The sequence below is a fragment of the Sebastes umbrosus genome, chromosome 7, assembly GCF_015220745.1.
Source record: "Sebastes umbrosus isolate fSebUmb1 chromosome 7, fSebUmb1.pri, whole genome shotgun sequence".
NCBI lineage: Eukaryota > Metazoa > Chordata > Actinopteri > Perciformes > Sebastidae > Sebastes > Sebastes umbrosus.
In genome coordinates this window covers 11,860,502-11,971,860 of record NC_051275.1, presented here as the reverse complement: position 1 = coordinate 11,971,860, position 111,359 = coordinate 11,860,502, and the positions used below count along the sequence as shown (strand labels likewise).

The 111,359-nt window shown below is 41.0% G+C and overlaps 1 protein-coding gene across 3 annotated transcripts; it reads right to left on the bottom strand.

Moving 5' to 3' along the window:
- Window positions 1-3,703: 3,703 nt before the first annotated feature.
- Window positions 3,704-109,983, bottom strand: pitpnm3 (PITPNM family member 3). 3 transcript variants are annotated; one of them, XM_037775637.1, is made up of 20 exons: window positions 109,408-109,983; window positions 89,807-89,902; window positions 73,442-73,552; window positions 55,303-55,373; window positions 54,943-55,163; window positions 37,433-37,622; window positions 33,811-33,933; window positions 32,851-33,035; window positions 29,149-29,306; window positions 27,820-27,990; window positions 19,647-19,862; window positions 19,361-19,509; window positions 15,058-15,174; window positions 11,161-11,277; window positions 10,909-11,057; window positions 9,379-9,528; window positions 8,945-9,128; window positions 8,610-8,738; window positions 8,052-8,464; window positions 3,704-6,537 (listed from the first exon to the last, which is right to left on the bottom strand). In XM_037775637.1, exons 1-19 carry the CDS (start codon window positions 109,421-109,423, stop codon window positions 8,126-8,128), a joined length of 2,892 nt encoding a protein of 963 aa, XP_037631565.1. In that variant the 5' UTR covers window positions 109,424-109,983; the 3' UTR covers window positions 3,704-6,537; window positions 8,052-8,125. The 3 variants fall into 3 exon arrangements, with proteins under 3 accessions (XP_037631565.1, XP_037631566.1, XP_037631567.1); XM_037775638.1 differs by having other exon boundaries at window positions 73,442-73,549; XM_037775639.1 differs by lacking the exons at window positions 73,442-73,552; window positions 89,807-89,902; window positions 109,408-109,983 and adding an exon at window positions 55,845-56,114.
- Window positions 109,984-111,359: the final 1,376 nt, after the last annotated feature.

Below are 111,359 nucleotides of genomic sequence, written 5' to 3'. Positions count from 1 at the left end.
GCAGAGCAGTGCGTAGAGTGTGTGTATGTGGGAAGTGAGTGGTGAAACAAGAGAGAGAGAGAGCGGTGGCGACGGAAGGGGATTACGTTATCGACTCCTGCCCAAGCACATAAAACATACTTATTAATGTTATATTCCATTTCTGCCAATAGATCCCCCGAATTGTTACACACTGGTCCTTTAAAGGAGTAGGGTGTACATTTGTTGGCGTGTACATTAGTGTATACCAGTGTCTAACAATTAGGGGGATCTATTGGCAGAAATGGAATATAATATTTATAAGTATGTTTTCTTTAGTGTATAATCACCTGAAACTAAGAATCGTGTTTTCGTTAGCTTAGAATGAGCCGTTCATATCTACATAGGGAGCAGGTCCTCTTCACAGAGTCCGCCATGTTTCTCTGCCATGTTTCTACAGTAGCCCAGAATGGACAAACCAAACACTGGCTCTAGAGAGAACCTTTTGCATTTTTACGTTACCTGAAGGCCACCGTAGTTCTTGGTTACGCTTGTGAAACAGTAACGTGAGCTGCAGAGTGCAAAACCATGGCACCGCCAGCCGCCATCTGACTTCCGTAGCTCCTAAAGTAGTGTTATTGGTAAGGATGACTTCTGAGGGAGGCGAACGGTGTTACCACAGTTTTGCACTCTATGGATCACGTTTCCGCAGTCTTGGAAATGGAGGAGTGAGCAGAGAGGTGCTCAGTTGGTTGCATACTGCAACCACACCACTAGATGTCACCAAATCCTACACACTGTAGCCTACCTTTATATTCTGCACCTCGGAACCCTACACTTACCACTTGTTACTTCCCTGGTTGTGGCGATTCACATTAAACACAGTTTCTGCATCAATGCCATTATATGAAATGCGAAAGATCATGCAATATGCTCGAAAGCTCCAGAGCAGCCACTAAATGGATCTTGTAGTAAGACTGTTTGATCTAAATTGATGTTTCCAGGGTCAAGATTTACACTTAAACCTCACTTAAGAATTATTCTGGTCCAAGAGACCGTTTATTGAAGTGCGACAGAGTTTTATTTTGTGCCTTTGCTCCAATCAACACAAGTAACAAAGAGTTTCAGAATGCCAGATGAAGGCTCTGTACTCAAACACGCTTGTTAAATAAAGAGCACACTCTGTAAAGGAAGCAGTTACTTGAGCACCTAGTTGATTAGTGAAGTAGTGACAAAACACTTTTACTTAAGAAGAAAATTACCTTGATTCAAGATATTGATCAGCTCAAATGACTTATAGAGAAATAGCAAACACTGATTTTCTTCTGCGCAAACGAACATAACAACAGGGAGAAAAGGGACGCAATTAAGAGGACTGTGAGCCAGACACGGTTGCTAAGTTTTAATCGCTTACATCACAGCTCTCACTGTGGCTGATTTGAATCTTTCATGTGATTCATGAAGCTTGCAGTATGAAACCAGCAGTCCTTCCCTTCGCAGGGGAGCAGTTTTCTTTGCCTGTTTTTCCCCGACCATATGTTACTAATGATGTTTAAATGTGACTTGGAGAATCACAGCTCCAGCTCATTATATACCAGTTGCCCGAGGTAGCAAAAAGGTCTTTATACAGATCCAAGATAGAGGTTGTTGTCCTTGTCACCTCCACTGTGATTAAGGCAGTTCATCAGTTGGATGAAAAAAAATAATTTCAGGAAAAGTTTGGCAAATTTAAACAGCTGCAGGCTCAAAAGGTTAATAGGCCTAAACAACATGCATCTGGCACTATATACTTTACATAATGATCGGCCTCAACTCAACCATTTGAAAATGCTTTTAATTTAACAGCTACGGCTTGTTGTCATCCACATATGTAGTGAACAATTACTGGGTTCGGTTATTGCATTAGAGCATAAATTGGTTCAGACATTCATGACCCTCAGGATTAATTGTAATAACTAAAACTGTCAAAAATTGAATTTGTTCAGTACTTTGGTAGCATGTCTGTAGACTCATGTTGTTTCTGAGCAGGACTTCTGGTCTTTGTTGGCTTGAAAGTACATTCTTGACCTTGGAAACAGCAGTCAACAAATGAATCCCAACACTATTAACACTGTGAGACCCGCGGGATCGCCGACTCGGTTTGAATGCTAGAGTGAAGATATTGGTATCGCTATGAAACTAAGCGATCTAAGGCATCCATACCAACCTTGTTGGGAAGGAGGCTAAATGACGCTCCAAATTAGGCTAAATTTTGGTGAGGGAAAAACGGGCATGGCCATTTTCAAAGGAGTCTCTTGACCTCTGACCTCAAGATATGTGAATGAAAATGGGTTCTATGGGTACCCACGAGTCTCCCCTTTACAGACATGCCCACTTTATGATAATCACATGCAGTTTGGGGCAAAAACCATGCAGTCTTTTGCATGCAGTATAAATGTGTTATTTTGGCCTATTCTACAAATGGTGTATTTGAACATTTCTGCATACTGGGGTCCCTAAGCAGTCTTGGAATTGCATACATTTGGTATCACTGTAGAGCTGAGACTCTTGTGGATTCAATGAGCTTAAGTGTATTCATTTGTGATGATGTTAGTCCCCAAAGAGTGTTTCTGAGCAATTTCCAGAATGGTAACTGCATTTAAATAGCGCCTTTCTCGTCTTCCGACCACTCAAAGCACTTTACACTACATGTCAGCATTTCACACATTCATACACTGATGGCAGAGGCTGCCATACAAGGTGCCACCTGCTCATCAGAATCTAAACTACAGTATAAGCTCATTCAAACACACTCACACCGATGGCACCGCCTTTGGGAGCAATTTGAGGTTCAGTATCTTGCCCAAGGACACTTCGACATGTGGACTAGAGGAGCCTGGGGGCCGCTCTACCTCCTGTGTCACAGCCAAAACAGAAGTGCTTGCAATCCAATCGTTAAAAAAAAAGCAATTCTTGCGGAAATCTCCAAATGTCTATAGTGTTTCTCAAGGTTTTGATGTCTTAATGTGGTATTATGGAGGGATTTATGACAATTTTTAGCAATTTTTGAGTGGTAAAAAAACTGTTAAATTTTGCATCAAATCTGTGTAATAGTGGTACATAACAATGACATGGCGTCAACTTTGCAACATCATATAGGCCTCCTTCCATCATAAAGCCCTTATGCACTCTAAACTTTCAACATTTGAATAGGCGCCTGTGACAAAACAAAAATGGGTCTCTATGTGGGTCTGTTAGAGTTAAATGGACCTCAAGAATGAACAGCAAATAACTCAACATTAAAGCAACCTAGATTTGTGCATGCCTGATATCAGATGCTCTGTGGTGCAGCACTATGCAGTGAATGCATGAGCGCTTTTATTTCTAGCAATCAGCGCATGCTTGTAGCCATTTATTGGTTAAGCTGACATGCTGCTCTGATGATGGTGTCAGACAGAATAAGGCCACTATTATTGTAAAAGCCAGTCTCCTATGTCTGTAATCAATGTTAAATCAAACCGGCTGGTTCATGGGTCAGATAGTTTAGTGAATGGTGAAAAAAGGAAAGCTGGAGTGAGGTTTGACTTTACAACAAAGGAAGCCTTACAAAATCCAAATAAGAGGATATCACAGTCGTGTCTGATGCCCCCCCACAGTACAACTCTGACCTTGAAGTAAAATAAAGCTGATCCCGGGGGGATTGAGCTTCCATCTCCGGAGATGAGGAGCACGTGGAAGGAATACTAACACACTCCTGGAGCAAAACTAAATCATTCAACTGTGAAATATCTTTATTTATGCAATAATGAAAGAGTCCAATAAACACAATAACATGTTCATCATCACAGGAGATCTGTACAAAACAATAAACGTTGCAGCAGTGAAACCAGGTGTTTTGTCCTCATTGGTCAAAAGGCCATCACATACGCATAAGACCAAAAATAAGACCACAAAAATAAATAAAAACTATATATTTTCTTTTGTTCAAAAGAGGCTGTCACACCATGTTAGTTAACTTAATAAAGCTTACTTTATAAAGTCATACGAATTGTTAATAAATGGCAAATTAGATCAATACCCAATAGTTAAGTCATGATTTGGTGAATACTAATCATTTGACAACATTAATTAGTACTTAGTGGTTAATTATATTAATTTGAAGACAATAATTGTGCAACACTTAAATCTCTCAATAAATACAATAATTTTATATTGTATAATATTGTTCTTTTCTTTTTCTTTGCCTTCAGTATGTACGAATGAGAATAAGATGAAACTGGAATTTATATGATTTGTCAGTTTCCATTAAACGTGTGAACGTCTTAGGTAAAAGTAACACATTAATAACAATGCCCTGCCTAATTTACATTATTTTACCATTAAAAACTCAATTATTTATCACAACTTCAAGTACTGAATTGCATTTTACTCAACATGTGGCAGTTGTATTAATATCCATGAATTATTACTCACCCCTTATTTACAAATGACTACTCTATTATTAGTTAAGAGCACTACAAACATGACTATTACTTAACAATATCAAATAATTAACATGCACAGAACAATCACCATTTAACCATTAGATCATTATTTGCCATTTACTAACATTGTTGTACTAAAATGCTGCCCAGCATTTGAGTATTCCACTCCTCATGGCAAAAAAAAATATCACTATGTGTTATACAGACTTGATTATTTTGTATACATTGATGGGAATGATCATTTCGTTGTATTATATCTTAATGCAAAACGAAATGGGAGTTAAGCATTTCAGTATTGTTTCTACAATATCATACAATTACCAAGTAATGCTAATCGGTGCACTGCAATTACAGGGGCGGCACTACAGGGAGTCATACATACTTAGAAGTAATCAAATAGCTAATTACTGGACCACCTATGGTGTACAGGCGGCGAAAGAAAAAGACAAGACAGCACCCTCCCGGCTGACACGTTCCACTCTGCTATGCAGGTTTTCAGTTGAACCAAGACACTAGAAGAACTCAGTAAGCCTTTCTTCATTCATAGCAAGCGGCTAAGTAATCCTCTGACACACCGCTTCAATCCAAACCTATAAGATACACACGGAAAGCCGTCCGTAGTGAGAACATGCAGGTATGTTAACACTGGGCTCCATCTGCCTCTGTACTTGTCAGAGGCAGCTGTCTTCGTGTTCACAGTAAATACAACTCTACAACAAATATACCTAGACACTCACTCACACACGCACACAAATATATACAGTATCTAAAACATGTCAAAGCAAAAATATCAACTAGTTAAAATACACTTTGTCATGACAGTAAAACTCAATATTTTGGTCGAACAAATCAATTTGTATCTCTACACAACATCAAATACAATTTAAGGCAAAAAAAATCAACCATTCGACGAGTCAAACCAACAAAAAGGTTCAAAAACATACATTGAAAATATTTCTATTTACAATATTTCCTCATAGAAAAATATGTCTGACTTGCACAGAGTTTTAAACATGGACACAATAAGACTCAAATTCTAACCCCGAGTGCACAGGATAGCATCAGATTTCAAATCTATCAGCTGTGGACGCAAGGGCATCCTGGTGGGATTTCAACTGCCATGGGGGCGTATTGTACAATATCCTGCAAGCTACTGCAACTACACTAATGTTGCCAATGATGATAATTACATTTTAATTACGTAGATAAACAGGCTCGGATCACTTTTTACATCTGTGTCTATCAATCTGTAAACATTTTTTTTGGTCAAACCAACACTTTCCTACAAGCTGTTTGTGTTTAATCTTCCAGGAGTCAACAGGCAGCGACAGGGCACAATCTGCAGGAAAAAAAAAAAGAAAAACTACAAATACAATAAAATACAACTCTTTGTTTCTGAAGCGAGTACCGCAGCTGAACCAGTGCGGCGTACTTCGATAGTGCAAGTGCGACCTCGGGGGCCGAGCCGTGCTTCGGCGGCTGTGGAGCCGGTCTGTCCAGAGGCCTGTTCTGCCAGACTGGTTGAGGGGGCGGGAGGAGGGGGTGTAGTAATAAGCCAGCCACGACGCAAAGGGAGACATCTAACAGTGGGAGTGAAATGGAAGCAGAGGCCGGCGTTCGGCTGGAACTTAAATGTCACAGTGCTTCTGTGTCCAGAGGGCCCACACGGGGGACGACGTGTGTTGAGTATTTACATCAGCGCAGGAGTCAGTGGACATGACCGCCTGTCAGCACAGCAGTCTGATTGCATCTGGTAATCTGTCGCAAGGTCTCGACAGGTTCAAAGTCACCGCCGCCGTCACATTTGTCATCCTCTGAAGCGTGTGTGTGTGCATGAATATGCGTATATATCTACTATCTGAAAGTACATTCTTTTTGATTTTACAATTAGACACAATTTTAGATGGACACAAACATTCGCCAAAAATCATTGCCATCCCCCGTTTTTTTAAGCAACCGCTTAAAATCCCAGGCACAGAGACTAAGTGACGTAATCCACCGAGCAGGTCACGAAAAAAAGGTGGCAAAGTGTAGAGGGCCAAGCAGGAGGTAAAGCTGAGCTGCGAGGGATACCGGCGGAGGATCCAATGTGCATGTACAGTTGGTAGAGGTGACACTGTCAAACGAGAGAGAAGAATTATAGGAAAAGTCAACACATTGATTAGCGTTTAATGTGTCAGCATATTTGTTCCTATGGGTTATCAGAGTGACACAGCTCTAATTTCCATAATTGCACGGACAATATTTCCAAATCTAGAAATGAGTGGATTTCAAGCACGGGAGGACATTGCAGTTGTAGCTCATCAGCAGGCCTACTTGCATAATTATAATCACGAGCACATTTACATTCGGTCCACCCGGGGAGCTGCTGCTAATAATAGCATCTCTGCCACAGGAATATTAAGCATCCAGAATTTTTATTTTTTTATTTTTTGCTACTTTCCCGTTTTGCTTCTTTCATTATTCCTTTCTGATCTTTTTTTTCCTTCTTTCTTTTGAGCTCTTACAATGATGCATCTGTGAGTGTAAAGACTGTAATGTATCATGCGCATCAAAGAACATAATCTAATCGAGGTAGACGTTTATTGACTTTGCCGGAGCTCAATAGCGGCGAGCAAAATCAATCCGTGTTTGCGTCAAAGCTCTGCGGAGCCTCGAAGCTCTTAAAGGCTTAGACAACAACGCAGTGAAAGAAAAGGTAAAAGGTGAAGGGCTGCATTTTTCCACGATGCAACACTGATTGTTATTCTTAAGTGGGAAACAATAGAACACAGCTTCACAGGTGTTGCAGCAATGCGAGGAGGTGGATACCGACAAGCTTCACCACTTTGATGCCTTTAACTGTCTGATCGTAGGCTGTCAGAGAAAGCCTGTGTATGACTAAAACAGGATGTTTGCTTTGCACGACATAGGACTTTTGTTTTCCATCTCTCTACTCTCTACTATTTCATCACTATTTTTGTCCTCCGTTTTAAAATCAGGAGAGTTGATTGGGGTTTTACGAAATTTGTAGGGCCGATGCATGTCATTGCTCTGCTCTGGTATTTTCTAAAATAAAGGGGTAACGATTTTACACACAGAGTTCAGTTTACTAGTCATGAGACATACTACCCAGTCTGTGAAAAAAAGTCATCTAATATATTTTGTGGTTCTCATCAGGAATCCTGTGCTACAAACAAACTATATAAATAAAGTTTGAATTGACTTGACTTGACTACAGTCTGTCCCAAGATAAACCTGCATCATTTGAAAAGGACAATGTGTTGATTCTGAGACACACCATACTGTGTAAGTCCAGAGGGGCAAGAAACAAGTGATCACACCGGTTGTAAACAAGCAAATATTAAGACAAGATTATCTAAACCACTGAAAGTGAAAGCACACCTGAAATGTCATTAATAATTCCTAATTGTCTGTGCATACATCTATTGCAGGTATGCAAGGTCAAAGTTGAATCTTGAACTAAGTCTGTAAAGAAATTTTGGGGTCATATTTTTGGTGTTCACCTTTGTTTTCTCAGCCTGAAGTTTGGTATTTCAGTTATATTTTCAGTTGGTTGCAATCTTTAGATGCCACTAAATCCTACATACTGCTCCTTTAAATCCCCCATATTTAAACAGAGGCTCTCACCTTGGCCCTGGACACTAAGACCCCTTTGTTCTCCTCTTCTGTCCTCCTGCAATCCTTCCATCTTTTTTTTGACGTCAGGGAGTGGTGTCTCCACGGAGTATGGAGGGCCTTCCCCATGCGCCTTGTCCGCCTCCGCCTCCTCCACCTCCTCCCCCTCCTCCCCCGTGGTCCTTATCTGACTCCGGCTGGCTCTGGGCTCGCTCAGGCTTGGGGTTGGGCGTGCAGGGCGGGTCGGGCTGTTGCACCGACATGGTCCTGCGCAGGTGGGTGCGCTTACACAGGAAGTCAGGCTTGGCTGAGAGACCAAATGAGCCCTTCCTCAGTACCATACGAACTGAAGAGGATTTCTTGGGTCTCGCTCTGTGGCCAAACTGAAGGGTGGAGAGGTGAGCTGCGTAGCCCTCGCTCAGGAACTACACATGCCACACAGAGAAAGGGTTAGGAAATAAGAAAGAGAGGAGTTAGAAGATTTAAGTTAATGAGAAACCAAGAGGAAAACCAAAACTGTTCCAAGTGAAAGAGGCTGACAGAAACGCCATGAAATGAAAAGAGAACCACCTGGCACTGATTTTGGTACTTCTTCGAAGGCCTGCCAACGATGTAAATCTGCGAGGGGCAGAGGCCGAGCATGTTGTAAACAGAGATGTCCTTCATGGAGCCATAAGCAGAGTTGATCTTAATGTGACACTGGTGAGAGAGGGAACAATCAGTCAGAGATGTGTGTGTGGCATTTCCGATGCAGCACAACCCGAGGCTACTACCCTGTTAGATCGCAAAAGAGTGATCATGCAGAGGACAGAAATCAAGATCACTGTAGGGTGTAGAACAAAGCGTTTCACATGCTTTGGAAGAAAAATGAACTGCCCCGTTATTGTCAGAGCGATGCTTCCTACCTCCTGTATGAGGTTCCTGAGGAAGATGGTCTTTTGTCGCAGGGGATCGTGAACCAGGCCTTCAGAAAAGAAGATCATCCCGTGGGGGAAATTGTGCTGCGAGAGCCAGGACACCACGCGCTGCTTCTGCATATCAGGGCGGCCTGTGATGTAAATGATGAGGTATCCCAGGTCCTGCCAATGCCTGCGTGTGAATACATAACATCAAACACACTTCAAAGTCTTGTAGAGGCGTTATCACAAATTAAATTCTTAACGCGTTCGATGTGCACACAAGCATATACATTCACTTCTGAACGTTTATCCTTCTGAACCTTGTTGTCAGTCTCTGAAGAGGGGAATGTCATTTACACAAACACACCCACACGCACACAAACACAGGCACAGGCACAGGCACACACACCCACACACATTCAGAAGCTGTTGCCGGTTACCTGACGACATCGACAGCTCCGGGGCGGACCTTGGGGTCACTGCCCATGATTGACACGCTGGCAGCAAAAGAGCCATCGATGCTGAAGACCACACACTCCATGCCCCGTGGCAACACAGTCAGGTAGCCCTCTGCACTGGTCTGATCGCCCCTTGGGAAAGAAAAAGATTATTATTTTTTATTATTATTTTGGTTTGTTTTATTTTATTCTATTTAATTTAATCTTTATTTCTTTATTTTTTTATTTTATTTTATTTTATTTTACTTTATAATTTTTTCCCCTCACATAAAATAATGCTTTTGTATGAACATATCATGATTATGCCAGGGCATTTTACATTTTTTTCTCCCTACATTTATTTAATTTAAATTTTTTTCTTCTCCTTTCTTTTTTATTTTATTGTATTTTGTTTTATTTTATTATTTTTTTCTCCTCACATAAAAATATTGCTTTTGGATTAACATGTGATGATTATGTCACAGCATGTTCTTTGTCTTATTCATTGATATTGTATAATGTAATGACATTGTATCTTGGAGAACAAAGCAGATGTATGGTTTAATTGAGTCATTAAATAAAAAGTTGTGGCGGTACTGAGTTCCCCAGACTTTAGTTGTTCAGTCAGAACTGAAAAACAGTTCCCATCCACATAATAATATAAAATAAAATGCCTTCTTAATAATAATAATGAACAAATGCCTCTTCAATAATGAACAAATGCCTCTATATTAACAAACAATTAAGGAAACTGAAATATTGGTTTGTGTTTTTCCTTTTACCCTCCTTTAAAGTTTTCCCAAATAAAATACACTAAAAGAAATGGGTATAAAGGGTTTCATTGAAAATCAACAAATGAATAGAATACAAAAATACAGCCTGCAGGCGTTAGGCTATTGTAAGGCAAGCCAGCTGTTGCACAAATAGCACCTAATCGTCCCAGTGCAGGTAACCCAATTGGTTGGCACTTAACTTGTTTCCCCAACTAGGAGTCAACACTCTCAACAAACAAAACACAAAGATCACAGAATCCCAAAAGGGCCCAAAACAGACCAGAGTTTCTGGTAAAGCTGATAACACATGTTGCATTGAGTGAAGGAGAGATCAGAATGACACTGGGTGTGCAGTTTCCCTCCTCTTTTAAGCCCTACAGAAAGGGCGTCGTTACACCCTGATTGGCCAAGAGGGGAATGCACCAAGCTGCTCTCAACTATCTTTTAAGAGCCAGTCCCCACACCCTGCGCAACAGGTGAACTGAATAACCCTCTAATCACTCAGCAACTCAACCAAAAAACACCAGGGAAAAGGGAAACAACAGCAAGCACCAGAGAATTGGCAGCTGCCACAAAGTAAACAAAAGAAAAAGAGAGAGAAACTGCATTTGCTACAGAGGGTTGTTACTCCCTTCAAGGCCTTTTATACTTCACTCTCTAGCTAGAAGCTCACACACCAATACAGGGCAAAAATATAGGACTTATCATCTTATTTGATAATGCAGCGCTCTGTAAAGGGGCATGCTACATGAATGCTTACTTGACCACCATTTTAATTGGATAGACTCCCTGGCCGAGCTTCTTGCTCTTGGGTATGGTATATATGACTCTGCCGCTGCTGTTGGCCACCTCCGTGTCAAAGTTCACCCAGCGGCCGGACTGAGGTTGCGTCATCAGCAGGACGTCCACCTACAGTACAGGGGGCAGGGTGGGTCAACGGGTTGGAGATTAACCTCTTTGATACACAAACGTGTGTATATCTGTCGTAACCAATCGTGTTGCTGCTTCTCACCTTTTCTCCAGTCAGAGTGACCATGTCCAAGGGGCCGTACATGAAGCGACCGACCAGAGTCTGAGGCCCGTCCTCGGTGGCAATGACATCATTCACCCTGTGGTTGGCAGTGACGTTCTACGGTAGATAACAACAAGGAGCGCAAAACACAGTTCAGTCAGGACACTCCAAGTCAAGGTTTTTATTGCAGCTTGTGTGATGCTCTGAAACCGAATCTCAGCATTTACTGATGAACCTGGTGAGATGGAGTAGAGAGCTGTGAAGAAGTGGATTTTTTCACACATTAAGATCCAGAGGTCAAGAATTAACTTGATGAATGATTATGCAAGGGGTCGCTTCTAGTAGTGTTAAACCCATAGAGAATTATCACCACACACTGCAGTTCCTCTCAGCCCTGGGCAGCAAAGCTGTTTTGGTCCACTCTCACTGCTCTCATCAGCATCGTTTCCAGGCACAGCAGACAGCTTATTCAGTGAAAAAACTCTAAACCTCTACCCGCTGCTACCTGCCCAGCAGCAAACCACAGACAGACAAAGGTAAAGACTAGCTTGTGAACATAATGGAGCATTTATCAGCTAAAGAGACATTTATTTACCTCAGGAGTTGGTGGAGAGTAAAAATAACTGAAAAGCAGAGTGAATATTGGACTTACTCCAAATGAATGTTAATGAAGTGTGTATATAGGCAACTGTTTGCTAGAAAGCTAACTACATCAACTTGAAGGGGAACTGCGCTCATTTTCAAAATTCATACGTTATTCCTATGGTCTAAGACAGTCCAAAAACTATTAGTAAACATGAACAACTCTCTCCCAAATCCAAAAACTAGAGTGCTAAAACTCAAACTTGTGATGTCATAGGGTATAAAGTGTGGAGCTGCTCTACAGACAATGAATTGGGAGAGATGGTACATTTCCTGTTTCACGACTGAGAACACCACAGTTGAGTAAAGCTCATTTGGGTATAATAAAGAAAACAAAATCAGTCTCCCATTCATTGTCTATGGAGCAGCTCCAGGACTTTATACCCTATCACAAGTTTGAGACTTACTTTTCTGGCTTCTGGCTTTGAGAGAGAGTATCTCATGTTCACAAATATTGATTAAACCTTCCTTGACCATGGAAATAACATATTGGGATTCTTAATTTAGGTGGTGTTCCTCTTTAATGGTGATAATATGTGAACTTTTGGTTTACAGCTTGTTTCTGCTAGCCAGGAATTCAGTTAATTTATGGTTAAAACTAATTGTAATGGAGGCGGAGGCCAGGGAAGTGACGGGAGTTAAAACTCTAAAAGCATTTTATATGGACCGCCTAAAACGTGATTAAATGAATAGACAATGTGTAAAACATGGGACTATATGAAATGGCTGCTGTGCCTGAACTACAGTGAGGTTCTCTTAAAATCTGCGCTGGTGTTTGTCCTTGCTTGACCTGTTTTACAAGCCTTTATGACAAACACCACTGACTTTTCCTGCTTTGATGTGCCCGGCCAAATGCCTCTGAGGTGGGACCTTGCAGAAAAAGAGTGTTACCTCTATATTGACCTTCCATGTCTTGTACCTTCAAGTGAGCCAGCAGAGAAACACTAATCCCTACATCTGCTCTTGCTGAGATAGTTGCATTTTAGTAGTAGATTATAAGCACACCAATAAAATAAAATAATTCTCACACTCTGTTGTGGGCCACCATGACAGAAATATAAATTCTCCTACCGACTTCTCTGTCGTCTCTGTTCCCTTTACTTTATCCTGGTCATGATTGACAGCTGTGATTGACAGCTGCTCTGAGTGAAGTCGGAGGCTCGGGATTTGTAGAGAGAGGAGATGTAACTTTAACTTTCTATAACCGCCACGAGTCTGTTTAATAGAAAAATGTGTCAATTTGATCATAAATGTATTTATAGAGATATTATAGTTAGTTGTTGTGTCTTTCAAGCCAAACAGCTACTGTGGTCCTAGCGTAGCAGCTAGGTGGCTCACTCTAGAAAGCTGCGGCTGTGCTCGGCTCATGACTGGCTCGGGCGGGTGTGTGGGTGGGACCTCGATACCGCGGCTCCAGCCACCTGATCACCACTGTGCAGACTCCAAATGACGACAAAATCTCAAGATGGCAGCTCCTTTGCCGAGATATTTTGGCTGCACTTTTGTACAGTGGGAGGAATTAGAGACGCGTCGTCCATCTATATATACAGTCTATGTTTTATCCTATTAGACATTTGTGTCAAATCGTCATAATTAGCATGTGAATTCTTGAGTTATGGCCAAAAATGTGCTTTGTGAGGTCACAGTGACCTTTGACCACCAAAATCTTATCAGTTCATCCTTGAGTCCAAATGGATGTTTGTGCCATATTTGAAGAAACTCCCTCAAAGCGTTCTTGAGATATCGCTTCACAAGAATGGGACGGATGGACGGACAACCCGAAAACACAATGGCTCTGGCCACGGCTGTCAGCAATAAAGCAATAAATGTCATTTGTTGATTCCATCTTTGTTTGTCGCATTGATTTTTATCAGGAGCGAGATGCTGTGATGACATTTTGTTTACTTGAAAATGCACCGCTGTTTATCGACAGCACTCGCAGTCACCAAAAGATAATGGAGTGTCTGCACATTATAGAAAAATATTGCTAAGTGCTGATGCGATCAAACATGTGGTCGTATTTTACTGTTTCAACACACCAGCGAATGATAATTGATTTAAAGGATGTGGCATCTAACAGGGAACATTTCCAGCTGTTATTCTGAATTAGCTTTGTCAACAATGAATTGTTTGCCAGCACGAGGTCTTACTTACTGATCCAGTGATGGCGAGCATGCAAGGTAAGCAAACCATATATGCACACCTGGGCACACACACACAACACACAGCGTTCAATATCTAGTTAAATTTCCCCGACACTAGATACTCTGTGCGGTAATGTGTGAAAACTACACTCTTCTCAGTATCACCATCCACTCAGGGAAAGTGTGGAAGAGATGAGTGGGAGAGTCAGACCCCTGCCTGCGATAGAGCAGCACGTACAAGAAACACTAGTGGTCCCTCTCCAGCTGTGACAAACACCTCTTAACAAGTCGAGGAAAAGCAGAAATAGAAGCCCGGTCTCTCTGAATAGTATCACTCTGCAGCAGATGAGCTAGCCGTGCCCAGATTGAGTTGGCACGGATCGTCTCTAAATGTCCACGTGCTGAATCGCATTCAGGACGAGGCGACTTTTTCAGAGCTGCTTTTCTTTGAGCACTTACATCAGAAACACATCACCGGCGAGGCATGAATAAGATGACACGTGGAAAAGAAAACCTTCACAGATTCAAATATAGATATTTTTTCCACGGTACTCTGGTTACGTGGTTCTATTTATAGCCTTATGAAAAGCAAGCAGTCACTAAATTCTTGTCTTTAGAAAATGGCAGATAAAAGGAGCACTCGGTGGAAAGCAATATGACCTTGATTGTTCTACTTAGCGAGGCTCAGAAGCATCAAGTAATTGTGAGCGTCCGCCTGCTTCAGTGCTTCAAGGTGAAAGTGTAGGAGTATTTAAAGATATCCAGGTCACAGTCCGTTCACACAGTCGACTAAAGCACTACAACCTTGGCTGTTAGTTATAGCTGTATTTTTTTGTTTGAATGAATTCGTTCCATTGCAGCAGAATAACAATATCCGCTGTGTGGGTGGGTGTATTTCTGAGAATGAGAGGCACCTTAGAGACAATTTCCCTGGTTGTATAATTTCTGGTGTCCAAGCCAAAGTGCTGTGTTAAAATATTCATGCATTTGTTCACATAAAGTCGGAATATGAGCTCTTAAAAGTTAGCCAAGAATTCACATTTCTGCTAGCAGAGCAAACTGGGGCAAAAGAGTATTCATGCAAAATAAACCAACCGGATAATTCATTTACCCTTAGTTTGACGTGTGTCCTCCTTCTGAGCCATTTTTCCCGCGGGCTGGAGGGAGAGAACGCAGCAGAGCCCAGATTGTCCGTTTCCTGGGTCTTCACACAGTCACATCTCATGAGCTGTCAATAAAAACACATGCGTATATTGAAAGAGCAGGCATTTCCACACACACAAGCTTCTGAAATCACATCCTTCCATTAAAGCTGCAGTGGGGAGAAATGGAGCAATATGATTAAAAAAAGTTATTTTTATAAAACGGTCACTATATTCTGACAATAGTGCATGAGACAGGTAATCTGAAAAAAAATCATGTGTCTGTGTGTCCTCCGGTGCTCCTAATGGCATCTGCAAGATTTCACAGACCGGAGGAAAACAACCAATCAGAGCCAAGCTGGAGCCTTGACTTCTCTGAGCAGCTGTCAATCACTCGCAAACTCTGACCAAACGGTAAAACTAGGCAGCGCTGATCAAATATGAAATAATACAAATATCTTGTAGTGCACTGTTTAGCTGTAAAATGAGAAAGTTTGTGACCCGGCAGCCATGTTGAGGTCAGTTGAGGAAGCCCCGCCCACCAGCCGGAGCAAACTTTCTCATTTTACAGCTAAACAGTACACTACAAGTTGTTTCTGAAAACATTTTATGTGAGAAATAGGAATTGAATTAACAGATTATTGATTCATATTTGATCAGCACTCTTATAGTTTGACCGTTTGATTGTAGTTTGCGAGTGATTGACATCTGCCTCTGTTGAAAAAACAGCCAATAGGAATGCTCTCTTTCTGAAATGACTGATTTTTTAAAGCCTGAAAACAGAGCCATGAGGAACTGCAGAAGTCTAGTTATCTCTCATAACACTTGAATTACAATATGCTGAAAGGTTATTATGGAATTTTTTTCCCAATGATGCCAAAAACATTCTGCCTACTGTAGCTTTAAGCAGACAGAACAGGTTTGTCTATCAGTAATTATAATTATAGTCTCACCTCAGCACTTTATAGTGAAGAATAATAACATGGAAGGTTTAACATCTGAAGCCTTGAAATAAAAGTTATGTTTACGGATCATAAATCCAATTCTAATGGGAAGCTTTTATGACGAGAGCAGCACCGACACAGATTCAGGGGCGATTTGGAGTACTCCATGAAAGAATCCATGCACATGAGAGGCTCCTTGTTTCATACCATAGGGAGATATTCTCTTACATATTCCCACTGAGCTTGGACTCCTGCGGGAGAAGTAAATGATTCAGCTTTGACAAATTATTTCCTGTGCAGCCCCTAAATTCCATCCTTTAATATGACGCAGCACCGAGCGGAGCTGAGAACCATTGAACCAAAATAATGATCTTCGGGTTTTATTGGCTTCCTGATGGCGTCGATAGAACTTCTTTTTTCCCCCGTGTGCTCTCCTTATTCCCCTCACGTTTTCTCACAAAGACGACACGCTGCAGCAGACAGTGGCAGGGTGGGGAAAAATCCTCTTTTTTTCTTCCCTGATGGATGCTCTGCTTTCTAATGATCAAGTTCAAAGACTGCCGGTGTTTCCAGGGGGCTTTTAACAGGACATGACGTGATACACTTGTCTTATTTATCCATTCTTTTTGTCCTGCTCTTTGTCGGTGTCTGTCTGAGGATTTAGATACATGCTTGTCAGTACCACAAATACACATGAATGTAATCGTGTGATGTATTCATGGGCAGCTCAGTAGGTAACGCTGCCACGGCTCCAGGTTTAATTCCCACTAAATACTAAACACATATGCACTGGATGCACTATAAGACTCCTCCGATCAAAGGTTGGGTTCTTATGACTTAAGAAAGTTGATGGTAGAGATATGCTAATGAAGCTGAGAACACATTCGCAGACCTTTAAAATCCCAACCAGCCTTAAAAAGAGTTGGCACCACACATTTAATTTCTGACTTTTGCAGATTCCAGTCATGCCCTTTTATATTTATACATAAACCAGCATAAACTACAGAATCTGGGTGGGATTTTTGTTCTGATTTCAGTCATAAAAACAAATACGTTGGATAAAATGGCTCCCATTTGTCTGAGGCTCAGCTGTGAGGTGTGAGATGAATCCTAAACACCTTTGCACAAGATAAATGGCCAACAGTTGATAGTGATCTTTCCCTTCGTCTTGCAACCATCGCACAATCCCCACAATCTTGACCATCACTCATCAAGGCTAAGTCAAGGTAAAAATGGGCCTTTATATAATGGACAGTGTTCTGAACTGTAGATCCACATGCCATGATGACAAAAGACTGGATTATAGCTCAACATACTGTCAGATGTCTTGAAACAACATTTATGGTTAAAGTGTTTGGGTAAATCTTGATAAACATGGATTATTTCTTAACGCTGCCTCTGTCCACAGTTAGATGCCATAAAGGGGTGTTGATGACATTACCGGCTCGCTGCGAAACTTCAGGGTGTCGTCTGTGCAGCAGGAGCCCTTGTCTATGTATGCTGTGTTGTTTGTGAAGCAAGAAGACGTCATTAAAGGGCGGGTCCATCTGCGTTCTTTTCTATGTTTTTTCCAATTGGAAACGCCCACTCAGCCATTACCAAAAAGCAGTGGCATAGGTTACCAAAGTAAGCTAATCAATAAGGTTATGAATAATGTGAACGCTAGCACTAGCTGAGTCAAAGTTAGCTGTGCTAAGTTTTGAAATAACTAAAAGGGTTAGTTTGTATTTTTTTAAGTGGGGTTGTGTGTAATACTCCTGCATTCTGCGAGATAAAATGACTGTTTTTGTGAATGTAGTCTGGTGGCTTTGAAGAAAGCGATATAACAGCTTCAGTACCCCGTTGTCGTTTACCTCGCTATCAGACAGCCCTTTCCGTCAGGGAACTGAAGCCATTATATCGCTGTCTTCAAAGCCACCATACCAGGCTCTATTGACAAAAACAGTCATTTTTTCTCACAGAATACAGGAGTTGCTGGTCTACCGCTGCATTGATGGGTTGGTGTGTGTTATTGTGTGACTTTCAGATCCAAACTAAACTGCCATCTAAGTTTCTGTATGTAATACACTGACTTTAAGGATGTATATATATTGTCAGAAACATACGTCAGGTCATGTGGGGAAATGTTTTTAGAAGGGTTTGGGAAAATAGTATTTTGATGCTAAAACAAACATACTTAGACCAACCTTGTGTTGTTCAGATTTGAATACATAAGGAACACCACTGGGAAGCTACAGACCTGCCCTTTAAATGGAAACAGTTCCACAAGTAATAGAATTAAAAACATCACAGAAAGGGAACAAGAGGATTGGCATTGGTTTTGACTTTCTGGAAGTCTCACCTACAAGCAAATATGTATCAGAATAAACTAAAATGGCATGTGGAGTTCCCCAATCCTAGGACCCCTTTTTTTCAACTGAATTTTAGATTTGCAAAACAAATTTATATTCTGTGACTTTATATGCTACTTCTATGTCATGACCTTTACTTGATTGTCTTTGTGTCTGTTGTTTTGTCTCCATGTCTTATGAAAAGCACCTTGAATTATGTGCTAATGTGCTATAATGTGCTATCTCATGTCAAGACAAGCGTAGAATATTAATTCATGGTGGGCCTGTTTATATTAAAGCAACAAAAAATACACTATACTGTTTCCAGCTTAACGCCTCTGTCCAGTGCCTCCACATCCTATACCTCCTACAACTTTCTTGTTGGTGGTTTTGTTATGATATACAGTATCATACAGTTTGAAACATTTTACCACATATCTCTCAAAGAGCTAAATGGATGATGCAGTGACAGCAAGTGGCTTCCTGCTGCTCTCATTTGACATGAGAAGCAAACAAACCCGGAGGCCGTTTGGACTTGGAACAGACCAAGGCTGTTACATCAAGGAAGACACGGTGGATATGCAAAGAACTTATGGCCTTACCGAGAGACTGGAGATGTGTCATATTTTGTCACTTTGCTTCATCTACTCCCAGAGCAACGTGCTTAGAGAACCTCTCCACATTTTATTTAACAAGTTCAGTCTTTTGAGGTACCTGCCAGCAATTTCAGAGACTATGATGCAGCTATTACTTTTCCCTGCAGCAGGCTTTGTCTTGTTGTGAAGCTTCATTCTGAAATGGCCTTCAGATGATGCTAGTTGCCTACCGCTGTTGAGAATAAAGTATGCTAATTATGCACAGAGTAAGTCTTTCATGGTTTTAGTATGCTAATTAAATTCATTTTTAATATTTGCGTACTAATTACTGAGACAATACTTTCCCCAAGCTGTGAAACTTGCTGTGGAAAAATCAATAAGCTGTCAATAAGGCTTTCCCACCTGCCGGAGAACAAAGGCTGCTACGTCAGTGGACTCCCAGTAGGAGGCGTGGAAAAGGTGAGGCAGAGCCACTGTTGGGAAGGCGGTCAGCACATCAGGGCAGTACAAAGCATAATCCAGCCTCTTTGAGCCCCACCAGCTACTGGAAACTGAAACGCAACACACATATGTTAGCATAGACATGTGAGGTCAACTTAAGAGCTGTGAAATGCTCATGAACCTGAAGTCATCTACAGGGGATAATGGAAAAAAATGAGACAGGACAGTCTCCTTCCCTCCCACTCACTGTTAGCGATAGTGTTTCCCAGCTGGCCCATGGAGCAAATCGACATTTCACTTTCCACACTGGTCACGCTGGCTCTACGACCTCCCTCTTCTCCTCCTCCTCCTCCTCCTCCTCCTCCTCCTTCAGTCTTTGTCTCAGAGGACGTCTGCGAAGCTGAACCTAGAGGGGTTTGCTCTCCTTCCAAAAACACATTTGAGTGACCTTGGATACTCTCCGCTGGGAAGGGTGAGGAGAAGAGCGAAAGAGGAAAGACAAGGACAGAGAGGGGAGAGGAAAGGAAATGCTTTTAATCACACAACAATTGACAGGCCTCAATCTTTAAATCAATGCTGTTATTTTGCCTAATAAGATCGCCTCTTGCTGCGTATCGACTTGCTTTGTGATTTATCAAGGAAAATCAAAGACAGGCACTAAATACAATGAGAGAAACTGCTTCTACTCTTCATGGGGTTGAATCCAATTCTATCGACTTTGGAAGTCCTAAAAAGCAGTTTGCTCTTGGCTCCTGCTGACAAGTAGACTCATTTTATCTGGTTGAGTACTTATCTCCCATCGGCACACCTCTATGCAGCTCTTTCCCATTTGTTCGGCGATAATGCTGTATAATAGTAAAATGAAAATTTTCCCTGGAGACCTTGTTTCACCAGATATCTTGAATCTACTTGCTATTCCCCAGACGCAGGGCTAAGAAGAAGGATATATCATCAATAATTTAATCGTTAGAGAGACAAGTGTCTACCAGCTCAGTTCAAAAGCACATTTATCTTAAACCATACATAGGTGTATATATGGATAGGTATATTTCTGTATTATGTGTGTATACTAGGGCTGTCAATTGATTAAAATATTTAATCGCAATTAATCGCATGATTGTCCATAGTTAATCACGATTAATCGCAAATTAATCGCACATTTTTTATCTGTACAAAATGTACCATAAAGGGAGATTCGGCAAGTATTTAATACTCTTATCAACATGGGAATGGGCAAATATGCTTGCTTTATGCAAATACATGTATATATTTATTATTGGAAATCAATTATCAACACAAAACAATGACAAATATTGTCTAGAAACCCTCACAGCTACTGCATTTAGCATATAAAATATGCTAAAATCATAACATGGCAAACTGCAGCCCAACAGGTAACAACAGCTGTCAGTGTGTCAGTGTGCTGACTTGACTATGACTTGCCAAAAACTGCATATGATTATCATAAAGTGGGCATGTCTGTAAAGGGGAGAATCGTGGGTACCCATAGAACCCATTTTCATTCACATATCTTGAGGTCAGAGGTCAAGGGACCTCTTTGAAAATGGCCATGCCAGTTTTGCCTCGCCAAAATTTAGCATAAGTTTGGAGTGTTATTTAACCTCCTTTGCGACAAGCTAGTATGACATGGTCGGTACCAATGGATTCCTCAGGTTCTAGTTTGATATGATGCCAGTAACTTCACTTTAGCCCCCTCGGATTTTTAAGAGGTTAATTAAAAATCCCAAGTTGCGTTAATGCGTTAAAGAAATTAGCTGTGTTAAACAAATTTGCGTTAACTAGTTATCATCGCATTAACTTTGACAGTCCTAATAGGTGTATATATATAGTTATGGATATTTCTGTATGTGTGTATATACTGTATATATATATATATATATATATATATATATATATATGTTTAAATATTTCATATTGTGAATGTCATTTCTTGTGTTTATCTGTATGTGTTTTTTTTTTAATTCTCCTTATCTACAATTACTTGCTTATTCATATTCAATGTTATGTTTGTTAAGTTTCTCTTTTTACTGAGAATGTTGTGTTATTGGGGATGGTAAGGACGGTGTTTGTGGATGTTTGTTCTGTTTATTTAAAAGGAACAAAAAAGCCAATTAAAGGAATATGATATCAACTTCCACCAAACAGCATTGCCTAACATGCCCCACAACAGGAAGCTGAAATACACATTCATGTCTTTGAGAACACTCCCACACTGTTTTCCTTTTCTTACCTGTATTATGAAACTCACAATTTTCCAGCCAGACTCTGGAGAGTGCTCATTATCCTGTTACCTAGGCCTTGTATGTTTCTGTAGATCTTTTATGACCCTGGATATGCCTTGATTCACGTCTGAATGAGTCTCTCCTCCACCGCTGCGCTACACAGTGTGCTACAGATGAAATATTGACCTCAGCGACAACCCTATAAACCAATGTAATCTATATATTTGTATGTGTGTCACAAACAAGCAAAGACTCAATTTGCAGATGACCCCACTTGTGCATCATCTCATGTACTAGCTCCCATTTGCTGTAATGTGGATCAATCCACTGGGATGTCTTCTGATGTGATGGAGTGGATATAAGGTACAGACGGGGAGCTGGAACAGGGAGCAGCACGGCTTAGGAGAGCCGAGATAAAATTAGGGCATGCTGCTCGCCTGCAAATGTTAACCAGAACGCATTGTGTCTGGGTTGGAGAGGATCCTTTTCATCTCTGGAAAGAACAGATTCTCCCATGAGATTCCTCAGACCCAATTTTCTGTTTTTATATGTTTACACTTCCATTCACACTATAGCCTACACAAGCATTAGCATTACAGACGTTGCCTCCACTCGTGGATGGTGTGTGTCTGTCGGCAGTATTTGTAACTCTGTAACTGTGGGGAGGGGGTCTAACCTTTAAATAATTTCTAAAAACATACATATTTTTGAAAATTGTAAAGTTTTTGTCACATAAATGCTTGTTATTTTTTTTATCTTCCTAATTTTCCTTGACATAGTGGTCAAGGACAATTTTACTTTCCCTCCCTTTAATGCAAAAAAATGGTTTGGTCTGTCACGCTACTGTAAGATCAAAAGTTTAACATTGAGCCAGCCCCTCTCCTCCCACCAGTAAACTTTCAAAATGGCCATTCGTCATAGTCAGGTGCTCAGAAGAGAAGAGAGGAACAAATAAAGAGAAAATGAGCAACCATTTCTTTACCTCTCACGTCACTGGGGGCATGCGTCATAGTTTGTTTACAGACTTTGACCTTAGCAAGATGGGCGCATTGGTCTCCCTTCCCAAACACAGGCAGCAATTCCATTCTGTAGCGGTTTTTGAATGGCGTGTAGCAGTGATCTAGAGTGTTTATCAAAGATGTTCTATAACAAAAGATGACGCATTAAAACCTGTCTCCTAAGTGGACGCGGTCTATGGGGCGAAATAATTGGTCATAATCTGTTCTCACGTTCACTTTACCCATTGGAGTTAATAGACTCAGGACCTGACGCTAGTCTCCTAAAGGGGCGGGGCAGTGGCGAAACTTACGTGACACAGATATAGGAAATGACTTATGCTGCGTTCACACCAAATGCGAAGCAAATTTTCGCCTCGCGTTACACATGCAATTTTTACCACCGGGATGATTTGTGATCAGTCACGCTGGACACGTTGGAGAGGAGGAACCAACAACGTTTCATCAACCATGGCCAAAATAACCATTATTGCTCCTTTGGGCATTTTGTGGAAGTCCCAGATACGCCGTCATGTCTTGGTTCAGAACATTATCCGGCAGCACTCTGCTGGATACAGTGAATTTCACCGAGCTGTATTCACTGTATCCAGCATCTAGTTGCTACAGCGGTATGAACCCAAAATAAACAAATTGTGCTGTGATTTAATTGCAATAAATGGATCAAAAGGACAACGAAATAACTACTTTTACTACTAATATTACTAATAACTTTTAAAATGCTTGTTTTCTGAATGGAGTTCGGATCGATCAGTGCCTGGCTATGCTAACATTGTAACTGCTCCATCAACACTCAACATAACATCAGCATAACCTATGACAGCAATGTTGTTGTTTATACCATCGACAGCGTATGGTTTATAAACATACATTTATACACAGAGTTTCGTCCGGTCTCTTTACAAATATGAGGTACTATCATAGAGCTCTAGGTGCCAACAGATGGGCTGCAATCATTTTTTCCTCAATTTCTGATTCAACAGCGTCAGGACGTCAATAACAACAGGAGGAGAATGCCTGCTTGAATGGTTATAAATAAAGCGCCAGATGCAGCCACATGTTGCGTGTTTGGTCTGTGAAGGATCGGCAACGGCCACAGAATACAGATTAACAACCAGCCTCTCAGACGTGAGGGAGAATCAGGTGTGGTTAATAAAGCAGGACTGTTGGAGTGATGAACATGGTGGAACCTGACACACGCTGTTGTTTGCATCAGTGATGCTAGATTGGATGGTTTTCTGTCTAATGGTGCGCTATTAACGAAAATATGTTTTTGGTTGGGAAGATATGGAATTGTTTAGGCTAATTTACCTTTATTTAGATCAGGTCAAAAATATGACGTTTAGCATTACTTAGCAGAAAAAAACTTTGGTGAAACCAAAACACCAAAGTCACGCAATAGCACGCACAAACTAACCGATCGAGGCAGCAAGAGGTTCTTTTTTATAGATGCCTTGGAGAGAGATGGGTTTATACTGCTTACACAGTACTTCATACAGTATGTAGGTATCTCCCATGCTACTGTGCAGTGAATTCTTACAGGTTTTCAGGTTGTGAAACATCTAATCAGATTTTTACAAGACAGGTTTTCACAAATGACTGGTTTGGACATTTTCTCTAATCAAAATGTTGTTTATAACTGGGTCATTGTATATAACAGTGTTTCCCAACCTATTTTCCTTGAAGCTGCCCTTACTTGTATCGGAGAAAAGCTGAGCCCCTGTAAACTGAGTGATTTCAGCAATTATACCTTCTCTGAGGTTTTAAGAAAGTGAAGAGAACGCATGCTCTTACACGTACTCCCCCCCAGAGAGAGGCAGAGAGGGAGGCAGAGATTGTTCTGACAGAGAGAGAGAGAGAGAGAGAGAGAGAGAGAGAGGACCACCAACTCTGACGCATTTTCTGAAACAATCAAACACACACATACACACACACACACACACACACACACACACAATATTTCAAAAGACGTGCCAGCGAAGAAGCAGAGAGAGAGAGAGAGAGAGGGAGAGAGGAGCATTAAAAAACTGCGAGGGCTAGCAGCAAAGACGGGGCTCCGTGGTGACAAAGACGGACACAAAGGCGAGAGAAAAAAGGGCGAGCACAAGCATGCAAGTGTGTTTGTAAATCGGAGAAGAAACATTTAAGTTCACACACCAGTCCCAATAAATGCCAAGTACTGTAGGGAAACCGAACGATTAAGATTCAAGCACAAGGTAGAGAGTGAAACAGCTGACCACAGTGGTAAAAGGAAGGACAAGCAGGGAGGATGATTGCACTGTGGCCTTGAAACGTCTTTGAAACTACAAGCGACGCAAAGTCTTTTAACTCAGCCCCTTCAGTCCTCGCCACACTCTGAGCCTCCACACCCTAGCATGGCATGCAAAAGATACACCACCACATACGCTGTAATTCCATGTGCATTTGCTGCCTTGGGCGATCATATTTCCCATTGGAGCATAGCTGGGAATCAATAGGAAGAGGGATCGTTCTCTTTATATTAGCAGCATTCATCATAATAAAAGCTCCACTGTTGACAGCTGCTGATGTCAAAGTCATACCCACAGGAGCCTGATTTGATTGGCTCTCCATGCCTTCATAACAACTAATTACCATATTACAGTGCAGGAAATGGGTGACGTGCGCTGCTGTTTCTTCTTTCTGTGTGTCTGAATGTGTTTGTATGTCTGCGTCTGGCCGTGTGCACCTGTCTATGGTTTTTCATTTAACGCATAATTTGACAGCACCCGAGCCCGATCAATGGAACAGGGACGCAGACCCATAATTAAAACCCCTGCGTGTCTGCCTTTACACTCCATCGCCTTTATCTGCACTACTGGCTCTAAGAGGCGTCAAGCATCCCGCTTGGCGTCTGGCTGAACATGATTAAATTAATAAATCATAGCCTGGGTATCCAGTTTACGTGGGTAAAAACACTGCGTTATTTCATATCACGTGTCAGACATATTTTGTACACAGGTCACATACGAGCAAAACAAATCCAACTTGTGGAGAATGGTACAATGATTTTGAGTGAGTGACTGACTCACTTGGTGAATCTCTTTTCAGATATGGGATATGTAACATTACCGGCTTCATCGGCCTGTAAAAGTAATGGCTTCTTGGCATTAAAACATATGGTTTCCATTACGCAAATTTGCCCATTACTGTCTGTTACCATTATGTAATCTCATCTACAATCATATTGCCTCATAGTATTGGTGTGCTTTTTGTGTGCAAAGAGATGATAATTAAGTGATTTAAAAAAAAAAAAAAAAAAGTCATTTTTTTTACATTTATCTTAAGAAGGCGGAACACTTCAGGCATTAAATCTCACTTTGTGCATATTTCACTGCTAATGTGGCCTTTATGTTAACATGACAGCAGAGGTGGGACAATGTCATTGGTTTGTAAATCACATGTAAGTCTAAAGTCTTTGCACTCAAGACTCAAGTCCAGACCGACAAGTCCCAAGTCAAGTGCCAATTCCTAAATTTTGAGTTTCAAGTCCTAATAAAGTCATAATGCGCTTTTCACCAAATGTAATACCATTTGCTTCTTCGTCTGTAATTTACGACCTGCACGTTTTGCATACTGCAATTCATTTTTTGTTGACCACCGCATAGTTTTTGTACATGAATGAAATTATCTTTGGCATCATTTTTTCCAACTGATGCTCAGTAACGCAATGTTATTTCTTCATAGTTCTCTCATGCAACTTGATTGGATGCTGTCAGATTGGTTAAAACAATGTGGATCTGGGAAATTAAGTGTTGACTTAGACATATAATATATACAGGCGAGTGTTTCACATTTTCGTGTCGTTGATTCGTCACTCTGGCTGTGTGTAAAGGCCTTAAGGAAAACAGATCCTGGATCTGTCATAAATCATCCAATCAGATCTTTCCTGAGATCTTTTCAGAGAAGTCACTGTCACCACTCACCACCAAACTTTTTTATGACTGTATTTTACAACTTTTGTTTTCGTTGTCGACTCGTGATGTTGGTAAAGTATGGTTGATGTCCTCAAATTTTGTTTGGTATTTTGACAAAATATGATAATTCTGAAGTCTTTGTACGGATATTTGTTTTGGGGACCTGACAAAACTGCTGTGTCCGACCTAGTTAAATTATTATCATTATAGATCATAGTGACTTCAAATTTGTTATATGAAACTGCCAACACATTTACATAACAAGGTGCATGTCTGAATGAATTGGGCTTAAGTTACTTAGCCAATAATCGTCCATGTTTAAACAATCTGTTTCTGCTCGTATCTTACTAAAGTCTACGCCTGTCGTCTGAAATGTGCTATATAAATAAACATGGCTATAGAATATACTGCAGGGTTTCCCATGCAGTAAAACACATAATTGGATATCACCATATCAATGAGATGGCACATTTGACAAATCTGCTGTGAGTCATACGCATATCAAATGATTGCATGTTGAGAAAGAGGGTTTTGAATTTTTTAAAGCCTTGCACCAAACCACAAAGCCTTATCTTCTGATCCGAGTTCATGCTCGCAGGCTGTTAGCTCAAGAGATCAGTCCTTGCCCTACTTTCTCTCAGTGAGGTAGTTGGGGAGAGGGGCAGAGGAACCAGGCGACTGCTGTTTAGAGCAAGGCTCTATGTCCCAAAAGTAGGCTAAAACATGCTTCAAATAAATCAGCGGCTCATTAAGGACTCAGTCTCGACAACCAGGCCCTCCGGGGGGATTAGAGCGGTACTGTGCCATTACTAGCAGACTAATATCTCACATACTGTGCCTGATCCGCAGAGAGCTGTGACAGGCCAAAGGTACCGCACCAAAAGAAGATGACGTATAATTACTTCAAACTTGAAGCTTCGGGGGCAGGATTAAGCTCTGCGTCTGCAGGGCAAGCTCACACATACGGGATCGAGGCTCTGTGTGCACATGTGAATATTCACATTACTGAGTCGTAGAATCTGCCTGCTGCTGTAATCTAGTCCCGCTAACAGAATTCCTCAAAGATTTCACGCCAGCTTTTGAAATGCAAAACCCAAAAGGTTATTAATACGGCAATACAATTATACCAGAAAAATAGATTAACTTATGAAATATTCAGAAGGAGCTGCTCTCTCACATCTGCAGACGCTCCTAAATTGATTTCCAGGGTTCAGAATCTCACGTCCTACCTATGAGCATGGAGCGTCCGTCTCCCAGAGGGTAGCGCTGGTAGCGCGGCACAGCATACGGTGGCAACTTGTGGAAGAGAGGCTGCAGCAGCGGCTCCAGTCTGGAGGCTGAAGGGTCCGAAGGGTAGAACAGGTTGAAAATCTGAGTGCAGGCTGGATGCAGCTGGCTCACTGGGGGTCAGAAAACACAATGGACAGGCAGAGCTATTAGGAACAGTATGACATATACAGAGTATGAAGTGTAGCTGTGTGAGGAGGATTTGGAAACATCAGAGGTAAGGCTACGAAACTTCAGGTTTAACTAAAATAACTTTTAGTTTATTGGTTTCTATTATTTTGAGGGACTCATTTTCATTTCCTCTTTATTTCTATGACTGTAAGTGCTCGCTGTCAGACGACCTCGTTTTTAATAAACAGTGGAGAAGGATTCAATTAAAAAATACCTTTCTTGTAGTGCAAGGGTAAAAGCCAAGTGAAAATCTGTTCAAACTGATCTGATCCTTTTAAAAGGAAGGTGTATAACATTTCAGGGGATCTATCAACAGAAAATGGAATATAACATTCATAACTATGTTTTCATTAGTGTATAATCACCTGAAACTAAGAATTGTTGTGTTTTCGTTAGCTTAGAATGAGCCCTTCATATCTACATAGGGAGTGGGTCCTCTTCACGGAGTCCGTCATGTAGCCCAGAACGGACAAACCAAACACTGACTCTAGAGAAAGCCTTTCATGAAATACCTGAAGGCCACCGTAGTTGTCTGACACACTTGTGAAACTGCAGTAACGTGAGCCGCAGAGTGCAAAACCGTGGTACCAACAGCTGCCTTCTCTTGCTGCTAAAGTAGTGTTATTATGGTAAGGATAGGCCTCTGAGCGAGGCGAACGGCGTTACCATGGTTTTGCACTCAACGACTCACAAAACAACAGTCTTGGAAAGGGAGGAGTGAGAGGAGGGGTACTCAGTTGATTGCAATACGCAACCACACCACTACATGTTGCCAAATCCTACACACTGTACCTTTAAAATGTTGGTTATTTTCACAGGAAAATCAGTAAAAGACAATCCAGCTATGTAATTTCACTGCAGTTGCATTGCAATCAATCAGTCAAACTGGCTTTGTATACAGTAGCACCTTTTATGCAGGTCAGTGCAGTCAGGTGCTTTACAGGGTAAGAGCAAACTAATAATAAGACTAGAAATAAAAAGTAAAACTATTGGAGATTAAACAAAACAACTGCTGTTATCTGTGAGTGCTTTTGTAGAGGTGTGGACGTGAAGAATTGCATTCTCTGATATAAAATATCACGTGTGTTGTTGGGTCTTACCCTGGACGGCAGGCAGCACAGTGCGTCTCATGGCCAGCACAAGGCCCAAAGGGCAGCCCAGCAGGAAGCAGTCTGACACCTCAAAGTCGAATCGACCGGGATTCAACACCAGACTGGTGCTGCTGCCGCCGCGCACCTCCACACTCTCCTTCATCAAACTGGAGACACAAAATATAAAATGTTATCTGTCTGTCGCCATGGACTACTGTACAAGTCAAAATGTATGGTTACGCACTTTTTGGATACTTGCATTGACAGTCATTCCCTATCCTCAAATTCACTGGCCAATAAACGGTTTGGAGGGAGGCATGTGAGGAGTTTGTGAAAGTGATTTATTCAGCAACATTATAATGTACTGTATGTACTAAGGATTCAAGTGCATAACTAAGACTGAGCTGCACGTTTACTTTGAGAAGCTATTGGTAGGAGAGCACCGATACTGATACCGGACCGGATACTGACTCAAATAGCTGGATCGGGTATAGGTGACAATGGGGACGATCTATTCTATTCAATTCTATGTTTATATACCATATACATTATATACTGGAATTTAATTTCCTGTTTAAATTTTGACCAATTTGTTGCTGCATTAAAAAGGTTTACATTTGTAATTCCTGTTCCTCCTAGCTGGTGGTGATGATTTATTATTTCAACGATAAATAACATATCAGTAAATTTGTATCTATGTATTTATTTGTTTCCTTTTCTTTTACAAAGTTAGGAAAGCGATGTTTAAGTCAGGCCTGATGTTGCCTTACACATAAAAGAATGATCCCAGTCTCTTCCACACAGTGAGGCATACAGCTTATTAATTAAACACTGGTATTGGATCGGTACTCGGCATCGGCTGATACCCAAAGCCCAGGTATCGCTATCGGTATTGGGAGTGAAAAAGTAGGATCAGAGCATCCCTATTTTTTAGGGACATGATGATTGATATTGTTCATTACTTTTAAAAGCTGTTTTATGAAGAATGAAGAACAAGTAAATGTGGCTTCAGGGAAGTAATTAATACAATAACCTATAATTTTGGGGGTGTAACTATTCCTTTCAATGACACTTTGATTTTAAGAGTAAAGCAGGGGTTGTCTGAAATGTTAAATGTTAATAATAATGTGCATGATGAAATTGGGAAGGCAAAAGTCTTGGTCTTGGCACACATGAGTCAGTGATGTTTTTGCTTTGTCCTGATGTAGGCTGGATGGTTTCAACACTCTGGGGTCGCTGTCGGCACCGGGCCTTTATGACTCAGCCCGAGCAGCTCTTCGCTCAGCCTTCACAGGCTGCATCATGCTCACAGCTGTTTGAACAGCAGAGCCGGTCTCTGCCATGACGGGGTCTCTCTGCTCTCTAGCGAGCCAACATTTCCCCATTAAGGCCTGCATGGGGAGAAAGGATTATCCGGCCATCCGACCCATCTTTAAAAGCCAAATCAATAGTGCTTTGACTGCCTTCCGCTTCCATTTAGTTTTTTGTCTTCTCTCTCGTAACGTGTCAAGTCTACTCTTCCTACCAGGTCATTGGGAAACTGTCGGCAAAATGCTGCAAAATATCCTCATAGGTAGTAACTTCTTCCAAACTCCAACAAAGGACAGGTAGTATATGCGTAGCTGAGGAGACAGCGAACCATTGGGGCATTATGAACAGTACATTTTCATTCAGCGGCACATAAAACATAGCCTGTCGGAGTACAGAGTGGAGTGTTACTTTTGCTGCCTGGGTTGACTAGATTTCCCTCTTTGCAGCTACAGCACTTATCATATAACTGCAGCTTGTTACCGATATGTTAAATAAATATGACAAATATTACACGGGTTCACTGTTACTCAGTAAGTGGTTGACATGGTTTTATGAGGGATAATGGGGAAAGGAACACATAACGTGTATCAAAATGTCCAGCTGTTTATTGAGAGCAGCGACTAGATCTGACTGATGCTTACCTATTAAACTAAAACACTGCAAATAGATTTCCTTATGGACAGTTAGGCATGCACGAAGCCTTTCGGGAGCTCTAACTGCACATAATCTATTTTTTTCTGAGCACTTTAGACTGAATAGATTTCGTCAATTATGTCCATTTAGGTGTTTGTTTTTCTCAACTTGAGAAGTTCTGTTCCATCTGTCTAAATATAAGTGAAATTAGCCAAAACACACACCCCTTACAAAGATAAACTGGAGACAAAGTAAAGTAAAAAATGGTAAACATAAAAGCCATCAGCCCCACTGCTTGCTAATCTGGCAGCTAATTCCCAGTCAGAGCCAAAGCAGAGCAAAGTGCATGTGAAAGGGAGTGAACCAGAGGTAGACAGCCATCCAAGAGGAGGGATAAAGTGTGTGCAAAGGAGCTTTAATAAGCCCTCTTGTTGACTGGGAATATCCACTGGAAGGTGCAGGGGAAAAGAGCACATCCAGGAGCAGAGGTTACCCTCCTCACAGTAAAGCTCGGGATTAATCAAGAGTGTAACAAGAAGTGAAAGGTGAGAGGAGGACTGCCATGAGCGCAATGTGGTGTAGAGCAACTGTGAATAGATGGGCTCCTATCTTCAGTGACTGTGTTACCGCGATGGTGTAAGCCTAGTGGAGCGTGCGATTTGAAGTGGGAACACTGGTTGCTTGAAGTGAGTCAACATGGCAGTTGTACCCCCTCCAGCCACCCCGTCCCGGCTAAGATCAGCCACCGCAGTGCTCGGCCGCCCACACAAACCGGCTGGCGCAGGCACAAACAGGCTATTTATAGTCCAGCAGAGGAAGGTAGGCAGGCAGGGCAGTCAAGCTGCAAATATTGATAAAAAGCAGCGGCGAGGCAGGGTGACACATTCCAGGAAAACCATGATGAGGGCCGGGCGCGCAACATCTGGGTTATCATATGAAGCCCCAACACACTCATCAGTGATCGACAAATGCTGTTTGACCAACCATTGTTGTGAAGAAGAAGCAATCTGATTGAGATTATAGGCTTTTTCGTTTGTGAGTGTGTGACGTGTTAATGTATTATGGTTATGTGCACGAAACAATGAAAAATAAAACAGTTGGTTTCGCACCGAAGTCGTGCAAGCTCATTTTAAGGAGAATAAATAAAAACAACTTGTGCATTTTGCCTTTGAAAGTCTTTTGAATTTTTTTTTTTTTTGCATTGACAGTGTTCTGATCTGTGTTTACCAAAGCTTTTTCTTACTTAGAGTAGCATGTGTGCATGATTGTGTACTGTATGTGTGTGTGCTGGTGTAAATGAGCGTGTATATAACCACTAGTATAGAAAACTGAGAAATATCCATGTTATCCAAGTAGCAAATTTGAGTGTATATACTGTATATTAAGGGAATACTGTAGGTAATTCTATATCATGATATTGATATATAAGGTGATATTAAACATTTTCTAGAAAATCATTTTAGAAATGTGGTTATTGATTAAAAAGACGGAGAGGAATGTCTGCAGCAAACACCTGAAAACTCGTATATAGAAATCCAATAACACCATGAATCATAAACAATGAATCCCACTTAATGATTTCTCAACATTACCCATAATAACCTAACACATCCAGAGATATTAAATGGGTAGATATAAACAGCATGTCAAGATCTTTGATGGTAGACAATAGACTTATGGTCGACTTATATTGTCTCATAGTATATAGTATATCGTCATATCGTCAACCCTTGTGTGTGGTGGGTATATTCATGCGTACTGTCCCACCTGGAAAAAAAGCTGTGCTGGCTCGTGGACGTGTCTCCATCGTACGAGTCGCTCTGCTTACGGCTGAGCGGCGGCCCGCTCTGGCCGTGCCCTTCGTTGGGGGCGGATATGTCGATGTTACTCTTACTGAGCCTCTTGCTGGAACTCAGATCCGGACTGGACTCCCCGAGTAGGCCCGAGTTATCCTGAGAGGAAGGAGGAGAGCGTGCAACATAACTGTAAACACTCGAAGCAGTGGGTACACCAGGAGATTACAACATAATCAGACGGGATTTGTGGCATATTCCCAGGTGAACATTGAAATGCGGGAAGGGAAACCCTACCGTACCTATGCAAGAGTGAGTCTATTAGGTGTGAGTGGATTTGAATGGGGAGGAGAAGAGAGGGAGGGAGCGACAGACAGAAAGTGGGGATCATGCGGCACTTAGCAGGGGGAGAAGGACATCAAATGACAAGTTACATGTGCACCACAGGAACTGCTAAAAATGGTGCCAAAAAATTGCTAAAGAATTCAGATGCCCATCAAATCCCCCACTGAAAACACAGAAAACACAGCTCCACTGTGACTTTTATTTACTACTTTTATGTATGAGACTTTACAAAACATAGTGCCAAGGACGTTGCCTCTATTGCACAGTGACATTTCTACAAGCTGTGTCTTGATAGTGGCGCTGTGCTGATAAACTGACAGGAAATAGACATAGCAGAGGTGACTGTGTATGAGAGTCTCCCTTCGTTTACTAGAGAGTGGTGCTACTGGTGTACACAGTTTTAGTATTCAAATCCACTGACAAGATATTTAGAACACATATATGTAAACTTAATTATTTGCAGTGATCTCTTAATGATTTATCACCAGTAAAATGTCCTTTCACCAGCTGTTAACAAACCCCGTACAGGTCTGTGCTTCACCATCATCATCATCATTATGTAATCATCACTGCAACAGTGAGTTCCTACCTTCAGGCTCTCAGTGCTGTTGTTCCTGCTGCTGTCGTTGGGGCTGCCAGGCCTCTGGTGGTTGCTAAAGCACAAAGCGTCGAAGCACAGCACACCTCCCACGCAGTCGCCCATCAGACATACCTGCTCGGAAAATATACTGTATATAATTCAGACAGCCTCCACATATGGTGAGCTCAGTCAGTGAAGGACTCAACAGGAGAGGTGTATGAATGTAATTTAAAACAACATATTTCACTGGGAGAGGAAGGCATGACACTCATTGCGTTCAAATTTCACACTTTATACTATTGTAATGTACTATATACTAACTAACTCTTTGCATACAATTTTTGAAAGTTAATATACAAGATTCCTTGTATACTATACTATGCATTTTACCATTTTGTACTAACAGGTACTGATGCAATATGTGTGCCAATGGCCATCAATCAGACTGCTGATTAAACTTTGTTTTTCTTAAATTGTAATACTTATTTTTTGTTTTTAGAGTTGTTCCGATACAGTATCGAAAATGTGTCCGATACTTCCCAAAATCCGGTATCGGGTATCGGCGAGTACGCTAGTCTATGCACCGATCCGATACTATGATTTATTAATCCAGAAAAAAATCAACTTGTTTAACCGGAAATCAATTCTTCTTCGCCGCTCCAAAACAGTATGCTTCACTGTGCTGTCGCCCTGGATGTATCATGGATGACGCTGGCAACTACCGTTTTAGAGCAGCGAAGAAGAGCTGATTTGCAGGTAGTTTGTCACGTGACGATAGCGAAAAAACAACAGTGCGGTGCTAGTGGAGAGTGGTAAACGGTACAGTAACGGTAGTCAGAGCGAGGAAAATGTCAGCAATTTGGCAACATTTCACAGTGGAAAATCCAACAAGTAAAACTGAATAATAAGAGAAAGATATAATGCATTTATCCTCTATATATATTAGTTCATGTTTTACAAAGGGTTTAACCTGAGCCAGGCCATTCAAAAAGATAGTAATCATATCACATTAATATATGGTCAGTTGTAAAGAGCTGTTAAATAATAATAATACTAACTGTATCTATATTTTTTTTTGTCACGCTGGTATCGGATCATTACTCGGTATCGGCCGATGCCATAAATTCAGGTATCGTATTAGAAAGGAAAAAAATGGCTTTGGAACATCTCTATTTGTTTTCCTACACAGTATCGTTCTGGAGTTGTTTCACCACCACTCACAATTTATTTTAATGTTTTGCAGCTGTGAGCAGCTCCTCCATTTCCTATGAGCAATGCATTACGGGACATCAACAGCACACTCACAAATCAAGCTGTTTTTTTTCCTGCCGCGTTCACAACATATCATTCAGAGTGTAATTACAACCAGCCAAGTGGGAAAACGTTTCACGCGGCCTCTGAGTTGTAATTCCGAGTCAGATATAAGTGGAATTTCCGACAGCTATGATATCTCCCACTGGGTGAGAAGAGCTACAGGGGTCATTTCCGATAACTTAAATAGGTATTCTAACCATCTTTGAATAATGTGTGAACACTCAAAAGTCAGAATGAGGGAAGGTTTTGTCGATCTTCACATTCTGCTGACATTGGGTGAATTCATATTTTGTATGTATGTCCTTTTGTCACTTTTGCAGTGGGAACAACATACCACATACTCAGTTAAGTGGTGTCGATCCATACGAGTACTTCTCCATCAGCAGCCAATGAACAATTAAAAATCTAAAGTGTAGAAATGAAAATCCGCACAGTTGATTAAAATACTGCAGCGTAATTAGAGGACAGGGATTCAATTTAATCATCTTAATGAGCAAACCAAGTTGTAGAAACAAAGTGGGAAGCGGAGGACATTATATACCGGTAAAGAACTCCAAAGTAAAGAACAGAAAGTATCAACCTATCACAACCAATCTACCCACAATAGCAAGAGACAATCAAGAATAGCAGCTATTGGTGGAATTACCTTCATTGTAAACACTTGTTGCTGTCGTTTTTAACTTGTACCTCTTGACTGTATGTCTTTAGTCGCTGTTGATTGTGCTCATCAGGGTTGTATTGATCAGTGGCTCTCAATAATGTGCCTTCAAGGCCTGAGAATCTGAGGGGTTTCATTTCAAACAAGCACTACAGCAGCTGAACTACTGCAGCTAATAGAAGGAATAAATGAAACGCAGAAAAACAACAATTGTTTGTTGGACAATACCGTAACGCTTGTCGACCTGCCTTTTTAATTACACTTAGAAGGTTAATACTATTATTATTAATTATGAAGCGAAAAGAATTTGTGTTTTAGGGCCCTACCCTAATGCTGTTAAATTAAACTCAATTTTGAACAGTCTGCCATTACCTCACTAGAAAATACAGCTTGTTACCAAGAGCTTAGTAGTTGTTAAGGGGCTAGTGTTTTAAAGTGGGGTTGTATGAGGTACTTATCCATAATCAGTGTATTACCTACAGTAGATGACAGTCGGCACACCCCCAGTTTGGAGAAACAGACAGGAGTTATCGCACGGAACCAAAGTAATAAAGTAACAAGCAGCAAAAGCTATTTTAGCCACCTAAAAAAATCGATATCAGTTTTAGTGTATGCTATATTTAGAATATTTTCACCACTTTACCTTGTCGTCAGACAGCCGTTTTTCGACGGGGAACTGAAGCCGGTGCATCCATCTATGCTCTGGCCAAAGCCACCAGACTCCATTGAAAAAAACTATAATTTTACCTCGCAGAACATGGGAGTTGATGGACTACCAGTTTTTTTCAACAGAGTCTGGTTGCTTTGGTGAGATCATAGATAACGGCTTCAGTTCCCCGTCGGAAACATAGACTGTATAGCTGTATAGGAATTACTGCCAAATTACCCCAATATTTACCTCAAAATTTGTTTGGCTGTCTTGACTTGTGACTTGACTCTGGACTTTTATTATTATTATTATTTTATATCTAATATAAACATTATCTAATAATAATATTCCGCTATTTCCAAATAAGCAGTAATAAATAGCTAGTAATTTATTTAATACATTTCCAGGAAAAGAATGCAAAGTTAATTGATAGCCTTTATTTCCATGTCTGCTGGTAAAAAAAAAATATAATTATCAAATAACTACTTTAAAATTTCTTAAAAAAAACTCCCTGAATCATTACATTAGCTACTAGGTTACATTTGTGTAGACAATAAGTCACACAATGGTGAGATTTGTGCCTGATCAGAAGTGTCTTCTTTTACCTGTAAAATGAAGTGTTACCTGATTTTCTTAGGTTGGCCTTTCTTTTAGGTGGCTAAAATACATTTTGTTGTCGCCCCCGTCCACAGCAGTACATTGCTTTGCTTCTGCGCTGTAACTCCTGTCTGCTTCTCCAAGCTGTAATACACTGATTATTATGGATAAGTACCTTATCCATAATCAGGTACTTCCACTTCAAACCCTACTTTAAAACACCCTTTAAGAGAGTGAGATGTGGTCTGCTGAAATAGAAATGTGGAGCCCTCTCAGGGACTCAGCTCCCACAGATTACACAGCCCACTCAAAAGCAATCTTTACTTCCTTTGACAATCATTGACTTCTATTAAAGTGTCTACAGCTCATTATGAGAGACTCTCCTCTCCGAGCAGAAGAAGCTCGAGACAGACCTGACCGGTGAATCCCTGGCCGTCCTCTGACTGCAGGAAGCTGCGGTAGACCAGGTTGGCTCGGGCGATCACGGTGGCCACGGCGTCCTGGTAGCGAGGCGAGACGATAGCGAGGAGGGGGAGAGCGGCCAGGGGTAGGTGGTCCACGCTGCTGGACACGCAGCTCTCGTCATAGCTATACGGGTTCAGACTGGAAGAGGAGGAAAAAGGGGAAGAAGGTTCAGTATGAAGATTGCATTTTACGTCTTAACAAAGCCCTCTGGGAGTGTTTCCTTTCAACTGTGTAAAATGGCAGTCATCGGTTTCTAACGCACAGTAATGTCAAAATAAATGAAGGTTATGTTCATTGAAGTTCATGATGTCTAAAATCAAAGATTGTTCCCAGTGTTCCTTTCCTGATCCGCGTCCCCTTGACTTTCCTATTAATGTCTTATCCAATCTGTTCGTGATGCACTCTATCTGATTTGAGGCAAGGCTTTCCCACAATGCTACTGTGTGTGTGTGTGTGTTTGAGTCTGTTTGTGTGTACACAAGCAAGATAAGGAGAGGTGGGATGTTATCTTAAGGAATAAAACACAAGCAAACCTGCACAAGTATCTGTAATGAGAGCAGAGAATTGTGTCTTTACTGACATTAATTGATGTATGTGTGTGTGTGTGTGTGAATTTTGCTCGTGTGGGTCACAATGACAGTGCAGACACGGATCGAGCGAGACACTTCATGTGACAGCGTGGGGAAACAGTAAAAGATGGCGTTGCCCTGCACTCTCTCCTTGAGCAGCGGTGCCAACCCTGTCATCATCCATCAGATGCTCTGAGTAGAGGAAGACGCAGCAACGCCGCATCAAGGCTGAGTTGTGTCAGCAGCTATGGACACCTCTCTACACAGAAGGGCACAACCTCCGTGCCAGTATAAGAACTGACAGTTCTGATGTAGCACTGACACCGAAATTTATATACTGCAACGTTTCGGGAAGGACACAATAGAGAAATAGATGAGTGATAAATTCAAAACTGAAAGCAAATGAGAGGAAAGGGCAGCCTGGCTCTGCCTTCCAACAACTTCAAAACTATTTGATATTTTTCTTTTGGTCAACAAGTCCTATGAAAAAAAAACAAAAAACAACTATTTGAACTTTGTCTCTCAACACTTTCAAACTCCCATAAACTGTCTGTGGCACTCATCCCCATCCACCATTTGCTACTACTGACAAGTAAAGTTTTATTTATTTAGGCTGAAATCACAAATTTGGGGCTTCACAATCTGTACAACATACAACACCCTCTATGCCTAGAGCTTCGAATTCGGATAAGGACAAAAAGGGCACAAACTGGAGATGTAAATCTTTACAAATGAGTCAGAAATATACATACAGTTTCATTTAAAAAAAAAAAAAAAGGCTAAGTAGTTTCCCTAAACAGCTGGATGCTGTGGTTTTTAGCAAATGTTACTCAAACAGGAGTAAATTTGCATTTGTTGGAGACTATTTTTAGCTGTGAATCAATACATGCTACACAACAGTGTATGTGGGATTGTAACAATATGGCTCACTGATGTGTTTTTGGAGAACAATGGAGCTCCATTGCACAGAGGAATAAGATATAGCAGGCTTTGAATATGCAGGCAAACGTAGCAAAAGTAGATAAATTCATTGTTGGCTTACACAGAATATCCAGCCCTGTCTCCTAAAAATTAGGTTCCCATACAACTTAACTGCATTGTGAATTACGTTTTGAAGGAAATGTGTTTTGTTGCGGATTACGTTTGTTTTTCACCTATCACTATACGTTTGTAATGATAATCCATGGAAGTCTGCATAGGGAGGAGGTCGGGGTGGTGGATGGGTCGAACAAACACTGGACTTTCACCCAGGAGACCCAAAAGTCAACGTTCACTTATTTAAATTTACGTCCGTATTTTAATTGCGTAACAAACATAGTCATTTTAAGCCAAACCAAGATGTTTGTTTTTTTTACTAAACCTAACTAAGTAGTTTTGTGTTTAGTTTCAATTTACAACATTATCCACGTGTTTAAAACTGCGACCACAATCCAGGAGAAAATACGCTTCTCTCCAAACGTAATTGAAAATGCAGTTTAGTTGTATGGGAAAGTAATTTTGTAGGAGACAGGGTTGGAATATCACCGGCAGCCAAGTAAAAATTAAAAACACAATGTACTTAGCAAGCAACACCTGGGCCCAGTGGTCCTGTCCTCATCATTAAGTTACTGGCTCTGCACTCCTTCAATTTCTAATACTGAGCAAACCCCAGGTGAATCTGTCGTAGCCAACAAGATGCAGCATGGAAATACAATTGTTTTAAATTGTCTGAAGGTGTATGTTTTATCTTCCGACAAGGCTAATTGCTATTCGGCTGAGGCAATTCAAGCACAGAGATGGCAAGTTACTACTGTCTGTCTGCACAATATGTTCAAAGTGTACAGTGCACACTTGAATTAACCTGCCTCTATGCTCCATGTTTCACGGTACGCAAGTATAATGAGAATAAAGTTGGAATTGAATCTAAACACATTCAGGATCACACTCTCTACTGAACACACAGAGATCAAATTAATATCAATTTTTTTTTTGTCTAATCTAAGTAAGTAAAAAAAAACAAGTGCATTTCCCAAAACAGGGCAGATGCTCCTGGCCTGATTTAGGCCTATTGGTTGGTCCAGTAACACCAAGCAGGCCTATAGTGCCTCTGGGGGCTTATGAACTTTGCTTAATTAGAGCAAAACATTGTGTTGCCATGGTTACAATACCCCAGAAAAGGAATAATAGAGTTTGTGTACCATCTATGCATGGGTTATAAAGGAAATGTTTCTTCCCAGTTTGGGAACAATTGGGGGCCAGAGCAACTTAATGTTCTTTCACTGATTGGGAACGTCCCGTTGTATATTCAGATTAAGCCATTTATTTGATTGCTTACACTGATTGCATGATTGTGTAAATCTTCTCATTATATTCCTATTTTCAGCACCAAAGCACTTCTAATTATCCAGATAAAACTTTGCAAATTTGAAAACTTCTTCTGAAAAAATCCTCCAGCTGCATTATTTAAAACTTTTTTCTAATCACAGCCATGATTCTGCACCACCACATGTTCGTAGCAGCCACGGCCAATTTATGTTGCAATTACAAAATACCACGCTGCAGGCTTTGTGAAACCTGTTGGGAAGAAAAAAGACAACTGATGTGATTGTTGTGCGCCCAGTAACACGGTGTTCACCAGTCAGTCTATGACATCAACAGCGGATACAGCCACATCCACAATCCCCACTGAGAGCACAATAGCAGACAGTGACAGAACTGTGTTGAAGGGCGATTATTTACATCAGACACCAGATGAATGGATTGAAAGATGTCTAAGGCCCTGATGCCATCCAGCCTATGCTGGAGATGCAACTCCAGCCTAGGTGATATAGTGCCCATGTTTTTAGTTGCCACTGACTGGTCACTTTCTAGCAAAAGATTATGGAGAAGATCAGCAACAGTCTGGGGACATCGGTAACTATCAACCCAAGTTTATGCCTCTAAAACAATACAAAACATATCAAAGATGTGAGCACTACATTTTCTAAATGGCTAAAAGTCGCCAATACCGCTGCTAAGAGGGTCATACTGTACTTAGAAACTGGACGGAGAGTGAACCTCCAAACTATCAAGACTTTCTGACACATTCCAGGGAAACCAACACAGAGTAGCGTCTAGCTCAGTGGCTCCCAACCTGGGGTCCGGGCCCCCCTAAGGGGGGCGCCAAAGATCACAGGGGGGTGCGCCAGGATTTGTCTGTTCTAAGGTTGTCAAAATTAGATTTGCACATGTGTAACTAAAATCATATAAATAAAATAAATAAATAAAGGAAAAATGTCTAAGTCAACCTACAGTATACTCTGTCTGACAGAAATATGTGAAAATCTAACTAAAGCAAATGAATCATCCACAAAATTGTTGGTCTGTTTATACATGCTGGCTGGTAAAAGCCACATAAACAAATCACAGAACACGACTGTAGTTTGTACCTCTGACCTACTCTGTGCAGGTGGGCGCTGCAAGCAGAAACACCAGCGATACTGAAGTTGCACTGTGCCCTTTGATTGCTGCTGATACGCTCCCCCTACTGCGCCTCCTCTCCGCATTAGGCAAAGTCAAGTTCACAGCAAGTCACTAAAATATCAAGTGGGTGCAGGTGAGAAAAAAAAGTGTGTGAGATCAACAACAATGCCATCTTGCCAGCCACAGCTGCCTTTTGCCATGATGTGTTCACAAAAACACAGTCTGCAGAATCTCCCCTTAGAGGGATAGTGGGGAATTATAAGTAGGAAGTAGAACATCTTTTCTCTTTTCATGCCTATATGCAGTCTGAAGGAATGGCGAATAGTGAGCCTAGCTCAATTCCTGCATGTCTATGTGATTAAATAGCACTTCCTCAAATGTTAAGATGGGTGACTTATCTAGCTAATTTAATCTACTTAATGTAATTTACTTTTACCATTACATTAACATTATGATATGAAGTGAAACTACCAATCCTCTTCCTCTTTAGATGCACACAGCCACTTCAAATTAATTAAAGTATGTATTTCAGTAAAAGTATTTCCATTTTTCATTTTGAAGAAACATTTAGTGAGAGAAACTGACTAAAAGTCTACAAAATCAAACCCTCAACATTGTATTTTACTGCATTTCAGAGAAGCTGCTATGTGACATCCAGCAATTGACTAGAGAGTGACCTCTCTCTTCAAAAATATCCTCAAATAGAGAAGTAAAAAAGAACACCCACGAGTTTGTCTGAGTCTGAGTAGGGATGAAAAGGGCCACACAACAGTTCATTGCTACCTGTATGTAAGATGATATGATGAAAATCAACTTGACCACAAGTTAAGAAATGCAATCAAGGTGTGCAAACATTAATTATAATCAAAGAACTCCGCATGCTACTGTGATTGTTCCTACTTAAATTACAAGAACAATTACATTAATATAGAAAGATAATATTGTTTACAAGTATTTTATTGCCTTAATCCCTTTATAATTGTTATCATTCTATCATGAACTGCATGCAAATGAACTGAATGGAGGTAGGGCAAAATCTGCTAGACAAAAATATGGACCCTGTTCTGTATGAACGTTGCCATCGAGAGCAGCTTTTTGAGACAGATTCTACACTTAGAGCCACTTCCATGGAGATTTGTAAGAAAACAGGAAAAAAGGAAACCGTTGTAATATATTCTGTGTCACTGGAACACAGTTATTTGCATAACAACAGTGTCACTCCCTCTACAGAAGCTGCTGCTGTGTGAAATATTCAGATGAGGATATTCATGCGCAGGGATGGCAGCATATTGCACCAGGAGGAAGACTTTCTTTCTGCACAACACAATACCATCAAGTCACGTCATGATTAAAACCACGATGATTTGTTTATCACAGAGGTTCTCAATCATTTTGTCAGCAAAGGATCTCTTACAAGATAGAGAATAAACCGGGGACACCCTCATGTATGTCCCTTGGAATAAATTGACGTATAGCCTATTTTTTTACACTTCTATAGTCTTAGTTATGTGAAAGAACAACACAAGACAATATATATTAGAAAGATATTAGACATGTATTAAACATATTTGCAGATTCTAAGAGATTTGTTAGATTAGAAAGTAATTTATTCACTACTGTACCAACCCAGTCGTCCGAAATTTTTGTTATAGTACGTTTGTGCAAACCACAGGATACACTGAAAGTTTCATAAATATATTTTGTATCAGCCTCTTAAAACGCACAATGATACGGGGTTAACGTTGTTAAACGATTGGTTAGGTTTAGGCAATAAAACTACTTGGTTATGGTTAGAAAAAAAGATCATGGTGTGTTAAAATATTAACGTGACAACGTAACGCCACAACGTAACGCCACAACGTAACGCCACAACGTAACGCCACAACGTAACGCCACCACGTAACGCCACCACGTAACGCCACCACGTAACGCAACCACGTAACGCAACCACGTAACGCAACCACGTAACGCAACCACGTAACGCAACCACGTAACGCAACTACGTAACGCAACTACGTAACGCAACTACGTAACGCAACTACGTAAATAAATAACAACTTCCCTCAGCAGACTTTCTTATGTAACATTACGTAACAAGCGTAGACAACGTTACGTAAAACAACGTTACGTAAAATGTTACATAACAATCGTACAGTCAATGTTTACTTTTGGTTTTACAGGGGACACGGCCAGCGGTCTCCTATGTAGATTTTAAAAAATAATTGCATGATAATTTAAATGATTGAATCTGAAACTTTTCACAGACCCCCTGGCAGAGTGCCACGGACCCCTGGTGGTGCCCGGACCCCACTTTGAGAATCAGGTGCATGTTTATTGAGTTTTAGCAACTGAAGTGAGAAATCCCAACATCCCAGCTGAGTGCCACTGAGGGTTTGGTCCAGACTTTGTAGTCGCCTGGCCTTGATCTTATTAGAGTCTTGTTAACAACTGCTGCTCACACACACTCTCCCAGAAACACACACTCAGACCTGACTGTGAACTAACAAAAAGCTCCAATTAATATTCCAATCACGGCTCTACCTCTGAACAGGGTTCACAAGTCACAGGACAGGAACAGAGGGTTAACACCTGCTGCACCGCTCAACTAATGTCAGGTGAGACCCTCATTATTTGTTTTGCATAATTACCTGATTATGCATGCACTTGTTAGTATTATTAAAATGGAGCAGACAACGATTTACATGCAAAGGAGAGCACATAAATGATTTGTTTGTTTGTGTGTGTGCGTGAGGCAGTTTGGAGGTGTAATGTCCTCGACGGCTGCAGGATACTCTCTGCTCAGAATCGATGGTCCTTAATTAATTTGAGGCGATCATTAACATCTTTGTCTATACAAACATGTGCTTTGGAAAAAGGCTGCACCACCAAACCATCCACAGCCCATCTGCCTTTAGTGGCTGATTAATCTTAATAATCCTAACTCTAATTTCCTCTAAAATGCTGCTGATCAATATAGTGGCGGCTGTGATTCCAGGCACACAGTTTTGACGGAGCAAAACTGCAGCGGTGGATTGATGTCAGACACAGATGGTGCTGTATAGCCTGGATTTTGTAGGTTTAAATTCATTTAGGGCACGTCGTGCTCATCCAAAATGTCATCTAACAGGCAGGAGCTATAAACTTGACATCCATCAATCACAGAGGTTTAGAGCTACTTTGGGAGGCCTTTTGTTCCTCAAAGGAGGCGCATCAACAGAGCCTTGAATGGCAGAGGAGCGTGCCTCGCGTCGCCATGACGAGTCTGTCCCCGTTATTTCAAGATGTGAGTCACTCACTCTTGAGCGGCGGCATTTACCCCGCTCACATCCCTCTGCTCTCATTAGTAAAACGCCAGCGACATTAACTGAGAGTAAGCTGAGGTCATATGTCGCTTAAGTGCACATTTTTGAAGACTCATATACATAACAAAAAAGGCCTCATTTGCTGCTTTGTTATGGGCCACAGTTTGCTTTACATCGGCTGTAACGTTATCCTTCATCCTCGAGCTTTAAAGTTTATTTCTTTTCCAGTAATTGCCATGTTGAGTTCTCTGGAAACACCATCGGATACTCACTTAATAACCCCTAAAGGCAGGGTAAAATTACCATATTACAATTACAGTATTATTCTATACTGAGAGACATACAGAGCTCTTCCACAAGGTTTCATGGTAATGTGACGATGAAGAGATCCATTATCATCAGCGGGGAGAAGATAAGGCCGAGTGAGCCGATTTAAACCTCGAATCAGCCTCATCTCACGCAGCATAACCTTGAGACAGTCTCTATTATACCGCCCCGCCACCCTCTCTCGCCTCTCTCTCATATAATGTCAAACCGAAACCTCTGAAGTCTGTCAGATTCCCGCTTAATTGCTCTCTCCCCGTTTCTTAATGGCTGGCCTAGCACTGCAACGTTTGCGCAATTAACATGAGCAGCAATGGGCCTCTGCAGAGTCTTAATTAGGGAGAGGGCCCAGAAATAGCAGCGGCACGTCCCTGCCCGCCGATGGCCAGAATAATGAGTCTATCTCCCTGAACCGAGGTCACTATGTGTGCCCACGGACAAGTGGACTTCCTCCTCCTTCAATCCTTTCCCTGATAGAAATTGTTTATTTCTCTTCACACTCTGACAGAGGCGGCGAGCGAGAGGAAATCAATTCGGGAGCCTTTTCACTGTCGCTGTTAATTGGACGTGCTCCAACTGTTTTTGTGTGGGATGCATTTGTGCAAGTGTGTTTATGGATTACATGTGTGCGTTGTCTTGACACCCAGCTCCTAGCCGGCGCTGCCAGGTAATACATACGTTCATTAGCAGGCAGAGCTAATAATGAGTGCTCAGAGCCCCCCTGGAGCACAGCGGGCTTTCCATGCAAACGGCAACAAGGACAACACTAGCTGAGAAACATGTCCATCCTCTATGGGGAACATGATGTACGGTTACGTAAAGAATTACGAAGCACCCAGTTAAAAGTGGCTTGTTTATGTGAAAGTTTGTTTTTGAGGCGCTAAGAGGTTTCGCCACCTCCACTCTGCGGTGCGACATTCAGGCAAGCTGTTACCCAGAATGAGAGTAAATTAGCCGCCCAGCAGCAACTCCTTCCCGTGGGGCTGCCTATTTCTCTGTTGATGTTGGCGCACAAATAAATGAGGCTCCGCACACCCACAAGTCCAACACTGTCATTAGAGCAAACACTGTTAACTGACAAAAGGGTAGTTGAATAAGAGTTGTGTTCGCCGCTGCGTGGGCGTGTATGAATGCCTACTGACTGCACATACTGTCAGAGCATGTTGAGGACCTGCAGCCAACTGGGCACAAGTATGCTTTGTCTAATTTCACTGGAGCTAAAACAGATAATATTCACTTCTCATTGTCTTCATGAGATTTTCAACAAGCTGTTAATGAGCTAAATTTTGGTTGGATTTTGGTCACTAGATCTCACTTTGTATAAAAAATAGAGCTAGACCAACATATTGGTTGGATAGCTAATTGTAGAAACGTATACTGTAGCTGTACAGTATATGTCAGCTGATAAGGAACCAGACGCTGCAATACAGGAATGCCAACTAGGTTTGAAGTCATTTAGTAACAAAGTCACCATACATATTTTGTCCACTAGAGCAGACAGAGATTTTTACGCTGTAAAATGTGCTTAGTATGTATCTTGGTCACAATTCTAAAAAAAAATTAAAAATTAAGGGATCCACATGAAGTTTATTGTCTATGTTCAAGCTGTTCTCATACACCAGAGGTATTTTAACCCAAACCACAATCTTTTCCCAAACCTAACCCAAACTAAGTAGTTTTGTTGCCTAAACCTATCCAAGTTGTTTCCTGTGAAGTTTATTTTGAAAAGACTGTATGCATGTAACGAGTGGAAATTGACACGTTGTTGCTGGACATTGATTGGAAAACGCACGAAAAATTAGTAAAAACTTTTTGTAAGATACCATACGAACTGTTGTATGACGATACGTTGTTATGTTATGTATGGGGCATATGTTATTTATGGAGCGGCTGTGGCTCAGAGGGGAGAGCAGGTCGTCCATTGGAAGGTCGGTGTGTCCTTGAGCAAGACACTTAATCCCAAATTGCTCCCAAAAGGCTGAGCCATCGGTGTGTGAATGAGTATTTTAGATTAGATCCTGATAGGTAAAGTTGGCACCTTGCATGGCAACCTTTGTCATCGGTGTTTGATGTGTGAATGCTGATATGTAGTGTAAGTCCATTTACCATATACCATTTATCATGGGTCGGTCAGTATATCGTGATCAGATTTTTTTTTAATTCTCAAATATCAATATCAGTAGGCTCAAAAATCCAGTATCAGTCGGGCTATAAAAGAAATATTACATTATTATGGAAAAAGTAAAAAAAGAAAAGATTTTAAAAGAATGAATGAATAAATTCAAAAATAATAAACAAAAGTTGAAACATAAACACACTTATGTCAATCATTTATAGCAAACGGTTATACAGTACAGTCTCGCACTGCTCTGTGCAGCAACAATGATTATACTGGGAGACCTAGTCCTTCCTTAAAGGGGATCTTCTTTATTTTCAACCTGGATGCGAGAGCGTTTTCACATATTCTTTTGTGTGTAAGTGAAAACAATTTTTTTTTAAAATTGGTTCAGTATTGAGCGACAGCGTTGCAGCCGCCGGACTGCAAGATGCAAGGGCAATTGCACACCGTCAACGTAACATTATGTTTACTACAAGTGCTTGTTTTTGCCACTGACATGCTCAGATTGGCATTATTAGTGCCTGACAACATTATGGAAAGGACCCTATAGAGAAGGAGGAGAAGTCTCATTCTGAGACTGGTGGTGTTCCTGTGGGTGCTGTGACCCGATGCCCAGAGAGGGAAAACACTATAAAGAGTGCAGGGACCTGTTGCTCCCTGATATTCACATTGAGACTTCTCCTTGAGCGTGACTTGGACACAATAACAAACACACCGGATCAAGCGAAACGGTGAAGAAAAGCGTTTTATTTCTCTGTAGGGTCCTTTCCATGATGTTGTCAGACACAATAACAATCTGAGCCAGTCAGTGGCAAAAACAAGTACTTTTAGTGCGTTACATTGACGCTGCTCACTTGCCCTTGCAATTTATTTTCCACTCTACATGCAAATTATTATTACATTCGGGTTGTCAAGCAAGAGTTGTATCAGATTTACAGGATCTGTTAAAATGCATCAAGTTTAGACTTGTTTACCGACTAGAATGGCTGCTTGAGAACATGGAAAGGTTCAAAATATTGGAAAAACTAATTAAAATGCCTAAATTGCATTTTGACATTATAACAACTGCTAAACAATAAGTCTACTAAAACATCCTGCAGGAAAATAAATCTTAACAAAACAATTAAAGACCAAATAACTACTGTGAAATCAATTTATTACACATGACTAAACCCATTTCTGAATTTTTTGGTTTGTGCATTTAAATTGTTTATTATTTGACCATTTTATTGAATTAGTAATTTATTTCCTAATGAGGCAGCTTTGGTTCTTTGTGACATAGTGTTTTAAAATGAATGGCTCTCTTTTTTATTGCGCATGTGTTCAAGAACAGACAATCGAGACATGCTGCAATAACTCCGTTCCGCTCGACTGCCATAGGAAGTTGTTGCTTATTAATATTTCATCCGTGGATGTGGTGGAAGCTAAGCGGACGTCGAGCTGCCGAGCCGCTACACAACTCAAATCTCTTTACGCTCGTCTCGCTTCCAGTCGCTGTCTCACTCTTTGCTAACGTCAATCAGAAAAGCCAGAGAGGAAGCCTCGACTTGACTGCCAAAACGCGTTCTCTCAGCCACGGTGATTAGTGACAATTCAGACAAATACAACCTCGGCGTATAATTGGAGAGCAGCGAAAACTAAGTGACGCTGTCAAAGATAAACCTGGTGACCACTGGGACGTGTGGCATTGAATGTGAAATGAAGTCATTAGTTACGCCTAAGCAGCTCTCTGTACAGGCGGCAGACGGGAGTGGAAAAAAAGTGCAAACATATCAGCGCCAACGTGCTTTTACCTCCTACATGTAAAAAGAAGAATCTTCCAGTAAGGAAGAAGACTTGTGAAGACTCATCTACTGACGGCTGTTCAGATACCATCCACAATTAACTCCCACTCTGAAACTGAAACCACAAATGAAACCTGAATACAAAGTAACAGTAGCTAATTAGACAAACAGATAATTGCACTCATTCCTTGCAGAGGCCTCGGGTTCAGTGGAAACTGTATAATGTCATTTATCCTTTTCTTTTTTTTCATTAATTATTTTTCATGAATTAAGGGGAGAATTAACAATTAAAAACAACATCATTCAAAAAGGTTAGGAGTTAAATATTCCACATGGCCGCATGCTCGCAGGGGCTGAGATATGTCAGCAGCATACTAATTAACATTGCACTGTCTGTTTACAGGCCTTTGGTCGATATATTTCCCAGATTAACCTTCAGCACTTTAGCCAACCAGGCATTTTTTTCCCCCTATGCTAATTCTTGCAAGCAGATTCCTCAAATACCTCCTGAAATAGTGAAGTCCTGCGTAGTCCGCTCATTACTAGTAATTAGGGCTGTCTATCAAACTAGCGAGAATGTCAGCTGAATACAAAAAACACAACAGAGGCACGAGAATGGAAAATCAAAAATGAAGCGGTGGCGCCTAAATACCAGGTTTAGTGAAACAATTAACATCTATTATGCTATTTTATCTTGGGCGGATCCGATCGCTATCTGATGGCAAAAAAGCAAATAGTTTGACTCACATGATAGGCCTTTCACACAGCAGACATCCTGACTTATAACAGGAAACGCACAGGTGTTGCTAATGACATTAACTCTGTTTCTAAGTGTCCCAGTGAGTTATGACAGCGTGACAGCAATGTAAGACCCTGAAAGTGAAGCTGCTAAATGGAATTCAGCCGTCATTAATTTGCTTGTTCACACCTGGGTTTCTCCTACTCTGACACGTGAAACTCTCAGCACAGAGTTAGTTCAGGCAAAGCGCTGTTGTGGTCCTCACATTAGCTGTTTCACTCATGCTTCACAATCGTCTTCACGCCAATAGATCTATCACTCTGCTCATTCCAACAGCGTTTGCTGCCACAGCTCCCTCCAGTACTCCTCATTATGCCGCTTTTGTTACTATTGATTTAATCAAGATTTAATGTCCATGTGTCCGTTTTCCAACACCGCTGCACAGATTCTTTGAGAGCTCCCTCAAAGAGCAGAGCCTTACCACCAAATCTCTGCTGTAAATGGTCATTTACTCAGCGTGTCTCTGGGTGAACTAAGCCGATGCTAAAAAGATCCATCTCTCTGAGCTGCACACAATTTAAAGCATCTGAACATCCCAAAAAAGTGTTTTCAGTTCCTCTGGCCGATTAGACCTCTGCTCAGGTTGAACGTATTAAGTCACAAATCGGTAACACCTCATAATAACCATAATTTATAAATGGGAGATTGATAGTTAATTTAAGTTAACAGTTATTTTACTGTTAACAAACAATGACATGATAATTAATAATATTAACCAATTATTAATAATGCTATGATTGATGTTATTTTATCATGATGTTTAAGGCAAAGCTCTCGATCTACCGGTCAATCTTCGTTCCTGCTTTCACCTATGGTCATGAAGGCTAGGTCAGGACTGAAAGAACTAGATCGCGGGTACAAGCGGCCGAAATGGGTTTTCTCAGGAGGGTGGCTGGCGTCTCCCTTAGAGATAGAGTGAGAAGCTCAGTCATCCGTGAGGGACTCAGAGTAGAGTCGCTACTCCTTTGCGTTGAAAGGAGCCAGCTGAGGTGGTTCGGGCATCTATTAAGGATGCCCCCTGGGCGCCTCCCTAGGGAGGTGTTCCAGGCATGACCAGCTGGGAGGAGGCCACGGGGAAGACCCAGGACTAGGTGGAGAGATTATATCTCTACTCTGGCCTTGGAACGCCTCGGGATCCCCCAGTCAGAGCTGGTTAATGTGGCCCGGGAAAGGGAAGTTTAGGGTCCCCTGCTGGAGCTGTTGCCCCCACGACCCGACCCCGGATAAGCGGTTGAAGATGAGTGAGTGAGTTTTTTGTTGCAAACATTATAGCATTTAGATATTTGTAACACTTTGTTAATGGTTAATAATTGGTTTGTAAACTGTCTATAAACATTATTTGGATGGCTATTATAAAGTTGCAACTGATGATTATAATACCTTGTTGTATGTTTAATAAGTACTTTGTAAAGCATCTATAAACCCTATTTAGATGGATAGTTAATACTTTAATAATACGTTAATACTACAATGGTTAATATTTGGTGTCTGGTCCATCTGTCTATGTAATTTTTATAGATGTTTTACAAACTTGTTCTTAAAGGTTTACATACAATTTGGTAATCATTAACAAATACTTAATCTAGTGTATCAAATGTTGCAATTTGTGCAACAATAAACTAATGATAAATACTTTACTTAGGTAATCAGAATGTAATTGTTATTGTCTCTTATCAGCTATGACACAATATGTATAATCCATAAACTAATTATTTCATATTACACAAACTAATGATGAAATAACAGAAATTCTAGCCTTACTAATAATAAGTAAACAATATTAATTATCATTTTGTTGTTAATTAACTAAGTTTAATTAACTATCAATTTACCATTTATAAATGATGGTTATTATAAATTGTTACCCACAAATCTTCATCTACCAATAAGAATGATAGAGGTGTAATTTGTTTCGCCCTAGCAGGTGCAACAAAGCTAACATGAGACTCAGAAAGATGTCAATCAATTAGTCGGTACACGCCCACACAGTCCTGAGAGGAGGTCTAACCAGCCAGATTAACTGAAAACACCTGTGAGGGTGTTCAGAGGCTTTAACTCTCAACTCCTCTCAAGTGTAACTGTGCCAGTAGGCAGCCAGTAGAGTTAGCCACTTACCAGAGGCCTTTCCCATTTCCCAGTTTGTACATCCTCGACTCCTCTCCTCTTGTTTTAGTCCCTCCCACGGGAGATGCGAGTGGAGGAGGCGAGGGACAGACGGGAGGAAAGAGGAGTCAAGGCAACAAGCATTTTAAAAAATGAGAGATCCTCGCCTCGGAGCCGCTATTTTATAGCAATGCCAATTAAATATGACATGTGGTACAGCTGCGTCCATTGATTTGTTATACCGCTGTATTTTATGATCTCTGTCAGATGAGCATAGCAGTGCTCATGACAACGTATAGGCTATATTTACTATACTAATTCAATTCACAACGTGGCACAATGTGACAAGAATGAACAGATGTCTGATTTCTTTTTTAACACACATACATTACAGCTTATGTATATATATATATATATATACTGTATATATATATGATTGAGTGATATATTATCCTACACACGACACACTCCTGTCAATCTACTGTATATGACAACATGAAATACAGCAAAGTAGAATGTTCTAATTGATATATTAATTTGCTGACAGCATCTGTTTGCACTTGTAAACATCATGTCATAATTATAACAGGTGAATTGGGTGTAGCCTACGTTCAAGATAAAAACATAAGAAATATGAAGGTGAAATGTCATTGAGGAATGCGGTCAGAACAGTGACTTACGAGGCGCTAAACAAATGGTGAAGGGGCAGAGAGTTTGATCATCTTAAATAACTACAACTTATGAATGACAAAGGAACAGTAACATTTGTAGAGTCCTGCCATGATGTGAGAGTATTCCAGCTGTGTGTCACGCCTCTTATACGCCGCGGGTGCAGAAAAACATTTCCGCAAAACATATACCGGTGTATCCTCGCTTATAGCTCCTCCGGCAAGCCTCCTCGCTCCTCAATCCTTGCTCCTTGAGATGCATTTAAAAAAATTGGGATGTCCTTCAAGATGGAGCGCTGAGTTCGATTTCTAGGTCAGAAGCCGGAGGATCGAGGAGTGAGGAGACGAGGAGACACAAAGAATCGGGAAATGAGAAACAGCCAGGGTGTTGCAGCTGATAATGGCAGCTGAAGTGACTGAAACTAGCCATCTTTCTCCCTGTTACATGAAGACGGCAACAGCGAACTCAACAGCTGTTGTCCCACAGAAGGCGCAGCATGAGTCCCATAATGTCTCGCTCATAGTCCATCCATGTGTTTGTGTTAATTAATGCACAGTTGTTAGGTAGCTAGCTAAACTGTTTTAACACTCCTCTGGCATCTTTTGGGAGTTACTAAAGCAGTAGTAACATCCAGATATGCACGTAGCTCGGGAAAAGTATGATAGATGCAATCATATTTGTGATCTAACTGAAGGAAACACTTATACAGATGGGTGACAAATTAAACTTAATAACCATTATCCATCTTATACCTTATAGCCCCAAGATACCTTGTGTGAATTATGGGCACAGATATCACTTATTCACTTTCACAAAGCGGTGTTTGTGAGAGTTAACAGTATGCAACAGGTGGCTCCTTCTATTCTTGGAGCTTTTTGGGAAATGACGTGGGAACACAACCTGTCACACTTTAGAGTGGATAATGTGATCATAGCGCATTCTGCTACCGAGGGATGGGAGGACGAGCCGGGCTACGAATAAGGTGGATGAAGTGTCTTAGTCAGTCACGACGAGCCTCCAGAGCAGCTTTAATGCTCGCTGGTATACATTATTCAAGTCTCTAGAATTGTACTGGAGGGATGAACGTCATTCTCTCAAAAAGGTATCCCCTCACTTGGTGTTTTGATGAAGTCATGGAGAGCGCTGTTTGTCTCATATGCGGGTCCAAAATGTCTCACAGGTGTTCAACTGGGTTGCCATGTGGTGACTGTGAAGGCCAGCGCATGTGCTTTACATCATTTTTGAAATCATTAAAGCATTCAGTGACCCATTCTCCAGTTATTTAGTTTTTCCCTTTAAAAGAGACATATTATTATATTATTTTCAGGTTCATACTTGTAATTTGGGTTTCTACTAGAACATGTTTACATGCTTTAATGTTAAAAAAACCACATTATTTTCATCATACTATCTGTCTGAATATACCTGTATTCACCGTTTGTCTGAAACGCTCCGTTTTAGCGCCTGTCTCTTTAAGATCCCAAAAAAGCCCAGTCTGCTCTGATTGGACAGCATTTTACGGTCTTCCACACCTGCGCTGTTCAGCCAGGGACTCACTGGGTGTGTCAACTACACAATGTTAAGCGGCACTTCTAACTGTGACTGTATAGTTGTGACATCACAACCTTACGGAAGTCCTGACGGCTCGTGGATTGAGCGTTTTGATACTCTCACATTATTTATAGTGCTGTCAAAGTTAACGCGATAATAACGCTTTAAAACAAAGTAATTTAAACGCCACTAATCTCTTTAACGTATTAACACAACTTGCTATTTTTTTAGGTCGTAGTAGGCTCAGTTAGCAAGATAGAAGACGAAAAAACTGTCATTGCCATTTTTAAAGGGGTCATTTGACCTCTGACCTAAAGATATGCGAATGACAATGGGTTCTATGGGTACCCACGAGTCTCTCCTTTACAGACATACCCCGCTAATCACATGCAGTTTTGGGCAAATCATAGTCAAGTCAGCACACTGACACACTGACAGCTGTTGTTTAATTAAATACTTGGCAAATCTCCCTTTAAGGTACATTTTAAACAGATAAAAAATGTGTGATTAATTTGCAATTAATTGCGATTAACTATGGATAATCGTGCGATTAATCGCATTTAAATATTTTAATCAATCGACAGCCCTATTACTTTCATATTATTTATATAGCCCCTAGACCTGCTTTATAATCCAAAAGACATGGAAATCTAACTTTCTGCAATATGGGACCTTTAATTTGTCACCAGTGTGCATGTGGCTAAATTTAAACACTGGATGTTATCCAGATATGAGACACTTGAAATGAGTGTGCAAAATGGAGCCAAATGAGACTCCCTGTTCGCAAAACCACTCACTTGGACACCAGAGAGAAGGCCTCGGCGCACACAGCTGGACACGGCACCAGCTTGATCTTCACGTGTTCGGCGACGGCTTGGAAATGCGCCCGCGTCACCTTCTCCAGCACCGAGGCCAGGGTGGCCACGTCGCCAGCCTTCGCGCTTGGATCTCCGCCCGCTGTGTCCAAGATGTTTCCCCCGTGCACCACCAGCAGCAGCACATGCGTCTTACACTTCATCTGCAAAAAGTTAAAAAAAAAAAAAAAGAGAGAGGGAAAGATTAGAGGCAGCATTCTGTGAAAGACAAATAACTTGGTATTTCTACATGTTCTTGTGCTGCTGGTGAATATACAGAGAGGCTGCTCGTAATGATCCCACCTCTATGTCCTCCAGTCCTTCGAGGCTGCTTTGAGGGGCACAGCGTGGACCACCCAGCTGGTAGAGACCCTCTGTATTGGATGAGTAAAGGGTAGAAGCAGGCAGGAAGGAAAGAAGAGAGAGGAAAGAGAAAAAGAAAGGGTCACTGCAGGAACCACTTCCCCTAGATGCACCAATAACAGAAGCATAAATGGATATTGATCAGTGAATATGGTCAATATTACTAATGCCTCTTCATCTCTCTTCATTCATACGCCACACTTGGTGATGTAGCTTTAGGCTCAAATGACATAAACATAACATTCAGAAGTCAATACTGACAGTAAACAGCAGCAGCGTGGTTGTTTCTCTGCCATCACATGTAATCGGATTTTGGCTTCCCTGATGCAGAAACAACAATGGACTTCTTTTCTAGAGACAAAAGATGAAGGGATGGGGACATTATTTTATCCCAACTGTGACGACTAGATAGAAGCATCTCTCCATCTCTCTCTCTCTGTGTGTGGTGCAGCATTTCACGGGAACCTGGCCAAACTCATTACCCTCTCCGGAAGCCTCTGCACGCTGTGTCATCTTATTCCCGAGCTCTCTCCCGTCTCTCTTTCTATTTTCTCCCTCCAGGCTCAAGGCGCGGCTCTGTGTTTCGCTCGCTTGTTGTTTATTTGGCTTCCCTCGTCTGGGACCGACTGTCATGGGAGGCTCTCACAGACTCACGCACCGTCATCTCCCCTCTACTCCGTTCCCAGCACCACAGCCTGCCTCCGACTGCCTGCTTGCCTCCAGCTCAGCACACACAAGGGACTCAGCACACTGCACTATTCCGGTCACAAAGTAACAGGAAATCAATGGAGGAAGGTTTTTCATTTTTTTTCTGAAAGAGGGCGGGAGGAAAGAAAAGTTCCTCGTTCCTTGTTAAGTGTTTCAGAGTGCAAACTGTGTTATGGGATTTGACAGCGAGCAGAAAAAACTTGTTTGACGAGTTGGTTGTATTTATTCGTGGGGCATGAAACCCAAAGACACTGATAGATCTGTTCATTATTAGAGCTGCAACAATAAATAAAAAGACAATTCATTGATTAGTCGATCATCAGAAAATTAATCTGCATCTATTTCGATATTTGACTCATTCTTTAAGTAATCTTTCAAGCAAAAACGGCCAAATACTCTACTTGTTTTCCTGTGTTTTATCATTTTAATCTGAACTGTCGGTCAGACAAAGCGACTTATCTCATTTATCAAAAATAATATATGATATGAGTTGGGATAAAGTCATTGTCCAAGTCCTACACGTTATGTGTTAAGTCTCAAACATGTTATTTTTTATGTCTGATGCTCTGCACTGCCAAACAAACCTTTCCCTCCAACTGTGCAATATAATTGGCTGAGATTCAAAGTATATCCATCGTCTGGAAAAAGAAGAGTCAATTCTGTGTACACTTTTGTATCAAAGCACAGAGAAGATCTGATTACAACACCCACAGAGGAAGAGTGACTTCATACTCTGCTCAGGTAGACATTACTCTTCTATATCTTTACATAGCAAATAGTTGTTTACTGCTATATTAATGCTCTGAATACCGTATAGAGTACCTTTAAGCAGAGTTGGGCAGTAACGCACTACAGTAATGTGATTATGTTTTTCAGTAATGAGTAGTGTAAGGAAATACAATTTAAAATTCAGTAATTGCATCACAGTACTAATCCCAGCAATACTCAGTTACTTTGAAGCTTCTAGAGCAGTGTGCAGTCATCGAGCTGACTGGCTGTTAAACTACAAATTAAAGTAACAAGTAACGTAACTAATTGTTTTTTTTTGTAAGTTATATTCCAATTAGTAATATGTAATGAGTAATTGACTGCATTTTTTAAATAACTTTAAAAAACTGGAGTGAAGTCACACGTAATTGGATTTAAAATTGAGTTGACTCAAGTCCACACCTCTACAATTTGTAGTTCTGATATTCAGTATTTTAAAATGTCTACATTTTCATGCCAGGTGTATGAGGGTGTAAGAAAATATTGTTTTGTTATTGTATTGTTAATTGAATATTAGCGCTAATTGGAGCTAATTAGCTAATTGAATATCACTAATTGAATATCGCTAATTGAATAGTAGCGATATTGTGTTTTGTGATACTGTATCGATTGTCAAAAACACTGATCGATTTTTAATTAATAGTTTACATGCAAAGATTAACTCAGCCAATACCTTAATTTGCAGAGAGATGTGCCCTCACATTCAACCTCATGGCACTACTTTGAGAGGACACATAGTCCTCTCAAAGTAGTGCCATGAGGTTGAATGTTGCAGAGACTGTGATAAATGCAAATGCAGATCCCACTGTTCTGATTGCATAAAAAGGTTAACTTTTTTTACTCTGATTTTATGCATATGGTGGTGTGTTCTTTATACTATGACAATTTTCCAAAAATTAGATAAAAAATCATAACCCCTTTATCATGATAAGTAGGCTTCATGATACGTGATCGTATCGGCAGATTCTTGCCAATACACAGCCCTACAGGTGTATACAAATATACAGTATGAAAATGAGTTTCCCACAGTATATTGCTATAATCACAGTAGTTAGACCATCAAGTGATACTTAACATCTACAATGGAACACCTACTAATAAATATAATTTCACGTGACAAGGGCAGACAAGGGCACTTTAAGCTGCTTAAAGAAATAGCTATTTTATCATTTTCACACTAACAAAATCCCCCGAAACAGTGTGTGTGGCATGAAACTCTTGACAGAAACCCAGAAAAATAACATTATTTTAGGTGGGTTAGAGCAATGCCTTAGATCATGAGGTTGATTCTTGTGGCTGACTGAGTGAAATGTGATTTCTCTGGTTTGGAGGACAGGAAACATTGCAGTTACTTCCAATGTAGTTTAGATTTCTGACGCTCCGGGAAGCATTAAGTTTGTGGATCGTGATTCAGTCGTACCTTTATCTTTAAAGAAATTATGTTCATTAAAGCTACAGTGGGTAGAAATGAAGCAAATATGTAGTGTAATAGCTGTTTTTATAAAACGGTCACTATATCCTCTGTGTCCTGCGGTGCTCCTAACGGCATCTGCAAGATTTCATAGACTGGAGGAAAACAACCAATCAGAGCTGATCTGGAGTCCGTCGTCCTGTCAATCACTCAAGAACTCCGATCAAACGGTCAAACTAGGCAGCGTTGATCAAATATGAATTACTGTTAATTACTGTATTTCTCGCCTCAAATGTTTTCAGAATCATCTTGTAGTGTACGGTTTAGCTGTAAAATGAGAACGTTTGTGACCCGGCAGCCATGTTGAGATCTGTTGAGGAAATACCAAGCAACGCCCACCAGCTGGAGCACAGCCAATAGGAACGAGATTTTTGAAGCCTGAAAACAGAGCCATGAAGAGATTCAGAAGTCTAGTTTTCTCTCAGAACACTTGAATTACAATATGTTGAAAGGTTATTATGGAATTGTTGCCAATGATGCCAAAAAACTTTCTGCCTACTGTAGCTTTAAGAGCAATGAAAAGGTTCCCGATTGTTTCATCACCGAATACACAAGATAAGACAATAATAGTGTATTCAAGTACACGCTCTCTCAAACACAGCCAATATAAAAAGCCCTGCATCTCACACATAGCATTGTACTAGAAAATGTACTGTCTGCCAATCTGCAGCAAACAGCTGCGTTCAGCAGATTGTATGAAAGACCGTCGGAGGAAATAGCAGAGCTTCACTCACCTCATCATTTGTGAGAGCAGCACACACGCTGGGCTGCTCATGAATCCAACAATAAATAAGACATTTGTCTGATATTGGAGGAAACTGACTCATCTCAGCTGTATAAACCGGCTTCCTGCCGTTACGAGGCCGATCTCTGGCACAAATCTGCCGCGGGAGAAAAAACAATTCAAACAATTTGTCTGCTTTTCTGTTTTCATCATTTCTTCTCCTGCCAGTCAATATGTGCTTTATGAAGCTCAGTGGTATTTAGCAGATCTCTGCGCTCATTCTCTCCCAACAAATGACCAAACCTAGAAAACACCCTGTGGAGAGTTAACAACAATGCAGCACCGTGGCCATTTCCAGTGGATTAAAGCCCAGACACACAGGGGGATTGAGTCAGGCACACACTTAGTGCAGGTACACACAGTGCATCTGTTCTCATACTGCAGTCTGAGATATTTCTTAACCTATCGTAGAGAGAGTGGAAGGGAAAATTGACCCCAGAAAGAGGGTTGTGAAGATGAAAGGGCTCTACAGATAAGTCCACTAGAGCTGAATGAGTGAGGATGAAAATATTGAGCTATTGATCCAAGTTTGGACCCCTCTTGTATGTCATCCTGTCTGCACAACTATGATATAAAATGTAATTTTCCCATGAAACTATGAGGGTTGTCTCTTTTGTCTCCAGCATGCAGTGAGTTTTTGTTTTCTGTTTCCTCCAAGGTCTCGACCACTTCTATCACCATCACACATTTATCACCTTCGATTGAGCAGATGGGAGGAAAACAAGAGAGCAGGGGGGATGAGAGTGAGAGGCAAAATACGGCATTCATCATCTGGAAGATTGGCTTCCTGACGACAGATTTTCATCTTCCCAGGGAGTATGAAAATGGCAAAATGTCCTCAAGGTTTCCTGCCTGCTGGAGTGTGAATCGCCTCATTAGAGAGCAACAGCATCGCGGTGAATTATCTGTTTTCCTAGAAAGAAGACGTGCACAGAAAAACAGCAGTGTTGGCTCCTCCGGGAAAATTATTTTTTTGCCTCTAAGTGTTTGGCTCAATTCAACGAGACATGCGATGATTTCAAGAAACATGAGAAGAACTTTACAATGCAGAACAAAGCCTCTGATTTACATTTGTGGGAATTGATTATGACCAGCTTCTAGTAGTACACAGATGTGGGACAATTATCAATATAATGGTATGTCGTTACATAGACTGTATATAAGAGGTGGACCTAGTCACCGTGACGTCACCCATTGGTTTGTGGACTGCCTTTTCGAAGCCTCGAGTTCGGCATTTTTTGGGGCACAAGAGGGTAGAGTTAAGTACAACCGAATGCTGATTAAGACATTTTTAGGTGACCAAAATGTTACAATTAACTTTCATGAACTGAAAACACACTGTGAAAGGGTTAGGGTTCTGGGCGAAAACACATACAACTCCCTGACCGGACAATGCCGGGGTAGCGACCTGTCAATCACAAGGTAGCCACGCCCTAAAGCATCCCCTGCTTTATGGTCTATTTGACTCTAAATGGGACCATAATTTACTAAATGAACATCATGCTGTATTGAAGAAGACTTGAAACTAGGGATTGTGATCATAAACTCATGTTTACAATGTTTACTGAGGTAATAAATCAAGTGAGAAGTAGGCTCATTTTCTCATAGACTTCTATACAATCTTTATACTTTATACTTTTTGCAACCAGAGGAGTCGCCTCCTGCTGGCTATTAGAAATAATGCAAGTTTAAGGCAGTTCCGCATTGACTTCACTTTCCAGGTCAGGAGTTTTCCCACTGGTTGTTTTAGGGATATCATCTGTGGTAATCACACTGCAACAGGCTCGTAGTATTATCGGCAACTGTGGTCATGAGGTGGAGCACCTCGCGGCCTCTTTGTCACTCATTCAATTGACTTGACGACATCGGAAGAACTGAGAAAGCTTGAGTCTTTTTTAGCTCTGTTTTGGTCTCCACCAACTCCTCAGAGAAATATTCAGTTAATTTTACTGAAAACAGCTGCATGTTGCTGCTGGAAACAATGCTGATGAGAGCAGTGAGACTGAACCAAAACAGTGAAATTGCGGGCCATAAAAAACTAAATAATGAGCTGAAAGAGGCTAAAACGCTTCATAGAGTATGTTTACATGTTATAAAGTGTTAATTTACTCCCAAACAACTGAGAGATTTCCTCCAGAGCTGATAGGGTGAACAACAAATCACTAGTGTAGAAGTTCAGTTACCACACACACAAGGTCAGTGAGTGAAATCTGAAAGGCTTCATGCAAATTATGATTTTCGCTCCAAAACACTCACTTCTCTCATGTAGAAATAAAGAACAACTTAAAGAGATTTGGTGGACGGTGAGATCTATATTTCTGCAACAGGTTTTTACATTTGTTTGTGATCGTTTGGGTTGAGATAATTGCACTACATTTCTGTATCTGCACATTTTTAACAGCAATGTACACTAACCACTAGAAATTAGAGATGTCACAATACCAGAAATTTAGTAGTCGATACCAATGCCGGTGACATTCCACAATTCTAGACACCCAATTCAATACCACTGTGAAAAAAACAAAACAACAAATCCCATCTACTTCAAAATACACTCCTTAATTACTGTTTGCGTACTGTTTTTTGCAAATGTATCATTAATCCTTGATGATCCGCCTCAAGTTTCTCGCCAAAAACTAAATTTTACAAGATTATATTTGAACACATCATGATAACATTATACTTTACCTTCGCCCAATACTTTTACATTTTTACTGAATAGAGCTTGAACGCATCATAATGTAACTCAATGCAACCTTCGTATGTTAGCTGTAGCTCTGTTATTTAGCCAATCATTACTGTGCTGCCCACCGGCTGCTAACAGCTAATGTTCACTGGCTCTCCTCCTGTGGATTTCAACACAGATTTGTTGTTCACAATGTAATGTTATCAGGGAAATTCTCCATCGTACACGGAATGACAGGACGCTGTTAGTCTAAAACCCTGATCCCCAGTACTTATGGTACCTGAGCTAATGTAGAAAAACGAGTACAGTCACATTTTCAGAATTTTGGCATCAACTTTGAGAGGAGAAATTTTTGTGGAATATTTGCCTTTATTTGACAAAGGTCCCCGGTCCAAATAAAACCAAGGCCATCCCATGATGAGTGGATAAATATTTTTGTATTACAGGTAAGATGATGGAGACATTGTCTAGAAAGGTGAAGAAGTCATGTATCACTTGATTCAAAAGTGTGTGCCGTCAAGTGGCGACAGGTTAGGGTGCTCATTTAGAGGTATAGTATGCTGCGTCCTGACTGGTTGAACAGCCCTCTCTGACCCCTGGCACAGTACAGGCATGCTAACACACTCAGCCATCTGTTCACCACTGCTTGAATCAGGGTCTGTCGTGTCACCCTACTGCGAAAAGACCCCAGGAGACGTCACCAGCTCCACTGCATGACAAACCACTGCTGACCCCCCCCCCCCCCCACACACACACACACACACACACAACATAAGGCGATGCAGCACATAGATTGACTCAAAGACATACATACATTCAGACACACGCATGCACACACACACAGTCTGTCCCTAACAAATCCCAGCTGCTCCCTGTCTATATGCTGTGACTGCTGTACTGCAACAAACACTCCCACACACACTCCCACACACATATATACAGCAGATGCTCATTCATTGCCTGAAACTAGGGACATGCTGATGTGAGATTCACACCGGATCGAACATATTGACATATGTAGCTTTAAATGGGATGCGAATAATTGATATAAGTGGTAGCAACAGCTCTTTGAAGCTATTTTACACTAAAAAGAGAGGGGAAAGAAACTAAATGCAAAGAGAAGAAGATAAATAAAATCAGTTTTGGGTTGTGAAAAGGAAAATTGGGAGACAAGTGAAATCTATTTACAGTATATAGTCCAAGGTCACATGTCTCAGAGAGCTTTACAATTTGTAAAACATTATGACAGACTACACATCCTCAGAGCCTTGATTATAAGGAAAACTCAAACACCTTTAATGTGAAAAATCATGATATGAAGAAACAGATTTAATTACCAGCATAAATAAGATCTAAAACCAGGAAATGAGTTAGCATTTTAGCACTTCTGGTTCCCTCGTCTGGAAGTCAATGGGTTTTTTGAATGGGTTTTTAGTTAGATGTCCGAAATAAGGTCTGTGGTTAACACAAACTGAAGAGATATTAACATTTTGTTCTACGATATAAAATATGTCAGTAAATATCCCACTAGTGATTTTTTAAGCTTTAACATGTCTTAAAAAAGGTGGTTGCAACAAATGGCTAAATGAGACTACAAAACGTAGTCACACCGAACACTAGTCCGTCTTTAACTTAGTGGTGGTGACGTGAAGTCATGCGACCGTGGTGTAGTTTGTTCATTGTCTAACTTTTTTACTTCTGGTGATTGCATTGACGTTTGCAAAAATCCTAAAAGTGATGGTAATTTGTGAAGATTATCTTGCTGAACAAAACGCGTAGGTACCATAAACGTAACACAGATGATCTTATTTTCAGTAATAATCCAAAACCCAATGGAAAAATCACATTGGCTTTTTGTCGAAGGAACCAGGGCGATGCTAACTTCCTGGTTGGCATACAAAAATACGTCATCCCTGTAGCACTCTATAGCAGATACCTTACATGAACACAGTTTGAGCTGCTCCCGTCTGGCCGTCGCCAGCCGGAACATATATAACGAGTCTTTTATTCCCTATGCCATACAGGCATTGAGCTCAGAATGACTGCACCAGGGAACACTTGTTATTTTATGATTTGTGCTCTCTTTAATTATTTATATATAACCTGCTGCTCCCTGCGCATTGCACTATTGTATATTTGTATGTTTTTTAATGGTGTGTTGTGTTGTGTGTATTGTATGTACCTTTGCTGTACTTGGAGAAGCCAAAGACACATCTCCACTGAGGTGGACACGGAGTCAATCTATCTATCTATCTATCTTCTTATCATTTCGTACAGTCGTCCTCTCCCCTCCTCCCTCGTTCCCCCCTCTGGAGCTGTAGGCGGCGACAGTGTTGTTTGGGTGTGATTATCTGCTCTCAATGTGAGATCACACAGCATTTTTTACTTCATATCCTGTCAGACCAACGTGCGAGTATGCACACAAATGCAGACATTGCATATAGATATGCGGGGAGAGCAACAGAAACACAGACACACAGGAGAACAACAAAGGCACAAAGGGGCTGTAAAAATAAGAGATGAGGCTGAACTCCTGACACGGAGCCACTTGTTATCATTATCTCACCTCTCTCGCCTTGGTGTTTGTGGTCTTTTATTATAATTCTGTAGAGAAATTGCTTTTGTAGCTTTGAAGCCTCTCTAAGTAGTTTTTGTTTTCAAGAGTAAGACAAAAAGATGAAACATTAATTTAAAGTGAGAGGGATGGGGGGTGGGGGGCTTCTGGGACTTCAGCCCTGAATGTTTTCCCAAAAGCCCTGATTCTTTAAGCATTTTAAAATACCTTAAACTTTGTGCCATTTCCCCTCAGTCTCTCTGACTGGTAAACATTCATTCTACTCCAGCATAGTAGAACAAAAATAGCTTTCACGATTAGTAATGCTGATGTTATGTAACTTAAAAATAGTAACATCAGACAATTTGTGCCTCTTTTTAAGTGGCAGGAGTGAAAATAAGTCATCCTCATTATTTTTTGTGTTACGGTTTCAGAATGATGAAGACAATTGGAGAACAATCGACGGATCCTATGTCCCGCTCCCCTTAGTTACTGTTGCTAGGTCGGACAAGCCTGGGCCCACTGGAGGGAAGGGAGGCACGGGAGGGACAACGTGGGCAGACTGTCAGACCCTGCTGCTGCACTGAAATGAGAGGTTTTCTAAAGGGACTCTGGTGCTCGGAAACACCATCGCTTTTGTCCACAGGGACCCGTAAAATCCACACAAAATGAAAGTTCCTCGTAGTAACTGTGACTACGTACGATGTAATGTGTCCATGAAGATTGTGACATCAATGTACGATGTGACTTACATAGTAATGTTACCTTTGAACAGATGTAGCATATCTAAGTATAACAGGAAAGGGGAAAGTTGACCGAGGTTCTGCCGTGTTCCAAGCTTGCTCAATTGTTACAGTGGAAACCGCTTATAGGAATAGCACCCTCATCAGGTAGATTGATAATGCCTGGTCACATAATGCCTCCAAAGTGAAACTTTTTCCGATCGTCAATGGGCTCTGCGGCACACATGCAGACCAGGCGCCCGTCTCCATCCATGCCGCTATGGGGTGAGAGAACGAGGAGCCCCGGCAAAGGGCGAGCCAAAAACGTCAATGCCTCACCCTTGGTGAGGGAAAAAGGGCGGTAAAATTGACAGCGAGCGACTAAAAAGGGAAGTGGTCCGTTTCAATACTTTGGATTCATGTAATAAATATACAAATGTCAATTAGATGGTAATCTGCATGAGAAATGCTGCACAACAACAAAAATTTGGTTATAATAATGTAGCTTATAGTGATAAATTTTTCCCAGACAGACGTGATCACTGTAAGCGGTTTCCACCGTATTGGAGCACAGAGCGAACAGGGGCGGGACTTAGGAGGGGTCAATTAGATACAAACTAGGATGTAGGTTCTCCAGGATATTTTTTTTCCATGGCAACTATTATGTTTTTCCCAAATGATGTACAGATTTTTTAGACGCTTTTATCTCAAAAGCTTGATAAATAGTGCATATAGCCGCTGTAAATGGGAACAAATCTCCCCGGGGGAGCATGCACTCAGACCCCCCCCCCCCCCCCAAGGTTTGGGCTGAGCCCCGAATGCCTACAACGCCTGGCTCTGCCCCTGTGCCATGTGCCTATGCCCTGTGCCATATGTGCATTGTGTGCTAAAATTGACCAAGGGAAGGGCAGAATGCAGATGAGTCTCAGTCCTTGAATTGATGATTTCTGTCACTCTCTCTCCGAATAGAGCTACAGGGTTCATGCAGAAAGAGAGAGCTGAGGTGCTCCATAGAAAATGGATAATAAATTTCCCTCCGGGTCACTTTGTGTGGAATTATATCCTCACCATGTATTATGCAGTGTTGGGTTGTTGGGCAGGATTTATCACTTAGTCATCTCCACATGCTTCCTCTGACTATTTTAGCTAATGTTATTCCTGCTTGGCAGCACACACCGAGGAAGCAGCCAAATCGGAATCAGTAGTTTTTGTTTATCATGGAGTCCGTGATTTTTTTTGAAAAAGATTGGTTATGTAACGCGGCTATTTCAGGTTGGACTACATTATACAGTCGGTGAATGAAGTGGGAAAAAGATGGCAATGAAAAGAGCACCGCATAAATATACCGATAAGAGTGTTTGCATATTGAACAGATGGAGAGCCCGAAAGATGCTTGAGCAGTGGCTGATGTTAAATCAAAGGAAGTCACTGAGAAGAGATGAAGAAGAAATAGTACAGTGGAAAATAAGGGACAGTTGTGCTCCAGGCATCCCTCTCTGTCGCTGAAGTTTCCATCACTGTTACCTCCATCGGGAGGTGAAGTGTTTACAGTCGCCCCGTGGCTTATGGAGTAACGAATGTGAGAAGATAGAGAGGGGGAATATAAGAACATGATGAGGTGATGCGATGGGATGGCAGTGAAGGCGTGGCCGGGGGGAAATGGATGGTTAGAGAAGCTGAGGAGAACAAAAGAGGGAATGAAGGAATAATGGAGAGCAAAGGGAGAGAGGTTATAAACCCAGAGACGCATTTGAGGAACCGACAAATAGATGGAGATGAAAGGTCGGCGAATGTCGCCGCTCAACTGCTACACAGGCTGAGAGTGGTCCAGCTGCACCTTTAAGGTATCCTTTTCTTCTCACAATTTATTATAAACCGTTAACAATAAATCAAAAGCAATGAGGTAATTAAGCATAGCTGCCGTTACTCATTTCACAAAAAGTTTTCACAACATCACAGTATACCTGTAACAGAAACTGAGCAGACAATTAAGATACATTTGTAGGGACAAAATAGAGGCTAGAAGCTCCACGGATCACATAACAACGTTTATGTGAAAGGGGTCACTCGTAGTGACAAACCCAGAAGTAGTTAGCGCCCGACTTTGCAGTTCCCCTCAGCTCTATGGAGCTTTATAGTGTCTTTTTACTAATTGTTTTGTTTTTAGCACATCTGGCTTGGAACTTTACTGTCTTGGTTCACGCTCACTGCGTTTATCAGCAGCTCTTTTCAGCTAAAAAGCTCTATAAACTCACTGGCCTGTACCAACAAACAAGATAGACAAAGTTAGCAACTACAGCTGGGGGACATGGAGCATTTAGCAGCTAAAGAGACAGATCTTAATGAAGACCGAAACGGTGCTAGAAAGAGAGCGAATACTGGACTTTACATTCAGGTGGTCAGAAACAAGACTCCAAATGAATATTAATGTTGCTTCATGTCTGCAGGATGTGTAAATAGGCAACTGTTTGCTAACAAGTTCACCAAGTCAACTTTATAAGATGACAATATGTCATTGATGTGTTTACAGCCCCCAAGTGTCCAAAATTCAATTAATGAAGGTTTAAAATATTATGACAACATACTTTACATACTAAGCAGGACATTCTGCAGTTAAAAAACAAACTTGCCATATTTCTCATGTGGACAAACTATGTCATGGCGACATTGTTTCTAAATTACACTCAGTCATACCTGTGGCACAGGGCGCACCCGACATTTAGGGTAGGGATGCACCGATGAGCGGCGGCTGAGCGGCGGCTGAGCGGCGGCTGAGCGGCGGCTGAGCGGCAGCAATGCACTCAGCTATGTGATCACTTGCTGGCCCCTATTGGCCGGGGGCCGGTTAAGAGTAGTGATTGCGGAGTCAGCAGTCAATCAATGGCGGTATCAAACAGGCAATAAAAGGTGATTTGACAACGTGTGAGTCACTGCGACCATGAGAGGTCCTTGAGCATGAAGCCATATGAGCACCCAAATATTATGCAGATTGGTACAGCAGTATGCGAGATTAGACGTGGACAGACACAGAGATGCACACACTCACTCATGCAAACACAAGACCGAACTCATCATCTCCTGGCTGAGATTAAAAAAAAACATTTCTTACTGCAATATTACATGCTGGCTGACATATTCACTGATACTGAGATACTGATATATCTGTGATGAACTAAAATCATGCAATTTGCTGATCAAAATAGGATTCTGTTAATGTTCCACTCTCTTCAATTTATGAGAGGATATGTGCACCTCCATTAATAATCAAGGTTCCCGCAAGACCTTAGCTGCGTTTGTAGCAGCAGCTACTGTTGGTGTTGCTTTGAGATCTTTTTCGATTTATCTTTTTGTTGCTACGCCTGGTTTCGCTCAGCTAAATTTATGTCTTCCTGTGCCCCCACGAGTGTAGGATGTAAACAAACAACTAAAGAACCTCAGCAGGCATTAACACATTTGTATGCATTGGGGAGTATTTCTATTCTAGGCAAGTTTGACTTTGCTGTAACTTTAAGGATGAGAGACCGAGAGAATGCAATTACCATTACTTAGACAGTTCAAGCTAAATTCTCAACAGCAACCCATGAGTATAAATGTGTACTGGAACCAGGCAGTTTGGTATTTCATTTCCATATCAGTGGGTCTTGAGTGGAACAAGACATCACAAAGTTGAATTCAGGGTCTGGTAATATGTTTTCTTTATGTGATATTACTAGCGTTTGCACACATGCTTTGCCACTTCAGTGGTGTGGTGTCATTGAAATGTAAAGCAGCTGCTGTATGAGACACAGCTTCACATTGATTACATTACAGTAGGAGCATCTAATCTTTGCCGCTCCTTGTATTTCATAAAGAAGATTGGCCGGCGTACTCATAATGTTTTCATATATTATAAATAGATAAAGAAAGGTGGTCTAACTGGGTGTCGCTCTTAAGATGCTGGGGGCACATACTGTTTTACAGGACAGACACAGTATGACTACGTAATGATGTCTCGGTTCAGCGTCTCCCAATATGGCTAGACGCCAGCTTTAGACCCCTACAGACGCCATGTACATCACACACTCCATTTAAGGTAACATATCCCCAGTCGTCTATAGCAGGGCTGTTTTTTTCAATATGGATTGTAATACAATTATCGTAACACAATACTCAAATGATATACATGTATATATTGAAAGAGTTATTATTCCTCTTATCTGGTCATGGAGGGATACCGATATACAGAAACCCATAACTCCTCTGGCAAACATATGACATATGAGTGGTGTATTAAAGGACGGGTCCCTCCATGAGGTTTATATATCATTCTGTAGTTTCCCAGCAATGTTCCTTAAGTCCAAACATTCACATTTTTGGTCAAAGTGTGTATGTTTTAGCATCAAAATGCTTTCAGACAGCCCTTTCCAATGGGAAACTGAAACCGTTATATCGCTCTCTTCAAAGCAACCAGACTCCATTCACAAAAATAGCAATTTTACCTTGCAGAACATGGGAGTATATATACAACCCCACTTCAAAAACTAACCCTTTCAATTATTTCCAAAATTAGCACAGCTATGATCAAATGGTCAAACTAGGCAGCACTGATGTAATGCCTATTTCTGGCCTCAAATGTTTTCAGAAACATCTTGTAGTGCACTGTTTAGTTGTAAAATGAGAAAGCTTGTGACCTGGCAGCCATGTTGAGATCAGTTGAGGAAATACCAAGCACCGCCCACCAGCCGGAGCACAGCCAATAGGAACGCTCTCTCTCTGAAATGACTGAAAGTCTCCCATCATGGGCTAGATTTTTAAAGCCTGAAAACAGAGCCATGAGGAGGAGCAGAAGTCTAGTTTTCTCTCAGAGCACTTGAATAACAATATGCTGAAAGGTTATTATGATATTTTTGCCCAACGATGCCAAAAACATTCTGCCTACTGAAGCTTTAAGCTTCAAGTTAGACTTGAAAAAACCTATCCTTTAAAATGGGGCAGCTCTTCATGTTATTTCGTTTGTTTTTACAGGCACTGGTTCCATTCTGGAGCACTACAATTACTCTGACTGGTATTGCTGCCGCAGTGGAACACTTCATAGGTCATTACTGGTTTTCATGAGTGGTTTGTTAATGGGATGTGTGGGGGGTGTAAAATATTCACAGTGTACACTTCCTCAGTTACCACCACATGACTTAGTAGCTACGGCGTCGCCGCAGGAGCGGTTTCTTTCATCTCTGTAAGACCAGACAACACTCTCACTGAAGCGCAGTGATTAAAAGCATCCACTCCAGTTTGTCAAACCTCAGCGCTGACCTTTCCGACGAGAGCCGGTCCATTTGTCAGTAAACAAAACCAAAAGCAAGTGCCATGCTATCAGCAGTGGACTGACAGAGGAGCTGTAAAGCACAGTTGGTATTGAATCCATGGTATTATGATTGATTCTGCTCTGTGTGATTGAACTGAATCTAATTGTTTCTTTGCTGCCGTCCAATTTAAAGCCACACTGTTTTTATCACCTGTTGTTTTGTGTAATAGGGAAGCAGGATTTTATCTTTGGCCGCTAAAAATCACTGATCTGCATAAATCCGATTCATGATCTTTGTGGGCACAAACTGAAATGTTCCTATTGTGTCGTGAAATACTGTGCTGTTAAATCTCTGGGCGATATGTTATTCAGTTACTGAGGTTGGATAATCCCACCAGTGATTTTGATAAATGAATCCAATTAAATAACTTTCTCGCAAGAAGAATTAATCAGGAGAATCGCTTGATTTAAAGCCTGTGTTGAGGATTAATATGAAAACCTGCAGAAATATGATATTCCTACTGCCGGTGCCGTTTGCAGAATATTTCCACTGCTCTGTACAGGTACTGCATCTCTGTATTTCATTGTTTTCCGATTCTCGAATGGAGCAGATGTAGACTCTCTTTAATTTACTGAATCACGGGAGAAGCTTATTCTCTAAGAAAGGATTAAAAAAGTCTTTCAATCTGGGGCTGAGGCAAAAATAAAGAAAAGCAGTTGCCATGTAAGTCCTCGTGATCTTTAAGTAAGAGCAGGGATAAAATGAAACCGGAAATAAGGAAAGAGGGGGAATTCTGTTGATTGAGCACTGAAGAAAATGTTCCCATATTTACTTCTTCGGTGCCTCATTAACTGGACAAGAAGAGAGCAAAAGGAAGCCGAGCAACCACACGTATCTGTGATCGACGCATTTGCAGTCTTATCAGGTTTTGTTTGAAATGTCATGGTCGTGAAATAGAATAGAAGTGAAAAAGATTGGAACCTCTTTGCCTGGAAAGAGTGAATTTTATTTTAAGTGATGCTTTAGATGCGCATAAATACACTGCGACGCAGTGAGAGAGCAGAGCAGAGGACAGGAGAGACAGACATGTTTCGAGCTCAGTGCTCTTCCTCAGGCATCGGCGAGCACAGAGCAGGAGCACTGAGCTTGAAACGCGTGGCATATCTGCATGTTAGATCTCAGCCACCATTATGTTTATCTCCCGCCCGCTGTGTGCTTCTGTTTATTCACACTCATCTAAAGCCTAATAACAAAATGTTCAGCCTTCGCAAGCAAGGAGCATTGCATCTTTTTTCACTTTAGATTATGCTCTGAGCTACTTGGAAAGATATTTGTTCCCAGGAGTTGGTGGACCGAACCAAACGCTAAAACGCCTGTGAATATTAGGCACAGATATTATGTTAGTGTCTGTTGGATATCAGTGGCGGCTGGTGACTCAAAAAATTGGCGAGGACAGGAGGAAAACCAACCCACGGCGTTGTGTTATTTTATTTAGTTATTTCTTATTTTGCACTTGCACCTCCATTTTATGTGGGCTCAGTGCTGCTTGATATGTGTGCTGTTATGTTCCCAATTTTATCATATAGCGGGAGATTACATGGGATTCTGATTTTCTTATTTTTATTCTACAAATCTTTTAATCTGGAAAGCACTTTGCGCTTAAGTTTGACAAGTGCTATATAAATAAAAATGATTATTATTATAATTACTACACTAGTTGGCTGCTTATCTCTCTACTTTCTGATGTAAAATGAAAAACTAAGCAGTAAAAGATTTCTTCAAAACAATAACCGCGGCCTCAGGATGGGAATGAATCTTGTGTACGTACTGTGTGACTAGAAGCCTGTCTGTAAACTGCTACCCATAGCAGACCGTTGCCCACACCGGGATCCAGTCCCGGGTAAACGGAGTGCAGCAGCACGTCGGGCCGCCGCACGCCACGGAGTCCAGCCCGGACAGCTGACAGCGAGGCCCGAGGCTGCCCCAGCAAAGCGGAGCTCTCCATTCTTCCTCCCCGCCAAGGTCCTGCTGCTGCCGTCGACCCCAGGCAGCCTCAGCCCTTTGCTCAGCCGTTCGGGCTGAGCCACAGCGGTATTACGGTGGCATGTGGTGCCCGACGTGCTGCTGCACTCTGTTCAACTAGGACTGGATCCCGGTATGGGCGACGGACTGTTGCACGGGTCTTTCAGGGCTGCTACAACAAGCTAACTGTTGAGTTGGCTAACACAAATAGTATAGCTCCTCGATGAAAAAGGGAAACTTTGGACTCTGTTGTAAAGACCCACATTTGGACATTATCATTTGACCAACGCAATGTCAATAGTGTATTCTTCTGGTTGTTGATTGGTACAACCCAAGGGAGGATGTCCATCATTTTAGGTGTTTTGTCCTCCCTTGCGCCAACCATCACCTTCTTGCCTGCCCTGCAGGTGTCGTTATTGAAGCATTAAATCAGAATTTCAATAATGGATTTTTTCCAATGAATTATAATATATTTCTATAAATGTGGTTTATTTCAACCAATTACTCTTTACTCTTTATATTATGATCTCCCTCTCTCAAAAATAGAAGAGGAGCAATCTCCTCTGCCTCTATGGACCAGCCTCCACTTCTGGATATGCTGCATCCAGACAGACAATAACACCATGTCCTGTGGATCCTGGCTCAACTTTTGTCACAACGGAGCATCCGGCAATGCGCTGCGTTAGACAGCCAAATACATGCAAATGTCCTTGCAAAACTTCAAACTGGACATCCTAATTTGTAATCCATCCCTGTAGTAGTAAACCCACACTGACGCAGCCCCTCGGTGTTTATCTGGAGGGCAGCTGTGGGTCTGAATGGACTTTGAAGTGAGCAAATATTTGCCCGTACCCATTACACCTCGATAAGATGACATCAGGGTCGTTTTTTTTTTTTTTTTACTCTCTCTGCCCCCTGGAGGTCAAAAATGACTTAATGCAGCTTTAAATAGACGCTACAATAAATCTACAGTCTAGCCATCTTTATCATCATTCAGTGACTCATGAGTGTGATTATAAATTTGTGTGTGTGTGCATGTGTATGTGTGTGTGTGTGTGTGTGTGTGTGTTTGGGCAGTGTACCGTGCGACTGGTCCTCCATGTGTCCCATAGTCTCAATCTGCTCCACCAGGTCATTTGAGTTCCACTGACTCATGCCGAGCAGAATGGCGCTCTTCCCCTCCATAACATCTGCTGGGACACACATAGACACACACAAAGAGGAGTAAGGAGGAGTGCAGCAAAGAAAACAAAAAAAACATTCCTCGCTCTGCATATCAATAATACTGAAACTCATTGTTCTTGATGCTAGAACCGATCAAAGCTATTTTGCAGAATGAAACTTCTTCTCAGGTGCCTGTTGGGGAGAACAAGTTACACCTTTATCAGAAAGTGCACCCCAAAACCTGACCAACACGGTTCTGATCTGTGCCGATTGGGCATGGTTTCCACTCCATTAAAATGTGGCTTACCAAACATGCTGGTTATGCCAACCTGAATTGACAGCTTAATGTGCAGCGAGTAAACAAAACAACAGAACGCAACATGACGGCCAACAACATGGCAAACAACAGACTCTGGTAAACACATACATTCACATGGCTTGTAATGTCTGAACACAAAAGGAACACTTGCAAGCTGTCCAAAGATAAAAATGTAAATTTGGCCTTAATGTTGTTGACACAGATTATTTGCACCTTATTGTGCAACATGTTTATAAAGATGGACTACCAGATATTTATCTATATTAATCTATTCTCCATGGGAAGCATTATTACACCTTCAGCCACACTACTGGCTGCTGTTTGATATTAGCTGATAAAGATTTAATGTCATACGTGCCGCACCATGTGCTGCTTGCACTAAAGGTACCCTGTGGAGTTTTCTTGTCAACAAACACTATTTACATTCACTGTTTCTTGTAAAAACAGCTTCTCTTCTTATAGCCTTGACACAAAATGATTAATTCACAATCACAATAATTTTTTTCAAGAAAAAACATACTTTTATTCGGCACCTTTCTAAAGGATCTGTGGATGTATTATTTAAAAAAATATATATTTATCTACATAAAAAAGTATTTTTTTTCTAATATAATGAAACCTGCAGTGTTTATGTCCATGTTTACATCAGCTAACAATACTCTTCTTCTGTTGACCTTTGGTAGCCACGTTGATACAGTTATTGGCACAATCAATGGAATAGTGTGAAACTATGTGTCCTTGTACATGTGATAGTAGAGCATGAGATACAAACGAAACAAGGTGAAACATCGCTTCATAGCGCCACTAGCGGACAAAAACTCCAAAGGATATCTTAAAGGGGACATATCGTGCTCATTTTCTGGTTCACACTTGTATTTTGAGTTTCTACTAGAACATGTTTACATGCTTTAATGTTCAAAAAACACATTATTTTTCTCATCCCATCTGTCTGAATATACCTGTACTGAAACGCTCCGTTTTAGGGCCTGTCTCTTTAAGACCCCCTCCTGAAAAAGCCCAGTCTGCTCTGATTGGCTGGTGAGAAACATATGGTGCAGCTTTGCAAAGGTAGTTCTCAAGCTGTGGGAGGTATATTCTAATGAGCCTTCATGTAGGGCCAGGTAATATGTTAAAATGTTCCAACCGGCCACCGTAAGCCCAACGGGAGGCAATTGCCAATATACATTTTATTTGCGCAGGTGTGTGTGTGTGTTTGTGTGTCCGCATGGTTGAATTGAGGTTGGCTTGGTGAATCACATGTTTTCTGATCTAGGCAGCCCACACTTATTTCACTGTTTGTGGGTTGGCTGGCACTCCAGATAACCAAATGTATGTGCACAAGCACTGAAAAAATTAGTCTTTCCCCTTTAAAGGAAGGATTTTTGTAGCTCTGCCCATCAATTCTATAATTGCTGATATCTCTGATGTCAGGGCAACAAACATGAACAGTCAAACAGGTTGTAAACAAAACCCCCGGGTTAGTCAAACTTATTTGGAAGGGAAAATGAAGCTGAACGGTAAAATCATTGCCCAAACTGTGGTGTAACTCCCAGCAGAGCGTCACTAAATTAAGCCTGAGCAGAAGTATAAACAGTGAGAAAAATGGAAAACATAAGTGTTGGCATGCAGACTCTTTAAAACATGGAACCACCATATTGTCAAGCTCTGTTGTGGAGGAGAATATCAACCAAAAAGACAAGCTAGGTGTGCTGTGTGGTTCAGCATGACCAAAGTGGGTGTCTGCTCGTCACAGACTGTCATCCAAGACAGTCTGAGACAGGAAGACAACCCTCTACCCGACAGACTTCTCTCCTCTCTCACACACTCCTGCCAGACAGCTCTGAAAGACTCTGACGTGGATCTACACCGCCTGTCCATTTGGATCACACAGCGGCCGGTCTGCTGGTCAGTTTGTCTTTCGCTATCTGCTTTGACTGCCTCCCACCTTTGGTGCCCTCTCTTCCCTCCGGTTAGACAGTACCGAGCCGAATGTAATAACGCGGGGACACAGCGCACACACTTGCAGATTCAAACATACACAGACAAGCACAAAGAAAATGGAGAGGGGTGAGAAAGAAACACACAGAGGGAAGCTTATTGGATCCAAACAAAGCGTCGCAGGATGTAAGAAAGGCTGTGTTTGGACAGGAGGAGAATGCAAAGCAGGCTTTATACCCTGAAACGGCAGGTTACTGAATTGTCTCCTGGAGAGAGAGCTGAGCAGAGATGCTTGCAGCCAAAACAGAAGCTGTGTTTGAGCCAAATAAAAAACTACCTACACTAAAAACCAAATGCAACACAGACAAATAAAATGCACAAATAATCAAGAGAGTAAAGCTAACTGATTTAAGCTACCATATCTCCTGCTTTTGATACGACAGAACAGCAAAATCCGATTTGAACAACAGGCGAGAAGAGAAACAGAAGTGTGAGATCTGCTTGCAGCCACAAGCCCCGAGAGAAAGGAGATTTAGAAACATCCATCAACCTGTCGGCTCACGGTGAGCAAGCGTCAGACTGGAAGAGAGAGGAATAGATGCCGCGACTGTTAAACGAAGAGGAAGCGGCCTCAGGTGACCTCTACCACTTCGATTTTTTTTCCCACCATTCTCAATTTCTTGATCTCATCATCATGCATTAGTTGAAGCAGCGGAATTACCAAAATACTACTTGTGGCTTTATTTGAGGCCCTTTCAGCACGTACTATGAAAATTAGATTGCTTAGGGGATTATCCCATGAAATGGCATCAACGGTCTGTCAGGTAAGTAGGCTGCCGAAGATGGATGGCATTGAAACATCACGAGTAGAGCTCGCAAGCAGACAATGTATGTGTAATTGGATATATAAGAGAGAGAAAAAAAATGTATGAGAGAACACGTAGTTATGATTTAATTCTTAAACGGTGCTTAAAGTGGTGCTTTGAAGCACAGCTTCTTATCATGGCTGTAAACACATGGGCTTGTTTGCAGGGATAGTTCGGGTGTTTTGAAGTGGGGTTGTATGAGGTATTTATCCATAGTCAGTGTATTATGTACAGTAGGTGACGGTCAGCACGCCCCCAGCTTGGAGAAGCAGACAGGAGTACCAGCATGGGAGCAAAGCAATGTACTGCTGTGGAAGGGGCCGGCAGCAAAACAGATGTTAACCACCTAAAAAAATCTATATCAGTTTAAGTATATGCTATATTTAGAATATGTTTACCACTTTATCTTGCTGTCAGACAACCCTTTCCGACGGGGAACTGAAGACATTTTCTATGCTCTTACCGAAGCCACCAGACTCAATAGAAAAAAACTGTAATTTTACCTCGCAGAACACGGGGGTTGCTGATCCACCGCTGCCTCTATCAGTCAATTTGTTTGTGCCATTGTGTGACTTTGGTGATTCCAAACTAACCATAGTCACACAATAACACAAAGAAATTAACTGATCGAGGCAGCGGTAGAGCATCAACTCCCAAGTTCTGTGAGGTAAAATTAAAAAAAAATTCAATGGAGTCTGGTAACTTTGGCGAGAGCATAGATAACAAATTCAGTTCTCAGTCGGAAAAATAGACTGCATAGCTGTCTCATGGCAAGGTAAACCAGCAAAAATATTCTAAATTTAGAGTACACTTAAACTGATATTGATTTTTTTAGGTGGCTAAAATATGTTTTGCTGTTCACATCCACAGCAGTACATTGCTTTGCTTCCGTGTTCAAACTCTCTGTCTGCTTCTCCAAACTGGGTGCGTGCCAACCGCCATCTACTGTACGTAATACACTGACTACGGACCTATAAGTACGTAATACAACCCCACTTCAAAACACCCGAACTATCCCTTTAAACACTAAAACATAGGATTTATGTTTACAGAAGTTCAAGTATAATGTTTAATTTTGAAAAACACACATTTGTTTTTGTTAGTTTGTGTTCTTACTTTTGTATCTTGTTAGTGTTGATTGATAGGTCTACTGTATGTTGGCTCAATATGAACTACAGTATCTAATCTTCTTTATAAATGCTTTTGCACACTGTCTTTGAGCTTTGTCATAGGGGACACTTGGCAACACATTTATGCGAAAGCTATTCTGTAATTGATTGATTATTCTTTTATAGTCTGCTGCTCCTGCAAGCCACAGCACTTTATGTAGCATGTACATTTCTATAGCTTGTTTTATGTGCCTTTATAATTCCACATGCGTATGCTGTTTGCTTTTTACAGGTTTTAATAGAACTGTATTGCTCATTGCTATTTTTATATCGCTCTTTATACTTGTAATCTCTTTGTCTTATCCTTGCTTATCCTTGCACAGCAGATTACATGAAACAGGTTGTTATGCAGCAACTGTTTCTTTTGAACCAAACACTGCAAGAGCTGATATTACCTTCAATCAGAGAGGAAGAGGAAATCAGTGAAATCACCACCTGCAGGGACTGGTTGATGAGAAATGTCTGGGTTTCAGTGGTCCATGGCTCAAATGACGTCTTTCTCTGTATTATCCAAACAACTAAATTGTGCCCATTCCCAAAATAGCTTAATCATTCGTCTTCCTGGTTTGATTTCCCAATACATTTTTACATAAATCGATTCCCGTTTAGCCTTGTAGGACATGGACTTTACCACCAGAATGTGAAAGCAGCATAACTCTTGCTGGTTAGAAAACAACACTTTTATAAGAAATTCAACATCTGGATCCCTGCCAACATTTAATCAACTGCTCTTGGGTCAGAGGTCCACAACATTAAATCCACATCCGCTCATAACTTCTTGAGATAACTTGTTCAAAATGTACAACAGATAAGCATGAAAACATATTCTCTGTCCAGAGAGAAGTGAAGATACAGGAAGGATGAGTAAATACACTGGCTGGATTTATCCATTACTGACTCTTTCTCAGAGCCGTATATGTCACATAGATGCAAGATTAAAGTGAGTGAAGACGGGCGAGGGAATGGAGTGGATGACTTTACAGACAAATTCTTTCCCCAACAGCGCAGACAAACAAACTGTGTGCTCTGGTACTTCTTTCATTACGAGTACCAGCTTTAGTTTTAGAGCGATGACATTTTTGAAAAGTACGTTTTTACAATTCCTCAGGCTGTTCGAGTATTAGGACTTGGTTTTAAACTCAAGGTTAGGGCTCGGGAAACATGATGTCAATGATGGTGCTCAGAAGTGTAGAAAGGTTTGCAGGCACAAAAGGATGAGTGGGAGGATCGGTTCTGAAGGTAATCGTCACCATCAACTCAGCTGCTTCCACATCTTGTGACCTTGTTTCTTTTGTTTGAGGGATGAAATGTTGTAATCGGCCACATGTACAAGATACTGTGTACACTGAAACCTTTTGGCTAAAATGAACACAGCTCTGGTCATTGATAGTTCGACATTTTGAGAAGAGGAGAAGATCAACGCTCTCACAGCTGTTCCTTCCAATACGAAGCTAGAGCCAGGAGACCGTTAGCTTAGCTTAGCATAAAGACTGGAAACAGGGGAAAACAGCTAGCCTAGCTCTGTCCAAAGGCAACAAAAGTAATCTGTCAGCACCTCCAAAGCTCACAATTAAACATGTTAAGCCTTTTTGACACATAGCTACCGGTAAATCACTGCGATAAGCTTTCAGGCACCGCTAGTGATTTTTACTATTTACAAATGCACTCCATTCAGGAACAGTTCCGTCTTTCGCCTTTTCACACATGCCATGGCAATACTGGAATAGATGGGGCAAGGGCATAGACTGCATATAAGAAGTGGACTTAGTCACTGTGATGTCACCCATTGGCTTGTTGACTGCCGTTTCGAAGCCTCAAGTTCGGCATTTTGGCCGTGGCCATCTTGGTTTTGGGCTGTCGCCATGTTGTTTTTTTGCAACTAGAACCAAACACTGAATAAGACATGTTCAGGTGACCAAAAAGGTTCTTATTAACTTTATTGACCCGAAAATACATTGTGAAAGGGTTAAAGTTGTAAGATGAAAAACACAGACAACTCCCAGACCGGACAACACCATAGTAGCGACATGTCAATCACAAGGTAGCCCCGCCCTAAAGCATACCCTGCTTTATGGTCTATTTTACTCCAAATTGTGCCATAATTTACTAAATGAACATCATGCTGTATTGAAAAAGACTTGAAACTAACGATAAACTCATGTTTACAATGTTTACTGAGGTAATAAAGGTAGTGAAAAGTAGCGTCATTTTGTCATAGACTTCTATACAATCAGACTTCTTTTGGCAACCAGAGGAGTCGCCCCCTGCTGGACATTAGAAAGAATGCAAGTTTAAGGCACTTCAGCATTGGCTTCACTTCTCGGACCCAGAGGTAGCTCACTGGACAAGGGACAGTCCAGCAGATGGCAATAATGCAACATGTATGGGTGCCAACCACCATCAAATTCAACAGAAGAAGAAGCTGTTTTTGTCCAGTGTCAATATTCTTGTAATGTATTTAATATTGAACACGTTTGTGAGACAAGTCAAATCATCGGCGAAAGTATTGGTGTAAATGCTTAACTGTAAAAAAGTTGTGGTTCAAATACATCATCAACAGACTTTTGTGATTGGTTCCCTCGCTCCACGTGACGGCGCCTTTCGTCAGACAGACGTATCCCTTTACATGCTTATCCCTGCAATATTTCTGCTTTCATTCACAACACAGCCGTACCGGCATTTTCCTTAAAATGTTACAAGGTCTTGAGGTGGGAGATTGGCGGCAAAGATTTCCGTGAATATCGTTCCCTGCTCCCATTCACACATGACCCTATTCAGGAAATGTTCCTCAACATTTCAGGGATAAACTGCATGTAAGATAGGCACTATACAGTATATGTGCTGTTACATGTATATGTGCTGGTAGGCCAATTTTGTTATCTTTTGACAGAGCAAGACAAGCCGTTTCCATTCTTTATGCTAAGCTGAGCTAATCAGCTCCTGACTGTAGCTTCATATTGACGGACAGACATGAGAGTGGTATCGATCTTCTCATCTAACTCTGGGCAAGAAAGCAAGAGAGTGTTTTTTTCCAAAATGTTAAATTATTCCTTTAAGACACGTGTTACTATGTTATATGGGCATGTATAATTGTACCACCAAGTTTTATGCTTATTCTGACAACCTTTATTAACAGCTTTTGTCATTACAGATTTGCAGTGACTTCTTCTATCTGGCATACACAGTTCCCATCCACAAATAGTGCAGAGTGGAATACAGCTACGTCATAAGCGAGCAGACTTATAATAAATCGATGCCCTACTTGCATAGAAACATAGTTTACCTCCAGTGGCAATTTATTATGTCATTAAACTGTGGGAGCAGGCGACACCATGAATTACCTTTTAGGCTCAATCTGTCAATTCCCCTCATTATTTAAATTCATGCCATCAAATAACGGATCTGGATTAACGCACAGCAAATTTGTCAACAGCTCACATCAATGAACAATGTGACAATCGACTTGGCGTTCGCTCGAGCAGCCGGAAGGCCCTTTCAGTCCTGATGAAAAATGAGACGTTTCACCCTCGTGCACAAATCTGTGTGGTTTTTACACGTGTGAGTGGTAAACGGAGGTTGAGTGATGCTGGGGGTGGTGGGGGCGGGGCTGTGAGCTGGAAGGGGATACCATCAGTATGCTGAGTGGAAGAGAGGTATGATTTTTCATTTGTATTACTACAGGCGAGTGGAGGGCCACTGGAATTCATCAGATTCTTCAAAAGGAGTAAAAAGAGGATGGCAAAGCAATCCTGCATAAATACCTCCCGCTGCTTCAGCTGCTCACCAGAAACAGCCATGAAAGAGATGAAACACTTAACTGAAAGTGCATATAAAGATACTGTATATATGTATGAGATTCCACATCACAGAGTACAGTCTGTACTTCAAAAACACTAGAAATATATGTTTAGCGTGTATTTTGACATAATTTATCACTAGAATTTGTTCTGTTAACAGGGTTAAATCATCAAGAAATGACATTTTATGAAGCTTCTCTCTTGATCAAGTTCTCAAATAGAAACACACAAGGCTACAGACATCTAAATATTGTCTTCGCATCTCACAAATAGCAAAACTGACACTGTTATCCTCGACCCAAAACAAAGCCAAAATCTTCTGGCTGAAGCACACAGCGTTTCATCTTGTTAAACAAATATTTAAAATGCAGGCTTCGGTCCCACTGAGCTTTTTCAGCAAACTGATGAAGACGAGATGGTGCTATTGGCAAAGTAAGACCATGAAATGTGAGCAGAATACAGCCTGCAATATTAAAGCAATTCAACAAATTATTCAGTAAAAGGTCCTTTTGTGGAGTAACATCAAAGAAAAGAAATGCATGGCGCTCTTCACTGTCAGGGGTTAAAAAGCATTAATTCTACCGGTAGTTCAAAGTAAAACTTGTGACGCATGATGCTTCATCACTGAGCACAGAGTGCATTCTCTTGAGCGAACCACTACAATTGAAATTTTAACATTTTCCTAAGAAGAGTACTTTGGATTTTGTTTTTCTTCTTTTAATGTTTGCTTCAAATGCCTTCTTATCGCCTTTCTTTCATTTCAACAGTCACATTTAACAGCTTCTGTATCTGGATTGCAGATAAACTGGAGCTTTATCTTCCACTGGTGGAAAGTGAGCGTTTTTATACTCGATAGTGGAGGTCAGGTGACTGTGGAGGTAGACTATGGACGGGTCATGAAGTCACTCAGTATCTTCAGTTTGATCTTTCTGTGTGTCTTCATGTCGGTCTGAGACTCTCTGCTCTGACAGAAGTCTGTGTTACACTTCTGTTTTCATCATCACTGCAGGCCAGCTCAGGGGGGCTGCGACGATGTGACAAACTCATCCTGAGTGTGTGTTTTAGTGTGTGACTGTGTGTCCATGTTTGTTGGGATTTGCTAGGGGCAGCTGTGCCGATGTCAGAGGAGTTGATCAACAGAGACGACAGCATCAAACCATCCAGCCAACTTCTGTGTTGCCTTCTCACCATGTCACACAAACACAGGCTGACGTCAACTGATGGAGACTGAACCTCAGTCACAGTTCTCAAAAGAAACAACACGCAAAGATGTTGATGGATTTCATATCTGCTTCCCTGTTTTACAGTACGGTTTATATTGTTGATATTTTACCATCCGTCAAGGTTACCGTCTAATGCTTGCTCTGATTTGTTTTTCTTCATGTTGTTTTCTTTATGACTCAAGTGAATTTTATTTACATGACTCAAAATCATCAATCAAAAATGTTACTCAACAATCTGTACAGCATACAACACCCTCTATACTTACACCCCCAATTCAGATAAGGAAATACAAACAATATATAAATATGTTTATCTAAATCATAATTTTGCTAATGTTAAAATACATTTTATTTAGGGAAAGTTCATATATGGCTGCTTGCGTTTAGACAACATTTAGCATTCGAGAACTCAGTACCTAAAATTTAAAATGAATTAATTTTGCAGCCGACTCTGCTGTGATCATCCGGTTTAGGGGACCAAAGTGGTTGAATAATTTAACATAATAGTGCAGTGCCTGTTTGGAATGTGTGTCCATCCGGAATGGACCGATTGCTTGGCCCTCAGAAGTGCTGCTTGCAGCATTGTCGAAAACCAATTTATGGCTATAACCGCCAAGTGTGAAGTTTAATGGATGAACGGTTCTCAAGATATTCAAAGGACAAGGTCACACATACATACACAGACAGACAAACAGAGAATACTTCCTTTATAGATAGATGATGCTGTTACAGCGCCACCTATTGGCTAAAAGGCACCAAATTTGTCATGGCCTCTCAGACATCATATCTACGCATGTCCACCAAATGTGGTCACAATAGCACAAAGCGTTAAAGGCGCTGACACACCAACCCGACATCAGAGAACTAGCGGTGACGAAGGCCACCAGTTGCGTTGCCTAACGTCACATTTGCCTTGGCCAAAAAGTTGCGCTCAAACACACTGCAAAGTCTACAGCCGACAGCCAACTACCACGTACGTTCTGCGCCTGCATGAGATGAAATAACTCTCCACACCAGCAGGTCGCGGTAGTTTGTATTCATCATTCAAAAAGGGAAACCGGGAGACCAAGGACAGCAGATATACAAGCCGTTGTTATGATACATACATTAAAAAAAGCGGTGTTTGCCGACCATTTTCACACCGTTCTCACTCACCACTTAGCTTCATTCTAGATGGCCATGTTGTTGTGAATATATCTGTGTATTGGAAAGATCAGATGAGATGAAGATGAAAAATGAGTAGAGCCTTCTGTGTTTTTCCTCTTGACTTTACTCGTTTGCTTGCTTCCCTCACTTCTGTTTCTCTTCTTGTGTACTGATTCATTTAAGCTGAACAGCCAATCAGAGTGATTTTTTTCATCGACGGGCACCGCCCAAAAAAAAACTTGGGCAGACTAGAGCCAACGGTGCGGGACACACCGCAAAAACTAGGCTGACAGATGCTCACCGAGGGCCCCGAACTTGGTGTGTCAGGGCCCTAAGGAGATATGACATTTTTGGTATTATATAAACCCTGCCCACAGCATTTGTGCAAACTGTGAGGGCCATTAATAAAGCAAAACTGTATGGAACATCAAAAATCCTAAAATGTAACTTTTTCCGGCTTGGTCCTGAAATGTTTTGACGATTGCTCAACATTTGTAGGAGTAGCAAAAAGTCAGATTCGGACAAATTAAAAATGGTGGACAATCAATCTAGACACAAATGTGTGTTACTCATATGGATGGATTTGTCTGGACCTACAAAATACGGTTTATAAGTTACATGCCAAAACATAAAGTTCCCTGTTATAGCGCCACCATCTGGTCAAGTTGCACCACATTCAACACTGCACTCCCTTGGGTCCCCAGCAATACACCCGCCAAGTGTGAAGTAGATCGGATGAGCGGTTCTCGAGATATGCAAAGGACATACAGAAAGACCTGCGTCTTAGGTAGATTCTTAAATACAGTCATGGTATTTGATATTTAGTTTGGCGAATACTTTACAATCAATGACTAAAGTCTAAAAGGCCTAAAGCTGCGGACCCACAGACATCAGCAGACACTTTGCATCTTCTTAATGAGGCTTTGGAAGACCTGTGATACACTTTTTTAGGGCCTTGGTCTTCAAGAAGTAAGGTCAGGTGACAGATTTGGCCAGACAGGAAATAAAACTTCTGTGGTCATAAAATAACTCCTTGGCTTAATGTTTAGGATCATTGTCCTGCTCCATTCTCCTAAAATGTATTAAAAAGGGCCACTAGTCCTATATCGTCAACCCAGTATGATTGCTAACACCTTAAACACTTTCAAGGATAAAAGTTATCTCTCTTATGGTCATTGTTTCCTTTCCAATCCAATCGGCTGGGTTACAGAGGAAAAAACTGAGAAAATGTCAAATATTTGCGGCCTGCACTTGAGGATGCATTTTCAAAGCTTTGTTCTTCAACAGCTCAGAAGTACACTGCACACTGACACCAGTGAAGTATATTGAAAAGTGAGAATATAGCCATTTCTAAACACTCAGAATTCGAGGATGAGCCCCTTGAGATGCCTTGAGAGGCTCCTGATAAGATATTGCATTTACAAAATAATCTATGCACAGACAGTGCATGAGCAAGACAATGGTATTAAACACATACTGTACACAATAACAACAACAGTCAGGGCTCATCTCTTTAGCAGGAAACTGAGCAAATCGCTGACAGTCTTCATACATTTTCATGGTTTTCTCTGGGTCCACTGGGTTACGCAGTGTGGATGAAGGCATTCATCATAACCACATAAATAAAATTCCCCTCAAGCTTATTGTGGCGGTTTGAGTGGTTGGCCTATAATATGACAAACACCCCCTCAGTCACTCTTCAGTGTAATTCTTTCAGTTTCTCTCCCTGCTTTTCTATAAAAGGCTGAAATTGCTTCTGGCTAAAGAAAACATACATCCAGTGGACCTGGGAGAAATAAAAGCTACCAGAGCAGCTACTGTACTGTATATGCAGCTGACATTGAGAGTCACAGTCTTACAGTTAGCAGTTGACTGCAGTGTTTCCCTTTTAAGGGAGGCATCCTTCATACTGAGCATATGTTTATGTTTGGAATAACTTGCCCCATTGCCTTTTCTGCAGGACTGAGCTCCACTTTCCCCCTGAGCTCAGACAATAAAGTCACATAGCAACCGCAAGGAATAAACACCCTTCAAACACCTCCCACTATCTTTTCTTGGTTTATTTTTCTTAAAAGCTTTGTTATATTTCATGTTTCAATGTCACTCTTTCTATAATGGAGCATCTTTGTTGATTTGGGACAGCCATGCTTCCATGCGACTTGAAAGGATAATCCAAGGTTTTTCACAACCTAAAAGACCTGAATAAACACTGGCCTGCCACAGAGTCCTGTGTGCATCGTCGTGATGGCAAATAATAAGCCAATTAGAGGTGGAACAAAAAAACAGCCTGAAATGAAACATGGGAACAAAAATTTGAGCTCTAAAGCTCGCTAATTAACACGTCATACAAAAAACCAAAGAGTGAAAACAACAAACCCGGAAGGTAGAACCGAACAGGTTCCCTCGACAAAAAAACAATGGGATTTTTCCATTGGGTTTTGGATTACTGCAGAAAATAAGCTAATGTTGGCAAACAAACATTTAAGATACTTACACGTTTTGTTCTGTAATATAATCTCATGAGCGTGAGTATAGACAGCGAGGATGTAAAGGCGGACGAGTCGGCGTGGTGATGTTTAGTAGTCTAATTTAGCCACTTGTTAGAAACCGCCTTTTTTAAGACATATACTGTAAAAGCTTCAAAATTCACAAGTGGGATATTTATTGATGTATTTTATATTGTAGAACAAAGTGTAAAATCTCTTAAGCTTGTGTTAACCATAGACCTTATTTCAGGCATCTAACTAAAAACCCATTCAAAAACCCATTGACTTCCAGACGAGGGAACCGAAAGTGCTAAAATACTGACTCATTACAGGGTTTTGGGACTCATTCCTGTAGCACTCTATGGTCCTGACTATTTCATGGCCGGGTGCAGTGACTATCTGGAGTCTCGCTAGTTGCCCGGTACGACGTGACTCCAAAACGTGTTGTTTTTACACTTCAGTCTTGTATGGATTGATCAAATGAGATATAACATGTTAAGTAGTGATATTTATAGGTGCTGGTAGGTTTTTACCTTTGGAAATATCCAGGCTAGCCGTTTCCCTCTGCTTTCAGTCTTTATGCTAAGCTAAGCTAACCGGCTGCCGGCTCTAGCTTCATATTTACAGTACAAACATGAGTGATATCAACTGTCACATCTAACTCTCTGCAAGAAAGTGAGTAAGTGGGTTTCCCAAAATGTCAACAATTCATACTTTTTGAACTAAATAACATGAAATACAACCACACACACACACACAACAAACATCTGATCATTTCTTTGCTTATGTTTGACACCAAATGCACCTGTGTGCAATCTCTCCCCATGTAATAAGAGATAAAGGGCATCTTCATTCTGCGTCCCTTCACACTCAGTAAAGATATTTCACGGCTGAGAGTGGAATCTCGTGCTGCAGATGGTACGTATAAGTGAGGATGATGGGGTACATCTGCTCACATACAACACATGCACACGTTATGTTATCCCCTGGTGATTCCCCGAGGCTGATAAGGCACCGTGACACCAGCCTCACAAAATGAGTTTCAGGCAATGCACAGCACTGCTCCGAGACCGCTGTGATAAGGATTAAATATTTCATGTTTTCTGCGAGTCTGCAGTGAACGTGCCTTTTATGGCAAAACAGAATATGCAGGGGAAAGGAAGTGAAATTAAGGGAGGGAAGCAAATGAAAGGTTGAGGCATGAAAAGTGAAATGAGTTAAACAAAAGTGAGCGTGAACGACGGAAGAGAATGAAAAATGTATTAATCACATTTCCATACACATAACATGTGTCTTCATACCGCAGCACTTAAAATTTCCTTCACGGACAAAAGTGGAAATGGAGCATAGCAGACGGCCTCTAATCTGTTTCCCACTGAGCCTCATTTTCAGCATGTTTTTAGACGATATGAAGGAATGTTGGACACCAGAAACTCTCAGCATACCCCTGGCTATTGACTGACTTAATGTAAAATAAGAACATGTTACAATAATAACAACACAGATTAGTATCTCTACAGTCAGTCTCTCGGGATAAGCACTTGTAGTGGATAATTGAGGGGATAAGTATTCTACTTATTCTCTGACTGACTCCCTCTGGGACAGTGAAAAGGCTAGTAGTCCAATATCTTCTTAAGTGTGTCTAATTCTGGTCAGTCTGACAACTTGAATACATTTATAAGAAGCTTTAGCAGTAAAGTGGACAGTGAAATCGGTTTAATTAGGATTGATGGAAATTAATACATGGTCCATTTGTTTCCCATTCTGTTTTGTTCTGAAATCAGGCTCTCTTATGAAGTCCAATTTCACCCAGTTCAGTCATTACAGCAACAATCACAGATGCACATTAAATAATACCACCCCAAACCAGAATATACAGTAATTGCCAGAACATTCCTCTGAACCTTGTGATTTGTTCATTACAGTTGTCCTACATTCCCCCAACTTTATAAAACAAGAGACAAACTGCACTTTTTCACCACTGGAACTTAACCTGTAACTTTGGGCTTCCCATAACCTAAACTTTTAGGAGGCTTTCGGTATGAGGAGGTTCTTCCACTTTTACTAGAGCTGGAACAATGAGTTGATTAAATTAAATTAGTCAATTGGCAGAAAAATAGTCTGCAACTCTTTTTCTCTCAATCGTTTAAGTCATTAGTCAAAAGTAAAAATGCAGAATATTCCCTATTTGCTGCTTTCCTTTGTCTTCGACTACAGTGAGCTGAATTTTTTTTAGGTTTTAAAGTGTTGCTTGGACAAAACAAGACATTTAAAGGGATAGTTTGGGTGTTTTGAAGTGGGGTTGTATGAGGTACCTATCCATAGTCAGTGTATTACCTACAGTAGCCGACGGCCCCCGGTTTGAAGAACCGTCATCCACTGTAGGTCGACATCATCTACATCTACTGTAATACACTGACTAGAGATAAGTACCTCATACAACCCCACTTCAAAACACCCGAACTATCCCTTTAAAGATGCTTTAAGAAACTGTAAGGGACATCTTTCATTGTTTTCTGACATTTTATAGAACAAATGATTAGTCAAGACAATAAATAGCAGATTAACCAATAATGTAAGTAATTGTTCATCGCAGCTCTCTTTGTCCTGTTTGGTAGGTGAGTGACGGATAGCATTTGTTGGACAGACAGCAATGTAGTGGCGCTGATATTGTTATCGACGCAGTATAAGACGTGATCCGTTTATTGCCCTTGAATCAGCCACAGCTGTTCAGTCAAAGAGCATCAAACCTCTAGAAGTTTTTCGGTTTGTTCCAAAGCGCATATTATGATCCTTTGTTTAATCTTTTTATTATTATTTTTTCCCCCTGCACTGTTTGGCTGAGTGAGCCACATTTCTGCCAGACGCTGAGAAATCATCTTTGTAATTTCATTTCTAGCTGCTGACTCCAGCTCTTTCTGGCCTCCTCTCCACAAATACTGCTGAGGACCTGAACATGTCGGCTTGTCCAACAAGTGTTCTATGTGGTTCCTTTATGTCTTTCTATTCGTTGCCCTGGTCGATACAGATGCAGTAGCAAAATAGTGATTACTGTTGGGTTTGTTGCAGTCTGCTTGACCAGTCACAATCTGTAACACTGCTGGCAACAAATTGTAGTTTCAGAAACTTGGAAACAAAAGCAGAACACATGACAACGACTACATGTTACATTTCATTAAGTTCCTGTAGTGGAAAAAAAGGGCTATAAGAGTCACAAGTGTACACACTTGATGGAAAAGTGAGAAGTTCAGTCCATTTCTGAGACTATTACTATCGGAGAGACAGAAAAGCGACAAGGTGAAGACAAGATAAAATGGGGAAATAAAATGTAATACTAACCTCTGGCATCAAAGAACTCCTCATCGGAGCTTTCAACTGATTCTTGTGCAATATTCTGCAGACACCAATGAGAGGCGCTGTGCTTTCGTGATGATCCTGTGGGTCAGAAAAACAGAAAATCTGCTTTTAGACTGGAAGGATGACAGACAGGGTCCTGACATTAATCACAGAACTTGAGGACAGATAACTCGGGCATATTTATATCATTCTCCTTTCTTTTTAACTTTCCGCTGATAGCTCTAACGATTCAGAGAGAAACGTAAAGCGTGAATGCCCCAGGAGGGGATAGATGGCCTTTTGAGTGCCACAGCAGGTGAAAAGACCCAAATGGACTTTCCTTTGAGCAGTGTCATAGCACACAAGTGTCTCAGCAAGGAAGGTAGGCAGTTATTTGTTATTATGACCTTCTGATACAAGAGCAGGGATGAAAAGGGATTTAGAGCACTTTCCATTTGTTGACAATATTCACTCTCAAGTACCAAGATATAAAAAACACTGCAAACAAAAGAGCAGAGCAAATTATTTCTCAAAAATCTTTGAGGCAGAAAGTGACTGTAACACATTCGGGTGAAACTGACAACAGACAAAGCCTACTCTGCTGAGATTGGTATCATTAATAAACAAGATTAATGATGACTTGCAGGGACCTTTTTTGCTTAACTGTGTCAGGGGTTAAAATGTGCATTTAAAGAGCAACTAAACACCAGGCTGAGAAGCAGTGTTTTGCTCTTTTAATGCAATTAATTTAATGTTGCCACGAGTGTTTTGGATGCTTTCTTCCTCTTCGGGACAGCGACTTTGATAAGCCTCAAGTGACTCTCAGTATTGCTGCACTCTGGTGATGTAATGAATCACATGTTTCCCTGCTGGCCCAGGGTCAAACATCTTGAAGCTGTATTTTCCAATTGTCTGGATCCATATACTTCCTGACCTTACAACAAAGACACAAAGGGGCCAGATCTAATTCAAATGTTTCACTATGAAAGCATTCACACAAGACTTGGGAATATGGTGAAAATTACTACATTACACTTACTGTTATATAAATCATGGGAATTAGCCCATGTTTAATAAAAAGGCCCAAATGGCACCATTAAAATCCACTAAATGTACCTGCTTGCAAAGGGATATAAGATAGACCAAGTAGCTATTCATTCTGATGTGTACTGTACACCTGTATGCACACAACAGACAGCCTTATTACCTCCGCCAAGGCCAAAGGCCTAGGTAGGAGGTTATGTTTTCACGGGTGTTGGTTTGTTGGTTTGCCCTTTGGACGATTACTCCAAAAGTCAGAGATGGATTTGAGTGAAATTTTTTGGAGGGGTGGGGTGTGGCACAATGAACAATCCATTAGATATTGGTGTCGATCCGGATCATGATCCGGCTTCAGGAATTTTTTTTAATAACTCCACTAAGCCTGTGTATTAACCACCACAGGCTTTAAGACATGCGCAGTGTTACTGATGACGCGTTCATGACGCAGCTGGGGGGCAGCGACGTACAGCTCATCTCAACATAAACAAAAACACATGAGGATGATGGCGCAAGCTGAAAGGGGGGGGAGCAATGTACATGAAACCTGCCTTAGCGGAGGTCTGCGCTCTCCGAGTGCACTTCTAGTTACATTGTATGCATACGATTATTTACTCTGTGCTGGAGGAGACGTTTCTATGAAGGAATCCACATACGAAAAATCCGTATGTGGAGTCAGGTAATGAGAGTTGCACACCTGTACAACATTTTCTCATGAATACTATTTTTTTCTTGGATATTTTTCTAGCCCAAATACAAGTGAATGACTATAACTGCTTGAATCTGCCGCTACTAGTCTCAAATGCTGTTTGTTCGCTCACAAATGACAAGTAATGCATGCTCTCATTTTTGCACCACATATCTCAGTGAAATGTGGAGCAAAAGTGGCTATTTTCTACAACAACTTACACTTTCACAGGTGCTCAGGTGTTTTGCACAAATAATACCTTCATACATGCAATGAAATGTGTGTTGTCGTCCATCCAGCAATATCATCATTGGGAATAAGAGCAAATGTCTATTTTCTGTGTGGTGGTACTGTAATGACAGTACAACATTGGAAACTGAGATTACTGCTCCACTGCAGCGACAGGGGCGGCTGTGACCCAGTCGGTTCAATCCCCGGCTCCTGCAGTCCGCATGCCACAAGTGTCCTTGGGCAAGAACAGCAAATTGCTCCTGAAGGCTGTGCCATCGGTTTGTGAATGTGTGTGTATGATCAGATTAGATCCTTGTGAGCAGGTTGGCACCTTGCATGGCAGCCTCTGGCATCAGTGTATGAATGCGTGTGTGAATGGGTGAATGTTGACAGTGATCGGAAGATTAGAAATGCACTATATAAACGCAAGTCAATTTACCATAACTAATTACACACCAATTTATTATTTCTGTTTGTACATTTCTCACACACACCAACCATGTTAGCACTCCAAGATGGAAAAATAAAAAGCCTCTTTATGGTTTTACATTACTACCAAGAAACCTCGAAGAATCTTAATAGAGCAGTGATATCTTCCCCCCCGAACAGCATCTAGAGAAAAAACCTTGCAACCGCTTTCCAAGCACTTTAATCCTGGACAAATAGTCAATATGCCAACCAAGTTAGGGATTAACTGAAGCGCTCAACCTTTGACTTAGCGGAAGTTGTGCCCATCAGCAAAATAGTTCTCCAGGATCCCTGAGCCTCTACAGAGCCTTAAACCTTGTCATGTTGGCCTGGAGGATGAGTAAGGAGGCTAAGACGAGGATTAATTCAGTCCTTGCGAGCATTTACTGTGCATCAACATACAGTACAGACCAGCAGAAGCACTGAACAGCCAAAGCAGCATCCCCCTGCACCTTAACGTAGCCATTCCTTATATTGTATAGGCTACTATCCCTGAGTCCTAACTTGTGTCAGCCAAACTACCGTATAGTAGCCTACACGCAAGACAATTTGGCCAAATTATACAATTCTCTTCTCTCACATTAAAATAATAAACTGCTGCACAAAACATCAAGATGATTAGCCTACTAAATACTTCTCTCTTTGAAAATTGAAATATGTCTCCCCCCACTTAAACCAAATGGCAACAGGAGCTATAAATACATCGGAAATCCTCATCAAACTCTTGACCAGAATGTAGGTCAATACGACGGAAAGAAAATTATTCTGTTATGTTGCAAATGTGTTGGTGGTGTTTAGAGAGCCGGCATACGTGCTTGTGGCCCAACTGCTCATCTAGGTTTCATACTTGGTGTCAGACACAAGTGGAGACATTAGTACACACTCAGCATGAAGTACACAGTGAGCTGGAGGAATATCATCACACCCATCTCAGTGATCTCTGGACTGTAATTCATTTATTGTAATTTCAAGAGTGGTTCCTTGATTTTATCCAGTGGGCGACCTCCGGGGTTTGAAAAGTGAAGCCAATACGTAAGTGCCTTAACCTTGCATTCTTTCTATTGACCAGCCAGCGGCGACTTGAAGTCTGATTGTATAGAAGTCTATGAGAAAATGAGCCTACTTCTCACTTGATTTATTAACTCAGTAAACATTGTAAACATGAGTTTATGGTCTCAATCGCTAGTTTCAAGTCTTCTTCAACACAGCATGATGTTCATTTAGTAAATTATGGTCCCATTTAGAGTCAAACACACCATAAAGCAGGGTATGCTTTAGGGCGTGGCTACCGCGGCGTTGTCCAGTCTGGATTTTGTCCGCATTTTCGTCGTACAACTTTAACCCTTTCACAGTGTTTTCAGTTCAAGAAAGTTAATTAAAACCTTTATGGTCACCTGACAATGTCTTATTCAGCGTTTGGTTGTACTTAGCTTCATCCTCTCGTGTCACTTCTGGTTTAAAAAAAAAAAAAAACATGGCGATGGCCAAATACCAAAATAGCGATTTCCGAAATGTTGAACTCGAGGCTTTAAAACGGCAGTCCACAAACCAATGGGTGACATCACGGTGACTATGTCCACTTCTTACATACAGTCTATGATCTTATCAGCTGTAGCTAGTTAGCTAATTAAGCTAACGTCAGCATTATGAGTTAACAACGCTTTCTCGTGCTGATTTTTCAAGCTGACTCACTTTAAGAGGAGAACTCTGTTAAGATGTTTTGACATTTATGGCATGGTATATGTTATGTCACACTACAAGACTGAAGCTAAACTGCATGTCCCCATAAAAAGTCAGCTTTCAGTTGATGATAGGGTTGCCAAGCGTCCCGTACAATAAGGAATCATCCCGTAATTGGAAACTAAAAGACGTGTTCCATATTGAACTAATAAGGACGCGCTTTGTTCCATATTTTTAAGAATATATTCAGTGCAAATCTATAGGGCAGAAATATTACAGGTTATTAAGACCATGGATGTAATATAAGAACTGGATACCGGACCCCAAGATGGTGCCTATTCAGTCCAATGAGAATTGCTCGCCTGGCGCATACACCAAAAAGGTTTTCTAGCTTTCGGGATTACTTCTGGGATATGCAAGTGGCCACTGGAAAAAATTGGAAGCAAGGCTGAGCAGCGATGCCGTATACAGGTCTTATTATAGATCCAAGATTAAGACAGGGTGATTTGTATGAGACAGAACTTTAACTTAAAAACCTTAAGTAAGCCCTCCTGATCTATCATTCCTCAGCCTGACTGTCTCATTGGTCCTGACTAACGACAGGCATATTGTAGCACACTACGATACATCTGACAGAGGCGCAAGATTTAAAAAATGGCAACCTACGAGTATAATCCACTGGCAAAAAAGAAGAGAAATACAGAAGGGAATGGTTAAATACAGTTCTGTTTTATTCTATAGAGTGAGCAAATAACATAAATTCACACATATTCCTATTGCTTACCTGTAACCCCTCAAAATAATGTAGGCTTCGTATAAAATGGCAATAATGGCCTTGGAAGTAACACTGGGTTATTACTACTGCAAATTTCTGCCTGGTGTTAAGCATCTAATATTGTACCCGTCACTCTCAGCTGTGCTTTCTACTTGACTGTCTTGAGGATTTGAAAGAGGCATGCTGAGGAGGCATACGGACAGACAAAGGTGTTCCTGTGTGCCACAGTGTCGAGAGCTCCTGTGTGCACAGAAAGCACATGCAGAGGGGAGCTGATAGGGTGCACAGCGTGAGCAAAGGAAGGGAACTACTTTGAGAAATAAAAACACTCACAGTTCATCCATGCCAAGCCAGCTGCAGCTCTCGACAACTCCCAAACACCTCTCTCCATCATGAGATTTGATTTTGTTGAGAGGATACACTGTCAGTCACCTTAGGAGGTCTTCCAAGTGATCTTAAAGTAGGCTACTGTTTTTGATCTAATGCATTCACTGCTGGAACAGACACGTGTTGTGGATGTTACTCCTGGAGCTCTAGGTATAAGAAATCTAACCAATTGCCTGTATGGCTGAAGCCTCACACCAAAGCATCTATCACCCCACCGGGTAATGGAAATGATTGCTGTAGCTCCCTGCAGAGCATCACAGAACACTATATCCCTACGGATACTGACTGAATGCTTGAAAGAACTACAGATTATGATCACACAAACAGCAGGAGTACAAGTCTTGAGTAGACAATCCTGCTTGAAGCAGGAATAAGGACTAGGACATTTTGTCAATAGTGAGAAGATGTACCCCGTTTTCACATCTACTAGCCAATCACTGTAAGTCGGCATGTGGATTCAGTTGGTGAGAGGAGAGTGCTCCTTCATATATACCGTATACATGCATCTCAGAACAAGGCTCATGGTTGTTTCACGAGGCAGCATAGTGGAAATCAGTATTGCTGTAATTTGATTGTAGTCCCAAGCAAATTAGGTTTAGCAATGTACATGGTGTTTAATAATTCTCACTTACAAAATTAAAGCTCTGTGTGAAAGGCTGAACCAGATAAGTCAAGTGTTTGTTTTAAAACAAACAAAGAAATTACACTGTGTCAATAAGTATTTCAAATATTCACACTTTCAAAACACAATGTGTATGTTAATGTAGGATATGTCGAATTATATCTCATGTCAATGCATAGGACCAGAAGACTAATAGCCTTCTTGGTTATTTGCAACCAGAAGTGACACGAGAGGCTGGAGCTAAGTACAACCAAACACTGAATAAGACATTTTTAGCTGACCAAAATGTTACAAATTAATTTTCATGAACTGAAAACACACTGTGAAAGGGTTAAAGTTGTAAGACGAAAACATGAACAACACCCAGATCGGACAACGCCATAATAGCAACCTGTCAATCACAAGGTAGCCACGTCTTAAAGCATACCCTGCTTTATGGTCTATTTGACTCTAAATGGGACCATAATTTACTAAATGAACATCATGCTGTATTGAAGAAGACTTGAAACGAGCGATTGAGACCATAAACTCATGTTTACAATGTTTACTGAGGTAATAAATCAAGTGAGAAGTAGGCTCATTTTCTCTTAGTTTCAGGATTATACACTAATGAAAACATAGTTATGAATATTATATTCCATTTATGCCAAATGCTCCCCTGAAATGTTACACCTGTTCCTTTAAACTTGGTTATACAGTAATTACTTTGAACAATGGACTTTGGCTGACATGAGGCATACACATTTGTTTGCCTTTTCATGCACTTTGGTATAATTACATGCAGAGACAGATATAGTGGAGCTTTCTCAGTCATAACAAGTATTTGTGTGCTCACGTTCATGCCTTTTCAACCCGAATTGATTAACAATTAAAGCAAAATTATATAAGACTAGATTTCCATAATGTGTTATGGAAATATTTTGTGCTGTATTAATAGGTTAATATAGGTTTCACAAAGAATTAGCAAAGTATCAAGGAGAATACCAGTCTGCAATTTATTAATTAGATATCAGGATGTTCCAGTCCTTCTCACTAATTAGACATGCTTAAATTTGGTTTCACAGTGTTCAACAGAATCGCCTACCCAAAACAGCTACTGGGGATTCATCAGTTACTTTGATCAAATTGCTTTTGTCTGCAAAATTAAAGCATGCAAAAAAACAAAACAGCTTTCCTTTTGAATCCAAACGTTCAACTTATGGAAACTAACAGGAGTGAGGAAGAGACGGGGGAGAAGCCCAGCACTTCACTGGGCTCTGTTCAAAGAAAAGCTGTGTGGAAGTATCTAAAAAGCTTTGCTTCAGAGCAAGACAACACAAGGTTGTTTGTGATTCATGTCTTCCCTCTTTCATCTCTTTCTTTCCATTATCCACTCCCAGCAGTGTTTACACAGAAGTCTGCAGCCGGGTTGAGACGGTGTGCTGACAGCATCCATTATTGGAGCAGCTCCATTGCAATCACGGGTTATACCCCTTCTATCTGTCCCTCGCTTACAGGTATGAATATCTAGCTTTACTACACAATCGCGGCTGCAGTGCTACATACAGTATGTGTGTCACAGGACACCACTGGGTTAAACGTTTGACTTTTAATGTAAGAGTGGGATGGATGGCCTAGTCTTAATGGTCTGTGTCAACTACAGTAGACTGTGAGCATAGTCCCTGAAAATGCTATTTGGTAAAAAGGCATAGACGAGATTTTTTTGCCATATAATTTTGGTCTCTTATTAATTTGAAGCTAAAGCCTACATTCAGGACTCACCAGGTTTAGTTCAGGTGTGTGAACACTGGAGCTTCACAGCGAGGACAGGACTTCTAGAGAGAGCTCTGTGCAGTCACCAGGGCTAACGTTATGGTGGCTGTTGATGGTCAGTAAACCCCACAGTGTCCCGTTCTTTCTCATTTTAACTATAGAATATTTTGAGTTGTTTAAAGGCACCTTTGATGAAACTATGCTGAGTTGTTCATTTTAGCTACAAAACCAGAGAGCCATATTGTGCCTTAAGGCTGGCCCACACTAAAAGATTTTTCAAATCTTAACAGATGTTAAAAATGTGAGAGACCCCACACATAACGACACATTATGATAAATTTAAGTTTTATTCCTATAGTGTGTGGTGAGTAACAATTTGGCCAAAACAGCAGCACACCACACACTAACAGATTCCATTCATGAGCAACAAGAGTCCCGACTAAAAAAAAAAGGAAGTCTCGCCAAATCTCTCGCGATCAAAACGTGACTTTAGTGTAAACAAACATAGTGGACGACGGTCCTTCCGCTTCAGTCAGTTTAGTTCTCAATTGGCTATCCCACGTGACTGCATCATCGGCTGTCCTCGGGGTTCCCCACACCCAACAGAATATGCGTATAGTCGTATATAAATATTGAACATGTTCATTATTTACGATTTGAGATCGGTGCGGCCAGGATGGACTTCCGAGCCGATCGGGGGAAATAAAATTCACTCTTAACATACCTCACACCACAGGAATATCTGGAAAGAAAATCTTTAGAACCGTCAAAAAATCGGGGCTTTGCTGACGATCGTTGGGAGGGAGGAATCGGGCCCAAAATCGGCTTGATTCTCGTGTAGTGTGTAGCTGGCATTAGGGCACTTTCACCATAGTCTGTTTGGCTAGTCCGAATCAGAGTGAACTTCTCCTCCAGTTTATCTCTTTAGTTTAACTTTATAAAATTTCAGAATTTTTGTTGACTTTATATAGCATATTATGTATGTTCCCTTTGGCCCAAATGTCAAGCAAACATCGGACTAAGTCCAGGTCAGTCCTCTCCCACTCATGTTTACCTGTTGTTAACCTGTGTCCATCTCAACAAATGCCCGTGCCCATAATCCCCTACGTTTTGATTCACTTCCTGCAATTGGGTCAGCTTATGTTCTCACTGCAATCGAACCACACTAGGATTCGCCTCCACAAACAGTTTCGGACCAGTTGTTTTGGTCTGCACCAAAGTACGATTACTACATTCACAAAGGACCAGAGTTCGATTAAAATGGAATAAATGTTGTCTTGTGAAAGCACCTATAATCAAAGAAATTTCCCTGGTCTAGTATTACAAACAAAAGGAGGGAGGCAGGCAGATACTGCACAGCTGCTGTTAGAGGAATCTATATTAAATCTATCTATTACTTTCTGGGCAACAGTTATTGTATAGAAATCTGTAGACAGATTTTATTTATATTTTATTTTCCTGTGTGAAGGTGTTTTTTGTTTATGTTCAATATCCAGCTATGCCTGTGGTGACAATTTGCTGCAGATGTGTCTGCATTTATGGATGAATAAGCTTAATCAAGTTATCTTTCTTCTAAGTGAATGTTAACCTCTTCCATCCTGCATGAGTCATACGTTATATGACATTCACAATGCGAGAAAATCTCTCACTCTCTCTGTCTCAGGTTATCCTGCTGAAATAAATCCTTATAATTTATGAATCTATACGGTATTTTCCATTGATTTGTCAGTGTAATTCACACACTAAATACATATGATTTACGGGAAATTCAATACAGACACGTTAACCTGTAGGGCTGTGATATAAAGGGTAATTTGTTTTCTATTGGCAGCTGTTGAAGATGCTGTGAAGTTATGGATTCAGGTTGGTAACTCTGGGAGACGAGTGAGAAATAGCTCAACTGCAGCTCCTGAAAGATTTATAATTGAACACATTCATCTTTCTATCTTCTATTACGTATATTTGCCTCGAGTACTCAAATCATCCTAAGAAGATCAAGAAGAAGAACATTCCAGCCTTGGATTGCACAACTGCCTCCAGCTGTACAGAGAGGGAGTTGGAAATATATCTAAACCCCACTTTTATACCAAGTTAAACTCAAGTATTTGCTGAATTGTTCAATGTTATGAAATATTAAAACCGGGAGTGGGCAATGAAAAATGGGAGTCTCCTGGGAAAATCGGGAGGGTTGGCAAACATGGCCGCTGGTTCACTTATACTGGGTCTGATCATCTGGGGGTTTCAACATGCAGCTGGCTTTAATTGCAGTTTAATTCATCTTGCAGGTGTCTTTCACAGAAGGGCATAATTTCCACAAATCTCACAGGATATATGCATACGCATTCATAATTGTACCTGTATCTCAAAGTGGCATAAATATAGTTAAAAAATCCTCTAGTGTGGAAATATTAAAGTCAAGTACAACTACCTAAAAAATGTACTGAAGCACAGTAGTGTGTAAAAAAAAGGGACAGGTTGGTCAATAATTACTGCACCTTGAAGACTCCCCATCGCTCCACACATCAGATGTTTTTTGTCCGTTTAGCGGATGCTTCAGTGATTTATTCGCTAAGTCTGTTTTCATTGCACTTTGTCGCATTTTGTTTTTATTGATATACAAAGTTCCCACCTAAGCTAAACATAAAAATCTTTTTTGCAATTTTTTTTAATGCACAAATTGAAAATGCACATAAAAATATGTTGATAGAAACACACTGACAGACGTGGCAAATCCGATGACTTTCATTTGTAACCATTTTGGAATTCACTGACAAATGAAGTCGTGCCAATAGGCAACGTATCCTCACACAACAGTTTGTATGATATCTCACGAAAAGTTATTCCTCATTTTTCGCGCGTTTTCCTACGAATGTCCAGCAACATGTGACGCACGTGTCAATTTCTGCTGCAGTCTTTTCAAAATAAACTTCCGTCTCCACAGGAAACAACTTGGTTAGGTTTAGGCAACGAAACTACTTAGTTAGGTTTAGGAAAAGATTGGCTTGGTTGGGTTTAGGCAACAAAACTGCTTGATTACGTTTAGGAAAAGATCATGCTTTGGGTTAAAATAACAGTTACATGACAAATAAATCAATGTTGACTTCTGGTTTCACACGGGGTATGAACATCGGCCTCCTGGGCAAAAGTCCGGTGTTCTTTGACCAACGCATCCACCCCGACCTCCTCCCCTACACGGTGTATGTTGCTCTTCATACATCCTGGTTCATGATTACATGGATAACATACAAATTTATTTTGTGGAATTCATACGAATTACAGACCAATTCCGGACCAATAGATTAATTTCAGCCAAAAACAGTCCACTGTTACCAACTCAGTCCTCCTACCACAAGGTTTATATGCTTGTAATATGTATGTATGCAAGACAAAAAGTAAAGTATTCCAGATTTTAATGTGAAATTGCTTCAACGTGAGTTTGAAGAAGGTCCTCATAAAGTGGTCAGGGTTTTCAGGATAATGAGCAAGCCCTCAGCACTAAGGACAACCTCATAGCAGGAATCTGCTTTTGATCAGTTGCTACCATCCTCAAGGAATTTCTTCTTGCCGGAGTTTCATCTCTCATTGCCCCTCTCTTCTCTCCAACCCAGATGGTCTGAAGGTATGAGAGTGCCAATATCCACATTTTGTAATTAGCAGCATTTCATATTCAAGGAACTCTGAGCAACTAACGGCACCCAAATGAGCCACCGGGTCATAGGCGATGGCAACGGCTGCTGTCACGCAGAGAGGAAGCGCAGGAGGGCTCTCTGATGATGATGCAAACCACTTCTGAGTGAATATTGGACGAGCCACAACATCAGACTGTGATATCTGCCACGTCAAGAGGAAATCTAATAATGTGTTTCTTCTCCGCGTGGAGAGGGGGGAGGAAATGAGAAGTGCCGACATGCAACATGCCCCAGTAAAGATGAAAATTACAAGGACTTGACTAGACATGATGTACGGAAATCAACAAGGAGAGATGGAAAAAGATTCTGTGTCTGTTAATGCCACACTGAACATCCTGTGGTTCAAAAAAGGTTAACAATAAAGTTGGCAGAAGTCTGCCTGGTCCGCTGTGAGCTGGAAGTAGCTATAAATAGCCTGTCCCCTAATTTAATTAAACCTCATTTCAGCACAAAGTTAAAATCAATCTCTACAGCCAATGAGAGACATCGTGGAGATTGATTCATCCTCAAAAATGTTGAAACGGTCACAGCTTCACCTTCCAGACATTATCCCCCTGGATGCTATTTATCTGCACTGCAGCTACGCAGATCAGCGCTCGCATCGACTGTTAATGGACTGCCTACGCCACGACTAGGTGATAATCACCGTTACTAGCTGCACACTCTCCCCTTCTGTCGATGCAGCGATGTCCACATATAGTACTGCATGTCCAGCCTGTGGAGGACTCCATGTGAAGGGGTTACATTATGAACTCCATGCTCTTATGATTTTAAATTGGATAAACACTGGGTTGAAGAAGCAATCACTTAATTACAGCTTACTGGTGAGGGGATCACAAACCCCAACTATAATTTTCATACATGATTTAAGTATTTGATTATGAATTTGGGAGGGTGAGGAAACCAGATGGCTTGGAAGCTATGCACTGATGTTTTTCCAATTAATTCTATTATTTTTTTATCTTCCCTCAAGGACAACATTTAGACACAGACATTTAGAGTGGAGTTTCTGGCCACCTAGCGAATGTGTGTCCAATATTCACTCCTGTTTTAGCTCTGTTTTTGGTCTCCGCCACCTCTTGGGTAAAAATGTCCATCTCTCTTACTAAAAACAGCTGCCAAAATGACCCTATGAGAGTGTCGAGAGTGACCCAAAACAGTAAAGCAGTGGGCCATAAAACCATAACAATGAACCAAACCTTTGTAGCCTAAACCTTTGTGAAATTGCCTGTCGAAAAAAAACAATGGTTATCCTCGACATCCTCATGCTTGATTTATGCTTGACAGATCTGCTAGGTTTGAGATTGTCCGCATTGCCAAAGTGACATCACACCATCAGACACGCAGGTGTCATGTGGCAGGTTTTCGCCTAGAAACCATGCTGAAACCATGCGGTAGACATGAGTTTTTGATACACTGACCCCTACAGTTTTGGAGAATATTGGTTTTCCGCAAGGAGAAACCCGCAGAGAGTATAAAAGATCCAAACATTTCCTCGTCATGATTCCGCATCAGCTCATGTCCAGCATGACCAAGGCTTTAGTCTGATCGCTTATAGTATTTTGCGCTACTAATGATTATTTCCATTATTGATTAATCTGGCTATTATTTTCTCGAACAGCCAATAAAATGTTTGATATAACATATTAAAATTGCTTGTCTTGTCTGACAAACTGTCTAAACCCTAAAGATATTCAGTTTACTGTCATAAAGAAAACTGGCACATTTGAGAAGGCAAAACTGCTGTAACAGCCGTATGAGAGCAGTGCAGAGCGGTGGCCGTGAGCTAGCCAGTGGGGCACGCTCACATGCACTAAAAGGAACTTGTGGCAGGGCCAGCCCGGCTATGTAAACAAAGCACAGAGAAACTTGGATCACAACACACACTGAGGGAGAGTGACATTATCTGCTCAGGTAGACATTATTCCTCTATATCTTTACATAGCAAATAGTTGTTTGCTGCTATATTAATGCTCTGGATATCGTATAGAGCATCTTTAAAAAAAGTAATTTTACAACAATTTGAATGAGTGAATTCAACTGGATGCTCTCTGGCAGGTGCTTCCAATCAATCATCAATGTAAACTAGCCGAAAACCCAAAATGATATGAACCTTCTAAAACATTTGCACCACACTAGTAGATTTTAAACAAAATGTCTTTGCTAACAGTCTAGCATTAAAGAGCTGAGTGAGAGCACCTTTAAAAAGCCCATTTAGAGAGTCTGAGAGCTTTTTCACAGCCAGAAATCTGTGATTCACTAAAGGCGAGACAGAAAACGCTGTTTCTGCCTTCCCCTTTGTATTCAGACACCATTGTGACGTCAAGACATTTAGGCCGTGACAAACAACAAGTCGACTGGTGCCCGGCTCCAGGTGAGACGGTCCCCTGCCACCGTCTTGTCTCCGACCTCAAATAGCAGCGGGCCAGCTGCTGTGTGCATTGCGAGTAGCTGCTCCCCGACATGGGCCCAGTGTGCTTCCCCATGACAAACACGTATTAAATTTAAATTAGCACTGTTTTGTATGATCAAATAAGATAACAGAGGTCACAGGCTGAATGCATTAGCACACGCCTCTGTAGGATTTAGAGAACATTGTGGTGCTGCTTGTTGAGCAGGCTGTCTGGGGACTATTTGCCAGGACGACAACCCAACACACAGCAAGCCGCTGCTGTATAATAGAGTTTATAAAAGTATGTATCATGTCTTAAACTGAGTGATATGAACTGGGTTTGGACCATCACTGACAGCTTCAAATAAAATCGTTTTTGCAGAAAATGTGCCAGCAGTCTATTCCCTGTTACAACATGACAAACGTGACAGATTCAATACTAAAATACTGCATTCAGCATTCACTATTCACCTTGACAGAGAAAGAGGAGGAAGCAGAGAGAAAAATAGAGAGACTGTTCATCAGCATCCTTCAGCTCTATTTTTAGCTTGATGCTGAATCTCAGCAAAACAGCAGGTAGGCTACCATTTATTTTATTTGGACAGCAAATGAAAAAAACACCCCTTCAGACTGATCCAATTTCACAAATATGACGAATAAAAAAATGCTCAGAGGTGCGATATCTCACACTGAGCGCTGGAATGGTTCATGAAATCTTTAGGGAGGACAAACAGTAGGGATCAGTTAAGACTCTGGGGAGGGGAGGATGACGAACATGACTGAGGATGATTAGAAAAGCAAAAGTTCTTAAAGAGATTTGGCAGCACAAGACCTGTGTGGCTTCAAGCCGCTGCGGGAATGGGGTGGAAGTAGCCTCACGGAGAGAGAAACAGCCATGTAACTAAAGAGTCTATGGTTTGAATCCCCACACCAGCGAGTTAAATTATGGGTCCCATTAAAAGTAACTGATCAGCAGCCAATAAAAAGACTTAGATGTACGCAGGTGTGAAAATAATTGAATGAGAAGCAGAGCACAGCTAGAATTGAGCATCTGTATTTCTTCACAGAAAGTCAAATTAGACAAAAAACAGTCAGTAAAATGGCTGATCGCCAATTGGCATCACTGAATGTGTGTTCAACAAGACTATAGGAATCACCCATAGCAGCTCTGTGAGGTTGAGTTACAGTGGTGGCTCACAATGGCAATGCTAACATGCTGATGTTATTGTTTAACATTGTTCATCATCTTAGTTTAGCATGTTATCATACTAATGTGCAAACTAATAAACAAAAAGTACATCTGAGGCTGATGGGAATTCGTTTTGCAGGTATTTGGTCATAACCAAGGTGTTGAACAACTTTTAACTCCGGACTTTCACCCAGGAGACCGCTGTTCGTATCCCGTGTGAAACTAGAGTCAACGTTGATTTATTTTGTCACATAATTTCCGAACTTAATTTAAGCCAATTCCATAGTTATTTTAAGCCTAATGTTGACTTATTTGTGACGTAACTTACGTACTTAAGTGACGCTAACTCCATAGTTATTTTAACCCAAACCACCATCTTTTTCTAAACTTAACCACGTGGTGTTGTAGCCTAAACCTAACCAAGTTGTTTCCTGTCAAGACGGAAGTTTATTTTGAAAAGACTGCATGTATGTAACGAGCCGATTTTGACACATATTGCTGGACATTCGTAGGAAAATGCATGAAAGATGAGGAATAGCATTTCGTAAGATATCATACAAACCTCTCTGTAAATTTAAGAGTGTGGTCTTGACCTGCTCTACATGTAAAGTGTCATGAAATAACTTCTGTTGTGATTTGGCGCTATAGAAATAAAATTGACGTGACTTGAATTGCCATCCCGAGCAACACCGCTAAGCCTACATTTTGAGTCACACCTGCTTTATTTTGAGGACTGAAGCATTCCACAGCAGAGCCCTCATAATTCCTGATCATTATTAATAAATCCTTATTGCTCAAAATGATCTTCCAATATTTGGATGATTAAAACTGGGGGGTTCTCTTCTGTTTTAATAGGCAGTCAGTGAATCTGGGCACAATGCCATCGTTTCTGCAAATGCTGAGAAAAGGCACAACAAACTGTAAAGCTCATAGCCCATAAATGCTGGTTGTCATACTTTAATGATGAAATAATATATACAGCACTCATATATTAATCCTTGCCTTTTATATCACAGTCCCTAACCGTGATAATGGTGCAGATTTAGCTCTCAAGTGAGTCAAGAGAGAACCGTTGAATTAGAATCAAGAAGTGTAGAATCCCTTGCAGCCCTCTTATAATTGAAAATGACAAAGATAAGATCTGCATACGTAAGTGAAAGTCGTGAAATTAAAAAGTCCGCTCAATGTTGGCGGGACTTTAAAGAACAATGCTTCCGTTAGAACCGCTCTACTTCACGAGTCTTACTGTGAGCTGAGGTCAAGCGACGTTTAATGAAAACAGATTCACTGCATGTGTGAGATATGAATGCAGTACCAGTAAACCCACACATACTTCACATTGCTCTCAATCTGCCACCGGCCTGCTGGAGCATCACAGGGTTCACGTGATTTTATAGAGCTGGGCTGAAATAATGTAAGGCCTCGCAGTTTCCATTAGCGAGTGAATTTTACGGTGAGGCTCAATGCAATATAATTAAGATTAACTGGAGATGACATCCAGTTGCAGCTGTTGGGAAATAAAAAATGATTTCCCATGCAGTCAGAGAATCTAATTTGTCTTGTGAGATTATCCACTAAAAATACCAGTATTTGCTTGATTTCTAGAGTGGAACAAACTCTTGGTGACCTTAGAGGCTGCACCTGACACTCTTATGTAAAAACATGTACAAAACATCGGTCCCTCAGTTACAGAATGAAAATGATCTTCAGTGTCTGGTGTTTTTATATTTATCCCCTTTCATATTTGTATCATGAGCAGGGTCTTTTATTAACCCTTTCATTGGCATATGCCTCATGTTGAATCTGCTGTGTTGCCAGTCTTTGTTCAAATCCTCATAACTCTATTTCAAATTCTTGCGGCATTGCCATAGTTTCTTAAAAGAAAACCACTGCACTCCTATAGACTAAATGGACCCCTTTGTATTTCCTGGTGCAATGTTTCTTAATGCAGTAGCTGACAGGAAGTAAACTTGGACCAAAGTTGTTGCCCTAGCAATAGAATGGCAATGAAAAGGTCAATGGTTGCTTCTGAAATTCCATACTAACATGCTATTTAGTACAATAAAACAGTATCTGAGATTTTTTAGTATGTCTGAAACCTTAGTATAAAACCAATAGCACGCAAATTGCATACTATTTCCGGTGAAATATTATAGTATGTAACGCTGGACACTACGGCGATCTGAACATCCCACAATACAATGCAGTAGTGACAACAACATTCATAACAGACGTTGACCAACAGCTCTGTAACATCAATAAGACTTTAATTTAACTGTAAATATAAAATTTCACTTTGCTATAGGCGTAATATATATTTTAAATTAGTTCAGACTTTGACTCTCACAAATCGTCGTTTTGGTCACATGAGGTTGGCACGGGTTACCATGGTTACACGTCTCCATCCAGCAAGGAGGCTCTCAGGAAGTGACGACATAAATTACTGCTCACTATGTCTGAAAAGATACATACTACTGTTTATTCACACAAAAGTATGTTGAACGATAGTACACATATTGGGTATGTAGTGTATCATCTTGGTGTGGCTGGACATTCATTGGAAAACGCACGATAAATGAGGTATAAAAGGTGAAAACACTGGCTGGAACTAAACCAAACCTGTGATCACTGATTATTGATTGGGAACATACATATGTAAATTGATTGTAATGTACAATGTTATATTATTGGATTCTATGTATGATGTGGTATTTTCTTAAAAGCCTAACCAGGAAAAGGTCCGCAAATTAGCTACGGCTAGAAGTTCTATATAGATTGCATCGGTTGCACTTTAATTAAGTAAGCTATCATACTAACCGTTGTATGAGGAAACGTTGGCTAGGAGCATAATGTAGCCTCAAGATGCTAGTCTCGAGCATAGATGAGGAGCTGCCTACAGAGGTCTGATAAGCTCACTTCTTTCTAACTCCACATCCCTAGATTTATTTTCAAACTTGGAGTCTTCAGCCCCGACCAATGCTGACTCAAGTGACGTCACTTGAGGCAACTTATTAGATTTCACACAGCTCCCTCTGGAGCCACAAAAGGTTTTACACAACTTTTTTTGCAGAAACCCAGAATAGTTCTATTTCATTTTAATGGTGCAATCATAAAAACATGGTGTCTTTGGAATAATTCACTCAATGAAAGTAGCACACATCGCTGCAATGAAATGTGGGAGCAGATACAGAAAATACATCCTGTCTAAATTTAAGGAACCCAGGTAGAGATTTAATGGGTTAATGCAACTCCTGATCTCAGGCACTTTATTTGAATCAGCCTCCAGTCGAAAGGGAAATATTTTATTATTCATATTCTATTTTAGAGACTTTCCACTTTGTGTGTCACTACACCCTCATATCTAGTGAGAATGTTACTTTAAATCCGAGACAGCAATATTTTAAAGCCCAAACCACACTGAATAAAATCTCCTCTCTATTGTGACACTACTGAGAGTAATAATGATTTGATATTGTATTGATCCCTGCGGGGAGATTCTCTTTCCGCTCTCGCCTCGTGGAAAAGGGCAGAGCATAAACGCCACATAGCCTACAGAACAGTGAGCCCGAAGCTGGGAGAGATTCAGTGACTTGCTCAAAGGCTCTTCGGCAGGGCAGACATGCATGACAACAACACACGGAAATAAACTCTGGACCTCGAGGCTGAAGAAAGGCCTGACTAGTCACAATGCCACCCTGCTGCCACCAGCATGATGGTCAGGTTTTTATATTAACTTGACACCAAAACATGTGTGTTAATGTGTTGTTGTTTTTTAAAAAATCCGTCTAAAAATAAAAGAAAGACTTTCAGTCTGAACATGATGTTTGTTCATACACAGAGGTAATCCTAACAATAAATACATTTCAGAGTGCTGCATTTTTTTTGGCAAATTACCTAAAATACCACAATGCAAGCAGGTGCCATATTTGCAGCAAAATAATCTTTTGAATGAGTAACAATAAACCTTTTATGGCACAGAAATGTGAAGACCTCAGAGCTGATGCTGTCCTGTCAACAGTATACTGCCCCCCCCCACCCCCCCCCCCCCACCCCACCTCATATCCAATTAACAATCAAATGAGCTGCATGGAAAAAAAACAAAAAAAACTGCCTGCTATTATTAGAAATGCACTGAACTCCTCTGTATTATCCTTTTGTTCAGTTCTTCTTCTACCTCTCCTGATTTAACCTCATCCTGGCTGTTTATTTTCTGATTTTATTTGCCTGATGCTAGAAATAGAGCAGATGTCAGAATGTGTGTCTACAGATTCTGTGACCTGATTGGGGATTTCAGCAAAAGTTTTTTTTTTTTTTTTTTTTTTCATTAGGCCTATATATGCTCCCTGAATTTTAGTAATAATAGTGTCACCCCCCCATATGGTATTTCTAGGGTCACACAGAACAGGTGACCACACACACATTGAGTCATTTTTTTAATCTATTTGACCCTGCAGCGTCACATAATCTGACGGGTCACACATTTCGTTGGCACAGACACAGACACAGAGACAGACAGGACAGATATATAAGGACAAGACACGGGCTGGACAGTGCAGTGTTTTTAAGACCGTCGCACATTCCTACAGATTGCCTCTATCCATCCATGCAGCACGCGTCTAGTGCGCGCCAACATCCAGCAGCAGCACGAGACGCGCTCTGCCTGTCTACCTGTTAGCACGAGAGCATGCCTTACCTTTTCCTCTCGACATAGTGTCCTCTCCCGCGTGTCTCCCGTCTGCGGTCACTCAGTAAAAAGCCGTCACGTTATTGTGCGCGGCAGCCAGCGTCTCGTGTCGGATAGTTAATTAAAAAGCAGCGGCTCTTCCTCCTGTCCTCTCCCTCTCCCTCTCCCTCTGCTGCTGCTGCTGCACCTTGACGCCTGCCAGCCAGACTGAAGCAGCCAGGCACAGCTGCCGTGTCGGTCTCACTCTCACTGTGGAGAAGACAATCTACGAAATGTGCAGCTGCTCTCATTCACCTGAGTGAAGTCCCTCAGAGCAGCGGCCCGCCCATGATGCCGCAGACATACTTTGGGTATTTGTTGTATCTGTGCAGACTTCGCTCACATGTCATGATGCCCACCCAGCAGCGAAGCAGCAGCAGCAGCAACCCTCTCTCCACCTCTCTCCTCCTCCTCCTCCTCCTCCTCCTCTCCGCCGCTAACATCAGCCAGAGTTCCTCCAAACAGGACCCGGGTGCTGCAGCTCGACTGCCTCCAGCGGTGCGCTCACGTCCGCGGATGCAGCTGCTGAAGGGCGTCCGTCCTCTTTCCCATCACCATCACCATCACCATCACCATCACACTAAGTCTGACTTTGCAAAAATACTCAGGAAGAATCCCGAAATGAAGGGAAAAAAAAGCTGTTCTAGTGACTTAAACATGCCTTCATTGGCACGACTCATTTAATTATGCTTAAATATTTCATTCAATTCCACTGGATCTATCAGAGCAAAATCACTAATCTGCACAGAAATATTGCAGATATTGAACCAAATATCCTATCACCACCACCGAAGTCTGACTTTGCAAAAATACTCAGGAAGAATCCCTTAATGAAGACATAAAAAAGCTGTTTTAGTGACTTAAACACAAAGAAATGCCTTCATTGGCACGACTCATTTAATTAGCCTAAATATTTAATTCCACTGGATCTATCTGCAAAATCACTAATCTGCACAGAAATATTTCAGATATTAAATCGAATATCCCATCACCACCACCCAAGTCTGACTTTGCAAAATACTCAAGAAGAATCCTAAATGAAGAAAAAAAAGCTGTTTTAGCGACTTAAACACAAAAGAAATGCCCTCATTGGCACGACTCATTTAATTTGCCTAAATTTTTAATTCAATTCCACTGGATCTATCAGAGCAAAATCACTAATCGGCACAGAAATATTGCCGATATTAAACCGAATATTAAATATAAAGTAAGTCATTGTAATGTCACTCAAGTAGCCAGTGTTGTATATATTTTTCCCTATGCAGGGTGTGGCTGTCATATTTACTATAGCCTATAAAAGAAGATGAGGTGTGAAGATGATGAGCAGAATGACAATACATCACAACATAATCATAAATCTGCAGGAATTACACAGATTATTACATTTAAAGTGGGTTAAAGTAATTGTGAGTGTCAGGAATGATTATGAAAGACACTCAATCACAGCAGAAGTCTGCACAGGAAGAGCCTATTAGACGAATTGCACAGACTATTAAATATATAAGTATAATTAAGTATTTGACAGCTGCTCAGAGAAGGCGAGGCTCCAGCTCGGCTCTGATTGGTTGTTTTCCTCTGATCTGTGAAATCTTGCACGTGATTTTTTTCAGATTACCTGTCTCATGCACTATTGTCAGGATATAGTGATCATTTTATAAAATTAACTTTTTTTGGAATCATATTTGCTCCATTTCTACCCACTGCTGCTTTAAGTTACGGCACATCCGGAGTTATTTTAACCCAAATCGCGGTCTTAGTGATGTCATAATTAAGTAACATCACTTTAGGCAATTTATCAGATTTCACACAGCTCCCTCTGGAGCCATAAAAGGCTTTACACAACTTTTTTTCAAATGTGAAAATGTGTAAAATGATGCAGAAAACCCCAAATCAAATCCACTGGATCTATCACAGCACATCTG

Excerpts from the sequence above, each read along its gene's own strand:
- pitpnm3 (XM_037775637.1), bottom strand. Across the intron at positions 55,374-73,441 it reads CATGGAGGACCAGTCGCACG|AGGGTCTCTACCAGCTGGGT; the intron begins GTACACTGCCCA and ends CATCCAATACAG. Across the intron at positions 9,529-10,908 it reads CCAATTAAAATGGTGGTCAA|GGGCGATCAGACCAGTGCAG; the intron begins GTAAGCATTCAT and ends TTCTTTCCCAAG.